General features: G+C 43.5%; 9 protein-coding genes, 1 long non-coding RNA gene and 1 other non-coding gene across 22 annotated transcripts in view; 8 read left to right on the top strand and 3 right to left on the bottom strand.

The window, feature by feature from the left end:
* Positions 1-6,676, top strand: part of LOC106569378 (nicastrin) — a 7,510-nt gene extending 834 nt beyond the window's left edge. The window contains exons 2-17 of one of the 2 annotated variants that reach the window (XM_014140692.2): positions 709-810; positions 935-1,058; positions 1,221-1,336; positions 1,439-1,584; positions 1,756-1,900; positions 2,004-2,116; positions 2,370-2,522; positions 2,662-2,766; positions 2,886-2,963; positions 3,095-3,264; positions 3,832-3,934; positions 4,058-4,156; positions 4,821-4,908; positions 5,078-5,244; positions 5,361-5,573; positions 5,805-6,676. In XM_014140692.2, the coding sequence (XP_013996167.1) occupies positions 709-810; positions 935-1,058; positions 1,221-1,336; positions 1,439-1,584; positions 1,756-1,900; positions 2,004-2,116; positions 2,370-2,522; positions 2,662-2,766; positions 2,886-2,963; positions 3,095-3,264; positions 3,832-3,934; positions 4,058-4,156; positions 4,821-4,908; positions 5,078-5,244; positions 5,361-5,573; positions 5,805-5,927 (2,045 nt within the window). In that variant the 3' untranslated portion in view covers positions 5,928-6,676. The remainder of the gene's footprint in view (positions 1-708; positions 811-934; positions 1,059-1,220; positions 1,337-1,438; positions 1,585-1,755; positions 1,901-2,003; positions 2,117-2,369; positions 2,523-2,661; positions 2,767-2,885; positions 2,964-3,094; positions 3,265-3,831; positions 3,935-4,057; positions 4,157-4,820; positions 4,909-5,077; positions 5,245-5,360; positions 5,574-5,804) is intronic. The other variant, XM_014140693.2, reaches the window with a different exon arrangement.
* A 5,316-nt stretch (positions 6,677-11,992) lies between these two features.
* Positions 11,993-29,013, top strand: LOC106569379 (vang-like protein 2). Of its 3 annotated transcripts, XM_014140695.2 has the most exons (9): positions 11,993-12,434; positions 15,680-15,734; positions 16,548-16,941; positions 17,172-17,295; positions 17,554-18,161; positions 25,590-25,723; positions 25,859-25,994; positions 26,475-26,721; positions 26,959-29,013. In XM_014140695.2, the coding sequence occupies exons 3-9, from the start codon at positions 16,871-16,873 to the stop codon at positions 27,217-27,219; spliced, it is 1,581 nt and encodes a 526-aa protein (XP_013996170.1). In that variant the 5' UTR covers positions 11,993-12,434; positions 15,680-15,734; positions 16,548-16,870; the 3' UTR covers positions 27,220-29,013. The 3 variants fall into 3 exon arrangements, with proteins under 3 accessions (XP_013996170.1, XP_013996172.1, XP_013996169.1); XM_014140697.2 differs by lacking the exon at positions 15,680-15,734 and having other exon boundaries at positions 16,616-16,941; XM_014140694.2 differs by lacking the exon at positions 15,680-15,734.
* A 1,982-nt stretch (positions 29,014-30,995) lies between these two features.
* Positions 30,996-33,249, top strand: fcer1gl (Fc receptor, IgE, high affinity I, gamma polypeptide like). 3 transcript variants are annotated; one of them, XM_014140771.2, is made up of 5 exons: positions 30,996-31,189; positions 31,586-31,680; positions 31,958-32,017; positions 32,772-32,792; positions 32,911-33,249. In XM_014140771.2, exons 1-5 carry the CDS (start codon positions 31,135-31,137, stop codon positions 32,977-32,979), a joined length of 300 nt encoding a protein of 99 aa, XP_013996246.1. In that variant the 5' UTR covers positions 30,996-31,134; the 3' UTR covers positions 32,980-33,249. The 3 variants fall into 3 exon arrangements, with proteins under 3 accessions (XP_013996246.1, XP_013996245.1, XP_013996244.1); XM_014140770.2 differs by having other exon boundaries at positions 32,730-32,792; XM_014140769.2 differs by having other exon boundaries at positions 32,727-32,792.
* A 14,692-nt stretch (positions 33,250-47,941) lies between these two features.
* Positions 47,942-58,284, top strand: nectin4b (nectin cell adhesion molecule 4b). 2 transcript variants are annotated; one of them, XM_014140699.2, is made up of 11 exons: positions 47,942-48,636; positions 50,075-50,272; positions 50,452-50,619; positions 50,865-51,143; positions 51,231-51,348; positions 56,255-56,406; positions 56,620-56,785; positions 57,024-57,099; positions 57,227-57,289; positions 57,407-57,619; positions 57,746-58,284. In XM_014140699.2, the coding sequence occupies exons 1-11, from the start codon at positions 48,573-48,575 to the stop codon at positions 58,043-58,045; spliced, it is 1,797 nt and encodes a 598-aa protein (XP_013996174.1). In that variant the 5' UTR covers positions 47,942-48,572; the 3' UTR covers positions 58,046-58,284. The 2 variants fall into 2 exon arrangements, with proteins under 2 accessions (XP_013996174.1, XP_045550213.1); XM_045694257.1 differs by having other exon boundaries at positions 47,946-48,162.
* A 120-nt stretch (positions 58,285-58,404) lies between these two features.
* Positions 58,405-62,778, bottom strand: LOC106569381 (gastrula zinc finger protein 5-1). 4 transcript variants are annotated; one of them, XR_006758806.1, is made up of 3 exons: positions 60,880-61,571; positions 59,885-59,968; positions 58,405-59,692 (listed from the first exon to the last, which is right to left on the bottom strand). XR_006758806.1 is itself a non-coding variant. In XM_014140701.2 (2 exons), exons 1-2 carry the CDS (start codon positions 62,705-62,707, stop codon positions 58,767-58,769), a joined length of 945 nt encoding a protein of 314 aa, XP_013996176.2. In that variant the 5' UTR covers positions 62,708-62,778; the 3' UTR covers positions 58,405-58,766. The 4 variants fall into 4 exon arrangements, 2 of the variants coding, with proteins under 2 accessions (XP_013996176.2, XP_013996175.2); XR_001320488.2 differs by lacking the exon at positions 60,880-61,571 and having other exon boundaries at positions 59,885-60,873; XM_014140701.2 differs by lacking the exons at positions 59,885-59,968; positions 60,880-61,571 and adding an exon at positions 62,689-62,778.
* Positions 62,779-79,411: 16,633 nt separating this feature from the next.
* Positions 79,412-81,357, bottom strand: LOC106569383 (zinc finger protein 233). The gene is made up of 2 exons (XM_014140703.2): positions 80,987-81,357; positions 79,412-80,733 (listed from the first exon to the last, which is right to left on the bottom strand). Exons 1-2 carry the CDS (start codon positions 81,267-81,269, stop codon positions 79,808-79,810), a joined length of 1,209 nt encoding a protein of 402 aa, XP_013996178.2. The 5' UTR covers positions 81,270-81,357; the 3' UTR covers positions 79,412-79,807.
* On the top strand, positions 81,315-105,517 carry tep1 (telomerase-associated protein 1). Of its 2 annotated transcripts, none has more exons than XM_045694256.1 (56): positions 81,315-81,563; positions 82,510-83,060; positions 83,191-83,358; positions 83,475-83,624; positions 83,737-83,901; positions 85,443-85,580; positions 85,681-85,752; positions 86,813-86,934; positions 87,068-87,225; positions 87,431-87,540; positions 87,792-87,870; positions 87,977-88,169; positions 88,395-88,626; positions 88,928-89,080; positions 89,251-89,325; positions 89,424-89,545; positions 89,785-89,850; positions 89,979-90,125; positions 90,380-90,671; positions 90,861-90,982; positions 91,161-91,274; positions 91,376-91,493; positions 91,588-91,776; positions 91,912-92,096; positions 92,233-92,374; positions 92,678-92,857; positions 93,124-93,216; positions 93,300-93,432; positions 95,290-95,449; positions 95,639-95,775; positions 95,873-95,961; positions 96,052-96,166; positions 96,279-96,323; positions 96,434-96,635; positions 96,754-96,874; positions 97,030-97,154; positions 97,261-97,360; positions 97,452-97,604; positions 97,716-97,928; positions 98,182-98,238; positions 98,327-98,471; positions 98,570-98,794; positions 98,925-99,082; positions 99,578-99,685; positions 99,825-99,929; positions 100,140-100,269; positions 101,855-101,940; positions 102,053-102,188; positions 102,287-102,417; positions 102,523-102,644; positions 102,855-102,986; positions 103,071-103,170; positions 103,286-103,400; positions 103,518-103,600; positions 103,692-103,796; positions 103,915-105,517. In XM_045694256.1, the coding sequence occupies exons 2-56, from the start codon at positions 82,512-82,514 to the stop codon at positions 104,032-104,034; spliced, it is 7,785 nt and encodes a 2,594-aa protein (XP_045550212.1). In that variant the 5' UTR covers positions 81,315-81,563; positions 82,510-82,511; the 3' UTR covers positions 104,035-105,517. The 2 variants fall into 2 exon arrangements, with proteins under 2 accessions (XP_045550212.1, XP_013996177.2); XM_014140702.2 differs by having other exon boundaries at positions 81,337-81,563; positions 82,507-83,060.
* Positions 105,518-111,920: 6,403 nt separating this feature from the next.
* On the top strand, positions 111,921-115,855 carry LOC106569394 (zinc finger and SCAN domain-containing protein 20). The gene is made up of 4 exons (XM_014140723.2): positions 111,921-112,787; positions 112,910-113,010; positions 113,168-113,282; positions 113,488-115,855. Exons 1-4 carry the CDS (start codon positions 112,574-112,576, stop codon positions 114,588-114,590), a joined length of 1,533 nt encoding a protein of 510 aa, XP_013996198.2. The 5' UTR covers positions 111,921-112,573; the 3' UTR covers positions 114,591-115,855.
* Positions 115,856-116,749: 894 nt separating this feature from the next.
* LOC123726688 (uncharacterized) lies at positions 116,750-122,462 on the bottom strand. Its single transcript, XR_006758805.1, has 2 exons — positions 122,177-122,462; positions 116,750-118,294 (listed from the first exon to the last, which is right to left on the bottom strand). It is a non-coding gene; the product is annotated as an uncharacterized lncRNA (long non-coding RNA).
* Positions 116,833-140,847, top strand: LOC106569387 (oocyte zinc finger protein XlCOF8.4). Of its 2 annotated transcripts, XM_014140713.2 has the most exons (4): positions 136,574-137,010; positions 137,110-137,228; positions 138,355-138,469; positions 138,678-140,847. In XM_014140713.2, the coding sequence occupies exons 1-4, from the start codon at positions 136,797-136,799 to the stop codon at positions 139,784-139,786; spliced, it is 1,557 nt and encodes a 518-aa protein (XP_013996188.2). In that variant the 5' UTR covers positions 136,574-136,796; the 3' UTR covers positions 139,787-140,847. The 2 variants fall into 2 exon arrangements, with proteins under 2 accessions (XP_045550207.1, XP_013996188.2); XM_045694251.1 differs by lacking the exons at positions 136,574-137,010; positions 137,110-137,228 and adding an exon at positions 116,833-116,967.
* On the top strand, positions 136,115-136,189 carry trnaa-ugc (transfer RNA alanine (anticodon UGC)). The gene has a single exon. It is a non-coding gene; the product is annotated as a tRNA-Ala (tRNA).
* Positions 140,848-141,541: the final 694 nt, after the last annotated feature.

Genomic DNA, 141,541 nt, shown 5'->3' with positions numbered 1-141,541 from the left:
TAGGTTTTCCCCACAAAAGGGTTTTATTACAGACAGAAATACCCCGTCAGTTTCATCAGCTGTCCGGGTGACTGGTCTCAGAGGATCCCCCGCAGGTGAAGAAGCTGGTATGTGGAAATCCTGGGCTGGCGTGGTTACACGTGGTCTGCGATTGTGAGGCCAGTTGGACATGCTGCCAAATTCTCTAAAATGACGTTGGAAGCCGCATATGGTCGAGAAACGAACATTCAATTATCTGGCAACAGCTCTGGGGGACATTCCTGCAGTCAGCATTCCAATTGCATGCTCCCTCAAGACTTCTGTGGCGTTGTGTGACAAAACTGCACATTTTAGGGTGGCATTTTATTGTCCCCAGCACAAGGTGCACCTGTGTAATGATAATGATGTTTAATCAGCTTTTTGATATGCCACACCTGTCAGGTGGATGGATTATCTTGGAAAAGGAGAAATGCTTATTAACAGGGATGTAAGCAAATTTGTTGACATTCTATTTATATATCTACTACTGTACAAAATAATATATTATTTTGTGCTTATTGGCATTTACTGCATTATTTGATAGGAACTATGAACATAAGCATTTTGCTGCACCCACCTGCTAAACTGTGTACCGACCAATACAATTCGATTTGGTTTGGTGTCTTGGGAATACATCATTACAGAAACTGGTCACTTCAATTCAATTGTTTCTCTTCTTTTGTCTTTCAGATGTGAGTTGTAACTCTGTTGCGCAGAAGATTTATGTCGAACTGAATAACACTGTACCATGCGTCCGACTGCTCAATGCTACACATCAGATTGGCTGCCAGTGTGAGTGACATGACACACACACACTCTGCTTGGTACAATACTGTGCTCTGTATCCTTGCTATATTTATGTAATGCTGGATATTTGCATACTAAGACAAGCATTTCTTTCTATCCTGTGTCTCAGCCTCGATATCAGGTGATACAGGGGTGATCCATGTCTTGGAGTCTGAGGCAGATCTGGAATGGCCTTTGAGCAAAGGACCCAATCCTCCTTATATGGTCCTGTTGGAGTCATCCCTCTTCACCAAGTAGGCAATACACACAGCCAAAAACAGTCAACTCCATCTCCATTGACCTCCAGAACAAAGTTGGAACACTCTCACTGTGACTATTGTTCAGCACAGCCACACAATGATATGATCTATATCCTAGTAGCCCCCTCATACTCGAACATTGTCCTAATTTTACAGGTCCATCATGATGAAGATTAAGAATGCCTCCAGCAGGGTGGCAGGGGTTGTGGTGGTCCCAAAAACTAGCCCACCGGAGTTCTCGCCACATACAACATGTCCCAATGAGAACACAGGTAGGAGGATCAGGCATTAGGACGATAGTCTGTTAAAATGACCAAATGATCTTTGCTAACCAGCATGTTTTTTGAACGTCATTTGTTTACTTTTATCCTCAGGTGTTTACACGGAAACCTATGATCATCATTTAGCGCACTGTAACACGACTGTATGGAATCCTCGGGGGAACGGTCTATCCTATGAGGAATTTGACTTCCCTGTCTTCTCCCTGAAAGAAGACAATGAAACAGAGGCCATCAAACAGGTGAGGAGTCACTTCAAGCAGTCACAACCCAGTCTGGTAAAATCATGTCACTTAATGACCATGAAATGTCTTTATTCAAAGAACAGAGGTGATGTCTTATTCTACAGTATTTATGTGTATTAAAACAATGTGCTCCTCATTCTGATAAATGTATCCACTCTCTACCTGCAGTGCTACTTTGATCATAATCGTGTGGTGAACGGCAGTGGCCTGCAGTACCCTCTGTGTGCCATGCAGCTCTTATCTCATATGTATGCTGTCACTGACACTGCAACCTGCATGAGACGCAGAAGCATCGACTTCAGCACCTCCCCAGGTATACAAAGATGCATTATTGTATATGCGTGAGTAGTCAATACACACACTGTCATGTATATATTACAGACATCTCTCTCGCTCTCTCTCTCTCTCTCTCACAGTGATGGTGTGTAACCCTCTAGGTGATTATAATGTGTGTGCTTTCATCCGGCCTTATAACAGCACCGCCTTTGGTCACAAGGAGAACGAGAGTGTTGTTGTAGCAGCAGCCAGGGTGGGTGATGCATTGAGGCCTTGCCTCCCACTGACTCATCTTGTCACATGTTCACAGATGTCTAAGCCTTTTGGAATCTACAAAATAGTATATACAATATGAGCCACATTCCAGTGTGTGTTATACACATCCTGAAAAGTGCTTTGGTATTTGCTCAGTACCATTTCCTTCTATACAATCCTTATATGGTTTTTCCTTGTTTGGCGTTTATGGAAAATTGACTGGACACTGGATTCTTTCTCCATTTTTGTAGCTGGACAGCAGGGCATTTTTCTTGCAGGATTCTACAGGAGCGGAGGGGAGTGTCTCAGGGTTTGTTACTCTGCTGGCTGCTGCCCAGGCACTACGTGAAGCCACTCAGGAAGCCCCTCCCACACGGAATATCCTCTTTGCCTTCTTCCACGGGGTGAGTTCCTTCGGTCTCCCTTAGCAAGTCATTCTGTGGTATGTCAATTATGGAGTCACATGTGGTCACTTTATCATATAGCAGTATTGTTCAGTGTTGTACTGTAAGAGGATGTTTATAGCTTATTCCTCTCTTTCAGGAAGTATTTGACTACATTGGCAGCTCTCGAATGGTTTATGACATGAAGAATAACAAGTTTGTGATAGACCTGGACAATGTTCACTCAATACTGGAGATTGGACAGGTTAAGACATGTATATGTTCTCATTGAATACTCAAGCACACAACAGGCATCAATGTGTAAAATGCATGGATATACAATCAACCAACAAATAACAATGAATCTCTAATGTAATTGGTTAGGTAGCAGTGCGCAGTGGCACCAACCTATTTCTTCACTCAGACCCTGTGTCCAGGAGGAACAACACCGTCCATGACGAGGTAAGGGGGAGTGAAATGATTCTATTTGTGGCGCGCTTACCTGGTCCATCCTCATCCACCCCTTTTTTCTATATTCTCTTCATTATGCTCTCTCTCAACCCACTTTTCCCAACCTCTTACCTCTGTTTCAGGTTACGAATCTTGTAAAAAACTTACAGTCCTCCACGGCTGGTCTCAACTTCTCATTTGTTGAGACAGGTTTTTCTCAGCCACTCCCGCCCTCCTCCTTTCAGCGTTTCCTCCGAGCTCGGGCAATTCCAGGAATTTTTCTTGCAGACCATCAAACAGCTTTCAACAATAGGTGAGTGTTTGACTATGGTCTGTCGTTGCTGGTCATTTTTATAACTGCAATCTTTATCTTGCCTGATATGAGTTTATTAGTGAAGTGTTCTACCCTGTTTTTTTTATTTTTTATTTCACCTTTGTGTAACCAGGTAGGACAGTTGAGAACAAGTTGTCATTTACAACTGTGACCTGGCTAAGATAAAGCAAAGCAGTGCGACACAAACAACACAGAGTTACACATGGAATAAACAAACGTACAGTCAATAACACAATAGAGAAAAAAAGTTTACAGTGTGTGCAAATGGAGTAAGGAGGTAAGGCAATAAATAGGCCATACTGGTGAAGTAATTACAATTTAGCAAATAACACTGGAGTGACAGATGTGCAGATGATGATGTGCAAGTAGAAATACTGGTGTGCAAAAAAAGTTAATTAAACAATATGGGGATGAGGTAGGTAGATTGGATGGGCTGTGTACAGCTGCAGCGATCGGTTAGCTTCTCAGATAGCAGATGTTTAAAGTTAGTGAGGGAGATAATTCTCCAACTTCAGCAATTTTTGCAATTCGTTTACCCATGCGCAGATACTATGAGAGTTTTTATGACAACGCTGCCCACCTGAACCTGACTTATCCATCTAACTTGAGTCCAGAGGAACAGCTAGAGTTTGTGACTGATACTGCAAAGGTATTGTTACCATAGTAAACCCACTGATGGATTTATTTGTAGTAGTCACAGTTTCCATTACATTGTCCACTGTCTGTTAGAATAATATCTCTCTCTCTTCCCTCCCTCACTGTACTCTTTCAGTCTCTTACCGAGGTGGCTACTGCAGTTGCCCGCGCTCTCTTCAAGCAGGCTGGGGGAAACAACTCCCTAGTCAACAACATCAATGCAGACCCCAAAACAGTAAGACTCGATGATTGATGAGGTGTTGTACAAGTCAAACTGATCAGTCATGGCCTCCCAAGTGGTGCAGTGGTCTAAGGCAGTGCTAGCTGTGCCACTAGAGATTCTGGGTTAGAGTCCAGGCTCTGTCGCAGACGGCCGCGACCGGGAGACCCATGGGGCGGCGCACAGTTGGTCCAGCATCATCCGGGTTAGGGGAGGGTTTGGCCGGCAGGGATGTCCTTGTCCCGTCGCGCACTAGCGACTCCTGTGGCGGACCGGGCGCAGGGCACGCTGACACGGTCACCAGGTGCACGGTGTTTCGGCCAACACATTGATGGGTTAAGTGGGCATTGTGTCAAGAAGCAGTGCGGCTTGGTTGGGTTGTGTTTCGGTGGACGCACGGCTCTCGACCTTCGCCTCTCCCGAATCCGTACGGGAGTTGCAGCGATGAGACAAGACTGTAACTACCAATTGGATACCACAAAATTTAATTGGGGAGAAAAAGGGCTAAAAAATGTTTTTTAAACTGATCGGTCATACTGTTATACTCTGTTATTTTCCATGACACTGTCAATATGTCTGCTAACATATGTCATTCTCAACATCTAAAATCTTTTAAAATTCTTTTTTTTTGGGACAGTGAGCAGAATTGTTTGACCAACACTGTGCATCTCTCTCTCAGGTGACCCAGATGCTGTATGGGTTTCTGGTTAGATCCAACAACAGCTGGTTTCAAGCATTGATGGCCCCAGAACTGAAGGACGTTCTCCGTGAGTTTTAGTCTGATACTTTTTCACAAGGACACCCTTTGGCACTATAGAGGTGTTCTGCTACTACTGACGTCGTAAAACCCATGCAGATCTGGACTAGTCACAGACACACTCACGTCTATAAAGAAGGTACTTGGGTCTTCATTGCATTGTGTTTTCTGTCTCTCAGAGCCCAACCCACCCCAGTACTACGTTGGTGTTGCCAAGTTGCCCCATCAGGCTAACGCACTGACCTATCTGGTCCAATATCTCCTGGCCAATTTAACGGGAACAGCCACCAACCTCACCCAGAGCCAGTGCAAGAAGCCAGATGAGCTGCCAAACGAGAGCACATATGTAAATGTGCCTCTGGATCTGTCTGTGCTGATGGATAGATGTTTACAAATGAAAAATGTGTTTCTTTGTATTGCTGGAACCACACCGCACTCTGATTCGCTCATTCTCTCCCTCAGATGTACTCTTATTTCTGGGTTCAGGGCATGGTCCTACCCAACAGCACCCAGAGGGAGTCTTTCTGCGTACGCACAGCAGTACGCCTGGCCAAGGCAGTGTCCCCTGCCTTCGACCTGGGGGATTACGTTTCCAAAGAATATTCCACGTGGACAGAATCGCAGTGGACGTTCATCAAAGCACGAATTTTCCTAGTAGCCAGCCGGGACCTGGAGGTAAAACGGCACTCAATTTTCCCACCATGATCCATCTGTTTAATTAATTACAGTTTTGTATACGTTCATGTAGTTCTGTTTGAATCTAGTAAGCCTGTGTAAGTGGTAAAATATTGTATTTTTATTGTATATTTGTTTTACACGTTTGACTGTATCCATTGTCTGATAAAGATGATGGTAGAAGAGAATCACATTATTTACCTTTTTCTTTCCTCTTAATTTCTCTCATAGATGCTGACCTTAGGCGTGGGAGTGGCCGTGTTGTTAACATCGCTACTGGTGACATACTTTGTCAGTACCAAGGCAGATGTCCTCTTCAGCGCCGTCAGGGAACCCAACAACGGCGCATACTGATTGCCTCATACTAACCAGCGACCACTACTCTCACAACCAAACAGGACAGACTGTTTTTTGTTGTTGTTTTTTTTACACACGATAGGTACACAGACAAATGGACAGGTTAGGCAGAACTGGTTGTTTTAACTCGCAGTGAATGGGCTGTTTGGACTCACACAGATGAGTTTTAACACATAACCGGATTTGATTGGCCTGGATGGATGTGGACTCACCAGGGTCAGATTGCCACCACTGTAAAAAAAAAATCATATTTTGTTTTGTCAAATAATGTTTTGTTTACTGTATCATGGGATTAGGCACTAAACTTTGTTTGACCTTGACGTGTGAGTGTGTGTCCAAATGGGAGGTGAGTGTTTGCGAGCGTGTGCAAGTGTGTTTGTTGAGTATGCGGTTGTAGTATGTACAATAGCTTTCCTGTCTTTTCTCAGGAGAATGAACCTTATGTCGGGCAAATGGACTTTGGATGTGGGTACAGCTGAATGACCACTACTATCCTTAAACATTCGGATATCGAAATAGTATTTTTTTTATTTGGGTTGCAGTCTTTAAAAATCGATTTTATTTTAAATCTAGACATAAATTGCAGGATTTAATAACATCATGCCCACATGTTTTTAATCATGTATTGATGGAATTGTTAATTGACCTGGAGGTTTTTTGTATGTGAAGGTGACCTCTGATTTTGACCAACTGGGGAATAAATGTGATTATTGCCTTTAACTAAATAAACATGGCCTTTTTTCCTATCTAGTGTTGCTTCTCTACTATTTCCCAGCATGGTTTTGGTACAGGACATGGTCTAGGACAGGAGAAGGTACTGCAGTAGGCAATTACATACAGTGCCTTCAGAAACTATTCACACCCCTTTTTCCACATTTTGTTACAGCCTGAATTTAAAATGGATTAAATAGAGATGTATTTTTTTTTGTCACTAGCCTACACACAATACTCTTCATTCAAAGACCTAATCATGGACACTCTTACTGACAGTTGTGGCTGCTATGTGTGATGTATTGTTGTCTCTACCTTCTTGCCCTTTGTGCTATTGTCTGTGCCCAATAATGTTTGTAACATGTTTTGTGTTGCTACCATGCTATGTTGTTGTCTTGGGTCTTTCTTTATGTAGTGTTGTGGTGTCTCTGTGTGTTTTGTCCTGTATTTTTATTTTATTCTTAATCCCAGCCCTCGTCCCCGCAGGATGCCTTCTGGTAGGCTGTCATTGTAAATAAGAATTTGTTCTTAACTGACTTGCCTAGTTAAATAAAGGTACATTTTTAAATAAATACCCCATAATGTCAAAGTGGAATTGTTTTATGAAATTTGTACTAATTAAAAATGAAAATCTGAAATGTCTTGCGTTAGTAAGTATTCAACCCATTTGTTAAGGCAAACCTAAATAAGTTCAGGAAATGTGCTTAACAAGTCAAATAAATTGCATGGACTACCTAATCTCTGTACCCCACTCACAATTATCTGTATGGTCACTCAGTTGAGCAGTGAATTTCAAATACAGATTCAACCGCAAAGACCAGGGAGGTTTTCCAATGCCTCGCAAAGGGCACCTATTGGTAAATGTGTAAAAAAACAAACAGGCATTGAATATCCCTCTGAGCATGGTGAGGTAAGGGTGTGTGGGGTCCTTGATGAGGCCAACGGGGACTTTAAAACAGTTAAGAGTTTAATGGCTGTGATAGGAGAAAACTGAGGATGGATCAACAACATTGTAGTTACTTGACAATACTAACCTAATTGGGAATGAAAAGAAGGAAGCCTGTACAGAATAAAAATATTCCAAAACATGCATCCAGTTTGCAATAAGGCATTAAAGTAATACTGCAAAAAATGTGGCAAAGCAATTCACTTTTTCTCCTGAAAGCAAAGTGTTTGGGGCAAATCCAATACAACACAGAGTACCACTCTTCATATTTTCAGCATAGTGGTGGCTGCATCATGTTATGCGTATGCTTGTAATCATTAAGGACTGGGGAGTTTTTTAGGATAAAAAAGAAACAGAATGGAACTAAGCACAGACAAAATCCTAGAGGAAAACCTGGTTCAGTTTGCTTTCCACCAGACACTGGGAGATTAATTCACCTTCCAGCAGGACAATAACCTAAACACAAGGCCAGATCTACACTTGGTGCTGCTTACCAAGACATTGAATGTTCCTGAGTGGCCGAGTTACAGTTTTGACTTAAATCTACTTGAAATTCTATGGCAATACCTGAAAATATTTGTCTAGCAATGATCAACAACCAATTTGACAGAGCTTGAAGAATAATGGGCAAATGTTGCACAATCCAGGTGTGGAAAGCTCTTAGAGAGTTACCTAGAAAGCCTCACAGCTGTAATCGCTTCCAAAGGTAATTCTAATATGTATTGACCCAGCGGGTTGAATACTCATCTAATCAAGGTATATTCGTTTTTTTACAAATGTTCCAATTTTTCCTCCACATTGACATTACAGAGTATTCGGTGTTGATCGTTGACAAAAAAAATGACAATTACATCCATTTAATCTCATTTTGTAATACAGCAAAATGTGGAAAAAGTCAAAGGGTGTGAATATCTGAAGGCTCTGTATCTTTGATATTGGAGTTTTAGTCAGTATTGCCAACTAATTTTCAGGGTAAGTTGCTAGAGGCAGGTTGATTTGTTGCTAAAAGTTGCTAAATGACATTGTGATGTCATTGTGTGATAACATAAAACTGCGTCATTACGTAGAATACACAATAACGTTACTCAAATTGACTGGCCATCTCAGCGAAAAATATGGTTTGACATTTCTTCAGGTACAGACTCCCACTCTTTTCTGTACTTCTGGCTGTACAATTTTGATTGAGACATGTTGATTGATGTTGTAAGTTCTGTTCAAGATCAAACATTCGTGACCAACTATATTCATTGGGTTTGTCTCGTCGAACCCGTACCACTGCTGCTGCAGTCAGCCAACAATGATTTGCAATTTGCTGAAATTGCTGCTGGCCTGCTGCTGACGTCACTCACAATGCACTTTTGCAGCCAGGCACGTGTGTTGTGACTGAGTGTGTTTTTTAATTTTTTATTTTATTTAACCTTTATTTAACCAGGTAGGCCAGTTGAGAACAAGTTCTAATTTGCAACTGCGACCTGGCCAAGATAAAGCATAGCAATTCGACACATACAACAACACAGAGTTACACATGGAATAAACCAAACATACAGTCAATAATACAGTAGAACAAAAGAAAACAAAAAGTCTATATACAGTGAGTGCAAATGAGGTAAGATAAGGGAGTTAAGGCAATAAATAGGCCATGGTGGTGAAGTAATTACAATATAGCAATTAAACACTGGAATGGTAGATGTGCAGAAGATGAATGGGCAAGTAGAGATACTGGGGTGCAAAAGAGCAAGATAAATAAATAAATACAGTATGCGGATGAGGTAGATAGATGGGCTGTTTACAGGTGGGCTATGTACAGGTGCAGTGATCTGTGAGCTGCTCTGACAGCTGGTGCTTAAAGCTAGTGAGGGAGATATGAGTCTCCAGCTTCAGTGATTTTTGCAGTTTGTTCCAGTCATTGACAGCAGAGAACTGGAAGGAAAGGCGACCAAAGGAGGAATTGGCTTTGGGGGTGACCAGTAAGATATACCTGATGGAGCGCGTGCTACGAGTGGGTGCTGCTTTGGTGACCAGTGAGCTGAGATAAGGCGGGGCTTTACCTAGCAGAGACTTGTAGATAACCTGTAGCCAGTGGGTTTGGCGACGAGTATGAAGCGAGGGCCAACCAACGAGAGCGTACAGGTCGCAGTGGTGGGTAGTGTATGGGGCTTTGGTGACAAAACGGATGGCACTGTGATAGACTGCATCCAATTTGTTGAGTAGACTGTTGGAGGCTATTTTATAGATGACATCGCCGAAGTTGAGGATCGGTAGGATGGTCAGTTTTACGAGGGTATGTTTGGCAGCATGAGTGAAGGATGCTTTGTTGCAATATAGGAAGCCGATTCTAGATTTAATTTTGGATTGGAGATGCTTAATGTGAGTCTGGAAGGAGAGTTTACAGTCTAACCAGACACCCAGGTATTTGTAGTTGTCCACGTATTCTAAGTCAGAGCCGTCCAGAGTAGTGATGCTGGACGGGCGAGCAGGTCAGGGCAGTGATCGATTGAATACATTGCATTTAGTTTTACTTGAGTTTAAGAGCAGTTGGAGGTCACGGAAGGAGAGTTGTATGGCATTGAAGCTCGTCTGGAGGTTAGTTAACACAGTGTCCAAAGAAGGGCCAGAAGTATACAGAATGGTGTCGTCTGCGTAGAGGTGGATCAGAGAATCACCAGAAGCAAGAGCAACATCATTGATATATACAGAGAAAAGAGTCGGCCCGAGAATTGAACCCTGTGCCACCCCCATAGAGACTGCCAATGTTTCGGACAACAGGCCCTCCAATTTGACACACTGAACTCTATCAGAGAAGTAGTTGGTAAACCAGGCGAGGCAATCATTTGAGAAACCAAGGCTGTCGAGTCTGCCAATAAGAATGTGGTGATTGACAGAGTCGAAAGCCTTGGCCAGGTCGATGAATACAGCTGCACAGTAATGTCTCTTATCAATGGCGGTTATGATATCGTTTAGGACCTTGAGCGTGGCTGAGGTGCACCCATGACCAGCTCTGAAACCAGATTGCATAGCGAAGAAGGTACGGTGGGATTCGAAATGGTCGGTAATCTCTTTGTTAACTTGGCTTTCGAAGACCTTAGACAGACAGGGTAGGATAGATATAGGTCTGTAGCAGTTTGGGTCTAGAGTGTCACCCCCTTTGAAGAGGGGGATGACCGCGGCAGCTTTCCAATCTTTGGGAATCTCAGACGATACGAAAGAGAGACTGAACAGGCTAGTAATAGGGGTTGCAACAATTTCGGCAGATAAATTTAGAAAGAAAGGGTCCAGATTATCTATCCCGGCTGATTTGTAGAGGTCCAGATTTTGCAGCTCGTTCAGAACATCAGCTATCTGGATTTGGGTGAAGGAGTGGTGGGGGATGGGGCGGGCCAGCCGTAGAGAAATGCTTATTGAAATTCTCAATTATAGTGGATTTATCGGTGGTAACAGTGTTTCCTAGCCTCGGAGCAGTGGGCAGTTGGAAGGAGGTGCTCTTATTCTCCATGGACTTTACAGTGTCCCAGAACTTTTTTGAATTTGTACTACAGGATGCAAATTTCTGTTTGAAAAAGCTAGCCTTAGTTTTCCTAACTGCCTGTGTATATTTGTTCCTAACTTCCCTGAAAAGTTACATATCACGGGGGCTATTCGATGCTAATGCAGAACGCCACAGGATGTTTTTGTGCTGGTCAAGGGCAGACAGGTCTAGAGTGAACCAAGGACTATATCTATTCCTGGTTCTAATTGTTTTGAATGGAGCATGCTTGTTTAAGATGGTGAGGAAGGCACTTTTAAAGAACAACCAGGCATCCTCTACTGACGGGATGAGGTCAATGCCCTTCCAGGATACCCGGTCCAGGTCGATTAGAAAGGCCTGCTCGCAGAAGTGTTTTAGGGAGCGTTTGACTGTGATGAGGGGTGGTTGTTTGGTCGCAGACCCATTACGGATGCAGGCAATGAGGCAGTGATCGCTGAGATCTTGATTGAAAACAGCAGAGGTGTATTTGGAGGGCGAGTTAGTTAGGATGATATCTATGAGAGTGCCCGTGTTTACGGATTTGGGGTTGTACCTGGTAGGTTCATTGATAAATTGATCATTTGTGTGACAGAGAGAATCGTTTTTGTGTCATTTAGAGGGGAAATGAGTGCATTTTAGCATTTAAGTCACTTTTCAAAAGTTGCTAAAAGTTCCAAATACATTTTTAAAAGTAGCTACATTTGTTGTTAGGTGCTGTTTGAAAAAAAAGTTGCCAGGGTAGTCTGAAAAGTTGCAAAATCTAGCAACAAAATTGCTAAATTGGCATCACTGGTTTTAGTACTAATTCTAAGTAGGATGTTACATGGGGGTCTGAAGTTGGCTACGTCATCAGCCTTGAGGTTCCACAAAAAGAAAGGAGTGGAGGAGGGGCAATGAATCGGGGGCGGGCCGCAGGGTGCTACTGTTGAGGGGGGGAAATGAGGAACGTGAGAAAATACCTGAATGAATATTTTGGGACATCTAAGGAGTTTTTCAGTGTGGATAGGTATAGAGAACAATGTTTGGACATCATTGACCATTGAAGTACAGGGGAAGACAAAATAAATAGGCGCTAGAGTCTCATGTTTCCGAAACAATAAGTCTGTTATCGCTCGAGACCGCAGTTGCAGGGAAGTTTAGAGAGGACCCCTGATCGGGCCTATTGTTATTTTCACCCTGGACACGTATCTACGGTATCTAACCAGATATCGGACGGTTCGTAGGGCTGAGTCCCGAGTCCCCAACAATTTGGGAGGAAGTAGCCTACCCCCATCGCGACGGCATGGAAACTAGACTCGGAGAGGATACATGGGTTCCAGCTTCGTGAGAATTTTCGCCGAAGGTTGGTGTTTATTTCAATGTGCATGATCCATCATCCATCCAGGGTTTTCCCTTTCGAAAAGAGCGTAAAAAGATTCGCCGACTGGAAATGTCAGTCTCGCCCCATTGTTTGCCCTAGCCCTCATAATGGACGATGCTGATGTTGCATACAACTGGCATTTATAACTTGTTTTTCGTAGTTGAATCTTCGATTAACATATTTTGTTTGCTAGTTTATTGCTCATGTAGTAACAGGTTATTGTTTCATTCAGTCCTTTGTGGTTTTGATGTTTAATTATTAATAGACCTTCATGTTGGTCCCTGTTCCAAACAGGCTGGGCACGAAATGAGGTTGATGCATGCCACTATGTTACACTGTAGCAAGTTATATTCGTATCTGATTCAGCTGGTGGTTAAAGTAAATGTTTGTAACATTGTTACAACATTGTAGCAAGGATTGTCCCCATTGTAACAAGATTGTAACGTTGTTAAAAGGACTGTAGCTATGCATTTAATAAATGTATCCTACAGTCTAGAGATTAAAGTGAAACAGTATGTATGTAGACTACTGCAGCAGCTCAAATGCTGGTGCTTGTTTTACTTTCCGATCAAAGTAAACTACAAAAACTGTGCAGCAAATAGCGTTTGACCGGTTACCGAAAGGTCGCTGGTTCGAATCTCCGAACCCACTAGGTGAAAATAATCTATGTCTCCTTCAGTAAAGCACTTAACCCTATTTGCTCCTGTAAGTCAGAGCGTCTGCTAAATTACTAAAATGTACACAATTACAATGTTTTCAGTTGAAAGTTATGTTAGGTTAAAGTTAACTGTTGTGTTATGCATAATGAAATCAAAATGGTCTTGTAAAATTATCAGAAGCTAATGAAAGTACAACAAATAACCAACTTTGCCACTGCAATCATCCAAAATATATAAACAAAATAACAGCTGGCTACAATATTATTATTTTGTTAATTTTATGCCTACCTTTATCATGTAGTAATTGGCCACTAGCTTTTTCTTGGGCTACTGTAGAGTTCCCAATGCCCAGGCTATTGTCCCAGCTGCCGTGGCTCTCAAAATAAACAGGCCAACAAGTCATAGGCCTATAGATGAGGCAAAGTCAATGGTGACAGAGGCAAGACTTGGGACAGTGGTAACCTCTAACCCATACATGGGCTTGAATATGGCTTATGGGCACAGCACAGTTTGTGTTTGGTAAATTGTCTTGCCCCTCTTGTATCAATCGTAACAAGACTGCACTGTCCAGTCCATAATTTATTGATTTGGCCACACCATGTCTTCCACATTGTATTCTACACACACCAGCTCCACTTCATATCACATGGGCAGATTGGGCACAAAGGTTGAGAGTGCACAGTTGTCTGTTTTCCAGTGGGTTTTCTGGTGTTTTTGCAGCTAGCAGTAGGTGGGTGGGGTTTGAAATGGTGTGTGTGTGGCCCTCTCTCATACACTCTCTCTATACCACCGGTGCTGGGCTTTGTACATTTATTTTCACAGTTGCCATTTTTTCCTTCATATTACTCTGACATGAAGTAACATACCGCTTTGACACTGATCATTACTCTGACATGAAGTAACATACCGCTTTGACACTATGATAATTGTTTGTTTGGACTTTGCCACTCCCTCAAACAGTTGGTGAAAGTTTGGATTTGATTTAATAAAAATGGTTTTGAAGGGTCTCTGTGTGGGCATGTAGTTAGGGGTATATCACCTCCCCTGCTTATATTCACCAAGCGCCATTAAAAGATGAAGCTTTGTGGGAGAGGAAGGAGATGGTGGTGTCATTTGTCAGGCATGTGTGCTGTTATGGTAGTCTAGGTAATGGTGTAGAGTCATGTGAAGAGATAGATGTACTCATAGAAGGCAAGGCATCTGTGATACTCACTATGAGGCAACGAGACGTGCATAATAGTTTATACACTGTCAGGAAAGCCCTGCCGTTGGCTTGTCTGACTGGATCATCATCTTTTTTAAATAAAGGTTAAATATAAAATGTATATTTTAAGAGACTAAGGTTTAATGGGACTAGCTATTAAAATAAATAAATAGGGGCCTCCCGAGTGGTGCAGCTGTCTAAGGCACTGCATCGCAGTTCTTGAGGCGTCACTATAGACCCGTGTTAGATCCTGGGCTGTGTCACAACCGGCCTCGACTGATGAGTCCGATAGGGTGTCACACAATTGGCCCAGCATCGTCCGGGTTAGGGGAGGGTTTGTCTGGGGGGGGCTTTACTTGGCTCATCGCGCTCTAGCGACTCCTTGTGGCGGGCCGGGCGCCTGCGTGCAGCTGGCTTCCAGGTTTAGTGGGCGGGTGTTAAGACCACGGTTTGGTGAGTCATGTTTCAGAGGTCACATGACTCGACCTTCGCCTCTCCCGAACCCCTTGGAGAGTTGCAGCGTTGAGACAAGATTGAAATTGGGAGGAAAAAAAAATATATTGTGTGTGTATATATCTATATATAATATGACTACAGGGCCAGATTATGCTGCTAAAAGTGAATTCGGTTGATTTGGTACTGGGCTTGCTTGTGTATGGATTTTATACAAGCACAGGCAGGTGAATCTGACAGCCTTCTATGTTTGTTTAGATTGCTACGGTATGGTTGGCCTCAGAGCTGAGTATTTAAAGAGTTGGGCCATTTAATTTTTTTTTTTTAAATATTGTTGTAATTCTAGACATTCAGTTATAGCATTATTTAAATATTCCACATGTTATGTTAATAAGACGCTAACATGGCTGACACAGAATGTTGGAGTGCCATGTTAATGCATCATAATGCAGAAACCTCAATGGCCCAACTCTCTAATTACATGGCTCTGGTTAGCCTTTATGACATGATGATGTGGTTGAGTGAGGTTGGCGTTAGTCACGTGAGGAGTCACCACCACCCGCACAGTTAATTAACTGGGTCACAAGACACACAGGGTTGAATAGGGAAAGGAAACTCTATCTAGGTCTATACATCTCTCCAGCAGACCACACCTTGATGGATCAGGTGTTCATCATATCCCCAGTATCAAGCAGACAGCCTGGTCTGTCCTTGGGGTATCAAGTCCAGATCATGGGAATACTAACAGCAAGCTGGGATGAGCATGTCTTCTCCCTGCTCCTCACTATCTAGCATAGCCTACCTTGTCTCGAATTTCAGGAGTATGCCTATACATTAAGCATACATTTTCCCCCACATCCTTTACACAGCACCTCCACCGAGACTGATTAATAGATTGTGTTTCTTTTCAGCATTCGATGGGAGCTGAAGTTCAGCACATGCTCTGGGGCTCATATGTTTTTATAGGTGTGTACAAAGGCTGAGTTTATTAGCATAAACATTGGGGCACTCTACTAAGACAAGGCTTATGTCAACTTGTGCAAGCAGACACATACATACTTTTACATTTTTTTATGGAAGGAGGGTACTTGAGAATATAATGGTATTTTGGTAGTGTTTAATTTAATGCCTTGCAAGGCTATGACTGACTGTCGCCCCACATGTGACAAATCAAGCTCTCCAATTAACATCAAGATCTCCAATTAACTTGGTGAGCCCATACAATTAACATAGTGCCCATATCAATTAAGCATGTGACAAGACAGTCACACAAACACTTGTATTTATGGGGCATTTTCCTCAGGGTATGAGAGGGTGGTGTAAGGTCAGGTTCCCATGGAAACTGTCAACCTCAAATCCCCTCCAGCTGAACACCCTCTTTCATTACCATGGCAGCGGAGAGGCCCTGTTACCCAGGGGACCAAGGGAGACTAAGAGGGAATGTGAGATGGGGAAAGAGGGAGAGGTCAAATAAGTTTGTGAAAACACAGTAATCCAATGTGGCTGCCATTGTATCAGATCTGTAGGCTTTCCAGGACCTCATCTCACTGCAGTCTTATGGCCTGTAGAACTACGCTCACGTGAAGATCAACCTTGAGATCTGAAAGCTTATCTTTACCTCTAGAGCTAACATATTTTAGCTCAATTGGCAAACGTTGTCTTGAGTTGCGCAGACAGTCGGGGTCAAATACCAAGAAACAGGTTGGTTTTAAACACCACAGCTTAGGGATAGGAGTTTGTTTTTGTCACTAATTCTAACCCTTCTCTCCTCTATTTCAGGACCTGTCCACTTCAACACCCGCCTCCTATACTCCCAACCATCATATTTTTTTACCCTCCCTGTCTAGTCTAGCTTTTCTTCTCCTTCCCTCCTTTCTCTAGTCCATCGTTTCCCTGATTCCCTCTATCTGGTGGGCTCTTCTACCTCTCCCTGTCCTCCGGCCTCCAAAATAGATTCCTTCAGGAGTAAGGTTGACCTGCTGAAGCTGCCTCTGGCCCTGTCCACCAAGTCCATCTCTGAGCGCAAGAGCCAGCTGGGCGGAGCCAGGGAACAAGCCACGGGGGGAGGAGGGGCCCGCAAACCCTGCCCACCGACCCGCGACATGGACAACGAGTCACAGTACTCGGGCTACTCTTACAAGTCGTCCCACTCCCGCAGCTCCCGCAAGCACAGGTACCAGAAGGGTGGTCACAAATGCCCCAAAAACACACAAGCGTGCACGCACACTGTAAACACAGAGATCAAAGGCATGTGTGTAATACACATCGATCCATTAGTCAATGGGCACATTGATGAGCAACCACACGCACGGATCACACATGTACCCCCAGGCTTCGGTCACACAATGACATGGGCTTAACACGCTGACATAACTGTGTGGTTGTCCTGTTTCTGTGCTCCAGGGATCGGAGGGACAGGCATCGCTCCAAGAGCAGAGACGGCAGCAGCCGTGGAGACAAGTCTGTGACCGTCCATGCCCCTGGGGAGCCACTGCTAGATGCAGAATCCACCCGCGGAGATGACCGGGTCAGAATCACAACCTCCTCCAACCCCTCTACATCTCATAATCTTTATCTCATAATAGGGCCAGAGGTTTTCCTGACCATGTGACCTAACCAGGAAAAACTCAGATCAGGTTATGTGGTCAGAAAAACCTCAGGGCCCCAGTCATCTTCCCTACCCATCCAAATCTCAACATCTCTATCCTCTCATATCTCTTTAAAGCCCCCTTTCCAATCTCTCCTCTATGTTTACACTATCTCCTGTCTCTGTTCCTCTCTGTAGGATGACAACTGGGGTGAGACCACCACTGTGGTCACAGGCACATCAGAACACAGCGTTTCCAACGAGGACCTGACGCGCGTCTCCAAGGAGCTGGAGGAATCGTCTCCCCTGGAATGCAAGCGCTTCCTGGGGCCTGTGCTGGGTGGCTGCCTGGGCCTGTTCGCCCTGTTCACCCCCCTGGCCTTCCTGGTCCTCCCCCAGCTGCTGTGGCGTGAGGCCCTGGAGCCCTGCGGCACGCCCTGCGAGGGTCTATACGTCTCTCTGGCCTTCAAGCTCCTGGTGCTCCTCATCTCCTCCTGGGCACTGTTCCTGCGCCCTCCGCGCGCCACCCTGCCCCGCTTCTTCGTCTTCCGCTGCCTGCTCATGGTGCTGGTGTTCCTGTTCGTGGCGTCCTACTGGCTGTTCTATGGCGTGCGTGTGCTGGAGCCCCGGGAAAGGGACTATAGAGGCATCGTGGAGTATGCGGCGTCGCTGGTGGACGCGCTGCTCTTTATCCAGTACCTGGCCCTGGTGCTACTGGAGGTCAGACAACTGCAGCCTGCCTTCTGCCTCAAGGTGGTGCGCACCACAGACGGGGCTAGCCGCTTCTACAATGTGGGACACCTCAGGTCAGTATGTGTGTGACTGTAGTGTGTCATAGGATGAGGATGATCATTACTAACACAATGATAAAGATCATAATGACGATGGATCTTACCATTTAAAAAAAAATATATATATATATTTCACCTTTATTTAACCAGGTAGGCTAGTTGAGAACAAGTTCTCATTTGCAACTGCGACCTGGCCAAGATAAAGCAAAGCAGTGTGACACATACAACAACACAGAGTTACACATGGAATAGACAAAACATACAGTCAATAATACAGTAGAACAAAAGAAAACAAAAAGTCTATATACAGTGAGTGCAAATGAGGTAAGTTAAGGCAATAAATAGGCCATGGTGGCGAAGTAATTACAATATAGCAATTAAACATTGGAATGGTAGCTGTGCAGAAGATGAATGGGCAAGTAGAGATACTGGGGTGCAAAGGAGCAAGATAAATAAATACAGTATGGGGATGAGGTAGGTAGGTAGATGGGCTGTTTACAGATGGGCTATGTACAGGTGCAGTGATCTGTGAGCTGCTCTGACAGTTGGTGCTTAAAGCTAGTGAGGGAGATATGAGTCTCCAGCTTCAGAGATTTTTGCAGTTCGTTCCAGTCATTGGCAGCAGAGAACTGGAAGGAAAGGCGACCAAAGGAGGAATTGGCTTTGGGGGTGACCAGTGAGATATACCTGCTGGAGCGCGTGCTGCTATGGTGACCAGTGAGCTGAGATAAGGCAGAGCTTTACCTAGCAGAGACTTGTAGATAACCAGTGGGTTTGGCGACGAATATGAAGCAAGGGACAACCAACGAGAGCGTACAGGTCGCAATGGTGGGTCGTGTATAGGGCTTTGGTGACAAAACGGATGGCGCTGTGATAGACTGCATCCAGTTTGTTGAGTAGAGTGTTGGAGGCTATTTTATAGATGACATCACCGAAGTCGAGGATCGGTAGGATGGTCAGTTTTATGAGGGTATGTTTGGCAGCATGAGTGAAGGATGCTTTGTTGTGATATAGGAAGCCGATTCTAGATTTAATTTTGGATTGGAGATGCTTAATGTGAGTCTGGAAGGAGAGTTTACAGTCTAACCAGACACCCAGGTATTTATAGCTGTCCACGTATTCTAAGTCAGAACCGTCCAGAGTAGTGATGCTGGACGGGCGAGCAGGTGCGGGCAGTGATCGATTGAATAGCATGCATTTAGTTTTACTTGCGTTTAAGAGCAGTTGGAGGCCACGGAAGGAGAGTTGTATTTACATTTTAGTCATTTAGCAGACGCTCTTATCCAGAGTGACTTACAGTAGTGAATGCATACATTTCATACATTTTTTCTCCGTACTGGGAATTGAACCCACAACCCTGGCGTTGCAAACACCATGTTCTACCAACTGAGCCACACGGGCATTGAAGCTCGTCTGGAGGTTAGTTAACACAGTGTCCAAAGAGGGGCCAGAAGTATACAGAATGGTGTCGTCTGCGTAGAGGTGGATCAGAGAATCACCAGCAGCAAGAGCAACATTATTGATGTATACAGAGAAGAGAGTCGGCCCGACAATTGAACCCTGTGGCACACCCATAGAGACTGCCAGAGGTCCGGACAACAGGCCCTCCGATTTGACACACTGAACTCTATCAGAGAAGTACACTGCTCAAAAAAATAAAGGGAACACTAAAATAACACATCCTAGATCTGAATGAATGAAATAATCTTATTAAATACTTTTTTCTTTACATAGTTGAATGTGCTGACAACAAAATCACACAAAAATAATCAATGGAAATCCAATTTATCAACCCATGGAGGTCTGGATTTGGAGTCACACTCAAAATTAAAGTGGAAAACCACACTACAGGCTGATCCAACTTTGATGTAATGTCCTTAAAACAAGTCAAAATGAGGCTCAGTAGTGTGTGTGGCCTCCACGTGCCTGTATGACCTCCCTACAACGCCTGGGCATGTTCCTGATGAGGTGGCGGATGGTCTCCTGAGGGATCTCCTCCCAGACCTGGACTAAAGCATCCGCCAACTCCTGGACAGTCTGTGGTGCAACGTGGCGTTGGTGGATGGAGTGAGACATGATGTCCCAGATGTGCTCAATTGGATTCAGGTCTGGGGAACGGGCGGGCCAGTCCATAGCATCAATGCCTTCCTCTTGCAGGAACTGATGACACACTCCAGCCACATGAGGTCTAGCATTGTCTTGCATTAGGAGGAACCCAGGGCCAACCGCACCAGCATATGGTCTCACAAGGGGTCTGAGGATCTCATCTCGGTACCTAATGGCAGTCAGGCTACCTCTGGCGAGCACATGGAGGGCTGTGCGGCCCCCCAAAGAAATGCCACCCCACACCATGACTGACCCACCGCCAAACCGGTCATGCTGGAGGATGTTGCAGGCAGCAGAACGTTCTCCACGGCGTCTCCAGACTCTGTCACGTCTGTCACGTGCTCAGTGTGAACCTGCTTTCATCTGTGAAGAGCACAGGGTGCCAGTGGCGAATTTGCCAATCTTGGTGTTCTCTGGCAAATGCCAAACGTCCTGCACGGTGTTGGGCTGTAAGCACAACCCCCACCTGTGGACGTCGGGCCCTCATACCACCCTCATGGAGTCTGTTTCTGACTGTTTGAGCAGACACATGCACATTTGTGGCCTACTGGAGGTCATTTTGCAGGGCTCTGGCAGTGCTCCTCCTGCTCCTCCTTGCACAAAGGCGGAGGTAGCGGTCCTTCTGCTGGGTTGTTGCCCTCCTACGGCCTCCTCCACGTCTCCTGATGTACTGGCCTGTCTCCTGGTAGCACCCTCCATGCTCTGGACACTACGCTGACAGACACAGCAAACCTTCTTGCCACAGCTCGCATTGATGTGCAATCCTGGATGAGCTGCACTACCTGAGCCACTTGTGTGGGTTGTAGACTCCGTCTCATGCTACCACTAGAGTGAAAGCACCGCCAGCATTCAAAAGTGACCAAAACATCAGCCAGGAAGCATAGGAACTGAGAAGTGGTCCCCACCTGCAGAACCACTCCTTTATTGGGGGTGTCTTGCTAATTGCCTATAATTTCCACCTGTTGTCTATTCCATTTGCACAACAACATGTGAAATTTATTGTCAATCAGTGTTGCTTCCTAAGTGGACAGTTTGATTTAACAAAAGTGTGATTGACTTGGAGTTACATTGTGTTGTTTAAGTGTTCCCTTTATTTTTTTGAGCAGTATAGTTGGGAAACCGGGCGAAGCAATCATTTGAGAAACCAAGGCTGTCGAGTCTGCCAATAAGAATGTGGTGATTGACAGAGTCGAAAGCCTTGGCCAGGTTGATGAATACGGCTGCACAGTAATGTCTCTTATCGATGACGGTTATGATGTCGTTTAGGACCTTGAGCGTGGCTGAGGTGCACCCATGACCAGCTCTGAAACCAGATTGCATAGCGGAGAAGGTACGGTGGGATTCGAAATGGTCCGTAATCTCTTTGTTAACTTGGCTTTCGAAGACCTTAGAAAGACAGGGTAGGATAGATATAGGTCTGTAGCAGTTTGGGTCTAGAGTGTCACCCGCAGAAGTGTTTTAGGGAGCGTTTGACAGTGATGAGGGGTGGTCGTTTGGTCGCAGACCCATTACGGATGCAGGCAATGAGGCAGTGATTGCTGAGATCTTGATTGAAAACAGCAGAGGTGTATTTGGAGGGCGAGTTAGTTAGGATGACATCTATTAGGGTGCCCGTGTTTATGGATTTGGGGTTGTACCTGGTAGGTTCATTGATAATTTGTGTGAGATTGAGGGCATCAAGCTTAGATTGTAGGATGGCCGGGGTGTTAAAACCTCTCTGGGATATGTTGGACGCTAGCGTCCCACCTCGACAACAGCCAGTGAAATTGCAGGGCGCCAAATTCAAAACAGAAATCTCATAATTAAAATTCCTCAAACATACAAGTATTATGTACCATTTTAAAGATTAACTTCTTGTTAATCCAGCCACAGTGTCTGATTTCAAAAAGGCTTTACGGCGAAAGCATACCATACGATTATGTTAGGTCAGCACCTAGTCACAAAGAAATATACAGCCATTTTCCAGCCAAAGAGAGGAGTCACAAAAAGCAGAAATAGAGATAAAATGTATCACTAACCTTTGATTATCTTCATCAGATGGCACTCATAGGACTTCATGTTACACAATACATGTATGTTTTGTTCGATCAAATCAAATCAAATTTCGATAAAGTTCATATTTATATCCAAAAATCTCAGTTTACATTGGCGCGTTATGTTCAGTAATGTTTTGCCTACAAAACATCCGGTGATTTTGCAGAGAGCCACAGAAATACTCATCATAAACTTTGATGAAAGATACAAATGTTATGCATAGGATTATAGATAAACTTCTCCTTAACCTGTTAGGGCTAGGGGGCAGTATTGACACGGCCGGATAAAAAACGTACCCGATTTAATCTGGTTACTACTCCTGCCCAGTAACTAGAATATGCATATAATTATTGGCTTTGGATAGAAAACACCCTAAAGTTTCTAAAACTGTTTGAATGGTGTCTGTGAGTATAACAGAACTCATATGGCAGGCAAAAACCTGAGAGGATTCTGAACAGGAAGTGGCCTGTCTGACAAGTTGTTGTTCATCTTGGCTCTTTTTATTGAAGACTGGGGATCTTTGCTGTAACGTGACACTTCCTACGGCTCCCATAGGCTCTCAGAGCCCGGGAAAAAGCTGAATGATATCGAGGCAGCCCCAGGCTGAAAAACATTATCGCGTTTGGATAGTGGCCGATCAGAGTACTCTGAGACTCAGGCTCGTGCACGAGGGCACGAGATGTTTTTATTTTCTCTCTCTTTGTACGTATACACGCTTTCCCGGTCGGAATATTATCGCTTTTTTACGAGAAAAATTGCATAAAAATTGGTTTTAAACAGCGGTTGACATGCTTCGAAGTACGGTAATGGAATATTTCGACATTTTTTGTCACGAAATGCGCCATGCTCGTCACCCTTATTTACCCTTTCGGATAGTGTCTTGAACGCACGAACAAAACGCCGCTATTTGGATATAACAATGGATTATTTGGGACCAAACCAACATTTGTTATTGAAGTAGAAGTCCTGGGAGTGCATTCTGACGAAGAACAGCAAAGGTAATAACATTTTTCTTATAGTAAATCTGACTTTGGTGAGTGCTAAACTTGCTGGGTGTCTAAATAGCTAGCCCTGTGATGCCGGGCTATCTACTGAGAATATTGCAAAATGTGCTTTCACTGAAAAGCTATTTTAAAATCGGACATAGCGAGTGCATAGAGGAGTTCTGTATCTATAATTCTTAAAAGAATTTTTATGTTTTTTGTGAACGTTTATCGTGAGTAATTTAGTAAATTCACCGGCAGTGTTCGGTGGGAATGCTAGTCACATGCTAATGTAAAAAGCTGGTTTTTGATATAAATATGAACTTGATTGAACAAAACATGCATGTATTGTATAACATAATGTCCTAGGGTTGTCATCTGATGAAGATCATCAAAGGTTAGTGCTGCATTTAGCTGTGGTTTGGGTTTATGTGACATATGCTAGCTTGAAAAATGGGTGTCTGATTATTTCTGGCTGGGTAGTCTGCTGACATAATCTAATGTTTTGCTTTCATTGTAAAGCCTTTTTGAAATCGGACAGTGTGGTTAGATTAACGAGAGTCTTGTCTTTAAAATGGTGTAAATTAGTCATATGTTTGAAAAATTGAAGTTTTTGCGTTTTTGAGGTATTTGAATAACGCGCCACGTGATTACACTGGCTGTTGAGTAGGTGGGCGTCCCACCTAGCCCAGAGAGGTTAATGCAACCGCTGTGTCAGATTTCAAAAAAACTTTACGGTGAAAGCACACCATGCGATAATCTGAGTACAGCGCTCAGCCACCAAAACAAGCCATACAGATACCCGCCATGTTGTGGAGTCAACAAAAGTCAGAAATAGTGTTATAAATATTCACTTACCTTTGATGATCTTCATCGGAATGCACTCCCAGGAATCCCAGTTCCACAATAAATGTTTGTTTTGTTCGATAAAGTTAATCTTTATGTCCAAATACCTCCTTTTTGTTCGCGCGTTTAGTTCACTATTCCAAATGCACAAGGCACTAGGTTCAGACGAAAAGTCAAAAAAGTTCCATTACAGTTTGTAGAAACATGTCAAACAATGTATAGAATCAATCTTTAGGATGTTTTTATCATAAATCTTCAATAATATTCCAACCGGACAATTCCTTTGCCTTTAGAAATGAAAGGGAACGGAGCTCGTGCTCACGGCCGTGAGCGTCACTAAACTAAAGGCTTTCACCTGGGCCATCTGCTTAGAGTGCTCTTTTTCGCTTTCCTTTCACAGTTGAAGCCTGAAACAACTTCTAAAGACTTGACATCTAGTGTGTAGCCTTAGGAAGTGCAATCTGACCAAATTTATACTGTATATTGGATAGGCAATTACTTGAAAAACTACAAACCTCCGATTTCCCACTTCCTGGTTGGATTTTTCTCAGGTTTTTGCCTGCCATATGAGTTCTGTAACACTCACAGACATCATTCAAACAGTTTTAGAAAGTTGAGTGTTTTCTATCCAAATCTACTAATAATATGCATATCTTAGCTTCTGGGCTTGAGTAGCAGGCAGTTTACTCTGGGCACGCTTTTCATCTGAATGTGAAAATACTGCCCCCCCAGCCCAAAGAGGTTAAACATGTCCCAGTTTAGGTCACCTAGTAGCACGAGCTCAGAAGATAGATGGGGGGGCAAGCAATTCACATATGGTATCGAGGGCACAGCTGGGAGCAGAGGGAGGTCTATAGCAAGCGGCAACAGTGACAAACTTTCTGGAAGATGAATTTTTTGAAGTAGAAGCTCGAATTGTTTGGGTACAGACTTGGAAAGCCTGCAGAGTTCTATATTACTGTCTTTGCAGTAGATTGCAACACTGCCCCCTTTGGCAGTGAGTAAAACAAATTTAGGGAGTAGGCTTCTAATGTTAACATGCATGAAACCAAGGCTTTTACGGTTACAGAAGTCAACAAATGAGAGCACCTGGGGAGTGGGAGTTGAGCTAGGCACAGCAGGACCTGGACTAACCTCCACATCACCAGAGGAGAAGTAGGATAAGGGTACGGCTAAAGGCTATACGAACTGGCCGTCTAGCACGTTTGGAACAGAGAGTAAAAGGAGCAGGTTTCTGGGCACGATAGGAATCCGGGGATATCGGAAATTAAAAAAACAAATCATAATAGGTCCGTTATGCTCTGGTTTGAGTCACGTTGTTCGAACTGGCGAGAGCTTTCCGAGCTAAAGGTTAGCTGATGACCGCTAGCAATGGTTTGCTGACTGATAGCTGGTAGGTAGTTAGCTGGCTAGCTTCAGTTGAGGGATTCCAGATCCGAAGTAAATAGAAATACTTGGTGTCTGTGTGTTCCAGTGTCCAGAGGGCAGCAGTGTGGGTGCTGGATCAGTACTACAGGGACTTCCCTGTCTACAACCCTGCCCTGCTCAACCTGCCCAAGTCTATCCTCTCCAAGAAGATGTCTGGATTCAAAGTCTACTCTCTGGATGGTAAATAGCATTATAGACTACTTACTTTCTCTACCTCATCCCTCTATCCATCCATTCATCCACCAACTAACCAACCCTTACCTCACTCCATTCATCCATCCATCCACTGACTGATGTATATGTTTTGATCCACAGAGAACAGCACCAATAACACCAACAGTCAGTCCCGGGCCATGATTGCTGCTGCAGCCCGCAGGAGAGACAACTCTCACAGTGAGTATTACTACGAGGAGGCCGAGCTGGACCGCAGGTGCCGCAAGCGGAAGGCCAGGTAAGACGGACAACATCCTGTTTTCTATACATTTGTATAATATACTTTTAAGTGATTACAGGGGGACAAACCCTGTTAATGTCCCTATTCTGTTTGTGTTCAGTGAATTTTGTTATGTACGTTGCTAGAGAATGACCAGTCCCTTTCATAGTGCATTTCAGGCACAGTAATGATGACTGATGACACTATCCATTAAGCTCTCCTGTATCATGATTTAAAAAAAAAGATATATAATAATAAAATATTTAACCTTTATTTAACTAGGCAATCCCTTAAGAACTAATTATTATTTACAATGACGGCCTACCCCGGCCAAACTCGGATGACACTGGGCCAATTGTGCGCCGCCCTATGGGACTCCCAATCACGGGCGGATGTGATGCAGCCTGGATTCGAACCAGGGACTGCAGTGCCTTAGACCGCTGCGCCACTCGGGAGCATGATGATGGTGATCATAATGATGATTGTTGCGTTGTCCAGGCTGGTAGTGGCAGTGGAAGAGGCCTTCACCCACATCAAGCGTCTCCAGGATGATGACCCCGCAGCATCGTCCCCCAAACACCCCCGTGAGGTGATGGACCCCCGGGAGGCGGCTCAGGCTATCTTCGCCCCCATGGCCCGAGCCATGCAGAAGTACCTGAGGACCACGCGCCAGCAGCCCTACCACAGCATGGAGAGCATCCTCACACACCTGCAGTTCTGTATCACTCACAACATGACCCCCAAGGTGAGAAACAACGTATCACGTTCACTTGTCTATAATGTATAACCTGCAAAGAGAAGGGATACATTGGGTCACTTCCTGGGTATAATGTTACAATAGCTTTTGGGATAAATATCCTGCATTTGATCAGATCTACAATTCAAACAATCAGTTGTGCTTAACTACTCATCTACTCTGTACCCATTCACAGTTCTTCCTGTGTAAGGTTGATTTTGAAAGGCTGTATTTTTGTCTTTTCAGGCTTTCCTGGAGCGTTACCTCAGCCCAGGCCCTACCTTGCAGTACCAGCGTGAGAATGGCAGGGGGCGCCATTGGACTCTAGTGAGCGAGGAGCCGGTGACCTCTGCCCTGCGTCAGGGTCTGGTCTTCTCCCTGCGCCGCCTTGACTTCTCCCTGGTCGTCACGGTGCAGCCCCTCCCCTTCCTGCGTATTGGTGAGGAGTTTATCGACCCCAAGAGCCACAAGTTTGTGATGAGGCTACAGTCGGAGACCTCTGTGTAGAGGGGGTCAGTGGAGGCCCCTCATCCTACTGGGATACGCAGGGTGCTAGATCATGTAATCTCCTATTGAACCATTGTCATGGATGTTAACAGAATGTGATGAAGCTGCAATCTTCCATAGAAAGAAGATGGATGCCTTGACCATGTCTTTATGATACACTGTAAAATTCCCTTGTTTTTCCAAAGGGAGCATTGGCCTACATTTATTCTGATGAATAACAGCAATTTTTGCTACTTTGACTGCAACCACTGATCACTGTGTAGTAAACTCATCACATAAAGATCACTATCTGACTGCTAGAGGGTCATGGCTAGAATGGATCCAGCTTTTGTCAAATTAACATCAAAAGTTGCATTTAGCTAACCCTTTTCTTTACCTAATTATCTTAACCTGGTACGTTAATTCTCCTAACCTGCTACGAAAAGTCAACCTAACGTTAATTTGACAAAAGCTGACCCCGTTAGAGTGGGTGTGTCATGTCTTACGAAAGGACCAATCAGAGTACAACTCTCAAAGGTGGCAGGCAGCCTGACGGTTAAAAGCGTTGGGCCAGTAACCAAAAGGTTGCTGGTTCGAATCCTGAGCCGACCAGCTGGGAAATCTGTCGGTGTGCCCTTGAGCAAGGCACTTTACCATAATTGCTCCTGTAAGTCACTCTGGATAAGAGTGTCTGCTAAATGACAAAAATGTAAGTCAGCTGACTGCAAAGTTGGTAAACTGCTTCTACTCATTGCCAGTGTGTTGTGCTTGAAGTGATGGTTAGGCCTGTTTTATATAGGGTGTGACTTTTTTTTTATTACTGAATGTATACGTATTGAATTAAGGTTTTTCTTGTTGTCTGTAGGCCAACTGTCTCCATCTGTTTAGGAAGGAACTACATTCCTGAGCTTGTTGTATCTGAGACTGTATGTTGTAAGGAGTCATATATTCCGTGTATATGTGGCTCACATTTCAATTTACGCTTGCCTTTTTACACACGTTATCATGATTTTGGTAACATTGAATGAGGAAATCTGAGAATCCCTGCCTTGGGACAGCTTTCTCATACAGACTGTCCTGAATAACCTGTAGTTCAATTAAGCTTTTTTGAATGGACTCCTCTTGTCTTTACCCTGTGTCCACTGTCCTCCATCCATCTTCTTCTGCCCTGGAACATGTGATTGTATCCTCACTGCAAGACCTCTGCAGTTGTAGCAAATCACCAGATTGTGCCACATATTAAAACAAGCACAGTATGATTGCGGCATCCAACAGCCTTACCCATGTGTGAACTACGAAACGCTGTCCGGTCATCTCTGGCAAAGAACCACTTCTCTGACCACTACACTTCTCGGTTCTAACCAAGACATACTGTAACTGGCAGCCTGGTGTTGAGACTTGAACTGCTCCAAACTGTTGTCGACCTTTTTTTGGACAACTGAGCCACTATGACTGCCAGTCATTTTAATTCAAGCAGAAATGCCCTTCATTTCTGTGAGAACCAATGAAACAAAGTGCAGAACTAGTTGACGTAACTGATGAGAACATCTGGATGACAGAACGCAAATGATTGTTCCCGTTTTTTATGGATTCTAGAATTTAGGGTTTAGGTACATTTTATATGATGAGCTTGTTTGTTTCTTTTTTTTAAGATGCCTAAGTTATAATGCAATTCAATAAAAATGAAACATTTACTTTTGGAAAAGAGGACAGCTTGTACACGTGTACATTTGACTTGTATTGTTTATTTTATTAATAATAGTAGCTTGTATAGTGTGCTAGATGTTTTTGACATTATTAAACCATTTTCCTGTGCACCTGTTCTCACTCCTTTTTCTCTCACACACACTGAGTTGTGATTGTGTGAAGACCTGTCTGTCATTTTCCTAGCCTCGTATTACCAGACTGATTACTGCTGAAATATGTGTAGTGAAACAGAATGTAATCTTGGGAGAGTTCCAGATGGTTGTAAGAGGTTATCATTATCCTGCCCTGTTAGCAAAAAGAGTACGGTAAGCCTACTGATTAGAAGATGATTAAAGACTTAATGGAATATGTGAGGTCTTTAAACAAGAAGCAATCTACAGTATATCTAATCCCTGATCTCAGAGCGCTTTCATAATTCAGAGAAGGATAAAAATAATTCAGATTGAGTTTAAACTTCCCTTTTTTACCTAAAACATTTTTTTTCCTGATCAGTTCCATTGTCTTTTTTTGTGTGCATAATACCCCATTATTCAATTCAATATAGCTCTTAAGCTAAAGCTACTTCAAACTGCACATTGGCAGTTTGAAGTGACTCATCCAATTTTTTGGCATATCTGATTCGAATCTGTTCTTTTTCCTGCGGTCTGAACAGTCAAAAAAAGCACATGGAATAGGACATTTCAAGACACAAATCTGATACAGTTTCAACTGTTCTGCCTGCGGCTATGGAACCTTGACCTGTTCACCGGATGTGCTACCTTGTCCCGGACCTGCTGTTTTCGACTCTACCGCACCTGCTGTCTTGAACTCTGAATGCTCGGCTATGAAAAGCCATCTGACATTTACTCCTGAGGTGCTGACCAACCACTGTAATTATTATTATTTGACCCTGCTGGTCATCTATGAACATTTGAACATCTTGGCCATGTTCATGTTCAGTTATAATCTCCACCCGGTACAGCCAGAAGAGGACTGGCCACTCCTCAGAGCCTGGTTCCTCTATAGGTTTCTTCCTAGGTTCCTGCCTTTCTAGGGACTTTTTCCTAGCCACCATGCTTCTACATCTGCATTGCTTGCTGTTTGGGGTTTTAGGCTGGGTTTCTGTATAGCACTTTGTGACATCGGCTGAGGGCTTTATAAATAAATTTGATTGATACCTGGCCATGCGACTTGTGTCTGAACGGTCAAATCTGATCTATTTGCCCTCAAGTGATTTTTTTAATGTTATTTGGCATATCTTGTTGCTTGCTAGCTACTTTGTTGACAAGAACATGTGGTAGGTAACTAGATAATTGTTTACAAAGTAGTGAATGTGCTAGAAAGCAAAAAAGCTACCTAGCTAGTTGACTGCTGTGGCTAGACAAACTCATTTAGAAAGTTGGATCATATCCTTTGAGGCTTTAAAAGGGTTCTTACACTATGATTTTGAACATTCAAATCAACTGAGAAACGTCCATGGCAGGCATTGTTGTCACCTTAGCTTGCTACATAACTTATGTGTGATAGGAAGCAGGAGCACCACCACCAATCAGCCTACATCAATGGGCACACGCCTGTCATTACTACGACAAATAGCGTAGCCATGTCAGCGAATGACTGCTGTCTGAACATGCACAAATCCGATTTGGTTACTTGTAACTTGTTGTTTGGACAGTCAATATTCCTAAACGAATTTGAAAAACAAAACTGATTTGAGCATTAAGGCCTGAAGTGTGAACAATGCTTTAGTGAAAACATGCAACACCATGTGAACACCCTGAAAAGTAACTTCTTATTTAGCCATGTGTATGTATATCATACTAAGTTGAAGTTTATGTTTCTGACCACCATATTATTTAATATTTACATCACAACTTTAAAAAAAAGTTATTCACACCAACAAGTAGCCTTACACAGTATCCATTCTTTTGAATTACAATATGGCACATAATGAGGTATCCAGGCACAGTGTAATAATGTATGCATCATAAATGTGTATATGTTTGTGTTTCCATCTTCTCTTCTCACTGAAGTTAACAAGTACTATATATCTGTGGGTGGGAAGGGGACAAGCATGTGGTTTTAGCATATAAAAACGGACACCAGTATGAGCCCATAACTTCCTGCTAGAGCTCTCTGCACTTTCTGTTCAGAGGTGTCAGAAACCCACAGACAGCCATTGAAATAACACGAAGTACTCCAACTCTCCATCTACTCTCTTTAACCTTTCATTTTGTGCCTGCTACGAAGATGTTTCGGGGATCTCTGATCTTGGTCGCTCTACTCTTGAACTTCAGCTTTGCAGGTGAGAATCCTGTTTTATTTTACATTATGATGTTCAGCACTTTTTTATTCCATCATGGACAGGGATATTTATACTATATATATATATATATATATATATATACACACACACACACACACATAGAGGGACATGTATACTCAGTGTACTGTGATAATTACTCCTGATCCTCAACTTAATGGCCTAGTAACACAGTACTCTATGCAATAGATGATTTATCTTTATATTTAACTACAATGTTCTAAACACTAATGTGTATTACATGTATAATTCATTATTTGCAGTATTACAACATGAACAGATACAAATAGTAGGCTTGTGGTTGAGAAAACATTGTTTTACATGATGATGGGATAGTGATGATGATGATGATGCAGTGTGATCCCATAATGTGTGCAGAGGCTCAAGTGCCAGACGGTAAACTCTGTTATATCCTGGATGGGATTCTCGTGATCTATGGCGTCATTCTCACCATCTTGTACTGCAGACTGAGGGTAAGGAATTATAAACGCTCTATAACACATTATAAATCATTCCACCATCCACAAAACATATGATACATCAGGGTATGCAGTGCACACATATCTCCATGACCATATTAACAATATTCATACTGTAAAATGCTATTTATATTTCAATAATAATAGCACATTCAAAACATCAATAAGAATATAAATGCCTCACCAATTGAAGACCAGCTCCCACATAAATAGAATATGTTTCACATTCACACAGCTGTTTAATTAAAATTATATTTATCATGTTCCTCAGATACATCCCATCTACATAAACAATGGCGGATCTCCACAGGGCACTGGCGGGTATCCACAGGTACAATAAAAATGTGTGTGCATATGTAAGAGGGAGAGAAAGAAAGAGCGAGAGAGAAAGTAAATGTGTATTGGGCATGTATAATTTACACAATACCCTCAATAACCACTATTCAACTCTAGCTTTCTTTACAAACCCCAAAATATATGTATACATCTGAATGTTGATCAAATTCAGCTGGCGAAATGCTTCCTCCTGGTTGTTCAACAAATTAGCTATGTAAGAGGAATATGTCATATGCTGTCTTACCATGTCCCCTCGAAGTCCACAGTTCTGCTTTTCGTCCCCCTCCTTCAGCAACTGTGATAATTTCCTGTTAACAAGAACTGACCACCAACCCTGCCACTTATAAACACAGTTTCCATTACAGTCAGACTAAAATGCAACACTATATCCTGTTACACAGAAATACCCGGGTAGACAGATTACTTAGAAAGAAAATCAAAATACAGTGGAAGCAAAGAGTAGTGAAGCTTTAAACGGTCGCATCATCACCCTCTGTGTCTAGTCTTCTACACCAATTCCTTTCTTTGCCCGATTAAAAAAAGTAGAGAAGGAGAACATGAGAAAGACGGAAGGAGAAATGAGGAATGATGTTCTTTTGTTAAATGTTCTTCTGATAAAATAAATTGTGTGTTTGTGTGTGTGTGTGTGTGTGTGTGTGTGTGTGTGTGTGTGTGTGTGTGCGCATGTGCATGTGTGCCTTCAGCAGATAACAACGCAGATAACAGCTCTCGTAATTTCCATTTTACAGAAAGGAGAGGGACTTTACGCAGTAAGATCATTTTTCTTATTCTTATTATGACTTACAGTATATCATAAATGACAAAGAATATTGCAGTTTTAAGGATTTCAAGTTGTTTTCAAGTCCCTCATTGTTCTTCCTCTCACAGGGTTTGACCCATAAAGGTCAGGACACCTATGAGACCATCAAGGTGCAGAAGAAAGCGATGCTGGTGTGATAGAGGAAGAAGACAGTAGTGTGAGTGGTGGTAAACAACAAACCACAACCCCGTCTTACATGGCATTTAAATTAGTTTTGATCTATATGACTGCTTGCTTTCCAAATCTTAGGTTAGGTTGGGCCGGTAGTGTTGGTGGCTGTTGACTGCGGGCCCGAGATGGGAAGTGTTTAAGATGCATTTTGGTTATTCTGTAAAGCAGCCCTTTCACTTTGTATAATTGACTATCAATTAACTTGTCATTTAAAGATTAAATGATTCAGAAACTAACTTAAATCAGGGTCAGTTTTCTTTTTTGATTACAGCTTCATTGACATGAATGTATTCTGTCCATGCTTAAACTGATATTATAAAACCATATGAGTGTTACTACTGTGTTACATATGAGTGTTACTACTACATTCTACTGTGTCACCGTGGGAAGAACCCAACAAAGGCTCAACAACTGACTGCACAGAGTCCGATGGACTGACCGACTGACTGACCAACTGCATGTGAGATTATTTTATCTGTCAAAGCCAGGTATCCTTGCTTGAGATCAAGAAAGACCACTAGATGGTATTCACAGATCCATAGTTACTGATCACAATATTTGTTTTTATGCGTGTAGATATGGTTGTTCTTGTTTGATAGAGCCATTGGACGTCTTTCAGCAATGTTCCTATCTACACCAAAGAATGGAGCCGGAGGAAATGGCTGCCGTTTTACAGACTCCAAACCAATTGTACTATAGTGTGTTTTTTCGCGTTATTTGAAATTATTTTGTACATAATGTTTCAGCCACTGTCTCTTATGACCAAAAATAGCTTCTGGATATCAGGACAGCGATTACTCACCTCGTACTGGACAAAGATTTTTTTCTTTAACGAGTCGGACGTGAAGGATTTACTTCAGACACCCGACAAGGCCCAAATCCCCGTCATTTGCATGAGAAAGAGACAGAGGGGTGTAGGTCAGGGGTAAGGGTGCCTTGTAAGGATCCGACGGCGAGTGGGTAATCTGCCATCAGTCCTATTAGCCAACGTACAATCATTGAATAACAAAATAAACGAGCTACGATCATGAATATTCTACCAACGGGACATTAAAAACTGTAATATCTTATGTTTCACCAAGTTGTGGCTGAACGAAGACACGGATAACATACAGCTGGTGGGGTTTACGCTGCATTTGCAAGACAGAACAGCTGGCTCCGATAAGACAAGGGTGTCTATTTGTAAATAACTGCTGATGCACGAAATCTAATATTAACTTATTAAGGAAGTCTTGAGGTTTTGCTCACCTGAGGTAGAGTATCTCATGATAAGCTGTAGACCACACTATTTACCAAGAGAGTTTTGAACTATATTTTTCTGAGCTGTCTACCTACCACCACAAACCGATGATGGCACTAAGACCGCACTCAATGAGCTGTATAAGGCAATAAGCAAACAGGAAAACGCTCATCCAGATGCGGCGCTCCTAGTGGCCGGGGACTTTAACGCAGGGAAACTTAAATCCGTTTTACCTGATTTCTATCAGCACGTTAAATGTGCAACCAGAGGGGAAAAAACTCTAGACCACCTTTACTCCACACACAGAGACAAGTATAAAGCTCTCCCTCGCCCTCCATTTGGCTAATCTGACCATAATTCTATCCTCCTGATTCCCGCTTACAAGCAAAAACTAAAGCAGGAAGCACCAGTGACTCGGTCAATAAAGAAGTGGTCAGATGACGCAGATGCTAAGCTACAGGACTGTTTTGCTAGCACAGACAGGAATATGTTCCGGGATTCATCCGATGGCATTGAGGAGTACACCACATCAGTTACTGGCTTCATCAATAAGTGCATCGATGACATCATCCCCACAGTGGCCGTACGTACATAACCCAACCAGAAGCCATGGACTACAGGCAACATCCGCACTGAGCTAAAAGGTAGAGCTGCCGCTTTCAAGGACCGGGACTCTAACCCAGACGCTTATAAGAAATCCCGCTTTGCCCTCTGACGAACCATCAAACAGGCAAAGCATCAATACAGGACTATAATTGAATCGTACTACATCAGGTCCGACGCTCATCGGATGTGGTAGGGCTTGAAAACTATTACAGACTACAAAGGGAAGCACAGCCGTGAGCTGCTCAGTGACACGAGCCTACCAGACAAGCTAAAATACTTCTACGCTTGCTTCGTGGGAAGCAACACTGAAGCATGCATGAGATCATCAGCTGTTCCTGACGACTGTGTGATCACGCACTGTGTAGCCGATGTGAGTAAGACCTTTAAACAGGTCGGATTAACAGGACGTGTACTCCGAGCATGCGCTGACCAACTGGCAAGTGTCTTCATTGACATTTTCAACCTGTCCCTGACTGAGTCTGTAATACCAACATGTTTCAAGCAGAACACCATAGTCCCTGTGCCCAAGAACACTACAGTAACCTGCCTAAATGACTACGACCAGTAGCACTCACGTCTGTAGCCATGAAGTGCTTTGAAAGGCTGGTCATGGCTCACATCAACACCATTATCCCAGAAACCCTAGACCCACTCCAATTTGCATACCACCCCAACAGATCCACAGATGATGCAATTTCTATTGCACTCCACACTACCCTTTCCCACCTGGACAAAAGGAACACCTACGTGAGAATGCTATTCATTGACTACAGCTCAGCGTTCAACACCATAGTGCCCTCAAAACTCATCACTAAGCTAAGGACCCTGGGACTAAACACCTCACTCTGCAACTGGATCCTGGACTTCCTGACGGGCCGACCCCAGGTGGTAAGGGTAGGTAACAACACATCTGCCACGCTGATCCTCAACACAGGGGCCCCTCAGGGGTGCGTGCTCAGTCCCTTTCTGTATTCCCTGTTCACCCATGACTGCATGGCCAGTTATGACTCCAACACAATCATTAAGTTTGCAGATGACAACAGTGGTAGGCCTGATCACTGACAACGATGAGAGCCTTTAGGGAGGAGGTCAGAGACCTGGCCGTGTGGTGCCAGGATAACAACCTCTTCCTCAATGTGATCAAGACAAAGGAGATAATTGTGGACTACAGGAAAAGGAGGACGAGCAGGTCCCTATCCTCATCGATGGGGCTGTAGTGGAGCAGGTTGAGAGCTTCAAGTTCCTTTGTGTCCACATCACCAACAAACTATCATGGTCTATCAAACTATCAAACTATCATGGTCCAAACACACCAAGACAGTCGTGAAGAGGGCACGACAAAACCTATTCCCCCTCAAGAGAGTGAAAAGATTTGGCATGGGTCCTCAGATCCTCAAAAAGTTATACAGCTTCACCATCAAGAGCATCCTGACGGGTTGCATCACTGCCTGGTATGGCACCTGCTCGGCCTCTGACCACAAGCCACTACAGAGGGTAGTGTGTACGGCCCAGTACATCACTGGGGCCAAGCTTCCTGCCATCCAGGACCTCTATACCAGGCAGTGTCAGAGGAAGGCCCTAAAAATTGTCAAAGACTCCAGCCACCCTAGTCATAGACTGTTCTCTCTGCTACAGCACGGAAAGGCTTCTTAACAGATTCTACCCCCAAGCCATAAGACTCCTGAACAGCTACTCAAATGGCTACCCTGAGTATTTGCATTGCCCCCCCCCCCTTTACGCTGCTGCTACTCTCGCTTTATTATCTCTGCATAATTACTTTAACTCTAACTACATGTACGAATTACCTCAATTACCTCGACTAACCTGTGCCCCCGCACATTGACTCTGTACCGGTACCACCCGTATATAGCCTTGCTGCTGTTATTTTACTGCTGCTCTTTAATTATTTGTTATTTTCATTTCATTTTTGACTTATCTATTTTTTTGTTTGTTTTAAAAAAATGTATTGAATATTTAAAACATACAATATACTTGCAGTGAAGCCGCTCAACAACTACATCACATTGGTCATCTAACAAACTCCCATCCAGAGCAACACACAGAAGCAACCAGGGTCAATGCCCTGCTCAAGGGCACGTCGACAGATCTCCCACCAGGCCTCCAAGATCCCCCTCCACAGTACCCCAAGAGCTGCCCCTCAACCATCCAACACCCCCCCCCCCCCCTTGCAGTAATTGACTGACCCGGTCCGTCCAGATCTCCCAACAGTACTATTTCTAGGGTCAATTTTAGATCAATGTCATTTTCAGGCATTCCTGAACCTGAGACCAAAAACAGGCTACCTGATGGCAATTCCAAAATAAATGGTCTATTTAAAATTAAAAATATATTGAATGTTTAAAACATACAATATACTTGCAGTGAAGCCGCTCAACAACTACATCACATTAGTCATCTAACAGACACCCATCCAGAGCGACACACAGAAGCAACCAGGGTCAATGCCCTGCTCAAGGGCACGTCTACAGACATTCCACAAGGTCAAAAAACATGGACCCCAACCAGCGATCCATCAGCCACTGGCCCAAGCTCCCAACTGCCAGCTGTCCAAGATCCCCCCCACAGTTCCCCAAGAGCTGCCCCTCAACCATCCGTGACACCCCCCACTGCCCCCCCGAGAAATAAAAATGAATAATAATAATTTAAAAAGATAATTCCATTACCCACCCCCAAGACCTCCCCCCATGCACCAACAACCAACAAAATGAGCAAAAGAGAAAAAAGAGAGACAAAGGAAAACAGAAAACAACAATGCAAAAAACAACAAAGACATCAAGGACAACCAAAATCATAACAGCAAGGCCAACTGAATATGTTTGAGTGCATGTATGGCACTATTTACCTGTGTGTGTGTGTGTGTGTGTGTGTGTGTGTGTGTGTGTGTGTGTGTGTGTGTGTGTGTGTGTGTGTGTGTGTGTGTGTGTGTGTGTCCGTGTATATGCACATGTGTGCATTTGAATGAGACTGTGTGTATATGCAGGTGTCAAACACCTGCATGGCATCAGCCTCAGGCAAACCGGCATTAGCTGTAAAAACACTGCCCCTCAGTGTCATTCAAAAATACTTTTTGTTATGGTTTATTTTTGACTTTATTTTATTATAGTTTTATTTTAGAATGATGGTCAATCCTCCGCCCAGCAACTACAATCCCACTTGTCTCCAATTCCACATCCCAACCCTCAGCTTCCCTCAGCCCCTCCCACCTATCTCGCTGACCACCCTCTTTGGATTTCTACGCACCATGCTGTGATGTTTAACATACAATTTCAATCTATCTAATCGAATAGAATACACAGATTGTGAGTTGAAGATAAATACTTTTACTAAGAGTATTAGTATATTATTAATTGACTGACCCGGTATCTCCAGATCTCCCAAGTATTATTTCTAGGGTCAATTTTAGATCAATGTTCTGCATTTTCAGCAATTCCTGAACCTGAGACCAGAAACAGGCTACCTGAGGGCAATACCAAAATAAATGGTCTATTGATTCTGTATCCTCACAACAAAATGTGCAGAGTTTCGATGATTGAATGCCCCAAATATTCAACATTTTGTTGGTGGCAAGAATTCCATATCATCAGGCCTAGGTCATCAGGCTGCTGATTATCCCGCACACCTGTCACCATCGTCTCGCACACCTGCGCCTCATGACACTCACCTGAACTCCATCACCTTCTTGATTATCTTCCCTATATCTGTCACTCCCCTTGGTTCTTTCCTCAGGTGTTTTTGACTCTATTTTCAAGTTGGTGCGTTGTTTGTGTATCGTGGTCATTGTTTCTTTAATTTATTAAAACACCTTCTCCCTGAACTTGTTCCCGACTCTCAGCGCACTCGTTACAGAATAACACCTCACCTAAGGGAAGCATCATGGAGTGTTTTATTTTTTGTGTCAGAGTAATGATATCGGGTCCGGGAACTGCTACAGGCTCTCATGCCTCAACCAGATCGACAGGCTTCCCTGCCTCAGCCGGATCGCCAGGCTCCCCTGCCTCAGACAGCTCGTCGGGCTTTCATGCCTTAGCTGGATCGCCAGGCTCCCCTGCCTCAGCCAACTCATCGGGCTTTCATGCCTCCGCCGGATCGCCAGGCTCCCATGCTTCCACTGGTTCGTCATGTTCTCATGCCTCAGCCGGATCAGCAGGCTCCCCTGCCTCAACCGATCTGTCCGGTTCCCGCGCCCCAGCTGACTCGACAGGTTCCAGTGCCTCAGCTGGCGTGACAGGTCCTCGCGCATCTGTAGGGGTGACCGGTCCACTGCTCCTGATCCCCAGGTTCGTCCCCTTTGACGGCGTCCTGTGGCTGGAGCTGCGCGTCGGGGAGGGGGTACTGTCACGTATACTCCCTCTCCGGCCGCTAGGTCATCAGGCTGCTGATTATCCCGCACACCTGTCACCATCGTCTCGTGCGCCTCATGACACTCACCTGGACTCCATCACCTCCTTGATTATCTTCCCTATATCTGTCACTCCCCTCGGTTCTTTCCTCAGGTGTTATTGACTCTGTTTTCATGTCGGTGCATTGTTTGTGTTTCATGTTATTTATTAAAACACTCACTCCATGTACTTGCTTCCCGACTCTCAGGGCGCTCGTTACAGATCTGTTATATTGGGCAGACAGATGAGTTCTCTACCTCCTCCTGCTGCCACCTGCCTCCTCCATTTTTGGGGTACTGCTGTAATCAATTGGTTGCAATCTTGGATTGAGCAGACCTTCCCATACAATTCTGATAACTCCATGAAAGACATAACTCTACCATTCCAATTTACAATATCATTTAAAAACAAAATACCCTTTTCAAACACCTTTCCCATAAATACAGGTATTTTATCAACCAGCACATTTGAGTTCAGCCATGATATTTGTTCTTTCTTTTCAGGGGGATGAAATTGAAATTATAGCCAGCTCTGCAATGCTTGTTTGAAAGAGACACTTTGAAAAAAGTATCATCTCAATTAATTGAAAATGAGACATGGCAATCTGCAAAAAGGCAATTTTTAAACAATGGAGGAGCTTTTCTTAGTAATCTACTTGAGAACCATTTAGGGTTCAAGTAAAACTTAAGTGAAGCTTTTAGAGAGAGGTTTAGTGCTTTTATATTTAATAATCTCAACCCACCCAATTCATTACATTGATAGGCATGCTTTATCTTGTCTGGTTTAGCATCCTAGATAAAGCAAAATATTTTTTGCCCATATGATTTGAAAAACGAATCATCAGGTGTAGGCAGCGTCATAAGTGAGTAAACTGAGATATGACTAAGGAGTTAATCAAGGCACATTTTCCATAAATAGACAAGTATTTAACTCTCCATGGTTGCAGGATCTTGTCTATTTTTACAAGTTTTCTATTGAAATTCATTGTGGAGAGCTCATATCTTTTGCGATATGAATACCATGCATGTCCACTTCACCGTCAGCCCATTTCATAGGTAAACTGCAGAGTAATGTAAAAGTTTTAAAGATACAATACGTAATATTGTACACTTAGCAAAATTAGGTTTTAGTCCAGAAAAGTTATCTAGATCTTCAATAAGACATTGCAGGGATCTAGCTTGCGGACTTAATATAAAACTTGAGTCATTGGCATACATGGACACCTTCGTTTTTAAGCCTTGGATTTCTAATCATCTAATGTTATTTGATCTAATTTTAATAGCTAGCATTTCGATGGCCATAACGAATAGATATGGTAACAGCGGACACCCTTGTTTAACTCCTCTTGACAATTCAAAACTCTCTGAGAAATAGCTGCTATTTACTATTTTACACCTGGGGTTGCTATACGTTGCTTTTACCCATTTTATAAGAGAATCACCTAAATTGTAAAACTCCAGGCATTTCTAAATAAAATCCAGTATTTATCAAAGGCTTTTTCAAAATCCGCTATAAATACCAGGCCTGGCTTCTTAGATGTTTCATTATGTTCTATTATTTCTAGTAGTTGTCGTATATTATCTCCAATGTATCGTCCATGTAAAAGACCTGTCTGATCAGGATGAACAATACCTGGTAAAACTTTTTAATTCTGAGTGCTATGCATTTCTCTAGTATTTTTGCATCACAACATTGAAGTGTAAGAGGCCTCCAGTTTTTAAGATAGACTGGATCTTTATATTTCCATCTGGGTCTTGTTTTAATAATAGTGAAATCAGACCTTCCTGCTGAGTACCTGACTTATACATTTCTACTTAACATTTATTTTTCTTAAAACTGAATTGTTGGTTAAGGGCTTGTAAGTAAGCATTTCACTGTAAGGTCTACCTGTTGTATTCGGCGCATGAGACAAATAACATTTGATTCATTGCTAAATGTACAAGCAGATACATTTTTTCCAGTTTCTGGAAGACTACAACTTGTGTTGGGCAGTGCTTCGTGCTCTGGCAACCGTCCCTCCCCCAAGGCAGACTTTTTTGAAAAGGAGGCAGACACTCCTTTTCAAACACAATCCTTTGGGCAAAACTGAAAGAACTGACCAAGCGCAATGGTTTCAAGTGATTCCTCTCATCAACAAGAATTCAATTTTTTTTTATGTTCTATTAGCTATATGGTGACATTCAACCATATATGTTTCCACCGGAATATAGCGAAGAGGATTTGAAACAAAGAGTTGGATTTAGCTAACTAATGATGTTAGAAGCGGCAGATCTTGTAAAAGAAAATACCAAAAAAATCAACCATTTAAAAAAAAAAATTGGACCATCATCTTTGAAATGCAAGAGAAAGACCATAATGCATTATTCCAGCCCAGGTGCAATTTAGATTTTCGCCACTAGATGGCAGCAGTGTATGTGCAAAGTTTTAAACTGATCCAATGAACCATTGTATTTCTGTTCAAAATGTTGTATCAAGACTGCCCAAATGTGCCTAATTGGTTTATTAATAACTTTTCAAGTTCATAACTGTGCACTCTCCTCAAATAATAGCATCACTGTAATAGCTACTGTAATAGCTACTGTAAATTTGACAGTGCAGTTAGATTAACAAGAATTTAAGCTTTCTGCCCATATCAGATATGTCTGTGTCCTGGGAAATTTTCTTGTTACTTACAACCTCATGCTAATCGCATTAGCCTACGTTAGCTCAACCGTCCCATGGGGGACCCACCAATCCTGAAGAAGCTAAGTAAGTTATTTTTCCTGCAAGCCACCTAGCTAGCTAACTTTAGTTTATCTACTGAAACCCATATTGTGTATTGCTGGCTAACATACTATTTTGCTACAGTGGGGGGAAATCTAATAATTTTTCTGTAATATCTAGCTAACTATTTTGGTAGCTAAGTTAGCTAAACAACTACCGGTAGTCATATCTATACCTAAAATTAGAAGAGGTTTTACAATTGGAGATCTTTTGTATCTCGATTGTAAAACCTCTTCTTTTTTTAGTTGTAGGTATGGCTACTAAACAGCAAGCTACAACATTACAACCAGCCAACTAAAGCTAGGTTTACCAGCAAACATTAGCACATGACTAGAGTTTGCTAGCTAGTTAGCCTGGCGCCTGCTAACTTGTTATGCATCTCCGTTACTGAATACTACCTCACAGAATGGAAGCAGCAGCCAACGGAAACATCTCCTTGATCGTCGGCAAACAAGGGCGACCTACTTTGCCAACACCACGACCAGCTGGTGCAACTAGGGATGGCTATGGATGAGGTCCTCTGCGTTCTTCTACGTCTAGATATTCCTCAAAGGACGTCACCCCTAACGAGCGGAGGATCTTCTACAATGAGTCGACCCAGCGAGCCAGCACCCCAGTCCATTCAGCAGTCTTCCCAGGTTAGCGATGCCCTTTTGTCTCTTCCAGACAAATATGATGGGATTCCATCCAAATGCGTGGGACCTCTGCACCAAGAAAACCTTCCCTCCTCATCATCCAGGCACCCGTACACAAAGTCATCCTCGGCCTCGTAGGGCTCCCAAGCCACAACCCCACCATCTCCTGCTCGAGGATGGAGACCACGGCCTGGGCACCCGGATGTCAGAAGACCTGCTTTCCTTTACCCTGTGGTTCCACGTCAGTTGAGAGTCCTATGGTTGCCCTCCAGGCCGACATCCTGGAGGTTTACCAGGTTCTCAGGGAGGTTTTCTCCAAGACCCTCGCCACCTGTCTCCTTCTTCATTGCCCCTGGGACTGTGCCATCGACCTGCTAACAGACTCTGCATCTACCCACTGTCGGTGGCTGAAAGCAAGGCTATGGAGGAATACATCAAGGAGGCTCTCCAACAAGATTTCATCTGCCCATCCACTTCCCCTGCGTCGGCAGGTTTCTTCTTCGTGGCCAAGAAGGAGGGGGGTCTTCGTCCATGTATTGACTACAGAGGTCTCAATGCCATCACCACCAAGTACCGCTACCCCCTCCAATTGATGCCGGCCACCATTGAACAGCTCCGCAAGGCCTGTTTTTCTTTACCAAGCTGGACCTGCGTAGTGCCTACAATTTCATCTGCATCCAGGAGGGGGATGAATGGAAGACGGCCTTCAGCACGATGTCTGGGCACTACGAGTACTTGGTGATGCCTTATGGATTAGCCAATGCTCTGTCAGTGTTCCAGGCATTACTGAACGAGGTGTTTCGGGACATGCTTGGGCATCAGGTGGTCGTATAAATCAACAACATCCTGATTTTCTCGGCCACCTTGGAGTAGCACATTGCCCACATCGGGGGAGTCCTGGCACGCCTCCTGGAGAACCATCTGTATGTCAAAGTGGAGAAGTGCCAGTTCCAACAGGCCGCTGTCTCCTTCTTGGGATATCGGATCAGCCCACAGGGAGTGGTTATGGAGGAGAGGAAGATAAATATAGTCAGGTCATGGCCAGTCCCAACCACCATAAAGGGACAACAACGTTTTTGGGGGTTTGCCAACTTCTACCGCCACTTCATTAGGAACTTCAGCTTCATCGCCTCTCCTCTCACCTCTCTCCTCAAAGGTGCTCCCCGTAGGTTGGTGTGGAATCCTGCAGCCGATGAGGCCTTCTGCCTACTGCTGAAACACCCAGATCCTACGCTGCCCGTCGTGGTGGAGGTGGATGCCTAAGAAGTGGGTGTGGGGGCCGTCCTGTCACAACCTCAAGTTAATCCACAAGAATTGTATCCATGTGCATACTCTAAAAAACTGTCTTCTGCAGAAAGGAACTATGACATCGGTGATCAGGAGCTCCTGTAGGTGAAGTTGGCATTAGATGAGTGGAGCCACGGACCCGTTTCTCATCTTCAATGACCATTGGAACCTGGAGTACATACGGACAGTGAAGCGGCTGAACCCGCGTCAAGGAAGATGGGCCCTTTTCTTTACAAGATTCAACTTCACCCTGTCATACTGCCCAGGTTCAAAGAACATCAAAGTCGATGCCCTGTCCCATCTCCATGATTCAGGAGAGGTTCCAGTCCTGAGTGTGCCCATCATACAGCCCTCCCAATTCGTTGCACTCGTGCTTTGGGACATAGAAGTGGACATACACCAGGCTCTGGAGAGGGATCCGTGCCTGCTACCTGTCCTCAGGAGCGTTCCTACGGAGGTAAGGGATTGGCTATTGAACTGGGCGCACACATCCCTTGCTGCTGGACACCCAGGTATCACCCACACCACTCAATCCATCTCCGTGAAGTACTGGTGGCCCACCTTGGCGCAGGACGTCACCGCCACATCAACTCCTGCTCTGTATGTGATCAAACCAAGTCTCCCCGGCACGCCCCAGCAGGGAGACTCCTTCCCTTTCCCTTGCCTCAGCGGCTTTGGTCCCATCTATCTATAGATTTTATTACTGATCTTCCCTTGTCTGATGGTTTCACCACTGTTAGGTTTTTTGTGGACATATTCTCCACCCAGCAGGGAGACTCTTTCCCTTTCCCTTGCCTCAGCGGCTTTGGTCCCATCTATCTATAGATTTTATTACTGATCTTCCCTTGTCTGATGGTTTCACCACCGTTAGGTTTTTTGTGGACAGATTGTCCATATCCTGCCATTTTATCCCTTTCTCATGTCTCCCTACCGCTCTCTGGGTCGCTGAGGCATTGTTCCAGCAGGTCTTCGGCACTATGGCTTTCCAACTGACATAATCTCCGACCGTGGTCACCAATTCACGTTGCAAGTATGGAAAGCTTCTACCCCCAAGCCATAAGACTCCTGAACAGCTAATCAAATGGCTACCCAGACTATTTGTTTGTAAATACCTTACCTTTACCTTGTGCAAAGCTAGGGGTTGGAAGAGCATGTTGGTGGAATCAGATTATGTACCACCTACAACAAAATACACAGTTTAACCACCCCACTAACTGTATTGATCTCTATTAGACTGGCTAGCTTAGCATACCTAACATGGACATTTCAATACTGTCTACTTGCTGTTAACTAACTAGCATCACTAAATTGGCAGCAAGATTGCTATCCAGTTGAGACTGTCTGACAACCAACTAACCAACCATAGACGATTTATACACATTCATCATTGCTAACGTTACCAACACACAAACAGAGGGTGAGTTAGCTATAGCAACAATTATATTTGTAGTAACGGAGTGTTTTCCAGACAAGGGTGGAATAGATGGTTACCAGATTGAGCTACTCTTATTTGCTAACATTAGGTAGCTTATGTTAGCTAAAGTCAGTCAAAGATAGAATGAACAAACAAACATGTTTACTCTGCTGAAGGTAGTTAACAGTCTAGCAGTGACTACCATGGCATTGGCGAAATTGATTGACAGTGTGTATACCAAATAATTTAGCTATACGATTTAGCTGATGGCTTTCAGAGTTCAATATATGTTGTGGAAAAATTCTTACACAGGGACACTCGAAGTCAATCTTAAATGAATCATTGTTTATTTGCAGCCATAAGACTCCTGAACATCTAATCAAATGGCTACCCAGACTATTTGCATTGTGTCCCCCCTTTTACGCTGCTGCTACTCTGTTATTATCTATGCATAGTCACTTTAATAACTCTACCTACATGTACATATTACCTACAATACCTCAACTAACCGGTGCCCCTGCACATTGACTCTGTACCAGTACCCCCTGTATATAGCCTCGCTATTGTCACCGTACTTCTGCACTGTAATTATTTATTACTTCTATTTGTTACTTTTTTTGTATTTTCTTAAAACTGCATTATTGGTTAAGGGTTTATAAGTAAGCATTTCACTGTAAGGTCTGTTGTATTGTGACAAATAACATTTGATTTGATTTGATTTTGTAACATTAGCTAGCTAGCTAGCTTAGCTAGTCCAGCTAGGCTAGTAAGCTAGCTAATGTTAGGTTACCTCTAATTGAGAATCTTCCATTTTGTTGTGAAGGAAAAAAATCGATGGTATCGCATCACTTCTCAGCTGTCGTCAAAATGGATTCCCCATCAGTTCAGCCTGAAAATCCCTCTGATAATCTTTGGTCACCGCAAGCAGCATCATTCTTGATAGATGCAAGCCACTGGCAGAATTGTGGTAAATCTCTGGTAGATAGAACGGTGAAAGATAACATGTTTTCGTGCTTGTTTGTAATTAGCACAGCCAGGCACAGAACACCACACAGGTATGATGACAAGCAAATATTGTCTAAAGAAATCTGGCACACAGAAATTCTGAGATTGCTGTGTTTTTTTTTTACCTTCATTTAACTAGGCAAGTCAGTTAAGAACAAATTCTTATTTTCAATGACAGCCTAGGAACAGTGGGTTAACTACCTTGTTCAGGGGTACAACAACAGATTTGTACCTTGTCAGCTCAGGGATTCAAACCTGCAACCTTTCAGTTACTAGTCCAACACTCTAACCACTAGGCTACCTTGCCACCCTGGAGTGCCAGACTTTGTGGTTGACTATGAGCAGACTCATACATAGGAAGTTAAAACTTCACGATTCTACCAGTGAAATGAAAATGTGCAAGTATTAGCTTGTGGTTTGGATAATTGTGTTTATGATAAAATTGTAATGTTGTTAATATAGTAATGACTATATGCCGGGGCAGAGCCAAGGTGAAATTCCCCTTTGATGTTATTGTGTTTCCATCAATACTTGTGGCGAGCCGAATCAACAACCTTTGGTTGAAGGTATTGAAGTTCACAGTTAGCCATTGTTATGTAAATAGGGCTGAAAAGTACCCAGGGCCTTGCCTTGGCTCCAAGATTGAGCTGGTCCGACAGAGCCATGGCCCAGTGAGATACGGGTGCCGGCCCAGGTATATAGAAACAGAAAAGTCTGAGACTTTTGGGTAAAACACTGGGGTACATCCTCACTGGAAAAGAAGCACAAGTGTCTCCTAGGCTACAATATCTCATGCATCACCATTATTTACATACACAAATAACTGGTCATGGAACTGTATTCAAAACAAATTCAAAACAATAACCACTTCAATAGTTAAATAAAGGTTCAAATCAAAAAATATCTAAATAAAATAATAGAGAATCAGCAATATGCCAGATTTCATCTCCACAGTAACATGAACTCACAAGACCAAAAACACAATAACATTCTAGTCCTGGTAGTAAAATACATGTCTGTGAACCTCAACCAACCTGTTTACTTTTTCAAAATGGTCTTGAACTGAAACAGGAAGGACAAATTTAGACCTTATATCATGCATTTTTGTAACAACAGCATCATCCTTTTTTAAATGTTTAATGACGGCATAGGAACCGTGGGTTAACTGCCTTGTTCAGGGGCAGAACAACAGATTCGATCTTGCAACCTTTCGGTTTCAAGTCCAACGCTCTAAGCACTAGGCTACAAGCCGCCCCCTTGTGAATACCCATAATTAATATCAAACATAACATCTACAATTCCGGGCCAATATATGACTGTAGACCTCAGTAAGAGTGAAAGTGACCAATTAGACGTCAACTTTACTTATTGAATTGAGATTTTATCTGATTCAATAGTAATTTCCATTAATCTGGCCAAATACGTTTAGATTTAAACACGACTAGAGCCATTTGAGAATAGACCACTTATAAATTAGGTGTACAGTATTGTGCATTGCATTGTGTCAAATAAAATAATTCACTGTTGTATGGTCAGACTTAAAAGACAAAAAAGGAGGCTACTTTACGTATGATAATTAGGGGGTGGAGAGAGACGCAGGCAGTAACATATGTATACAACAATGGAATGCAAAAGCTTGAGCAAAGTGTAAATTCGAGAATTAGAGACATTTCACAGAAGAATGTTAGTCTTGTGTAGGCTAGTGACTTAATCTAATTCTGTTCCGATGTTGTGTTACCCGATTGTCTGGTGTTTTGCAACTGTTCGAGTTGGAATTAACGTTTTACCTCGTGCGTCAGGTAGGCTACGGACTACGAATTCCTGGAGAGTGTGAGCGAAAGAAATGTTTGAAAAGTAAACCGAAAAGTTGGGACCTTCTTTCTTGTTACTGAATATTTGGAATGTAGTTATACTGTAGAAAATGTGTACACAATTTGTGTGCTACTGTAAATAAATCGAGCAGCTTTGGTTTTATTGGCAAGAACTACGAAGAGACACGAACACCTGACGCACAGTCCACCGTAAACTTGTCTACAAATGTTTCTCCAAATAGGCTACTCCAATGGCAACACGTTACTCTCATGTTTCTAATAATAATAATGAGATGACGAAAATGCATTATTTCATACCATTTTGAAGCTTGTTGTTGAACTTGGATAGATTTTGGAAAACCCTAAGATTGATTTTGGGAGTGCCACTGAATCAAGGGATGGAGTTACCTGTCCGGGGCCCGAGCCAGTGGGGCACAGCGTGGTTGGTGCTATGGGCATTTGGTAAGATTTGGGAATGTTTATTTTTTATTTTTTTTAAAATACAATTAGGCTTCACATTTGTATGGTGTATAACCATGACACTATAAGGAAAGGGAGTGGTGACAAGTACGGATCGGCATCATAGAAATGTAGTAGCGTAACATTCTGTGGAAAACAAAGTGCAGGCTACTTCCCTGCTGTATCTTTTTGTTTTGATTAGTAGTGAGTGTTTCAACAAACACATTTTTGTAGCATGTGTAGGCCTATACCTGTGTTTAAAATTAAGCTTCCTTTGTGGTAAGTGCACTCTGTCAGTGTAATATTGGCCTTCGCATAACTGCTAAACTGAGGTGTGATAAAGGTCAATGAATGCCATGAACAGGAAAAGCAAGTAACACAGCTTTGTGGCACAAACGACCTCTGTCTGAGGCCCTGTGTGCGCCTGTCTGTTTCCCCCGTTTTAAAATAGGTCACAACGAGTCCTTTTTTGTGTTCACTAGAAATGTGTGAGCCTGTGTGCGAGTTTGATTGCATTCCTCTGTGGGTCTGTGTCCTTGTTCTTGTGTGGTTGAAATGAACGGAATAACTCGTATACAGGTAACATGCCCCAAAATAAAGGAAACACTTGGATAAATGAGAGATACAAATTATATTCAAAGCTGGTGCGGTTCCTGTGCAATTATGCACCGCCCTATGGGACTCCCGATCACAGCCGGTTGTGATACAGCCCGGGATCAAACCAGGGTCTGTAATGACACCTCTAGCACTGAGATGTAGTGCCTTAGACCGCTGCGCCATTCGGGAGCCTTAAGATCTCAGTGACTTTCAAAGGAGCATAGGGTGGTGGAATAGAGGCCTGAGGGCACACAGTCTGTGAATGTAATGTTTTTAAAATTGTATAATCTGCCTTAATTTTTCTGGACCCCAGGAAGAGTACTCTGTCAGGGGATCCATAATAAATACAAATAGGGGGTTTAAAGGGTGTGTGTGTGTCTCGGTCACCAAATCTCAACCCAATTGAACACTTGTGGGAGATTCTGGAGTGTTGCTTGAGACTGCGACTCCCCCACCATCAACAAAACACCAAATTATGGATTTTCTCATGGAAGAAGGGTGTCGAGTTCCAGACACTTGTAGAATCTATGCCAGGGCGCATTGAAGCTGTTCTGGCAGTTTGTGTTGGGCCAACGCCCTATTAACACTTTACAGTATATTGGTGTTTTCTTTATTTTGGCAGTTACATGTATGTGCCATGGTCTTTTAACTGCGGGTGTAATCATTAATGAGTGAAGGAATCATTAACTACAGACAGTCTATACCCACCTCAACACTTCAAAGGGCAATGTTTGCGATTCCTTGTTTGTTATAGTGATGATGCATTACTCTTTCTCCACCCCGTCACTCACCCTGTTTCGCTTTCTCTAACACACACACACACACACACCTCTCTCTCATACAGCAGTGTGTGTGAGGGGTGGGTTTGTGGAGCCTCCTCCGTCCTTCTCCATGTGTTCCTTGACGGAGGATGAGACGCGGCTGCCCTGTCAGTTTCAAGTTCAGGAGGAGGAGCAGGTAGTTCAGGTCAGCTGGTTCAAGGAGCTACCTGATGGCACCAAGGAACAAATCATCACTGCCCACCTCACAGAGGGACACACAGGTTGGTACATTATGCCCTCACCAACTCACACAGAGTAGACCCCCATCTTAACCACTTAGTCACTCAATCACTATAATCATAATGTTGTTTTCTTGCATTTGTCTGCAATGATTGTAATGTTTACCAGGAATAAATCAGTCTTTGTCTCTCTGTTTGTCTCTCTGTCTTATGTCTGTCAGAGTTTGGGCGGTACTCTGGGAGAGTGAGGTTTGAGAGCAGTAGCCCCACAGTGGACTCTGCCCTGCTCATCATGAACACGGAGGAGTCTTATGAGGGGAAATACACCTGTCACATCAGCACATTCCCCTATGGGAACTTTGAGAGGCAGCTGTCACTCACTGTGTGGAGTAAGACTAATTACTTTCACCATCCTCTTCATCATAGTTGTAAACCATGTGACTATTTTCGTTGTTATACTCATCATAGTCATTTCCTGTTAATAACCCAACATTTGACTTGATTTGTTGGAGTCAACCACGGAAGGAAATCTCTGTTCTGACTGACCAAAACCTTACTTACGCACTCGATTTACCTGCACAACATGGAATCTCATATAGCCTGGCCCTGCCCCTCTACCTCCCTTCCCCCCCAGCCCTACCAATCTCTTCTCTGGACCCGGTGGTTCTGGAGGAGGGCCAGTCCTTCCGCATAGCTGCCTCCTGCCGCTCCGTGGCCCGTCCTCCACCTCGACTGACCTGGGATACGGATCTCCCTGGTCAGACGCAGAACCGCAGCTCCGAGGGCGGGGCCGTGTCCACCCACTTCTCCCTGCACCCCCTGAGGAGTATGAACGGCATGCGGCTGGACTGCCTCGTCTGGCACCCTGCTCTGGAGCAACCCCGGAGGATCAGTAACCGCCTGGTGGTGCAATGTGAGTTTACCCTCAGCTGTCACTATGGTGGGGTAGTATAGTTAAATGGCCATGCTTGGATTAAAGTGACAAAGTTGATGTTGACAGTTCCCCCAGATGCAGCTGTCACTGGCTATAATGGAAACTGGTACATGGGACTGAAGGGAGCTGAACTCAAGTGTGAGACTGGAGGAAACCCCAAACCACAGAGCTTCACCTGGACCAGGTATTACCTGTCTGACTATTTCTGTCTGTCATTATTTGCGTAATGTAACACTCTGCACTAAAAATTTACTATTCTAATATTTGCAAAAGTAACACACACACATGCAGGATAAAGTGTCAACTAGAGGAGGGTGTCTTCCTCTTTGTTCCATTCAATATGGAATAAATACATTGTCGAGTTACAGAATTAGAAAACCGATTGAAAGGGAGACATTTTCACACGAGTGAGCGATCCAGGGAGGGGAGGGAGCCATGGAGGGAGGAAGCGCTGGAGACGCCTCTTAAGCACTTAATCATAGTGCCTCGCTTTAAATATCACTCTAATACACTGTAAAACACAGGGTCTGCGCGTAATTAAAGATTCTTCTCTGAGCATTACAATAATGACAGAACACACAATTAAATACTCACTATTGCAACATGCTAACAAATCGTGTGTCAGTTTCCGCAGTAGTTAAAAATAATTGAAGGAGAGATACTTTTCCAAAATTGCTCTAAATGTACTGTATATAGAGTATCACATTTATGGCATGTTTCTAAAACCTTAATGCATTTGAATGAAAATAAACCCTGTCAGTATAATTATTGTCAAACATGTATTCAGTGTCAGATGTAATCTCTGGCTTTGATTCCATTATAAAGGATTGGTAATAAGGTGGGGCTGAGTGAGTAAGAAGAGAAATGTGAGAAGCCCCTTGTTGGGGTGAACAGTAAAATGGCAGCCTGGCTGGCACAGTGAAACTTGGGCAACTTGAGCCCTCTCAGTGGACCTAGTTCCTGGTGGGATCAGAAACTGCCTCTCTATTATACTTCCTGGGACGTCTGAGCTTATTCAGGGGCCTCTTAGTCTTCCTTCATATAGTAGTTGGCTCATACCAAGCCAAGCGGCATTTGTCTATTCAGATCAATAGGAGCAGTAATTAAACTGGTTTTACAGATAAATGCAAATTGCTGGTTTCCCTTTTGTGGTAAACCTGATGTAACAAATGTATTTTGCTAAAACACCTCACCAATGCACACTGACCTATTGTTTGGCTGTAATTATAGGCTACTTCTGTGTAGCTTAGCTGACATTCCCTTCAGAGGTTTATATTCTGGTAATATCTAGCTGAACAAAAGGCTTTTAATTTTTTTTCATAAATTGACTTAGAACTTTTGAATTGAGAATTGATCAACACTGCCCAATACATCTGCCTTCATGAACATAGTCGTTGTTTCATGCAGTGAGTCTGCTATTCCATTAGTCATACAGTGCATTCCGAAAGTATTCAGACGCCTTCACTTTTTCCACATTTTGTTACGTTACAGCCTTATTCTAAAATGGATTAAATCTTTTTTTCCCTTAATCTACACACAATGCCCCATAATGAAAACGTTTTTTTTTTTTTTAAATGTTAGCAAATGTGTGTGTGTATATATATATATATATATATATATATATATATATATATATATATATATATATATATATATATATAAACATTCTTTACATAAGTATGCAGACCCTTTGCTATGAGACTCAAAAATGTTTAGCTCAGGTGCATCCTGTTTCCATTGATCATCCTTGAGCTGTTTCTGCAACTTGATTGGAGTCCACCTGTGGTAAATTCAATTGATTGGACATGATTTGGAAAGGCACACACCTGTCTAAATAAGGTCCACAGTTGACGGTGCATGTCAGAGCAAAAACTCAGCCATGTGTTCGAAGGAATTGTCCGTAGATCTCCAAGACAGGATTGTGTCTCGGCACAGCTCTGGGGAAGGGTACCAAAACATTTCTGCAGCATTGAAGGTCCCCAAGAATACAGTGGCCTCCGTCATTCTTAAATGGATGAAGTTTGGAACCATCAAGACTCTTCCTAGAGCTGGCTGCCCGGCCAAACTGAGCAATCGGGGGAGAAGGGCCTTTGTCGGGGAGGTGACCAAGAACCTGATGGTCACTCTGACAGAGCTCCAGAGTTCCTTTGTGGAGATGGGAGAACATTTCAGAAGGACAACCATCTCTACAGTTGTCCACCAATCAGGCCTTTATGGTAGAGTGGCCAGACGGAAGCCACTCCTTAGTAAAATGCACATGACAGCCTACTTGGAGTTTGCCAAAAGGACTATCAGACCATGAGAAACAAGATTCTCTGGTCTGATGAAACCAAGATTGTACTCTTTGGCGTGAATGCCAGGCGTCACATCTGGAAGAAACCAGGCACCACTCGTCACCTGGCCAATGCCATCCCTACAGGGAAGCATAATGGTGGCAGCATCATGCTGTGGGAACGTTTTTCAGCGGCAAGGACTGGGAGACTAGTCCAGGATCGAGGGAAAGATGAACAGAGAAAAGTACAGAGATCCTTGATGAAAACCTGATCCAGAGTGCTCAGGACCTCCATAAATGTGATATTTCAGTTTTTTGTCTTGTCATTATGGGGAATTGTGTGTAGATAAAAACAAAACACTTTAATCCATTTTAGAGTAAGGCTGTAACGTAACAAAATGTGGAAAAAGTGAAGGGGTCTGAATACTTTACGAATGCACTGTAAGTACATTCATATACACACACACACACACACACACACACAGTTGAAGTCGGAAGTTTACATACACCTTAGCCAAATACATTTAAACTCAGTTTTCAAAACTCCTGACATTTAATCCTTGTAAAATTCCCTGTCCTAGGTCAGTTAGGATCACCACTTTATTTTAAGAATGTGAAATGTCAGAATAATAGTAGAGATAAAAGCTTAAATAAATCGTTATTTCTTTCATCACATTCCCAGTGGGTCAGAAGTTTACATACACTCAGTTAGTATTTGGTAGCATTGCCTTTTAATTGTTTAACTTGGGTCAAATGTTTCGGGTACCCTCCCACAAGCTTCCCACAATAAGGTGGGTGAATTTTGGCCCATTCCTCCTGACAGAGCTGGTGTTACTGAGTCAGGTTTGTAGGCCTCCTTGCTCGCACATGCCTTTTCAGTTCTGCCCACAAATGTTCTATGGGATTGAGGTCAGGGCTTTGTGATGGCCACTCCAATACCTTGACTTTGTTGTCCTTAAGCCATTTTGCCACAACTTTGGAAGTATGCTTGTGGTCATTGTGCATTTAGAAGACCCATTTGCGACCAAGCTTTAACTTCCTGACTGATGTCTTGAGATGTTGCTTCAATATATCCACATAATTTTCCTGCCTCATGATGCTATTTTGTGAAGTGCACCAGTCCCACCTGCAGCGAAGCACCCCCGCAACATGATGCTGCCACTCCATGCATCACGGTTGGGATGGTGTTCTTCGGCTTGCAAGCATCCCCCTTTTCCTCCAAACATAACAATGGTCATTATGACCAAACAGTTTTATTTTTGTTTCATCAGACCAGAGGTTGCAAACCGTAGTCTGGCTTTTTTATGGCGGTTTTGGAGCAGTGGCTTCTTCCTTGCTGAGCGGCCTTTCAGGTTATGTTGATATAGGACTCGTTTTACTGTGGATATAGATACTTTTGTACCTGTTTCCTCCAGCATCTTCACAAGGTCCTTTGCTGTTGTTCTGGGATTGATTTGCACTTTTCGCACCAAAGTACGTTCATCTCTTGGAGACAAAACGTGTCTCCTTCCTGAGCGGTATGATGGCTGCGTAGTCCCATGGTGTTTAAACTTGCGTACTATTGTTTGTACAGATGAACGTGGTACCTTCAGGCATTTGGAAATTGCTCCCAAGGATGAACCAGACTTGTGGAGGTCTACATTTTATTTTCTGAGGTCTTGGCTGATTTCTTTTGATTTTCCTTGATGTCAAGCAAATAAGCACTGAGTTTGAAGGTAGGCCTTGAAAAAGATCCACAGGTACACCTCCAATTGACTCAAATGATGTCAATTAGCCTATCAGAAGCTTCTAAAGCCATGACATAATTTTCTGGAATTTTCCAAGCTGTTTAAAGGCACAGTCAACTTAGTGTATGTAAACTTCTGACCCGCTAGAATTGTGATACAGTGAATTATAAGTGAAATAATCTGTCTGTAAACAGTTGTTGGAAAAATTACTTGTGTCATGCACAAAGTAGATGTCCTAACCGACTTGCCAAAACTATAGTTTGTTAACAAGAAATTTGTGGAGTGGTTGAAAAACGAGTTTTAATGATTCCAACCTAAGTGTATGTAAACTTCCGACTTCAACTGTGTGTGTGTGTGTGTATCTATATCACACACAAATTAGTGGATTCAGCTATTTCAGCCACACCCGTTGCTGAAAGGTGTATAAAATCGAGCACACCGCCATGCAATCTCCATAGACAAACACTGGCAGTAGAATGGCCTTACTGAAGAGCTCAGTGACTTTCAACATGGCACCATCATAGGATGCCACCTTCCCAACAAGCCAATTTGTAAAATGTATTCCCTGCTAGAGCTGCTGTAAATACTGTTTTTGTGAAGTGGAAAGGTCTAGGAGCAACAACGGCTCAGCCGGGAAGTGGTAGGTCACACACGCTCACAGAACGGGTCCACAGAGTGCCGAAGCATATAGCACTTAAAAAATTGTCTGTCCTTGACTGGCCTGCACAGAGCCCTGACCTCAGCCCCATCAAACACCTTTGGGATGAATTGGAACGCCTACTGCGAGCCAGGCCAAATCGCCCAACATCAGTGCCCGACCTCACTAATGCTCATGGCTGAATTGAAGTATGTCCCCGCAACATCTAGTGGGAAGCCTTCCCAGAAGAGTGGAGGCTCTTATAGCAGCAAAGGGAGGACCAACTCCATATTAATGCCCAGGATTTTGGAATGAGATGTTTGATGAGCAGGTTTCCACATACTTTTGGTCATGTAGTGCATGTTAAGTAGGTTACGATTACATTGTTGAGTAGCTCAGTATTAATATGGACATTCTTCTTTAATTTCCTGTATGTGTTTGTCTCCATCTGCAGGGGTGGTAAGGCCCTGCCAGACGGTCTTACTGTGAATGGAGCAAGGCTTCTGTTTGGCCGAGCCCTGAGACAGAATGACACTGGAGTTTATGAATGTGTGGTGAACAACGGCATTGGGACAAGGAAAGTAGAATCGAACATCACAGTGACAGGTAATGGGCAAAGTTACTCCTGTATTTTGGGAGAACCTGGACAGCATAATAGAACTTATCTCCTGATGTGTTTGGTACCATTTGTGCAACATTGCTGCCCCCTTGTGATGATCTGAAATACCAACTTTGCTCAAATAGAAAATCCGCAACTTAACTAGATCACTGTAGTTGGTCATTTGTTTACAATTGTGTATGTTCCCTTCCCTCACATAGAGAGAATTCGCAGTGTGCAGGAAACCACTGTTGACACTCTAGTGATGATCATTATAGTTGTGGCTGCTGGGGTTTTGGTCATCGTCATGATCATCATCATCATCTTAGTCAACCGATACCACAGGCGCAAAAACAGAAAATTAGAGATGGAGCTTAGCGAAAGAACGTGAGTTGATTTCCACAATACTTTGCTCCCCCTTTCCATTTGAGTCATTTAGCAGATTCTGTTATCCAGAGCGACTTACAGCAGCAATTAGGGTTAAGTGCCTTGCACAAGGGCACATCTGCAATTGTTCACCTAGTCGGCTCTGGGATTCAGACCAGCAACCTTTTGGTTACTTGCCCAATGCTCTTAACCCCTATCCTCAAATCCCCTTCAGTTTGACATTCTCTGTCTTTCACAGTTTAAAAATCAACACACTCTCCAGACAGGACTCCTCTCAGAGACTCAACTCTGTCAGCACAGACCCCAGAGGACAGGTACTCAGTACTTTACATACTCAACTGGAAATTTGAGCAAAATAGATGATAAACTATCATGAACAGTTAGTATCTATTTGTGAATGACTGTGATACCCCAAATAATTCTCTCTACTTTTCACCCCAGAATGAAGACTGTACACTACTTAGACTAGACAGTAGAATGAAAAACAGCCTAATGTCCCTTGAGGTGAGTTCCATAAAATACTTTTAAGCAATATTATACATCTACAACATTATGTCCACTATCAAAGATTTTTTTTCATTGACGTTTAATATATGGCATTATTTGGATCCCTCCTGTTAGGACCGTCCCATCTACATAGGCAGTGAATCATCCCTGGTTGGGAGGCGTGGGACTGTTGGACAGGGGGATGTGGACTACCTAGGCCGCCCTGTCCTGTACCAGTCTAGCTGGCATGAGGGCAGAGAGAGTATGAGGGGCGCTGAGATGGAGGGCGAGAGGGAAGAGCGCAGACGAAGGGTGGAGTCGTACCTGAAGAGAAGCAATATGTCCCTGGTGTGTATTTGTCTGATCAAGGAAGAGTATACGTAAAAGTTTAAATGCACATTGTTTATTCTGTAATAACTCACAGGCCTATCTGTTTTTCTCAATGCCTTGCAATATGTGGTCTCAATTTTGCAGGACTCTGGCCTTCCTTCCTCCCTTGTCCCCATCAAGCCCCAGGACCAGGATGGCAGTGTGGGGCCCACAGACATCCCTCCAATGCTCAGTGACCTGTGTGGCCAGAGGGAGGGGGTGACCAAAGGGGAAGACTGGGGCCACAGCCGGGCTGTGCTGGAGGTTGATGAGGCAGACTGTGACACCAGTTCTTACCAGATCTCAGAGGCGCTCTCCAACCACTTCCACTACAGCAACGGGTTCCTGCGGCCCAAACCACACTCCAACGCCATCCTCCTACACCCCAGAGGACAGATCATCTAGACATGGGAGGCTTGGCTGAAAAGGGAACTGCCCTCAGCTCCACCCTAACCTAGTGGTCATTATACAGAAATTTGGGTTTGGCAACTTCATGCTCACGTTCATTGCCATTTGTCTTTTTTTATCAGCATTGTCTTCTTGTATGTCCTATGTAAACAAAATGTACTAGTCTAAGTAGAGATTGGACAAGATTGCACCATCACTTTGTATCAACTATAAACCCAGTCTTGTGTAAGCACTCATCAGTTGTGATTGTGCTATCATTTTAGCTAACCTTATAGTTCTGATATCCAAATATATCCTGACCTTGTGAGTTAGTTATTTTCATGTTCATTTCAACAACAAATCGAAAGGGCTCAAAGTTGGATAATTCAAATTTTTATTCATAAAAATGTATGCATTGACAAAAGCATGTCCATTGTAGTGTTAGTCTGGCATAGCTCTACAAAAACCTAAAGATGATGGAGATCCTCCTCTTAAGCGTTCCTTAAAAGGTTACAAGCAGGAAGCTGTAAACCAGCAACTCTGATCCCTCACTACAGTATATAAGCACCACTAGTGCAACAGTTGTGGTAGGGTCTCACTGCTCTCACTTTATAGAAGACAAAAGTAACACACTGCTGCTTTCTGCAAGAGTGTCTTAATGGTCTTAACAACTCTGTTCTCAGTCATTAGAAAATGTTGTTCCACAACGTTCTTAGTTGTCTCGTCATGGTGATAACGCTCAGTAGACAGTTTGCTTTGTTGTGAGGCCCCTGTGTACTCGCTGGTGTCTGCGGAGATTACTCTGCTGAGCGAAACACCTTCCGCACATCACACAGCTGTACGGTTTCTCTCCCGTATGAATCCGCTGATGCATCTCCAGGTGACCAACCCGGTCAAAGCTCTTTCCACAAAAGGAGCAAACAAACCACTTCTCTCTTGCTGGGGTTCTCCTTGGGGATACCTTTGCTGAGTTGAAACCATTTGAACAATTTGGGGCAAGTGAGAATACGTTGTTTAGCCAAACATTGGAATATCCTGCACCCTCATTGGCTAGCGTTTGTTTGTCTGACGGCACTCTGGTAGTTGTCCCATCCTGCCTTCTCTCTGGGTGCATGGTTTCTCTGTGCTGTCCTGGCTGTGCCTGAGCCAAATCTGTAGGGGTACTTCTTCTGTCATTCCAAACAGACTGTGCTCGCATCTCTTTCATAACTCTGTTAATGTCACCCATCTCTGATGATGGACCGCTATTGAGACCCTCCACTGCACTTTGAATGAGCTGTATGTCTGTATCTTGATCCAGTGGATATTGTTCTGTACCATAAGTGCAATCTGGACCCTCCGAGTCACAGTTGCGCTCTGTTAAAGACGCCCAGATCTGACTCTCTCTCTCATCCACAGCAAACTCAGTTTCCTCATGATCTGATTTCTCTGTGTCATGTTCACTTCCTGATGTATGTAGTGAAATAACATCATACTCTTCCTGCTCAGTCTTCACTAACTCTAGTCCACTACCCTTCTCTCTGTGGCCAGACCTGTACTGTTCAAATCCCTCTACTTCTTCTGCAGGTGGCTGTGGTCTATTTCGATCCAGTTGGTCGTCTTTCTCTCTGGCGTTCTGCTCAAATGAAGTCCTTTCACCAGCATCCTCATCACACCCTTTGGACCCTGAAAGGGAAGGTTTAAAGGAACTGTCAGTATGTCATTATTTTTTTTTTTTAATAAAAATTATATTTTACTTTTATCTATACAGGGTGGGTCACCATTGAGACCAGGGTCTAATTAAGGGTGCCCTGTGAACAAGAACATACATTTAAGAATAATACCAATACAATATGAATCAATACAAACCACTCTCACATATCACCTCCCTTAAACTATGTAAACTGTCCAATGGAGACCAGTGAGTCCAATTTCAATGTGGCCTGAAGGCTATTCCATGAGCTGGGGGCATAAAAACAAAGCATTTTCCCCCCCAGGTCAATGTAGACCTGCGGGACCTCCAGAACTAGCCAGTCCAGAGAGCAGGTCTGAAAATTGCTGTATCTCCACTTAATACATGAGCTGAGGTAGTTGGGGAGTCTCTGAAGAACCGCTTTATATACAAAAAGTAGCCAATGCTGGGCTCTTCTGGTAATCAGACTCCCAGCCAACAGAACTATTTAAAATGCAGTGTTGTGTACGAAAATGATCATAGTGCAGAGTGAGACTGAATCTAAAAGGTTTTAAAACAGGCTGCTGCATGCATGTAGATTATATCACCATAATCAAGTACTGGGAGAAGCGTTACTTGAACAATCTTCCTTCTACTTTCCAAAGTGAGACTGGTTTCTTTTATAGAAATAAATCCTATCTTAATTCTCAGCTTTTGTCAGTTTTCAGTGTTTTAAGAGTATCGTCAATCCAAATACCTAAGTACTTAGAATGGGGAACTTGCTCAATTTGGGCTCCAGTCAATGTGCAAATATGCAGGTCCTCACGAGTCAACATTACGAGACCGACAGAACAACAAACTTGGTTTTATTAGCATTTAGCACTAGTTTAAGATAAGTAGGCCATTTTTGAGTTGAGTCAAAACCATGCTGAAGGTCATGGATGACCTGCTGTACTGAGGGGGCACAGGAGTAAATCACTATCTGCATAGAGATTAATGTTACAGATGTTAAAATACCAAAATTGAGAGCACTGCAATAGCAACCCATTATCTACACTGGTTAGGCATTGAGAAATAATTGTCATTGTTAATACTGCATATTTTTTAAGAATTGACCCTTGAGTTGAGATGGACAGCAACACATTTCAGATAGGCCTAGGTCTAGCTAGCTAGTACAGTAAGCAAGCACGAGCTGGCTCACCCTGCTCCGTTCTGCTGGAAGACGAAGAGCATGTGGAAGAACAGCCTGCTTCTCGCGCTTTGGACCTTGTCGTTTGCCGTTCGTTCTCCATAAACAATAATTTGATTTTTAAGGCTTCTATTTCATTTTCTCTTCTGCACATTTCCAAGCGTAAAACAGCAAACCCGTCATCGAATAATTTACTTATTTCTGCCACCGCAGTTTTGGCCAACACATCCATAACGGAGGTTAATTTGGTCTGAAAAGTAACACAACTTGTCATATTCTCCTGGAATAACATTTTATCTGACTAGTGTTATGTTTCTACAGATTTTCAATCTGGAAAAAAAACTATAAATAGTAATAGATGCTCTGCTTTGTTAGCTACCACATTGACAGATTTTACTTCCGCGAAAGCAAACGGAGGGGAGGAACGAGTGGTCATATGATCATTAAAGAGCCCTATGGTGTCTGTAGAGCAGGGGATGCAGTCCAAACACATTTTTACCCCCCTCAGCCCTCGCGCGAGCCACTTTCCCTCAGCGAAATCCCCGTCGAAACCGGATGCAGTTTAATTGCCATCATAAGTCGAGGTTCAATTCACTAACGTTGCCCCCTCGGCTTAGTCAACAATGGAGCAAGTGAAGAACTTGGCTGCAGTCCAAACACGTTATTTTTACCCCCTCAGCCTTTGCCATCTTAAGTGGAGGTCCAATTCACTAACTTTGCCCCCTCGATTTAGCTCGAGGGAGCGAGTGAACAACTTTAGGCTGCATTCCAAACACTTAAGACACACCCTATCCCCTCAAATTAAGTGGACACTTCTGATGACGTCTGAAGAGTATACAGTTGCAGGGTAAGGTGCAAGGGAGGAAGGAATGATTTTTAAATGGACTGCCCTTGCTCAGAAATTCATCCTGCCATGATTGTGTTTTCAGCCACCGTTGGCTTGTGGGTGCTTTAAATGCTCTACAGTCAATTATGATTGCATGTCAAATCAAATCAAAGTTTATTTGTCATGTGTGCTGAATACAACAGGTGTAGACCTTACAGTGAAATTCTTACTTACAGGCTCTAACCAATAGTGCAAAAAAGGTATTAGATGAACAATAGGTAGGTAAAGAAATAAAACAACAGTAAAAAGACAGGCTATATACAGTAGCGAGGCTACATACAGACACCGGTTAGTCAGGCTGATTGAGGTAGTGTGTACGGTTAAAGTGACTATGCACATATGATGAACAGAGAGTAGCAGTAGTGTAAAAGACGGGTTGGCGGGTGGGACACAATGCAGATAGCCCGGTTAGCCAATGTGTGGGAGCACTGGTTGGTCGGCCCAATTGAGGTAGTATATACATGAATGTATAGTTAAAGTGACTATGCATATATGATTAACAGAGAGTAGCAGCAGCGTAAAAAGAGGGGTTGTGGGGGAGGGGCACACAATGCAAATAGTCCGGGTAGCCATTTGATTACCTGTTCAGGAGTCTTATGGCTTGGGGGTAAAAACTGTTGAGAAGCCTTTTTGCCCTAGACTTGGCACTCCGGTACCGCTTGCCATGCGGTAGTAGAGAGAACATGGGTGGCTGGGATGTTTGACAATGTTTAGCGACGCTGCCTGGTGTAGAGGTCCTGGATGGCAGGCAGTTTACATTAACTATAGAACTACTGTATGATAGCTAGCTAAATAACGTTAGTCTGCCTAGTTATTTCTGAAGAAGGAAAATGTTTTAATTCTACAATTTCCAAAAGCTAACCAAACAAAAACATGAGACGTGTTTGTGCATTAGTAGCACAATTTCTAACTTAGTTAAATTTGTTTTTACTTACACTTGTATGTTGACTCCATATTAAAGTTGAGGTTTTAAGTTTTGTCAGAATTCTCTTAGCGGATGTAATCATCGTGAATTGAATTATGGGGCGTTTCGTTTTGTTCCTACCACAAAAAGGGATTAAATGTGTACAATTTTTTTTTTTTAAATATCTTAGAATTAGGACAGACACTTCAAAACCTTGTTTCTTATGATACCATTTTTTAATGTCCATTTTGCCATTTATGAATGTGTTATTCAATGTGTTTCTATGGGCTACTAAACAGGTCCTAAAATTCAAAATCCCCCCAATGTCTTAGACTGAAGAATTAAAGGATTTTTAAGCCTTGATATGATTGAGTCATGGATTGTGTATGTGTGCCATTCAGAGGGTAAATAGGCAAGACAAAATATTGCCTTTGAATGTGGTATGGTAGTAGGTGCCAGGCACACCGGTTTGTGTCAAGAACTGCAACACTACTGGGTTTTTCCACACTCAACAGTTTCCCGTGTGTATCAAGAATGGTCCACCACCCAAAATGACATCCAGCCAACTTGACACAATTGTGGGAAGCATTTGAGTCAACATGGGTCAGCATCCCTGTGGAACACTTTGTAGAGTCCATGCCCCGATGAATTTCTTCGAGAGGCTGTTCTGAGGCCCCCTCCCCCCCCAAAATAAATATATATTAGGAAGGTGTTCCTAATGTTCGGAATACTTAGTGTATAGCTTGCGCCTTTAGAACTTGCACGCGCGCACACGCGTTCATTCCTCAACCACTTTCATCTTCTGAATCACTGCCCTCCAATTCACTGTCCGCCTCTACATCTGTGCTGACCAAGCCATCACCAGTCAACATTGAAAATGCTTGTTGGAGCTTTAATAAGTTCTGCATTTTCTTTCGGAGCAACACAGAGGCACCCAGGTGAAAGCGTGTTGGCTCGGCCTCACACTGCCCAAGAGAAGCAAGGGTCTCTTCAAAAAGCCCCAGCTCTCTGGCAATAAAAAAGGCCATTGTGTAGGTCTGCATGTATAAGGTGCCTCTCCTCTGCTGCCCTAAGGCACATGTTATGCTGCACGCTGCTTGGCCCGGAGCAGACTGTCCCCCAAGCTGTTGGACACCTGGGACCAGACTGGATGGTCTTTCTGGAGAACATCCACATACTCCAGTCTGGGGGGGGGTGGGGGGGATTGAGGAGACTTGTTCCTTCAATTGTAGGCATTCATCTGCTGTTTTATTCTCTCCGATGTCCACTTGATTTTTCTGAAGTGCCACACAGCAATGGTTTGTCCACCTGAAAAACAATTTAAAGAAATGGTAATCAAAATCTTGAAGTTTGATAGTAATAGTTCAAACACCTGGGTGAATGACACTTAGATAACAACAGCAGTGATATGGAGGGTGTGATGCAGTGTTCAACAACACTGAATTGGCTGCAGTACCTGCATACTTTCTGACCAGGCCACAGTAGAAAGAGCGCTCCAGGACTAGCCTATGGCTCGTGGCCAGCAGACAGTAAGTCTTCTTAGTCTGCAGCCTTCCCAAAATTGCTGCACAGTGTTGGAGACCAGTGTACAATCCGGTCAGAAGACTTAATGTAGGATGGATTAAGCAAGGGAGGGAGGTAAGATTATATAGTAAAAGGGAGTAGCTATGCATCCAGAAAATGGTGGTACCAGGACACAGTAGGGTATAGGAAAGTTGAAAGAGAGCGACCCGGCTCTACGTATTTTACAGGTTTGTGACTCACTGACACCGTCCCCGGTTTCTGTGTTGACGCATCCCATGCACATATATGTCCACCCACACTCACAGACTGGAATAACACTGTTTAGGTATGGAAATATTTACTCCCTTGGCGTGTGGGTCAGGCTGACTAGCCAATCAGGACCTGTAGAGACTGCATGGCTAGAGTGTGCACAGGGGTGAGACATGGAAATTAGTCCCACAGTGCCCTCAGCAGGGGGATTCTGTAACAGCCACCCCTAAATATGTGCAGCATATTTACAAAAATAAAAGGATTCCCTGCCGGAATGTCAGTAGTGGTGGTCCAGCCACCCTGTGTAGGTACCCTATGCAGCCACTCTATTAGCTGCAGGTCAGGAACCACCAGGGGACAGAGGGCTTAAGGTGTTGATGCGGGTAGCACGTCAGAGTAGGGCCAGCCCACTGCAACAAGTCAGGGGGACGGAATAGTACAATGCCATATCACCAAGGATAAATGGCTTCTCCTGATTTCAATCGAACTTCTTAACTTCTCCAGCATTAGCCCAGCTGTTGGTTATACACAAAAACACATCACACAAGTCACACAGAAGAGGGCTAGTGAAAGTAACCGAGTGTGAGATACATCCCATTCGTCAACATCCAGTATACCTCAGTTGGTGTGTCTGATGCTCCTCCTACACAGCAGTTGACTTTGTCTTGGTCACAAAAGAACCGCCCAACAATGCTGGTCCCAAACCATCTTTTCCTGGGGAGCCCAAATAGTGCATCTGCTGCAATAATTTGATGACCATTTTCTTTTAAAACAATGATTAATTATACCAAACTATTAGGGACACTGGGAATGGACATTTGCAAGGGTATTACTTAAACCCTTGTGTTCTTTGGGAAGCATAGGTCATTTACGCTATAGTTTCTTCGTGAATGTATCTGTAATCGGTAGTATCCACTAAGCGGATGATTGGTCCACCTAGCTTTACCAGAACCCCGTTATCCAGCGTGTTGTGGATCCAGACCATCGTGGCAACCGTAGCGGCCTGGGTAGCAAAGCCACCCACAAAACTTAGCCCTGTCTGGGAATCCCGTACTTGAGCCGTTTCCGCCTCCCACAACTTGGACGAGGGGTTGAGTTTTTGAGAGACTCACACTAGTATTGCCGCATAACATTACTACTGTTTGGCAAGGCAATGATATAAGAACTATAAAAAAGACAACTGAGGTGGTAGGATCCAGATATACACTACATGAACAAAAGTATGTGGACACCTGCTAATCGAACATCTCATTCCAAAATCATGGTCATTAATACAGAGTTGATCTCCCCTTCGCTGCTACAACAGCAGCAGCGTAAAAGAGGAGGGGGGGGGTAATGCAAATAGTCTGGGTAGCCATTTGATTAGATGTTCAGAAGACTTATGGCTTGGGGGTAGAAGCTGTTAAGAAGCCTTTTGGACCTAGACTTGGCACTCCGGTACCGCTTGAAGTGCGGTAGCAGAGAGAACAATCTATGACTAGGGTGGCTGGATTCTTTTACAATTTTTAGGGCCTTCCTCTTACACCGCCTGGTAGTCCTGGATGGCAGGAAGCTTGGTCCCGGTGATGTACTGGGCCGTACGCACTACCCTCTGTAGTGCCTTGCGATCAGAGGCCGAGCAGTTGCCATACCAGGCAGTGATGCAACCTGTCAGGATGCTCTCGATGGTGCAGCTGTAAAACCTTTTGAGGATCTGAGGACCCATGCCAAATATTTTCAGTCTCCTGAGGGGGAATAGGTTTTCTCATTGTTATCGGAGATCAGGTCTACCACTGTTGTGTCATTGGCAAACTTAATGATGGTGATGGAGTCATGCAGTCATGAGTGAACAGGGAGTACAGGAGGGGACTGAGCACGCACCCCTGAGGGGCCCCCATGTTGAGGATCAGCGTGGCGAATGTGTTGTTACCTACCCTTATCACCTGGGGGCGGCCCGTCAGGAAGTCCAGGATCCAGTTGCAGAGGGAAGTGTTTAGTCCCAGGGTCCTTAGCGTAGTGATGAGCTTTGAGGGCACTATGGTGTTGAACGCTGAGCTGTAGTCAATGAATAGCATTCTAACATACAGTTGAAGTCAGAAGTTTACATACACCTTAGCCAAATACATTTAAACTCAGTTTTTCACAATTCCTGACATTTAATCCTAGTAAATATTCCCTGTCTTAGGTCAGTTAGGATCACCACTTTATTTTAAGAATGTGAAAAGTCAGAATAATAGTACAGAGAATGATTTATTTCAGCTTTTATTTATTTCATCATATTCCCAGTGGGTCAGAAGTTTAGATACACTCAATTAGTATTTGGTAGCATTGCCTTTAAATTGTTTAACTTGGGTCAAACGTTTTGGGTAGCCTTCCACAAGCTTCCCACAATAAGTTGGGTGAATTGTGACCCATTCCTCCTGACAGAGCTGGTGTAACTGAGTCAGGTTTGTAGGCCTCCTTGCTCGCACACACTTTTTCAGTTCTGCCCACATATTTTCTATGGGATTGAGGTCAGGGCTTTGTGATAGCCACTCCAATGACTTTGCTGTCCTTAAGCCATTTTGCCACATCTTTGGAAGTATGCTTGGGGTCATTGTTCATTTCGAAGACCCATTTGCGACCAAGCTTTAACTTCCTGACTGAGGTTTTGATGTTGCTTCAATATATCCACATCATTTTCCTGCCTCATGATGCCATCTATTTTGTGAAGTGCACCAGTCCCTTCTGCAGCAAAGCACCCCCGCAACATGATGCTGCCACCCCCGTCCTTCACGGTTGGGATGGTGTTCTTCGGCTTGCAAGCGTCCCCCTTTTTCCTCCATACGTAACGATGGTAACTATGGCCAAACAGTTCTATATTTGTTCCACCAGAGGACATTTCTCCAAAAAGTACAATCTTTGACCCCATGTGCAGTTGCAAACGTAGTCTGGCAATTTTAATGGCGGTTTTGAAGCAGTGGCTTCTTCCTTGCTGAGCGGCCTTTCAGGTTATGTCGATATAGGACTCGTTTTACTGTGGATATAGATACTTTTGTACCCGTTTCCTCCAGCATCTTCACAGGGTCCTTTGCTGTTGTTCTGGGATTGATTTGCACTTTTTGCACCAAAGTACGTTCATCTCTAGGAGACAGAACAAATCTCCTTCCTGAGCGGTATGACGGCTGTGTGGTCCCATGGTGTTTATACTTGCATACTATTGTTTGTACAGATGAACGTGGTACCTTCAGGCGTTTGGAAATTGTTCCCAAGGATGAACCAGGCTTGTGGAGGTCTCCAATTTTATTTCTGAGGTCTTGGCTGATTTATTTTGATTTTCCCATGATGTCAAGCAGAGGCACTGAGTTAGAAAGTAGGTCTTGAAATACATCCACAGTTACACCTCCAATTGACTCAAAGGAAGTCAATTAGCCTATCAGAAGCTTCTAAAGCCATGTTTTCCAAGCTGTTTAAAGGCACAGTCAACTCAGTGTATGTAAACTTCTCACCCACTGGAATTGTGATGCAGTGAATTATAAGTGAAATAATCTGTCTGTAAACAATTGTTGGAAAAATTACTTGTGTCATGCACAAAGTAGATGTCCTAACCGACTTGCCAAAACTATAGTTTGTTAACAAGAAATTTGTGGAATGGTTGAAAAGTGAGTTTTAATGACTCCAACCTAAGTGTATGTAAACTTCTGACTTCAACTGTAGGTGTTCCTTTTGTCCAGGTGGGAAAGGGCAGTATGGAGTGCAATAGAGATTGCATCATCTGTGGATCTGTTGGTTCAGTATGCAAATTGGAGTGGGTCTAGGGTTTCCGGGATAACGGTGTTGATGTGAGCCAGCCTTTCAAAGCACTTCATGGCTACAGACGTGCTACGGGTCGGTAGTCATTTAGGCAGGTTACTTTAGTGTTCTTGGGCACAGGGACTATGGTGGTCTGCTTGAAACATGTTGGTATTACAGACTCAGACAGGGAGAGGTTGAAAATGCCATTGAAGACACTTGCCAGTTGGTCAGCGCATGCTCAGAGTACACGTCCTGGTAATCCGTCTGGCCCTGCGGCCTTGTGAGTTTTGACCTCTTTAAAAGGTCTCACTCACATCGGCTGAGAAGAGCGTGATCACACAGTCGTCCGGAACAGCTTATGCTCTCATGCATGTTTCAGTGTTACTTGCCTCGAAGCGAGCATAGAAGTTATTTAGGTCGTCTGGTAGGCTCGTATCACTGGGCAGCTATCGGCTGTGTTTCCCTTTGAGTTCTGTAATAGTTTGCAGGCCCTGCCACATCCGATGAGCGTCGGAGCCAGTGTAGTATGATTCGATCTTAGTCCTGTTTTGATGCTTTGCCTGTTTGGTGGTTCGTTGGAGGGCAAAGCGAGATTTCTTATAATCTTCCAGGTTAGAGTCCCGCACATTTAAAGCGGCAGCTCTACCTTTTAGTTCAGTGAGGATGTTACCCCAACCAGAAGCCATAGATTACAGGCATGTACGTACAGTCATCGATGAAGCCAGTGACTGATGTGGTGTACTCCTCAATGCCATCGGAAGAATCCCGGAACATATACCAGTCTGTGCTAGCAAAACAGTCCTGTAGTTTAGCATCTGCTTCATCTGACCACTTTTTTTTATTGACCGAGTCACTGGTGCTTCCTGCTTTCATTTTTGCTTATAAGCTGGAATCAGGAGGATAGAATTATATTCATATTTGCCAAACGGAGGGTGAGCTTTGTACGCGTCTTTGTGTGTGGAGTAAAGGTGGTCTAGAATTTTTTTACCCCTCTTGTTGCACATTTGACATGCTGATAGAAATTTGTTAAAACGGATTTAAGTTATCCTGCATCAAAGTCCCCGGCCACTAGGAGCGCCGCCTCTGAACATTTTCCTGTTTGCTTATGGCGGTTGTGGTGGTTTATTTCTGTATTATCAAATTAGGAGAGACAAACTTATCACACAAGTCAGAGTTATACTTAAACTACATCTTTAATAATATGAGCTTTGCAATAGCAATGACTTGTCAACGATTCACCATTTTCTAATGAACCGTTGAGACTGATAAAACAATTATTACATCGAAATCGCCTCTATTTATTTTGGATGAATTAGTCTTTCAATTTAATACTAAACAAGCTATTAAAACGTTCAGTTTATATCTTCAACAAACACTAGCGACCGTATCTTTCCAGGCAAAACATACCAATAGTTGAATTACAATCAGAAACCCAGATTTTAGTAAATACCATATACCCAATGCTATTGAAAGGATGACAAAACTCCGCAAATATCCCAATTACAATTGTCTGTAGTCGTAAAATCAGGCACATAATAACAACACATAATAGCGTTACTCCGGCGAAGATTCTCACATGCCAAATGAATAGATTAGCAGTCAGAGTAAAATCGACATTCATAGACTAGGAAACAGATCTTGCACATTTTAATAAAAGTAGATTGTTTTCTCATGCAACGTATTTCAATTACTTTACTACATCACATTAATCCCGCAATGATAATTAGTTTGATGGATACCCTAGGCTTTGTACGACATTATAAATTACGTCGAGATTCCATCTTAATTTGCGCTAACTTTATGGGAAAAGGTTCATTCAATAAATCCTGCAACTCCACTCATACTGGGAAGAAAAAATAAAACACTTTCAGACCTTAAGGGCAGTTTTATTTCAAATGTAGTACCCAGACGGAGAAAATCCAATAAGCGTTTTATAGTTTACATTTACATTTACGTCATTTAGCAGACGCTCTTATCCAGAGCGACTTACAAATTGGTGCATTCACCTTATGATATCCAGTGGAACAACCACTTTACATAGTACATCTATATCTTTTTGGGGGGGAGGGGGGGGTTAGAAGGATTACTATATCCTATCCCAGGTATTCCTTAAAGAGGTGGGGTTTCAGGTGTCTACGAAAGGTGGTGATTGACTCCGCTGTCCTGGTGTCGTGAGGGAGCTTGTTCCACCATTTGGGTGCCAGAGCAGCGAACAGTTTTGACTGGGCTGAGCGGGAACTGTGCTTCCGCAGAGGTAGGGGGGCCAGCAGGCCAGAGGTGGATGAACGCAGTGCCCTTGTTTGGGTGTAGGGCCTGATCAGAGCCTGAAGGTACGGAGGTGCCGTTCCCCTCACAGCTCCGTAGGCAAGCACCATGGTCTTGTAGCAGATGCGAGCTTCAACTGGAAGCCAGTGGAGTGTGCGGAGGAGCGGGGTGACGTGAGAGAACTTGGGAAGGTTGAACACCAGACGGGCTGCGGCGTTCTGGATGAGTTGTAGGGGTTTAATGGCACAGGCAGGGAGCCCCGCCAACAGGGAGTTGCAGTAATCCAGACAGGAGATGACAAGTGCCTGGATTAGGACCAGCGCCGCTTCCTGTGTAAGGCAGGGTCGTACTCTGCGAATGTTGTATAGCATGAACCTACAGGATCGGGTCACTGCCTCGATGTTAGCGGAGAACGACAGGGTGTTGTCCAGGGTCACGCCGAGGCTCTTAGCACTCTGGGAGGAGGACACAATGGAGTTGTCCACCGTGATGGCGAGATCATGGAAAGGGCAGTCCTTCCCCGGGAGGAAGAGCAGCTCCGTCTTGCCGAGGTTCAGCTTGAGGTGGTGATCCGTCATCCACACTGATATGTCTGCCAGACATGCAGAGATGCGATTCGCCACCTGGTTATCAGAAGGGGGAAAATTCTTAGTTACATCGTTAGGGTAAGATAACCAAAAGTGGACACACTCCAATCAGTTTCTAGAGCATAATTGACCAGATTTTGTAGACTGTTTAATAGTGCTTAAAACCTCATCTTTATCAAATGATCCATTAAAGATACCAACTCAAAACCTACGTACATCTACGAATGGGTGGTTTAAATTGTATGTAATTATATTCTCAGCATTACTTTATCAAATCTCTAGTAATCGATTATACACACATACAATTTATCGTATTTTCATATTCACAGAATCCATATAAAACGTTAGAAATTCTTAGGTACTCACACAGAACTTTAATGATCACCCACACAGAACTGGTCAGATGCTCACACAGAACTGGTCAGATGCTCACACAGAACTGGTCAGATGTCCACACAGATCAGAACATAATTGAAAGGTTACCCACACAGAGTCAACCTATCGCGCCCACACAGAACGCTCCTACAAAGATTACCTACACAGGATTTCAAACCCTGTCTATATGTACAGGAAAACCCATAATGTAATCAAAATATTACCTAGTGGTCCCAAAACAAAACACTCACACAGAGTAACCCAGGGCATACCTTGCTAGCACATTTAAAATAATTGGAATTCACCACTTCTGAGGCTCACTTAGACAGTCACACAGACACTTTTCAGAATGAGGTCCTTCTTCCAATAGGGTTTCACCAGGTACCGTGCTTCACAAAGAATCCAGTCACCCTGGCCCCTCACCCCTACAGACCGCACCAATCCCCACTGTGATCAATTCAGTGTCAGGATGGCTCTAGGTCACCCGCAACCGACCAATGATAGGTGTCTTTGAGACGACTAACTCTCAGATCATCCTCCACTGACTCGGCCCGGCTTACGCCTCCAAGGTGCCCCCCTCACACAGGAATACACACTCGGAGCCTACGTAACAGAGGCTTATCTAAAAACTCGACTTCAAGTGTGGTTCGCTCAACTCTTTCTTAAAAAAAACAAAGTTTGAGATCTGGTGTCCACTCGGCTCGCTGCCTCTCAGGTCAAAGGTGGGTCCATCTGCTTCGTTCCCGAAGTGTGGTTTCCCTGAGATCCCAAGTTTGAGGGATCCCTCGTGCACGATTTACCCAGATCGTCAGGAGCTCTCACCAAGTGAAGATTCACATCGCATCCTCGTCGCCAAATATGGTGGTTTATTTCTGTATTATCAAATTAGGAGAGACAAACTTATCACACAAGTCAGAGTTATATGGGCTCCCTGTGGCTCAGTTGGTAGAGCACGGTGTTTGCAACCCTGCACGATCTGGGTAAATCGTGCAGGGTTGTGGGTTCGATTCCCACGGGGGGCCAGTACGGGAAAAAAAGGGGGGGGGGGAAAAATGTATGAATTGAAATGTATGCATCCACTACTGTAAGTCGCTCTGGATAAGAGCGTCTGCTAAATGACTAAAATGTAAAATGTTATACTTAAACTACATCTTTAATAATAAGAGCTTTGCAATAGCAATGACTTGTCAACGATTCACCATTTTCTAATGAACCGTTGAGAGTGATAAAACAAAAGTACAAAGGTCTTTTATAGCCAAGATACACCCCTTTCAACCTACATGACGAACAACAGATACATAGAATGGTCACAAGGTTAAGATTTGTATGAAAGATATCTATAAGACAGCATCTGATTTGTCAACAGTTTTCATTGTATAGACCAGTGTCTGGCCCTCCTACTCCAAACTGGAACCATCTCTCCCTGGTACAGTATAGAACAGAATACATTAACTCATGTTCTCTGGAATGCTCTTTAGGTTTTATCACCCAAAGGCATCGTAAATCTCCTCTGTCAGCGTTATCTCATAGAGGCCCATCCTCAGTAGAACACACACACACACATACACACAATAGTTAACAGAATACTCTATTATGTCGAATAAAACAACCATTATAATGCAATACAAGCATTATAACATAATCTTGCAATTTCCCTGTCACGGGATATACAGCTCCTTGAGTGTGGTCTTAGTGCCAGCATCTGTCTATGTTGGTATTTAGACAGCTACGAAAATACAGATAAACTCTCTTGGTAGATAGTGTGGTCTAACGCTTATCATGAGACACTCTACCTCAGCCGAGCAAAACCTCGAGACTTCCTTAGATATTGTGTACCAGCTGTTTACAAATATACATAGACCACCACTCCTTGTCTTATCAGAGGCTGCTGTTCTATCCTGACGATAGTGTATAACCCGCCAGCTGTATGTTATCCATGTCGTCGTTCAGCCACGACTCGGTGAAACATAAGATATTACAGTTTTTAATGTCCCGTTGGTAGGATATGTGATTTTAGATTGTCCCACTTATTTTCCAGCGATTGTACGTTGGCTAATAATTATGGACGGCAGGCAGATTAGCCACATGTTGCCTGATCCTCACAAGGCACCCCGATCTCCTTCCGTGAAATCTCTGTCTCTTTCTCCTGTGAATGAAAGGGATGAGGGCCTGTTCGGGTGTCTGGAGTAAATCACTCTCGTCCGACTCATTCAAGAAAAATTATTTGTCCAACTCAAGATGAGTAATCTCTGTTCTGATGTCCTGAAGCTCTTTTGGGTTATGGTTGAACAGGGTTCTGGTTGAGGTCATGACTCTGTGCACCCCAGTCAGGTTCTTCACTGATCTCAACAAAACATTTCTGTATGGACCTCGCTTTGTTCACGGGGTATTGTCATGCTGAAACCGGAAAGGGCTTTCCCCAAACTGTTGCCACGAAGTTGGAAGCACAGAATGTCGCATGTTGTATTAAAATTTTCCTTCTCTGGAACTAAGGGGCCTAGCCCGAACCATGGCTGCTCGGCCATGGAAACCCATTTCATGAAGCTCCCATCGAACAGTTATTGTGCTGACGTTGCTTCCAGAGGCAGTTTGGAACTCTGTAGTGAGTGTTGCAACCGAGGACAGACGATTTTTACGTGCTTCAGAACTTCGCGGTCCCTTTGCTTAAGCTTGTGTGGCCTACCACTTCGTAGCTGAGCCGTTGTTGCTCCTATACGTTTCCACTTCACAATAACAGCACTTACAGTTGACCGGGGCACCTCTAGCAGCACAGAAACTTGACGAACTGACTTGTTGGAAAGGTGGGCTTCCCTGTGGCTCAGTTGGTAGAGCATGGTGTTTGCAACGCCAGGGTTGTGGGTTCGATTTCCACGGGGGGCCAGTACAACAAAAAAAATATGCATGAAATGTATGCAATCACTACTGTAAGTCGCTCTGGATAAGATCGTCTACTAAAATGTAAAAATGTAATGTAAATGTGGCATCCTATGACAGTGCCATGTTGAAAGTTTATGGAGATTGCATGGCTGTGCGCTCGATTTTATACATAAGTCAGCCACAGGCGTGGCTGAAATAGCCAAATCCACAAATTGTAAGTGGTGTCCACATAGACTATATATACAAAAGTATTTCCCCTTTAACAATTATGAACAGCATTGAATTCATAATATACAGTTGAAGTCGGAAGTTTACATTCACTTATTTTGGAGTCATTACAACTCGTTTTTCAACCACTCCACAAATGTCTTGTTAAACTATAGTTTTGGCAAGTCGGTTAGGACATCTACTTTGTGCATGACACAAGTAATTTTTCCAACAATTGTTTACAGACAGATTATTTCCCTTCGAATTCACTGTATCACAATTCCAGTGGGTCAGAAGTTTACATACACTAAGTTAACTGTGCCTTTAAACAGCTTGGAAAATTCCAGAAAATGATGTCATGGCTTTAGAAGCTTCTGATAGGCTAATTGACATCATTTGACATCATTTGATGTCCTGTGGTTGTATTTCAAGGCCTACCTTCAAACTCAGTGCCTCTTTGTTTGACATCATGGGAAAATCAAAAGAAATCAGCCAAGACCTCAGAAATAAAATTGGAGACCTCCACAAGTCTGGTTCATCCTTGGGAGCAATTTCCAAATGCTTTAAAAAAAAAAGGTACCACGTTCATCTGTACAAACAATAGTACGCAAGTATAAACAACGGGACCACGCAGCCGTCATAAAGCTCAGGAAGAAGACGCGTTCTGTCTCCTAGAGATGAACGTACTTTGGTGCGAAAAGTGAAAATAAATCCCAGAACAGCAAAGGACCTTGTGAAGATGCTGGAGGAAACAGGTACAAAAGTATCTATATCCACAGTAAAACAAGTCCTATATCAACATAACCTGAAAGGCCGCTCAGCAAGGAAGAAGCCATTGCTCCAAAACCGGCATAAAAAAGCCAGACTACGTTTGCAACTGCACATGGGGACAAAGATCGTACTTTTTAGATCAATGTCCTCTGGTCTGATGAAACAAAAATAGAACTGTTTGGCCATAATGACCATTGTTATGTTTGGAGGAAAAAGGGGGAGGCTTGCAAGCTGAAGAACACCATCCCAACCGTGAAGCACGGGGGTGGCAGTATCATGTTGTGAGGGTGCTCCCTGCAGGAGGGACTGGTGCACTTCACAAAATAGATGGCATCATGAGGCAGGAAAATGATGTGGATATATTGAAGCAACTTCAAGAAATCAGTCAGGAAGTTAAAGCTTGGTGGCAAATGGGTCTTCCAAATGGACAATGACCCCAAGCATTCTTCCAAAGTTGTGGCAAAATGGTTTAAGGTCAACAAAGTCAAGGTATTGGAGTGGCCATCACAAAGCCCTGACCTCAATCCTATAGAAAATGTGTGGGCAGAACTGAGAAAGCGTGTGCGAGCAAGGAGGCCGACAAACCTGACTCAGTTACACCAGCTCTGTCAGGAGGAATGGGCCAAAATTCACCCAACTTATTGTGGGAAGCTTGTGGAAGGCTACCCAAAACGTTTGACCCAAGTTAAACAATTTAAAGGCAATGCTACCAAATACTAATTGAGTGTATGTAAACTTCTGACCCACTGGGAATGTGATGAAAGAAATAAAAGCTGAAATAAATAATTTATATTATTCTGACATTTCATATTCTTAAAATAAAGTGATGATCCTAACTGACCTAAGACAGGGAATATTTACTATGACTAAATGTCAGGGATTGTGAAAAACCGATTTTTAAATGTATTTGGCTAAGGTGAATGTAAACTTCCAACTTCAACTGTATATGAGGACATATAAGAATCTTAGCTTACTGAGACTTTATAGTTATTCCTTAATTGTTATCATTGACACACCTGTGGACAGAGGACAATTTGATCCATCTGAGGTCAGTGGTACCAACTTCCTGACAGTCTCTCGTTCAAACTGCGGGAGGGACTCCACATCGAAAAACACAAAGCCAAACAAGCTCTTTTCCTTCTTGCCATTAACCACACAATTCATTCAACGTACATCAACCCCTCCAAGAATCCTCTTTAGTATATCAATATCTTATGTTGCCTGGCTGCCCATCCACATTGCTCCAGTTCAACTGACATTTCTCCACCACAAAGAGTCTGAATTTGCCTCCCTCCCCTACGATAATTTCTAGAATGCGAACACTTTCTAACCGTTCTGATTGGTCAGAGAAACCGATGGGTTGGGCCAGAGCCGGCCTACACAATGATGTTATCAACTTTTATACTCTGATGCGGATAGATTTGTTAGAGATGGCCCAGTCGTTGATTAATTTGTTTTGTACAATGGACTAACCATCTAATGTTGGCTAGTAATGAATACATTTTCAAAATGTCTTTAAATTGATAATTCTGTGAACAGTCTTGTGCAAGTTTTAAATTGACATTATAACTGTTAGCAAAGGTGTCAGCTAGAGATGCTAATTAGCATTTTCAGATCTGAGAGTAAATAGATAAAAGTCCTTGACTGAGAGATTTACATGGTTATCAAAACATCACATCAGGGTAAGCCTACAATAAAACAGCCCTTAAGTGTTTCTAAAATCCCCTATGAGAAAAATGAATGGTGAAAAAACAATTCGAAACATTTCCCTGTTTGACCGCTAGGTTTTATGACTCCTCCACTGTGGGGCTCAGTTTCTCAGGACTGGCCTTCCTCCCCTGTCCCCATGAAGCCAACCTGGTTCCAGAGCAAAACTTATAATATGGCAGTGTGGAGCCCACAGACATCCCTCAATGCTCAGCGACCTGGGTTGTCAGGAGGGGGTGACCAAAGGGGAAGACTGGGGACACATACAGGTTGACAAGGCCGACTGTACACATCAGTTCTTACCAGATCTCAGAGGCACTCTCCAACCACTTCCACTACAGCAACGGGTTCTTCTAGCCCAAACCACACTCCAATGCCATCCTCCTACACCCCAGAGGACAGAGCATATAGAAAGCTTGGAAGAAGTCAGTTGAAAAGGGAACTGCCCTCAGCTCCACCCTAACCCAATGGTCATGGAGGCCTGTTAATTATTCCAGTGAACTGAACTGGGATACAGTTGAACTGAAGAGTAGGCATTTGGCAATCTCATGCTCACTTTCATGGTTGATTTTGTTCTTTTTTACATCAGCATTGCCTTCTTGCGTCCCACTATGTAAACAATATTTACCAGCGAAGAAGAGATTAGACAAGATTGCAGCATCACTGTGTCAACTATAAACCCAGTCTTGTCTAACCACTTATCAGTGGTGCTTGTGCTGTCATTTTAGCTAACCATATACACTGAACAAAAAATATAAAACTAAACATGTAAAATGTTAGTCCCATGTTTCATGAGCTGAAATAAAAGATCCCAGAAATGCTCCATATGCACAAAAAGCTTATTTCTCTCAAATTTTGGCAAGAAATTAGTTTACATCCCTGTTAGTGAGCATTTCTCCTTTACCAAGATATTCCATTCACCTCACAGGTGTGGCATATCAAGAAGCTGATTAAACAGCACGATCATTACACAGGTGCACCTTGTGCTGGTGACAATAGAAGGCCACTAAAATGTGCAGTTGTGTCACACAACACAATGCCACAGATGTCAAGTTGAGGGAGCTTGCAATTGGCATGCTGACTACAGGAATGTCCAACAGAGCTATTACTAGATAATTTAACGTTAATTTCTCTACCGTAAGCCACATCCAATGTCATTTTATAGAATTTGGCAATAAGTTCAACCAGCCTCACAACCGCGAACCACGTGTAACCATGCCAGCCCAGGACCTCCACATCCAGCTTCTTCACCTGCTGGATTGTCTGAGACCAGCCACCCAGACAGCTGATGAAACTGTGGGTTTGCACAACCCGAAGAATTTCTGCAAAAACTGTTAGAAACCGTCTCAGGGAAGCTCATCTGCGTGCTCTTCGTCCTAACCAGGGTCTTGACCTGAATGCAGTTCAGCGTCAACCAACATCAGTGGGCAAATGCTCACCGTCGATGGCCACTGGCATGTTGGGAGAAGTGTGTTCTTCATGGATGAATGCCGGTTTCAACTGTACCAGGCAGATGGCAGACAGCGTGTATGGCATTGTGTGGGCAAGCGGTTTGCTGATGTCAACGTTGTGAACAGAGCGTCCCATGGTGGCGATGGGGTTATGGTATGGACAGGCATAAGCTATGGACAACGAACACAATTGCATTTTAGCGATGTCAATTTTACAGAGCTACCGTGACGAGATCCTGAGGCCCATTGTCGTGCCATTCATCCACAGCCATCACCTCATGTTTCAGTATAACACACGGCCCCATGTCGCAAGAGTCTGTACATAATTTCTGGAAGCTGAAAATGTCCCAGTTCTTCCATGGCCTGCATACTCACCAGACATGTCACCCATTGACCATTTTAGGGATGCTCTGGATCAACGTGTAAGACAGAGTGTTGTAGTTCCAGTTCCCACCAATATCCAGCATCTTCGCACAGCCATTGAAGAGGAGTGGGACAACATTCCACAATCAACAGACTGATCAACTTTATGCGAAGGAAATGTGTCACGCTGCATGAGGCAAATGGTGGTCACACCAGATACTGACTAATTTTCTCATCCTCACCCCTACTTTTCTTTAAGGTGCATATCTGGATTCCCAGTCATGTGACATCCATAGATTAGGACCTAATGGATTTTTCAATTGACTGATTTATATGAACTGTAACTGCATGTTGCGTTTATATTTTCGTTCAGTGTAAATACACCCCCCCCCCCCCCCACCCACACACAAACTGTTGGCTTAAGAGGTTAATAAGGATGGAATTCAGTAGGGTACAACATTACAGAAAGTTCTGTATAAAAATGTAGAAATACATTGTGTATAATAGATATGATTCTCATGTACATCCAAGGACCCATGTCAGTTCTATCTGCAACATTTCAGATGTTAGCCCTCCTGAACATTATCCTGGCACCTATAGAATCCACACACACACACGAAAGGGCTCAAAGTTTGAGAGAATTCACATTTATTCATAAAAATGTATGCATTGACAAAAGCATGTCCATTGTAGTGTTAGTCTGGCATAGCTCTACAAAAACCTAAAGATGATGGAGATCCTCCTCTTAAGCGTTCCTTAAAAGGTTACAAGCAGGAAGCTGTAAACCAGCAACTCTGATCCCTCACTACAGTATATAAGCACCACTAGTGCAACAGTTGTGGTAGGGTCTCACTTTATAGAATGGGAAGACAAAAGTAACACACTGCTGCTTTCTGCAAGAGTGTCTTGATGGTCTCCTCATTAGAAAATGTTTGTCAATGAGGTTGTGTTTCATAATGTGCGGGGTGGGCCCCAGCTGGTTTCTCTAGGATGCTCTAAATTGTCTCGTCATGGTGATGGATCAGTAGACAGTTTGGTTTGTTGTGAGTGCCCTGTGTACTCGCTGGTGTGTGCGGAGATTACTTTGCTGAGCAAAACACCTCCCACACGTGACACAGCTGTACGGTTTCTCTCCCGTATGAATCCGCTGATGCATCTCCAGGTGACCAAACCGGTCAAAGCTCTTTCCACAAAAGGAGCAAACAAACCACTTCTCCCTTGCTAGGGTTCTCCTTGGGGGTACTTTTGCTGAGTGAAAACTATTTGGGGCAAGTGAAAATACATTGTTTAACCAAATGTTGGAATATGCTGCACCCTCATTGGCTAGCGTTTGTTTGTCTGACAGCACTCTGGTAGTTGTCCCATCCTGCCTTCTCTCTGGGTGCATGGTTTCTCTGTGCTGTCCTGGCTGTGCCTGAGCCAAATCTGTAGGGGTACTTCTTCTCACATTCCAAACAGACTGTGCTCGCATCTCTTCTGTCATAACTCTGTTAATGTCACCCATCTCTGATGATGGACCACTATTGAGACCCTCCACTGCACTTTGAATGAGCTGTATGTCTGTATCTTGATCCAGTGGATATTGTTCTGTGCACTTATGGCAATCTGGACCCTCCGAGTCACAGTTGCGCTCTGTTAAAGACGCCCAGAGCTGACTCTCTCTCTCATCCACAGCAAACTCAGTTTCCTCATGATCTGATATCTCTGTGCCATGTTCACTTCCTGATGAATGTAGTGAAATAACATCATACTCCTCCGCTTGCTCTCTCTTCACTAACTCTAGTCCACTACCCTTCTCTCTGTGGCCAGACCTGTACTGTTCATCAAGCCCCTCTACTTCTTCTGCATGTGGCTGTGGTCTATTTCGATCCAGTTGGTCATTTTTCTCTCTGGCGTTCTGCTCAAATGAAGTCCTTTCACTAGCATCCTCATCAGACCCCTTGGACCCTGAAAGTGGAGGTTTTAATGAATTGTCAGAAGCATAACGTTACCGGTATGTCAATATCAAAGTTGAGAGAGAGCACTGCACAATTTAAACAAAGTAAACAATACAACTGAAACCTAGCTACAGTAGTTAGGCATTGTGTTAAAGGATTCAGTCCTACTGCATTTTATATATTTTTGAAGAATTGACCCTTGAGTTGAGAAACATATTTCAGAATTATATTTATATGAATACAGTAAGCAGGAGGTGGCTCACCCTGTCCCTCCTCCGTTCTGCTGGAAGACGACGAGCATGTAGAAGAACAGCCTGCTTCTTGCGTTTTGGACCTCGTCGTTTGCCGTTCGTTCTCCATAAACAATAATTGTCTTTTCAAGGATTCAATTTCATTTTCTCTTCGGCACATTTCCAAGCGTAAAACAGCAAACCCATCATCGAACATTTTACTTATTTCTGCCACCGCAGCTTTGGCCAACACATCCATAACTGAGCTTAATTTGGTTTGAAAAGTAACACAATTAGTCATATTCTGCTGGAACATTTTCTGACTAGTGTTATGTTTCTAAAGATAATTTTCAGTTGGAAACACAAATGTTAGTTTACTAGCTACCACATTGATCGTTTTTACTTCCGCGAAAACAAACGGAGGGGAGGAGCGCCTGGTCATATGATCTCCTACGGTGTCCGTAGAGGATAGCTGTTTAGGTTGTGCGCTCGTCTGACAGACAGCTACATGGCGTAGACGTATGCGGAAATAATATTTAATCTTGCTGCTTTGAACACATATAGAATTATTTGAGAAGTGTTAGCCAGTAGTTGTCCCGCTACTTATTAGGTAAGTTTGAGTCTCTGTTTGTGACTTTCGGAAGACTTAGCTACAGTCACGCCCATTCAAAGTACTTGTAAATCTGGGTAGCCTAGCTACTTCAATGTGCCTTTTGATTACTACCTGGTTTTAGACTTTCATCCCTGTGCAATTCCCAGAATACTGTTCTATGGGCACAATGTATTCTAGTCTGGACATTCGTGTTTCTGTGTTATTAAATTTGTAGGAAGAACATTGATACTTCTGGTCCAGGGCGTTAGTGCGCGTCCCTAACGCCCTGGACCAGAGCTAGGCAGTAATGTACCAATCTATCATTGTGTACAAGCACCACTTCAGTCTGGTGTTCTGGACATGGACAGAACAGCATTGGTGCATGGTTCTGGATTTGTCATTCATTTAATGAGCCAGTCATATCTAAAGCACAAGACAATCTTTTATCTGTGTGTCGAGTGAACTTTGTTCTTTTTTTACCACTCTCTTTGTCATACAAGCGACCCACCCAAACACATGAATGCCATTTTGTATGTTTTACCGTTGACTGTTTAAATAAGACCTGGCTAGAATGCGGATGAACTGCTTATCTCTAACAAACGTAGTCAGTCGAGTTTCAAAGTTTACTTTCCACGTGCACAGGTTACAATAGGTGTAAAACTGTATGATGACATTCTTCCCTTGAGGTACTGTGTAATCTGTTTGTCCTAGAGCTGTGTTTCTCAAACTCTCCTCGGGACCCCAAGGGGTGCACGTTTAGTTTTTTTGCCCTAGCACAACACAGCTAGGGCAAAAACCAGATTATTTGAAACAGCTGTGTAGTGCTGGGGCAAAAACCAAACCGTGCACGCCTTGGGGTCCCGAGGACTGAGTTTGGGAAACGCTGTCCTAGATGTACTGTAAAAAGGACCCTCCCTGTACTGAGTGAATATTTGCCTGACAGTATTGACCTGTCTTCCAGCAGAGATGAAGGTGCTGACTTTGCTCCAGCCTCATGGGGCCCAGGACCAGCAGGCTGCATCAGGGGGGCTCTACTCTAACTACCTTGGCCAGAGCATGGAGAACAGATGCCTGATCCATGCATCTGTGCTGCCTCAGGCCTTCTCTGGACCAGTATCCCAGCCCTCCTCCTGCCCCTCTCTCCAGCCCTCCAGGCTCACCTCCACCACCTCCTCCTTCCTCTCCACTACCACCTCCTCCCTCCTCTCCACTACCACCTCCTCCCTCACTTCTCCCTGTCTTACCTCCCCCCTCCTCACCTCTCCACTCCTCAGCACAGAGAACAAATTCCTAAAGAAGGATTCACTACTCTTCCCTCATTCCCTCTCTCTCCCCTCTCCCTCCCCCCTCCCCCCTCTGTTCTCTTCAACCCTGGCACCCTCTACTCGTGTCCTGCCTCCTACCTGTTCTCTCCCCCCTCCGGTTCTGAATGTAGAAGAGCGGATGGGGGGAGAAGGAAGAATTAGGCAGCCTGCTTCTGAGGACGCGCTGTCTTACTATGAAGAGATGACTGTGGTATATGGCACAATGCATCCTTTTCAGTTTGGCTTTCTGTGATGTAGTTTGCACAAGGTCCCTTCCAATCCTGGCACATTTTGTTGCCATTGTACCAAATGTGTTTTCTTTCCTCCTTATGAAATGGTAGGATTCTGACCAGGACAGCCTCATGACTGAGGCATCCACAGAGATGCCTGTCTTGGACATGGTATTGGATGAAGAGAAGTTGGACCAAACCATGCCATTCGGGAAACAGGAGTTTGGTGAGATGGAGAGGGGGAAAGATGAACTGGAGGAAGAACTGAAAGACAAAAAGGTGAGGGAGTAGATTCTGCATTTAGTCTCGCACAGAAAACCATGTATCTCAACATCAATCTGAACCTCAAAACCATACCCCATAATTTATTTTCCTCACACTTTCCCTTCAATCAGTACCTGCTGCTGAATGAGGTGTGCTGTTCTCTGGTGAATACGAGCACTGCTCCCGGTCAGAAGGACTGGGATGTAGAGGAAAGTGTCTGGAAAAGGATCCAAAACTTGTCCAAAGCCATCTCTACCGACGATCCCCAGTTTCTCCTCAAGGTGTGTGTTTCTGGAGAACCTCTCTTGGTGATGTCCAACTAGGGTCCTCTATGGATTTTGGGGTACATTAAACAGTTATCCTATTTTACCATATTTTCCTGTTCCCCTTTAGGTTGCAGTTTACACCAGACAGGAGTTGAACATCCGTATCACAGCTAACTTCCTTTTGGCTCTTGCTGCCCATCTGCCCACCACTAAGCCACACGTGCGTAGGTACTTCTGTGCAGCTGTGCAGCTACCCTCTGATTGGCTGGAAGTGGTGAGACTCTACAGCACGGTGAGTCTTGGTCAATCTCTGTGAATCTCTTACTAATCTCAACTGCTCTTTGTTTGTCTCTCTCTCTCTACATGTTTTTTTTGTTTTTTAATCTTTAGTTTAACAGGGAAAACAGACTGAGACCTGGATCTCTTTTACGGCTGTGCCCTGTGTAAACATGTTGACATGTACAGTTTTAGGCATACAGACAAGAACATTTCAAACATACAGAACAAAGAAACAATCACAGACAACATCATATTGATCCTCCATAACATTTTTGAAATGGGCAAGGGACACCTGAGTGTCTAACTTAAGTTGGATCGGCAGTTTGTTCCATAAATAAGGTGCAAAGGAACTAAAGGCAGTCCTACCCAACTCTGTGGAGACCGCAGGAGTCTCTAATGTAATCCACATCTGTGATCTGGTTTTAAAATTAGTATATCTAGTGGAAATTAATGATGATATATATATGGAGGTAGTTTTAAAAGAAGTGCTTTATAAATAAACAAGAGAGCATGTTGCTCTCGCCTCACAGATAGAGAGGCCCAACCCACATGTTGATATAGAATACAGTGATGAGTTTTGTAACTCACCCGTGATTAACCTGAGTGCACAATGGTAATAGCATCCAGTGGTTTTAATGTGTTTGCCGATGCATGCATATAGATAATATCACCATAATCTAAAACGGACATAAAAGTGTGACAGACTCAGTAAGGTACAGGACATGTCTCTCTCCTCTCTCTCTCACTCTCATTCTCACACACAGACTCAGTAAGGTACAGGACATGTCTCTCTCCTCTCACTCTCATTCTCACACACAGACTCAGTAAGGTACAGGACATGTCTCTCTCCTCTCACTCTCATTCTCACACACAGACTCAGTAAGGTACAGGACATGTCTCTCTCCTCTCACTCTCATTCTCACACACAGACTCAGTAAGGTACTGCACATGTTTGTCTCTCTCTCTACATTTTATTTATTTTTATTTTATTTATTTAACCTTTATTTAACCAGGTAGGCTAGTTGAGAACAAGTTCTCATTTGCAACTGCGACCTGGCCAAGATAAAGCATAGCAATTCGACACATACAACAACACAGAGTTACACATGGAATAGACAATACATACAGTAAAATAAAACAAAAAGTCTATATACAGTGAGGGTAAATTAAGCCAATAAATAGGCCATGGTGGTGAAGTAATTACAATATAGCAATTAAACACTGGAATGGTAGATGTGCAGAAGATGAATGTGCAAGTAGAGATACTGGGGTGCAAAGGAGCTAAATAAATAAATAAATACAGTATGGGGATGGGGTAGGTAGATGGGCTGTTTACAGATGGGCTATGTACAGGTGCAGTGATCTGTGAGTTGCTCTGACAGCATGTGACAGACTCGGTAAGGTACTGCACATGTTTGTTCATCTTGATCACTTAATGAGTTGTTGTTTGGGAGGCAAGCTGATTTGTAGATCAGGGATTCTGTGCAGAGCTTTGCTCAGGCCGATCCACACCGAATATCTCTCCTAACCTTTCCACTGTGATGTCATCTTCAGTGTTTTGGCCACTCTTTACCCACCTGTCTGAAGAAAGCCCTGGGAGACAAGTTCAAGCAGTTCAATGAGTATCAGCTGGCCAAATACAACACACGCAAACATCGCTGCAAACACAGTTGCTCTAGACCCAAAGGCAAGGTACGGCAAGCGTGTGTACATACACACACACACACACACACACACACACACACCTTGTTTTTTCTCTTCTCCATCTTCTCTCTCTTTCTCTCCATCACAGAAACCATCCACTCAGCAGTTGGAAAAATGGGCGAACATGCTTGGAAGTGATGCCACCAATCTGCAGAAATATGTGAGTGTGGAGCTAGGTTTCCATCCTATTGGTGACAGATTTTCATGTGAATGTTCTAAAATCTGCATGAAGAGAAATACTACATTTCCCACTAGTGGTGTTTCCACCGAACAGACCTGTTGCGGATAACAATCTGTGCATGATGACTTGGTGCACACAGTTTTTATGTTCTGAATAAAAATGTGTTTTAATGCATTTTCAACTCTACCGTTTAGTTTTATCACAGTCTGTTGTGTTAAATAGCAAATTCTTGTCATGTGCACTCTAGCCAACAACTGCTCGCAGATACAGTGCGGGTAGGCTGTGCAGGTAGTCTAGTCTAGATGATGAGATTATTATGGATAAGATTCATATTTTTAAGCATTGATTTTTAAGCATTGATCATCATGTCACCAGAATAAGACCCTCGATTATTTATTGGAAAGGAGCATCGTGCACAGCTCTGTGAAGTTCATTTATTTAATCTGTAGCCTAATAAACTGCAATAAACTGAGTCGTAGTGGGAGTTTTATTAGGCTACAGATTAAATAAATGAACCACACACCATATCATCGCGTGATTCCAAGTTTACATTGATATGATGGTTATCATATCACTATATGCGCATAAAGGTGTTTCCACTGCCATTTTCTTGCTAAATACATTTTACTGACACAAGAAGATCCCACCATGTCGAACAAATAAATTACCTGCTAGCATTTATAAAATTGCATTTTTTTTCCTACAGTATGACTTTACTCCCATAAAACTTGGATGGAAACGTATTTTGTGTTTGTATGTATTGTGTCATATTTTGTGTGTACAGTCTTGTGTTCTCTAGCATGCTAATAATCTCTTTTAGCTGTTGTGATGTCTTGGGAAATGTTGATATGTAGCCTATACTGTGTGTGTGTGTGTGATTTCTCTGTATGAAGCTAGGACAGCAGTCCATAGCCTTACCCATCTTCTGAAACTATATAAACCCACAGCACCCCCCCTAGCTATTTTAAGATTTTGCATGAACTGTAAGTTGCTCCGGATAAGAGTGTCTGCTAAATTACTATAATGTAAATGTTTGCAGTTGAAAATGGAGGAGAGACCAGTGGTGGATAAGAAGCAGAGTGAGTTCAGTCTGAAGAAGATGATCAAGAGGCTCCACATCAAAGAGCCTGCTCAGCATGTCCTGGCCATACTGGGAAAGCGGTACTGTATACCAAACACCGAAGTTGACAGATGTTTTTCTATTTTGCAGATCCAAAGATCTATTAGCTAACATTTTTTTTACTTTTCTGAGCTGTATACAATCTCGATACTGTGCTTTGTATGTGTGTTTCAGGTACCCTGGTGACCCCAAGGCGTTCTCCCGCAGTGGGCTCAGTGGGGTATGGGACAGGGAGCGGGCAGGGCAGCGCATGAAGCTCAAACAGCCAGACACATGGGAACGCAAACTCAGCCAAGAGGGAAACAAAGCCTCCACCTGGGAGAAACTGATAGGTATAGTTAAAAACTCTCTCTCTCTCTCTCACACACACACAAGCATTTCACTACACTCGCATTAACATCTGCTAACCATGTGTATGTGACCAATGAAATTTGACACACACACACACACACACACACACACACACTGTCACAGTGAATCAATGCTGCAGATTGTGGCTGTAATATTGTTATAATGCTGTCCTTATTTATTTTACAGACAGTAACTCTCTGCCCTTCATGGCAATGCTGAGGAACTTGAGGAATATGATAACCCAGGGCATCAGTGAGCGGCATCATCAGAAGATTCTGGGAAGACTGACCTTCAGGGTGAGTAACCATGAATCATTTTATTTTTTTAATTCCCACTTGTTTTATAATATGTTCAAGCAATCGGCAGAATAAATCATTGGACAAATAAAAAATATATTGTCAGCACATGTCCAACATCCATGTAGATTTTGACCTCTAGGATGCAAGTCTAGCAGAGGATCAAATAAAAGTTGCTAGAAATTGCAGTAGGGAATACAGCATGTTTACATTAACACCCATATCCCAATAAAACACTGGTGGTGTTACAGAAAGCAGTGATTCAGAGCAGACAGTTTCCCTTCCGTTTCCTCTCCGCCTATAAGGTCATAATGGAGCTCAACAACATGGGTTAGTATCTTTCACACAAACATACACTCTAGCAACATCAATACATTCTAGTTTGGAGAAGTCTACATTTGATGTTGTCGGACAAAGCTTTACCTCCCTCTTTTAGCCCGTGCATCAGAGAAAGCGGTCTCCAGCTCTAAGGAGATCCTCAGGGGCATTCTGAAGAAGATTCCTAAGAGCAAGAGCCTCAGTCGTCTGGATTGGGAGACGGCTGGGCAGAAGAGGATGAGGGTGGCGTTAGGTGTGCCCTTTGTCTACCGCATCTACAACATGAAGAAGAGTCAGTTGAAGAAAGCCAGGTACAGACAGCAACACCGGGTATTCAGCTGGGAGAGGAATCAGGTGATCCAGACAGGGAAACCAAGAGACATGGGAGATTTGATAATGAATATTTATCAGGTAGAGGAAGTCCAGAGAAAAACTGTAATATTAAAATCTGCATTAATGTGTTTGCGTGATAATAATTAGATGTATGTTTATACTGAGTAAGGAGGATGCACCCTGAAGTGCGTGTGTGTCCACAGCCAGAGACTGTATTCGCAGGCCCTTTTGCAGCAGTACCGCAAGGCTCTGGAAACAGCGGTGCAGATCTCGTGCCGTTACAACGTGCCACCCCTCCCTGGTCGCACCGTCATCTTGTTCGCTGGTAACATGGGTGAGGACAGCACCTGGAGCGCCACTCAGGACTTCTGCTGCCCGTCTGACTTGGAGGCAGAGAATGTAGATGAAGCTAAGGAAGAGAAACTCACACCCTCTGTAAGAACCCTCAACACACTACATCCCTGACCAGAAACAACCCCTAGCCTCTCCCCTCTACGCACTTGTGTAGATCTAAAATAAATGGGGAAGTATAGTCAGTATGGTAGCAGCTTCGCCCTTCCCTCAGACATGCTAGATCACATTGTCTCCATATTGCTTAGACTTGTCCAGTCCTCCCAGACAAGTGCCTAGTGAGTAGGGGCTAGGGATTTTTTTCTAGATGGGGCCACACTACAACGCCTAGCAGCTGTAATCTGTGCTTATTACTGACCCTGATGATTTGTGTATTTCCTCACAGATGCTGGAGGTGGCAGTGTTGCTGTCACTGATGATAGCCCACAGCGCTGAGCATCCCCAGCTGATCCACTTTCACTGGTGGGGTTGTGCAGAAGTAGAGCTCAAGTCAGACGTGCTGTTGGATAATGTCAGGCATGTGATGAAGCAGTTAGAGGTGAGGCTGTTGCTTCCTTTCCCTCACGTCTATCTACACGCTGTTGTAACGGTTTCAATACACTTCCAACATAACGCCATCGCAGTGAAGTCCTTTTAAATAAACTGAAGTGAATATTTAAAGTCTGATGTATTGGAGATTGATAGTAGATTGAATAATTTCTCTAACAGGAGTCTCAGAATGCCTATGACAAGCATGAAACATTCTCTTCTTTCATGACCAGAGAGATGACGCAGAAAAACAAGGTGTGTTTATTTGCACATTTGCACATTTTGAATTGTTTTCAGGGCTCCATTTGACTTAATTGTACTTTGAATTGTGACCTTCCCGTCTTCATTCTCAGGTGGACAATATCATCGTGCTGGGGGATCGTCACTTGGAGAATAACATGGACATAGCGCTTGACCGATACAGGAAGGATGTGAACAACAACACCCTCGTAGTGAAAATCTTCTTTGGGAAAAGGTAGGGGGTGCTTTTCTGTGTGCTGAGCAGCAGCACATCTCTGCCACGTAGGAGAGAGCAAGCAGTGGGCTGTCTCCATACATTTACTATTCTATGAGAAACTACCTTTTCTATAAGACCATGTAGTCACCCTGCTCGCTTTCTTTCCTGGAAGGAGCATTTTCAGTCCATGTTCTATATCCCCAGTGTGTTAACAGCTACAACCTTCGCCATGTATGTCCTGCCTCTGTCTGTTGCAGGACGACAGACCAATCCACAGACAGGAACTGTGTGGTACTCCAAGGCTTCAGCGAGCAGATCCTCAGGCAAGCTTTCTTCTCATTCACCCTCTTGTCTCTGACACACACACACACACACACACACACACACACACACACACACACACACACACATTGTGGCATGGTGTCTCTGAAGTGTTTGTTTAACTCTACAGGTTTGTGGCTGAAAGAGGCTCGTCTAGACTGCTGGATCACGTGGAACACATAGACAAGCTGCATCACATTATCCCGCCACAGGGGGGTGCTAAAGAGGCTGAGCGAGAATCTACCATCACCCCACTTCCTGCCACTCCAAAGCTGAGGTACTGTGGCAGGGCAGGTTGAATACGTTTCCTTCAAAATTGGTTTGGTTGTCCATGATTATCCATACTTGATGATTGGGCTGTCTCTGACAACATAGAGTAGCCATAGGGTTACCAAGAGAACCACAGAGCTGAACGAACACGAAACCAACTGAGCATTACTATCTTTTCTCTCCTCTTGCATCACTGACTCTCTTATCCCCCTCCTTTTCTCTGCCTGTCGTTTGCTCTCTGTCCTACCTGTCTCTTTTTAGATGGCGAATCGTGCGTGTGTTTGTCTCCTCCACGTTCAGAGACATGCACGGTGAGAGAGATGTTTTGGTGCGCAGTGTGTTCCCTGAGCTCCGGCGTCGTGCGGCGCCACACTGCCTCTACCTGCAGGAGGTGGAACTGCGCTGGGGGGTGACTGAGGAGGAGACTGGGCGTGTCGTGGAGCTCTGTCTCTCAGAGGTGTGCCGTAGCCAACTGCTGCTAGGCATTCTGGGAGAGCGATATGGACTGCTGCCTCCCCGTCCATCCCTACCAGACCTCCCACAATACAGCTGGGTAAGGCTTGCCTTCTCAAGACGCTATCTTTCTTTCCATCTCTCTCTTTCTTAGTCCTACTAAGCTGTCTGGTTGCACAAAATGTCATGTTTTTTATCAGGAGAGAAGTTTTATTTGCAGCCACATCTAGTCAGAAAATATGCTTAATAAGCTAAAGATATTTCATGATTTGGTTACCCTTCTCTACAGCTGGATTCTGCTCCATCGGGGTTGTCCATCACCGAGATGGAGATTCGACAGTTCCAGGCCCTTCATCCAGACACAGCTCAGAATCGCATGTTTTGCTACTTCAGGACACCCCACCTGTCTAGGTACACTATCAAATCAGTCCACTTCACTTATCCAGGTTCACGCCTTGAAAAATACTAATTTGTCCAATCCTTCATCTGCCAATGATTCATATGAACAATACAATTATGACTGTATGCATTTGAATATTAAATAATGTTAATAATCATCGTACAATGTTTGTTTCCTGATTTTTCTCAGGTCTGTTCCTGTGGCGTGGAGGTCAGACTTTTCTCCTGAGTCCAAGGAGGCTGAATGTAAGATGGCTGACCTGAAAAGAAGAATAGTGGATAGTGAAGCAAAAGTCACAGAGAAGTGAGCTCAGTTTCTGTTCCTTACACATTGTCTTGAAGTAGCTTTATTAAGGTTATTGGTCTCATGTGCTCTGTCTGTCTCTCTGTCTCTCTCTGTCTCAGTTACCCCTGTGAGTGGGGTGGTGTTGTGGATGGGAAGCCCTATGTGAAAGGCCTGGAGGAGTTTGGGAAGGTGGTGCTTGAGGACCTTTGGGGGGCACTGTTGAAGCAGTTTGTAGAGGTTAGAGACTTTAAAAATGACAGACAACTTAACATTGAAGCCATTTTGAGTTCCACTTCCACCAATCATTGTATTGATGTTGTTTCTCTGACAGGAAACGGATGAAAGTGATTCCAGGCCAGATCTGTCAGCGCAGGAAGTGCACCAGGGTGCCTTGCAGCGGCAGTTCTTTGGCCGTGCCAAGCTGCTCTCTGGGGCGGTGGGGAAGGTGCAGGAGGCTCAGCTCAAAGGAGGAATGGTGCTGCTGGAGGGAGCTCCAGGAGAGGGCAAGACTGTCTTCATGGTAAACCATAGCAGCAGCTTTAGCAGAGATACACAAACATAATTTATTCGCTCAGTATAAAGATATTATCCATCTTTTAGTCCTACCCGGTTTCTGTAAGGTTTTTCTCATAAATTGTCTCCTCCCTTCACACAGGCTGCTCTGGCGAACGCCCTAAGAACTCCTACCAAGTCCCAGAAAACCCCTAGAGGTGATGTCATCTCATTTTCCACTGCTGCTACCCAATCAGCATGCACTGTGGAAAACCTTCTACGCTGCCTTGTACAGTGGTTACGGAGAGGCAATGAAAAAGAAGACTTGCCTCTCCCTTCCTCTTATAAGTGAGTGCAGACAGCAAACATTTTATCCAGATTTTGTCAAATGGCCTTTCAATGACCCTGCCAATAAATGTGCTTGAGTCAATAGGAAGGGCCAATGCTGCTGAAGACTAATCCAATCATATCTGTTTTATCATAGAGATCTGCTGACAGAATTCCACTCCCAGTTGAGTGACACCAGGAAGGACCAACCACTGGCCCTGCTAGTTGATGGGGCAGAGCATGTGCAGGATGGTACAGGACAGCTGACCTCTGATTGGATACCACAGCACCTTCCTCAGGTCAGAAACTCAGCCTAAATGTACACAGACGTTTTCAGTTTATCTGTGTACATGGTGACCACAGGAGGTTGATGGCACCTTAATTGGGGAGGACGGGCTGGTGGTAATGGCTGGAGTAGAATTGGTGGAATGTTATCAAACGCATGGTTTCCATGTGTTTGATGCCATTCTGTTCGCTCCGTTCCAGACATTGAGCCTCCCCACAGCAGCCTCCACTGATTGTGATGTAGTATCATATAGTATAGGATTTAACATAACGCATACAAAACTTCTACTCTTTCTTCTGTTGTGTTCTTCTGACAGGGTGTGTCATTGGTGCTGAGTGTCACCTCCACTTCGGCCCTGCTGCGAGTCCTCGCCAAGAGGAAACGGGCCTTCTTGTTTCCTTTAGGACAGCTTTCTTTGCCGGACAGAAAGGAGATAGTTCAGAAGGAACTTGGCGTTTACGGGAAGAAGCTTAGTGACTCCGCTTTCAATAATCAGGTTATTATCTTTACATTTTAGTAATTTAGCAGCTGCTCTTATCCAGAGCAACTTACAGTAGTGAGTGGATACTTTTTTTGTACTGGTCCATCGTGGTAATCAAACCCACAACCCTGGTGTTGCAAGCACCATGCTCTACCAACTGAGCCACATGGGACCCCATATCATCACTCTGAAAAGCCAACTAACAGTGTTGTGAATAGTATGACCTGCTCTGTATAATTTTGTCACCATTAATTAACTATTGTCTCTGTGTACCTGTATAGCTTCAGACACTTCTGATGAAGAAGGGAGCAGTGAGTCCACTTTATCTGCACCTGGCCTGTGAGGATCTGAGGAACTTTGCCTCCTTTGAAAAGGTCAGACATCATGCATGTCACATTGACCCGACCCATAGTCATGATGATCTGTGTCAGATGATGAATAAGTGTCTGTGTTCCAGATGAAGGAGAGCCTCCAGGCTCTTCCTCCGTCTCTGAGTGAGCTGGTGCAGCACAGCCTGAGCAGACTGCAGTCCCAGTACAGAGAAGTGGGACTGGGCTGGGCGTTAGCCGCCTTGACTGTCAGCAGCAACGGTGAGAGCCAGGGCACTTCAAAACCACCTTATTCACTAACTGCATCCACTGTCTTTTCAACACACACACATACAGTTGAAGTTGGAAGTTTACATACACCTTAGCCAAATACATTTAAACTCAGTTTTTCACAATTCCTGACATTTAATCCTAGGAAAAATTCCCTGTCTTAGGTCAGTTAGGATCACCACTTTTATTTTAAGAATGTGAAATCTCAGAATAATAGTAGTGATTTTATTTCAGCTTTTATTTCTTTCATCACATTCCCAGTGGGTCAGAAGTTTACAAACACTCAATTAGTATTTGGTAGCATTGCCTTTAAATTGTTTAACTTGGGTGAATTTTAGCCCATTCCTCCTGACAGAGCTGGTGTAACTGAGTCAGGTTTGTAGGCCTCCTTGCTCGCACACGCTTTTTCAGTTCTTCCCACAAATTTCCTATAGGATTGAGGTCAGGGCTTTGTGATGGCCTCTCCAATACCTTGACTTTGTTGTCCTTAAGCCATTTTGCCACAACTTTGGAAGTATGCTTGAGGTCATTGTTCATTTGAAAGACCCGTTTGCGAGCAAGCTTTAACTTCCTGACTGATGTCTTGAGATGTTACTTTAATATACCCACATCATTTTCCTGCCTCATGATGCCATCTATTTTGTGAAGTGCACCAGTCCCTCCTGCAGCAAAGCACCCCCACAACATGATGCTGCCACCCCCGTGCTTCACGGTTGGGATGGTGTTCTTCGGCTTGCAAGCATCCCTCTTTTTCCTCCAAACATAACGATGGTCATTATGGCCAAACGGTTCTATTTTTGTTTCATCAGACCAGAGGATATTTCTCCAGAAAGTACGATCTTTGTCCCCATGTGCAGTTGCAAACCGTAGTCTGGCTTTTTTATGGTGGTTTTGGAGCAGTGGCTTCTTCCTTGCTGAGTGGCCTTTCAGGTTATGTCGATATAGGACTCGTTTTACTGTGGATATAGATACTTTGGACCTGCTTACTCCAGCATCTTCCCAAGGTCCTTTGCTGTTGTTCTGGGATTGATTTGCACTTTTCACACCAAAGTACGTTCATCTCTAGGAGACAGAACGCGTCTCCTTCCTGAGCGGTATGACGGCTGCGTGGTCCCATGGTGTTTATACTTGCGTACTATTGTTTGTACAGATGAACGTGGTACCTTCAGGCGTTTGGAAATTGCTCCCAAGGATGAACCTGACTTGTGGAGGTCTGCAATTTTTTTTCTGAGGTCTTGGCTGATTTCTTTAGATTTTCCCATGATGTCAAGCAAAGAGGTGCTGAGTTTGAAGGTAGGCCTTGAAATACATTCACAGGTACATCTCCAATTGACTCAAATGATGTCTATCAGAAGCTTCTAAAGCCATGACTTCATTTTCTGGAATTTTCCAAGCTGTTTAAAGGCACAGTCAACTTAGTGTATGTAAACTTCTGACCGACTGGAATTGTGATGCAGTGAATTATAAGTGAAATAATCTGTCTGTAAATAATTGTTGGTAAAATTATTTGTCATGCACAAAGTAAATGTCTTGCCAAAACTATAGTTTATTAACAAGAAATTTGTGGAGTGGTTGAAAAATACGTTTTAATGACGCCAACCTTAGTGTATGTAAACTTCTGACTTCGACTGTACGTCCTATATGTTACCCAAAACCTATTTTGGACATTCCTTACCTGGTGGCTGATGGTGGTGTGGACAAACTTTTATATCTGCTCAAGTGACTCCAGTGGCTAAAATCTACCACTCACTAATATTCAGACCCTACTTACTAATCACATTTACTCATCTCACTCAGCAATGGTGCTCTGTGACATGTCATGACAATTCCCCCCTGGTTCCATTGCAGGCCTGAGGGAGAGCGACCTATATGCTATACTGAACATGTGCAACGGCCTGACCTCTGGAGGTGAGAAGGCAACATGGCAGGATATGCTTCACTTGGCCAGAAAGCCCATAAAGCGTGTCCCAATGGCAAACTTCTCCCACATGGTGCGGAGTCTACAGAGGTATGAGACTGTGTCAGATGATGGGCAGTCGGAGGTCAGACTTGGGTTGATGAGGCAATCAAACTAATATTGGCTGATGTTTAATTCTCTACCCTTCTCCCAGAAGTGTTCACTCCCTCTCATGGAATGCGCTGTTGTAAGGAATTGAACGTAAACACAGTCCATCTCTTTGTTGACTCTGTTCTGCAGCCTGATTGATCCATCCCGCTGTTACGGCCCGGATGACCTCCTGGCACTGACCAATCCCGAGGTCAAGCTGGCCTTTAAAAAAGAGCTCCTCCTACCAGGAGAGGCTGACTGGACCAGGGCTCATATCCTGTTGGCAGGTAGCTACTATTATAAAGATCCTACACACAAATTCACTGCTTACATCTGTATATAATCAAACATGGATACACAAGGATTTGTTTATTTCTCTCCCAGCCCATCTTTGGGTGCTGGCAGATCCTCAGGGAACATGCACATTTCTTCACTGTGAGGCCAGCTCCATCATGAACCTGCCATTCCACCTGGTCAGTGACACTTCCTCTCGCTTTTAACCTCTCTCCCAGTTGACCTCTGTGTCACTGACCACACCTTAACACTTGGTTGTCTTTGTTCAGATGAGAAGTGGCCAGTGGGAGGCGCTGCATTGCCTGCTCTCTAGTTATAATTTCCTGTTTGCCAGTGTGCGCCATGGCCTCCTGCACCACCTCCTGGAGACCTACAGCTTGTTTGGTAAGTCACCTCTCTGGAGAAATGGAAGTACTTCATTCGATGATGGGTGTTAGGTTATCTAGTAACTTTTAATCTACTCTACTTCCACTTTTTATTATTCTCTTCACTGCAGGCAAGAGGTTCAAGTCGGAAGGTATTGGTTCATGGGACACTTTAGGTAAAATAATTGATCTCTTTTTACCGGTTACCTGCATAGAAAAGTCTCTAGAATCTGTTCCTCAGACAGAAAGCCGAGAGTTGAGTCTTCCTCTCCTTTTTCCTCTGAAGACCAGAGCTGTCTGACAGATTGTCTCGGGTTCCTGCAGCGCCATGCTCCCATCCTGTCCTCATGGCCAGCCCTGTTTCTGCAGCAAGCTCTCAACGAGCCCAACCACACTGACGCCCATGTATGGGCACAAGGCATGATGGGAAAAGGGGTGCACGTGATGAGGTGTCTGAACAATGAACAACATACCCAGACGGAAACCAGGTAGCTAATCTGATTTTTACAGTTATTGCAGTTAGACCATATTGGTCTCTGTGTTCCCTACCTCAGTGAATTAGTTATATTGTTATCTTGGTGATGCTGGTGTCCTCTGTTACCACAGTAAGCTGGTCTCCACCTTCTCCTCTGAGCCCACCTGTGTGGTTGTGAGTCCAGGGGGTGGGGTTATGGCAGTAGGGACTGGACAGGGCACCCTCCACCTCATCCACACAGAGACTGGACAGGTAAACTCCTGCTCTCTTTTCATAACAACAATATGCCACTGACCTAACAGACTAGGAAAGGACAATATGCCACCATCAGCACTAAAATATGACAGTAATATCTTTCAAATGCTCCATCTTTGAATCTAAGTCCATTTTACCTTGACCGTTAACAGGAAGTGAGGTCACTGGTGAGCAGCTGTGACGGAATCTCAGGATGTGTCTTTCTGAGGGAGGGGCTTATGGGAACTACTTCATTTGATGGACGGATTGAATTGTGGGATGTTGAAAATGGCTGCAGGTGAGACAATGCTTGGAATAAAAAAAAAAGTTCCCAAGGCCTATATGGGATTACGAAATTCCAATCTTGCAGACATACGAAATGGTCAACTGTCTTGTCTTTCTAGAACTGCCCTCATCGATGGCCACTCAAACAGAATAACAGGAAGTGACGTCAGTGCAGACAGGAAGCACCTTGCAACTGTGTCTCTGGACTTAAGCCTTAAAGTGAGTCTCACATCAAGACTATGCCAGTCTCTCTGATTACTACTTCAGCCATTCATTTGAACGTTAATGTTATCAATGTTATTCTCCACAGGTGTGGTCATCTCCAAAGGGCAGTCTGGTCACAGCCCTCTCCAGCACTAGCCCTCTGAACTGTGTGACCTTTGACCCCGAAGGTCATCTTGTGGCAGCTGGGGGTTGGGATGGGGCTGTGCGTCTCTGGAACTGGCTGAAGGGTGAAGTTACGGTTAGTCGAATGAAGGACCATATTGCAGCGAGAGATGTCACACTGTTAGATGTTTTATTCGCTTGTTTTAAAACAACCTTTCTTTCATCATTCCTCCTTCCTCCCTTCCAGACTCTCTCTGGTCATCAGAGGTCAGTACGCAGTCTGTCTTTCTCTCCCTCCTCTTCTCTGCTATGCTCTGGCTGTCTGTCTGGAGAGGTGAGGCTGTGGTCAGTTCCAGCCTCTACCTGTGTGGGGCGCTACCAGGCTCACAGCGGATCTACAGAGGTGCTCACCTTCCTGCTGGGAGGGACGGTACTCCTGAGTGCTGGATCTGACCACACGGTGAGAAGGATGGTTTACACACATACACACATGGAAGATCTCAGTTGCATACTCCTTGCATCCTCTCCTTGTCAAAACCCATTGGAGGAGAAGTTTCAGAGAGGAGGGACCTCTGGCTTTCTCATCCAATGGGTTTTGAGGAGATGAGGAGAGCGGATGCGAGGAGTAAGCAATTGAGATCTTCCCATATGCACGCACACACACACACACTTTGAGAGGTTCCTTATGTGCCTGTCCCCCCCTTCCTCCACAGGTCCAGTTATGGTCAGGTGGTCTAGGTCGCTCTGTGAATGTATTTGGAGAATCCAAGGTATGCTGTTCCACTCATGTTTCAGAAGTTCCTCAATTTCCATTTCTGTCACTTGGAATCTCAAAAATCACTTTGTTTGCCTTGACAGGAGTCTGTTATTCAGGAGTCTGTTATTCAGAAGGGAAAGAAGATGTCAACCACGGAGCCCGCTGCTCTATGTGTGGCTGTCACTGGTGGTTATGCTGCAGTGGGTTACCATGGTGATGGGTTGAAGCTCTTCAGTCTTGAATCAGGTATATGGTTTTAAGTTTGCCAACAAACACAACTCTGCAAGCCAAGGAAATGAATCAATTTAATGAATCACTTAACACACTCCAACCCTATTGCGCAGGTGAGAGGACATGGGCTAGCAAGGACCTGCGGGTGTCTATCCTCTGCCTGATGTGGCTGGCTGCAGACGAACCTGAGCTGCTGGTGTCTGGGGGCGGGGACCAGCGGCTGAGGGTGTGGAGACAGGAGGAGGAGGCAGGCATGGTGCTGCTGGGATGTTTTGGGGTGCAACAAGGCCCCATCCTGGCCCTGGCACAAAACTCCTCTTATCTGGCCTCTGCCTCAGGTCAGACCAAGAACTTAAACACTCATTAAACACTCAGTTGATCAATAGTAAACTCATTTTGTACTAATCACTAATTCATCTAATCATTTTATTAAGACAATTTACTAACTTTCTCCATCTCTTTCCTCAGATGACTGCTCCATTGCTCTGTGGGCAGTGAAGGACTTGACCTCTGACCCCTGGGTTGACCCCAGTGTGATTTCTGTCCTGAGAGGTCACAGTGGAGGGGTCACATGCCTGGCCTTCAATCTAACTGGGGAGGAGTTGCTGTCTGGTGGAAAAGATCAGGTATAGGTTTAAAGAGTGTGTTCATATTTGAGTTTCGTTTGGTGTGTAATCTCAGTTAACCCAGAACTAAAGTGGTCAGATGCTCGATTTTAAGTTCTGGGTCCATACGTGTTAAAGGAAGAGAGAGAATGAGGATCGGAACTAAGAGCTCCACCCACTCTCTTTGCAAGTTACGGGCAAGTCTATGGGCCAAATGTCCCCTTCAGAAATGTGAAAGTTGTGAACACCTGTGAAATCGTGTTTTGTCCAAATAACCATTGACAAAAAACCCAAGCACTGAAACTAATGCTGCTCGTTATCTCATGCATCCCGTTGTATCATGACAGATCTATGGTACCAGTTGTTTACGTAGTCAGTCCATGAGGGATTAGTTGGTGTGTTGCAATTTTACTTTTATTGTGAATAGTGGGAATGTTGTTGATGGAAACAACCAAGAATATTAAGAGCTGTCTGTTACTTGTGACAGTTGTAGAGATAATGTGACTTTCTTTTCAGGTTCTAATGGTGTGGAATACCAGTTCCTCTCCTCCTACTCTCACTCAGTCTCTACCACACTGCCATGGAGACTGGATAACTGGCTGTGTCTGGGGCCCAAACTGTGTGGTGAGTGTCTGGATAGTGTTTTTTTCTTCTATGACTTTGTCCTTTTGTTGCCTGTTTTTATCTGATGATAATTCCCATTTCAACAAGAAAGAGACTTCTGAATTAAACCCAAGTAACTTACTGTCTGTTTGACTCTCAGGTGAGCTGTTCCAGTGACTGCAAGATTCGTGTGTGGGACCTACAGAAAGGTCGCAGTGTGAGAGAGATCCTGGCGAGATCCTCCCTCAGTGCAGTCTGCTGCCTGGTGAGTCTAACAATAGGGGGCAATGTGGACCTCTCTAAAATAGTACTGGATGGATGGCTTTAAACTCTAGTCTTAATGGAGAAGGTGTTGAGGGGAAAAAAAGTCTGTCTTCACGGCGAAATTGTGGTGTCTATATGTAATGAGGCACTGTAAGTTGTGATGGTGTTTCCATTTTGTCTTGATGTTTGTGTTGTCTTGGGGGGTGCGCAGGGAGAGTTTGTGATAGCAGGCTGTGCCGAGGGGGAGCTGCACGTGTGGAAATGGGATTCAGGGATGGAAATCAGCACGATTTCAGCTCACAGGTCACGCATACACCACTGCTCTGTGCTACCTGACCCAGGTATTGCATCTTTACTAAATACACTGCTCAAAAAAATAAAGGGAACACTTAAACAACACAATGTAACTCCAAGTCAATCACACTTCTGTGAAATCAAACTGTCCACTTAGGAAGCAACACTGATTGACAATAAATGTCACAGGCTGTTGTGCAAATGGAATAGACAACAGGTGGAAATTATAGGCAATTAGCAAGACACCCCCAATAAAGGAGTGGTTCTGCAGGTGGGGACCACAGACCACTTCTCAGTTCCTATGCTTCCTGGCTGATGTTTTGGTCACTTTTGAATGCTGGCGGTGCTTTCACTCTAGTGGTAGCATGAGACGGAGTCTACAACCCACACAAGTGGCTCAGGTAGTGCAGCTCATCCAGGATGGCACATCAATGCGAGCTGTGGCATGAAGGTTTGCTGTGTCTGTCAGCGTAGTGTCTAGAGCATGGAGGCGCTACCAGGAGACAGGCCAGTACATCAGGAGACGTGGAGGAGGCCGTAGGAGGGCAACAACCCAGCAGCAGGACCGCTACCTCCGCCTTTGTGCAAGGAGGAGCAGGAGAAGCACTGCCAGAGCCCTGCAAAATGACCTCCAGCAGGCCACAAATGTGCATGTGTCTGCTCAAACGGTCAGAAACAGACTCCATGAGGGTGGTATGAGGGCCCGACATCCACAGGTGGGGGTTGTGCTTACAGCCCAACACCGTGCAGGACGTTTGGCATTTGCCAGAGAACACCAAGATTGGCAAATTCGCCACTGGCGCCCTGTGCTCTTCACAGGTGAAAGCAGGTTCACACTGAGCACGTGACAGACGTGACAGAGTCTGGAGACGCCGTGGAGAACGTTCTGCTGCCTGCAACATCCTCCAGCATGACTGGTTTGGCGGTGGGTCAGTCATGGTGTGGGGTGGCATTTCTTTGGGGGGCCGCACAGTTCTCCATGTGCTCGCCAGAGGTAGCCTGACTGCCATTAGGTACCGAGATGAGATCCTCAGACCCCTTGTGAGACCATATGCTGGTGCGGTTGGCCCTGGGTTCCTCCTAATGCAAGACAATGCTAGACCTCATGTGGCTGGAGTGTGTCAGCAGTTCCTGCAAGAGGAAGGCATTGATGCTATGGGGCCCGTCCGTTCCCCAAACCTGAATCCAATTGAGCACATCTGGGACATCATGTCTCGCTCCATCCACCAACGCCACGTTGCACCACAGACTGTCCAGGAGTTGGCGGATGCTTTAGTCCAGGTCTGGGAGGAGATCCCTCAGGAGACCATCCACCACCTCATCAGAAGCATGCCCAGGCGTTGTAGGGAGGTCATACAGGCACGTGGAGGCCACACACACTACTGAGCCTCATTTTGACTTGTTTTAAAGACATTACATCAAAGTTGGATCAGCCTGTAGTGTGGTTTTTCCACTTTAATTTTGAGTGTGACTCCAAATCCAGACCTCCATGGGTTGATAAATTGGATTTAAGTGTTCCCTTTATTTTTTTGAGCAGTATACTTATTAATATTATTCCCCTTTTCAAAAATACTATGATACACATAGCATTGTGGTCATATAGTGTATTGTTCCTAAATGTTTTATATTCAGACAAGACCAAGGAGACTAAGCAGGAGGACATGGTGGTTGCTACGGCATCTGATGATGGCACAGTGAAGCTGTGGCACCCCTTCCAGGTGAGATTAATGCAATTTTCTTGTAATTTCTAGGATTTAGGTTGATTTGAATAAGATACATGTATCAATATGCAGTGATGCTTGGTCTGATTATCTCTTTGCCTAATTCTAGGTACAGCATCACAGCACCTTGCAAGGCCACAGCGGAGGGATACATGGAGCAGTCTCAAAGCAGGAAGGAGTCCCGGCATTCCTCACTGTTTCTCAAGATCGGTCGTTGAGGTCTTGGAGCGTTGCTGCAGCAATGGGTAACACATTTAGAAACCTGAATTGTCAACCTAAACCAATCCTCCAATTTCTATACTTGTTTTATTGATTCATTTCCCCTCTTTATTTTTTCCTCCAGAGAGTCCTCTCAACCAGAGGGGCACTGTTACCGCTCTGTCCTTCTGCCAGAGTGGGGATTTGCTACTGTCTGGCTATGAGTCTGGCAGAGTGGAGCTATGGAAACACAATTCTGCAGTTGGCCACAAAAAGGTATCTCCATACAGTGCCAACCATTCAGCACCTTGTAGTGTTGTGATTCTCTCATTGACTAATAGAACAAAGTTGGTTTATCTTTGATTTGCTTGTGTCGCTCAGGTGTCTGACAGTAGTGTAACAGCGATATGCTCCATGCCTGATGACCAGTTTGCTGTGGGATGCAGGCAACGCTCTGTGTCAGTGTGGAAGGTGGAGTGGAATCCTCAGCACAACGCTGCAAGGTCAGCTCTTGGCTATTATATGTCAAGTTTTCACAGTATGGTGACGGTTGCTGTTGGCCCAATTTGGCATTTGTGCGAGATTGATTCAGGAAATATCTGCTGGTTGCAAATTTGTAAAACTTTCAGTAGTACATGGATTACATTTTAGTCTATTTGTTCTTGTACACCTGCATTGCATGCCGGCAAAGACTGTCATCCTTTTGTCCCTAGTCTGTTGAAGGTCTCCACATACTCAGTGCCTACCCCAGTGATGCACCTGTACTACTGCTCCATCCTGCTGGGAACCTGTGAGGATGGAAATATCATCAATGTCCTCGCTGACGCTGATAGAGAAATTGACAAGTAAAGCACTCACTCACTTATGCTATACACATTATTAGATGAAAAATACTGACTTGAAATGTACATAACTTGCCTAAATTGCAGTTGGAAGGATGACACACAAATTCTTGGGATGGTGGCCAATGATGAAAAAAGCACTTGGCTGGTGGGCGAAAAGAAAGGACAGATTGTGCTTGGCTTCATGGTAAGTTTACCACCATCACCGACATAATCATCATCAATGACCTGCTGCTGTTTTAGATAGTTTTAATAAGAGTTCTATTGGTAGATTATAATATGGTCCTATCTGCCTTCCCTAGTATGCCATGGGCCCAAAGACTGACCTGCAGTCATCATGTGGTAAAATTGAGCTAGAAATGGAGGAGACTTGTGGTGGAAAAGGTGGCTGGATAACTGCTGTGACTGTGGAAAGAGGTAGCTGCACTGCAGTACAATGACACTCACATACTCATATTAATTTTGATACTACTTGTGAATCATCTGTAAATTAATAATTTATTAACTGCACTGTAATTTGTGTCCTGTCTCCAGAGTTGGTGGTGTGTGGAGATTCCAAGGGGAATATGTGGTTCAACCAGCCACCAAACATCAACTCCTGGAGCAGCAGGAAACCTGTAAGATCTCTCCCTTTTCTCTGATGGTGACTGTCTTGAAGAGGAAACTGTTGTCTTATTTTCTATGATCATTTTGATGGATTTTCCCTAGGCACACAGTGACAGGATCAGTGTTCTGAGACTCACCAACAGCACTATCATCTCGGCGTCCCATGACAGAACGGTCAAAATGTGGGACAGAAACACCAAGAAACAGGTGCATGTCATTCTAACTCTTTCACGCGCTCAAATAATTTCACAAAGAACAGATGAATAGTCACAGTAATGCTGTGTGTGTGCACGCGCTTACACTAGCTCTCTGTGTTTTTGCTCAGGTGGGTGTGTTTGTGTGTGCGGGTCCTGTTCTGGTCTTGGAGGTGAACCCACACTGCTCCAGTGAACTGGTGTGTGGCGATGGACTGGGCCAGCTCTACTTCCTCTCCTGGAGAGAATAACCACCCAGTGTACACACAGTCATTGTATACACACACGGAGTCATAGTTAACTTATTCTCACACAGATATACACTGTATATACAAAAGTATGTGGACACCCCTTCAAATTAGTGGATTCTGCTATTTCAGCCACACATTCTTGCATTGACATTTTTGTAATTTAGCAGATGCACTTATCCAGAGTGACTAAAGGTTAGTGCATTCATCTTAAGATAGCTAGGTGGGACAACCACATATCACAGGCATAGAAAGTAAAAATGTTCCTCTAACGTAGCTGTCAGAGCTTGGGGGGGCCATGCAATCTCCATAGAAAACATTGGCAATAGAATGGGCTTACTGAAGAGCTCAGTGACTTTCAATGTGGCACCATCATAGGATGCCACCTTTCCAACAAGTCAGTTCGTCAAATTTCTGCCCTGCAGAACGGGACTGCTCACAGAACGGGACCGCCAAAGAGTGTAAAACATTGTCTGTCCTTGATTGCAACACTCATTACAGAGTTCCAAACTGCATCAGGACGTAACGTCAGCACAAGAACTGTTCGTCGGGAGCTTCATGAAATGGGTTTCCATGGCCAAGCAGCCACAGACAAGCCTAAGATCACCATGCACAATGCCAAGCGTCGGCTGGGGTGGTGTAAAGCTCGCCGCCATTGGACTCTGGAGCATTCTCTGGAGTGATGAATCATGCTTCACCATCTGGCAGTCCGACGGAGGAATCTGGGTTTGGCAGATGCCAGGAGAACGCTACCTGCCCCAATGCATAGTGCCAACTGTAAAGTTTGGTGGGGGAGGAATAATGGTCTGGGGATGTTTTTCATGGTTCAGGCTAGGCCTTTTAGTTCCAATGAAGGAAAATCTTACCGCTACAGCATAGAATTAGATAATTCTGTGCTTCCAAATTTGTGGCAACAGTTTGGGGCAGGCCCTTTCCTGTTTCAGCATGACAATGCACCCATAGAGAAATGGTTTGTTGAGATCGGTGTGGAAGAATTTGACTGGCCTGTACAGAGCCCTGACCTCAACCCCATTGAACACCTTTGGGATGAATTGGAACGCTGACTGCAAGCCAGGCCTTATCGCCCAACATCAGTGCTCGACCTCACTAATGCTCTTGTGGCTGAATGGAAGCAAGTCCCCGCAGCAATGTTCCAACATCTAGTGGATAGCCTTCCCAGAAGCCTGGAAGCTATTATAGCAGCAAAGGGGAGACCAACTTCATATTAATGCCCATGATGAGATGTTTGACAAGCAGGTGTCCACATACTTTTGGTCATGTAGTCTATCAGTACTACTGTACTTTTATGAATATTCTCTCAAGCAGCTCAATCAACACTACCTGCTATCTTCTACATACATCTAATATCTCTACTTATATGTACATGCCTTTAAAACCTAAGAGAAGGACCTCTGAATGTTAATCAGCTATAATGCATGTAGTATGCAATAGTTACCTGAAATAAAGTGTGTGGGTGTGTGATCTATCTCTCGCTCTCTCATACAGTACCAGTCAAAAGTTTGAACACAGCTACTCATTCAAGGGTTTTTCTTTATTTTGACAAATTATTTTACATTGAAGAAATCAAAACTATGAAGTAACACATGGAATCACGTAGGAACCAAAAAAGTGTTATAAAATCTATTTTGATTTGTTTATTTTAGATTCTTCAAAGTAGCCACCCTTGATGACAGCTTTGCACACTCTTAGTGTTCTCTCAACCAGCTTCACCTTGAATGCTTTTCCAACAGTCTTGAAGGAGTTCCCACATATGCTGAGCACTTGTTGGCTGCTTTTCCTTTACTCTGCGGTCCATCTCATCCCAAACCACCTGTGTAGGGTTGAGGTCAGGTATTATTCAAAAATGGATAAATTATTATTTTTACTAAATCTACACACAATACCCCATAATGACAAAGCAAAACATTTTTTTTTTTTGCAAATGTATTAAAAATACCAATAGAAATAGCTTATTTACATAAGTATTCAGACCCTTTGCTATAAGACTAGAAATTGAGCTCAGGTGCATTCTGTTTCCATTGATCATCCTGATGTTTCTACATCCTGATTGGAGTCCACCTGTGGTAAATTCAATTGATTGGCCATGATTTGGAATAGCACACACTTGTCTATATTCGGTCCCACAGTTGACAGTGCATGTCAGAACAAAAACCAAGCCATCAGGTCGAAGGAATTGTCTGTAGAGCTCCGATACATGATTGTTGTCGAGGCAAAGCTCTGGGGAAGTGTACCAAAACATTTCTGCAGCATTGAAGGTCCCCAAGAACAAAGTGGCCTTCATCATTCTTAAATGGAAGAAGTTTGGAAACACAAAGACTTCCTTGAGCTGGCTGCCAGGACAAACTGAGCAATCAGGAGGGAAGGGCCTTGGTTAGGGAGGTGACCAAGAACCTGATGGTCACTCTGACAGAGCTCCTCTGTGGAGATGGGAGAACCTTCCAGAAAGACAACCAACTCTGCAGCACTCCGCCAATCAGGCCTTAATAGTAGAGTGGCCAGACGGAAGCCACTCCTTAGTAAAAGGCACATGACAGCCATCTTAGAGTTTGCCAAAAGGCACCTAAGGGACTTTGACCATGAGAAACAAGATTCTCTAGTCACGATCAAACTCTTTGGCCTAAAGGCCAAACGTCACGTCTCGAGGAAACCTGGCACCATCCCTACGGTGAAACGCGGTGGTGGCAGCATCATGCTGTGGGGATGTTTTTCAGGGACTGGGAGACTAGTCAAGATCGAGGGAAAGATGAACGGCCCAAAGTACAGAGAGATCCTTGATGAAAACCTGCTCCAGAGCGCTTAGGACCTCAGATTGGGGTGGAGGTTCCCCTTCCAACAGGACAACGACCCTAACCACACAGCCAAGACAACGCAGAAGTGGCTTTGGGACAAGTCTCTAAATGTCCTTGAGTGGCCCAGCCAGAGCCCAGACTTGAACCTGATCGAACATCTCTGGAGAGACCTGAAAATAGCTGTGCAGCGACCCTCCCCATCCAAGCTGACAGAGCTTGAGAGGATCTGCAAAGAAGAATGGGAGAAACTCCCCAAATACAGGTGTGCCAAGCTTCTAGCGTTATACCCAAGAAGACTCAAGGCTGTAATCGCTGCCAGAGGTGCTTCAACAAAGTACTGAGTAAAGAGTCTGAATATTTATGTAAATGTGATATTTCAGTTGTTTATTTTCAATAAACTAGCAAAAAATTCTAAACCTGTTTTTGGTTTATCATTATGGGGTATTGAGTGTTAAAAAAAAATATTTAAAAAATGTTATCAATTTTGGAAAAGGCTGTGATGTAATAAAATGTGGAAAAAAGTAAAGGGGTCTGAATACTTTCCGAATGCACCGTATATACACTGCTCAAAAAAATAAAGGGAACACTTAAACAACACAATGTAACTCCAAGTCAATCACACTTCTGTGAAATCAAACTGTCCACTTAGGAAGCAACACTGATTGACAGTAAATTTCACATGCTGTTGTGCAAATGGAATAGACAACAGGTGAAAATTATAGGCAATTAGCAAGACACCCCCAATAAAAGAGTGGTTCTGCAGGTGGGGACCACAGACCACTTCTCAGTTCCTATGCTTCCTGGCTGATGTTTTGGTCACTTTTGAATGCTGGCGGTGCTTTCATTCTAGTGGTAGCTTGAGACGGAGTCTACAACCCACACAAGTGGCTCAGGTAGTGCAGCTCATCCAGGATGGCACATCAATGCGTGCTGTGGCAAGAAGGTTTGCTGTGTCTGTCAGCGTAGTGTCCAGAGCATGGAGGCGCTACCAGGAGACAGGTCAGTACATCAGGAGACGTGGAGGAGGCCGTAGGAGGGCAACAACCCAGCAGCAGGACCGCTACCTCCGCCTTTGTGCAAGGAGGAGCAGGTGGAGCACTGCCAGAGCCCTGCAAAATGACCTCCAGCAGGCCACAAATGTGCATGTGTCTGCTCAAACGGTCAGAAACAGACTCCATGAGGGTGGTATGAGGGCCCGACATCCACAGGTGGGGGTTGTGCTTACAGCCCAACACCGTGCAAGACGTTTGGCATTTGCCAGAGAACACCAAGATTGGCAAATTCGCCACTGGCGGCCTGTGCTCTTCACAGATGAAAGCAGGTTCACACTGAGCACGTGACAGACGTGACAGAGTCTGGAGACGCCGTGGAGAACATTCTGCTGCCTGCAACATCCTCCAGCATGACCGGTTTGGCGGTGGGTCAGTCATGGTGTGGGGTGGCATTTCTTTGGGGGGCCGCACAGCCCTCCATGTGCTCGCCAGAGGTAGCCTGACTGCCATTAGATACTGAGATGAGATCCTCAGACCCCTTGTGAGACCATATGCTGGTGCGGTTGGCCCTGGGTTCCTCCTAATGCAAGACAATGCTAGACCTCATGTGGCTGGAGTGTGTCAGCAGTTCCTGCAAGAGGAAGGCATTTATGCTATGGACTGGCCCACCCGTTCCCCAGACCTGAATCCAATTGAGCACATCTGGGACATCATGTCTCGCTCCATCTACCAACGCCACGTTGCACCACAGACTGTCCAGGAGTTGGCGGATGCTTTAGTCCAGGTCTGGGAGGAGATCCCTCAGGACACCATCTGCCACCTCATCAGGAGCATGCCCAGGCATTGTAGGGAGGTCATACAGGCATGTGGAGGCCACACACACTACTGAGCCTCATTTTGACTTGTTTTAAGGACATTACATCAAAGTTGGATCAGCCTGAAGTGTGGTTTTCCACTTTAATTTTGAGTGTGACTCCAAATCCAGACCTCCATGGGTTGATAAATTGGATTTCCATTGATTATTTTTGTGTGATTTTGTTGTCAGCACATTCAACTATGTAAAGAAAAAAGTATTTAATAAGATTATTTCATTCATTCAGATCTAGGATGTGTTATTTTAGTGTTCCCTTTATTTTTTTGAGCAGTATATTTACTAAAAACAGAAGACTTTCTACCATCTTGAATTCTTTAATGTCTTCTCTTTTTGGTTAACTTCTCTAGGATAGGGGGCAGTATTTTGACGTCCGGATGAAAGGTGTGCCCAAATTAAACTGCCTGCTTCTCGGGCCCAGAAGGTAGGATATGCATATTATTAGTAGATTTGGATAGAAAACACTGAAGTTTCTACAACTGTTTGAATGATGTCTGTGAGTATAACAGAACTCATATGGCAGGCAAAAACCTGAGAAAAAATCCAACCAGGAAGTGACTTGTAGTTTTTCTATCTAATCCCTATCGAAACTACAGTGTCTGTGGGGTCATTTTGCACTTCCTAAGGCTTCCATTGGCTGTCAACAGCCTTTAGAAACTTGTTTCATGCGTCCACTGTTACTGGGCAGAGAATAGGAGCTCAGTCAATCAGTGGACTGCCTGGGACCAGTGAGTTGTTTACAGCGCGGGCACATTGGCGTGCCGCTCTTTCTTTTTCCTCTGTAATGAATACGCTATTGTCTGGTTGGAATATTATCTAAGTTTTATGTTAAAAAGACCCTAAGGATTGATTGTAAATATCGTTTGACATGTTTCTATGAACGGTAATAGAACTATTTGACTTTTCGTCTCTGGTTTTACCCTCTCGCGTTATGCCTTTGGATTAGTGATCTGAACGCGCGAACAAAACGGAGGTATTTGGACATAAATATGTAGTATTTCGAACAAAAAGAACATTTCTTGTGGGAGTCCTGGGAGTGCATTCCGACGAAGATCAGCAAAGGTAAGGGAAGATTTCTAACACATGAGTTTAGTTGACTCCAGAACTTGGCGGGTAACTGTATAGCTTGCTTTGATGGCTGAGCTCTGTACTCAGAATATTGAAAAATGTGCTTTCGCCGTAAAGCTATTTTAAAATCTGACACAGCGGTTGCATTAAGGAGTAGTATATCTATAATTCTTTCAATAACTGTTGTAAAGTTTATGAACGTTTATGATGAGTATTTTTGTAAATTGATGTGCTCATTCACCGGAGGTTTTGGTGGGAAAACATTTTCTGAACATCACGCGCCAATGTAAAATGGGGTTTATGGATATAAATATTAACTTTATCAAGCAAAACATACATGTATTTTGTAACATTGAGTCCTGAGAGTGTCATCTGATGAAGATCATCAAAGGTTAGTGATTCATTTTAGCTGTATTTCTGGTTTTTGTGACACCTCTCCTTGCTTGGAAAATGGCTGTGTGGTTTTTCTTGTCTCGGCGCTGTCCCAACATAATCAAATGTTATGCTTTCGCCATAAAGCCTTTTTGAAATCGGACACTGTGGTTAGATTAAGGAGAATCGTATCTTTAAAATGGTGTATAATACTTGTATGTTTGAGAATTTTGAATTATGAGACTTTTGTTGTTTTAAATTTGCCGCCCTGCTATTTCACTGGCTGTTGATAGTGTGTCCCGCGGGTGGGACGCTAGCGTCCCAGATGTCCCAGAGAGGTTTTAATATTAGTCTGCATGTAGGGCAGCCAAGAATATTATTTTTAAAGGAATTATAACGCAATCTTGCAGCCGGTTGGGCTAGAATACATCCTGGTATTTTCCTTGCCAGTGCTAAACCAAAGATATAACTACATTTATAACTGACTGATATGTGTCTAACTTTCTCACTCATTATTATTCACGCTTCATTGAGGATTATCCATAATCATGGTAGCATCAAGATTAATGTAGAGATGTTTAGAAACATATTCTATTCTTATTTACAATAAAAGTGACTCCAAAATAACACAATACATTATTTACCATACATTTATATTGGGTACAAAGTAATCTGAAACACAACCAAAACAAACAGCTAATGAATCCAACAAGTTTGTCGAGTCGCAAGCTTCATGTAGTAATTGCGTGCTAGAAGTATGGGACCAAATACTAAACTTTTTACTTGTTTAATACACGTGAATTTGTCCCAATACTTTTGGTCCCCTAAAATGGGACGCAATGCTCTCGACCTTCGCCTCTCCCGAGTCCGTGCGGGAGTTGTAGCAATGAGACAAGACAGTAAGGGCTAACAATTGGATACCACGAAATTGGGGAGAAAAAGGGGGTATAAATTTAAAAAAGAAAATGTTTTAAATACCCTCAAATGAAAGTTGAGTCTGCACTAACCCCATAGTACTTGTGTCATTTCAAATCCAAAGTGTACTTTTGAAACTCACTGTATAAGTATCTTTGCCAAAGATGAATAGTGTAAACTTTTATATTTGCTGATACCCTACAGTCAAATGTCAGCACCAGTAGAATAGAGTACCACAGTATGAGTTATAATACCCATAAAACCTAGCGGTCAAACAGGAAAATGGTTCCAATCGTTTTTCCACCATTCCTTTTTCCCATAGAAAAAATAATGTAGGCTTACCCTGGTGTGATGTTTTGATAACAGTGTAAATCTCTAAGACAAGGTCCCCCCCCCCAAAAAACACAAAAAAACATTGAAATGCTAATGAGGCTATCATAAATAACTAAGAGTGCCATGATGATCTGGACTAGATTGCCGAATCGAGGCAAAGGTAAGAATCTCTTGATTAACTAAATTTAGCTAAATTTAGTAATGAATAAATTGGCAAAATTTCTTTAAATTGACAATTCTATTAACTATATTGTGCAAGTTTTAAATTGACACAATACCTGTTAGCAAAGGTGTCAGCTAGAGATGTGTAGTCTTGCATGATGTCTACTTTGATGCTTATTAGCATTTTTGAATCTGAGAGTAAATCGAGCTGAATATTTTGATAAAAGTCAGATGTATTTGGTTCTCAAAATGTCACGCCAGGGTAAGCCTACACCAAACACTGCCCATATTTTAAGTGTTTCTAAAATTCCCTATGGGAAAATGAATGGTGGAAATAACAATTGGAACCATTTCCCTGTTTGACCGTTAGGTTTTATGGGTATTATGACTTCTCCACTGTGGGGTGATATAGCTATCTAGCTATATAAACCACCCCTCAGCATACACGCGTTCTCCAATGTTCAAATCAAATTGTATTGGTCACATACAGTGTTCTCCCATGTTCAAATAAAATGGTATTGGAGGAAGGGACCAGTAACTTTATGATAAAATTGTATCAATGTAGAAGCAACAGTATTTTTTCCATACTTTGGTCATCATACTTTGATCTGGTTTCATCCAATCAATCTCATGAAAAACATGTATTGTTCATGACCTTTAATAACGATGTCTGCCACTGCATTGCACTACATGTAGCCATATCTTGTATTGACTAATACGTTTTACGATCTGAATTATTTTTTGGTCAATAGATATGGCTACCCTACATGCAGACTAGAACAGACCCTGGTATTTGTTTTGCCAGTGCTAATTCTAACAAATTTGAAGGGCTGTTGCAGTCTCATATTTACGGTAATAAATACTTAGGTCACGAGTTGTTGAACGGAAGTGCAATTGCGCACGCATCACGCGTTGTTTTAATTTGTCGACATCTACGGCTTGTTTATTGAACATTAGGTTGGAAATTGTAGACTTTACTTAACACAGAAAATACAAATCTGTAATTTGGGCTGGACAAGATGGCCAGCTGCAATTTTCAGGCGCAGTTTATATCCATTATGGAGGTATTAGCTAAAGCAGCTTTAGCCGAAATAAACAATCGTGTTGATGATAGCTGTGCTGTTATACGTATGGAAATGACCCAAAGCCAGCGAGATATTGATGTACTGAAAAGGAAGTGGCAAATGATGGAGAGCGAGCTGAAGAAGACACGAGGACGAGTCAGGAGAAAAGGTAGTTGATGTGTTATTCATGTTAAACTGATTGCATATGCAAAACGTAAATGTGTGAATAGCCCTAATATTTGACTGAATACAATTACTAGTATTTTCCCGTTTTTTATCCCATGGCACCAGAGAGATCTTCATATCCAGTCAAGATAGTTTTAAACAAGCAGAGGAGTAGTTCACAGTGGAGAGACAGCAAGATGGCTGTTGAAGGGGACTCTCAACCCAAGGTGTGATACATCACATTTTAAAATGACAGAGACCTAACCTCTTGGATCAATTCTGATATTGGAATATCAGGACAATTTACTGCTTTTGTGTGATTCATGAGTATGAAAAGCATTACACATGGTGTTTCCAGAGTAATAACCTCAGTCCCTGTTACAGCCTACAGATGTAGAGCAGAGAGTGGAGACTGAACCCATACTGATCAAAGATGAGGAGACAGCAGAGGATGTGTGGAAGACTGACCCTCAGGAAGAGCTCAGGATCACTGGAGAGGGTGGGTGTGACCATAAGGGGTACTGCTCTGTCTGTCTATGGAAGACTGTGTGGGTATGGTGGTATGCACTTTCCAAATTACATTGGTGTTTTATGTTCTGGCGTATGGAGTGCACATACACACAGTCAGTTCTAAAGCAGTCATATTTTGCAACTGTTAAGGGTTTTTTGTCATCTCTATTTTATGTTTATCTCCAAATCTTTAGAGTCTGGTTTCAAGCCTGGGAAACCACCATCCTTTGAGCAACGGCACTGTGATGAGGACTTCATCACACAACCCAATATATCTCCCAGAGACTCAGTGGAACATTACCCCAATTCTGATCGTCCAGAGGAACCAGGAACACCCCAGCTCACATCTACAGAGGTGTTCAGCGCAGAGCAGCACCGGCCAGATGAGGACTCACTAGAGCTAGTGATGGTGAAAGAGGAGGAGCTGGATCAGACCACGACCCTGGCAGGTCCTGACCAGTTTGTCATGGATGAGTCTGATGGGCAGCTGTGGACCTCTGTGGATCCAGGCAGAGACACTGACCCTGTCTGCCACCCAGATTTCTCCTTTCATTCCACAGAAGAGTACTCTCAGAATATCTCAATTTTCCCATCTCATAGTGGGCTGCCATCTGTTCCTACTATGACAGATGAAGTAGGGCCATCGCTTCACTCTTCTATATGGAAACCACATGCTAACATGTTCAGTGCTGCAAAACACATGACAAGACATGTCAGGACATTAGCTGATGAGACTAGACAACAGATGCCAGAGGGACAGAGCAGTGAGATGCTGAACTCAAATAATGATGGAAATAGTTTAGCTCTACAGCCAAGACTGCATCAATACAGGGCTTCAGGAGCAACAGTGAGATTGAGTGAGTGCACGACAGGGTCAAACATGGCCACCACCTCCACCTTCTCTGGATACAGCCTGAGTCGCAGTAGTTTTAACATGGTGAAGAGAATGAGGACTCAGTGGAGATCAGGCGGCACCACCGAGAGGTGTTTCAGCTGCACCTTCTGTGGGAAGAGCTTCCCGCGTTTCTGGCAGCTAAAAGAACACCTCCGAAGTCACACTGGAGAGAAACCGTACACCTGTGAACAGTGTGGCAGGAGTTTTACCAAACAGTGCAACTTGATCAGACATGCTGTGGTCCACAGTGGAGAGAAGCCCTACAAGTGCACACAGTGTGGGAAATGCTTCCCCCAGCGCTCCGGTATGAAGTCACATCAGAGAACTCACATAGGAGAGAGTCCAGTGTCTCAGTACATGATACCCGCATACCCAGGGGATCAACACACAAGTTTAATGTAGTCTCAGAACAGATGGAACAAATAGTTAATAATTGCATAGTTCTTTCTGTATCACTTTATGGGTAAATGTGGTGCAGAAGGTAAAATGGTGTTCATGTTTGACTGTTAACGGCTCCTCACTTATAAAATGATAATTTATTTATTTAAAAACAAACAATATATTCTAATTTGCAATGAAAATGACTCCAAAATGACACACTACATTATTTACTTTTAATTTCTATTGGGCACAACATAATGACTATAGACAAGTTGGGCATACGCACATCCTTAAATGTGCTGGGCCAAGAAAAAATACATGTACAGATGAGGAAGGCCCTTCACACTGTTTATGCTCCCAATTCACTGCTTTATTGACACATTTTCGATCCAAACACAAAAAATGCTAATGTTTCCAACAAGTTTGTAGTCACATGCATGTTGTAGTCATTGCGTGCTAGGACTATGGGACCAAATACTAAACTTTTGACAATGTAATACTCTAAGTAAATTTTCTAAATACTTATGAAACTTTCATGGGGGGACTAGATAAAGGTCATACATTTCTAAACGGTAAAATAATTTATGTACGAAAATACCCTCAAATAAAAGGTCACCTCATAAAATATTTGATATTAAATCCAAAATGCTGGAGTATAGAGCCAAATGAAAAGTTTTAGCTTCACTTTCTAAATAAATAGGGGAGTGTATATGAAGTTTTATTCCAAAACACTATATCCATTTTCAGAAATGTTAGTAAATTGGTGGTCACACCAGATACTGACGGTTTTCCTGATCCACACCCCTGCCTTTTTTTTTTTTTTTTAAAGGAATCTGTGACCAACAGATGCATATCTGTATTCCCAGTCATGATGAAATTCAGAGATTTAATGATTTTTTTGGGGTCAATTGATTGATTTCCTTATATAAACTCTAACTCAGTAAAATCTTTGAAATTGTTACATGTTGCGTTTTAAAGTTTTATGGTACATATTGCTTTTTTGTTTTTACACTTACAGATCGTTTCAAAATGGTTCAATTCTTTCCATAACAATGTGAATGGATAAAGAATCTGCCATGAAAAATAAACTTACAATGAAAGTTACATCGGGGGTCCATATAATTTGTAGGTTATTTTAAAATAAAATCTAACTCACTCCAAAATCTTGTGGCATAAGAACAGTCCCAAAATAAATGGTCAAGAGTCTCTGGGTCACAACCACAAAATACACATTTGTTATCAATAGCAATTTTGAATCTGTGTACAATAAAGGTCTTTAGAGGGTAGATTCTGTGAATGAGTTTGTATGATACTTCTTTCATCTTATTAGATACACAATATTTCCCAGACAACGTGACTTTGTTCCAGTTCGCTTGTAGTCCCAAAACCCAGCCATCCCTACAGGAAAAATTAATGGCGAAAGAATAGGGTTTTGGGATAAATGCCAAAAATAAGGTCTGAGGGTTAACACAGGCTTAGGAGATCTTCTACATTTTGCTCTATGAGATAACCGCAGTCAGTTAACATGCCATTTATGAATTATAAAGCCTTTATGTGCTTTTTTAAAATTACATACATTCACATAGTGACGTTAGCTGATTAAGAATATTTTATAGAACAAAACATAAGATCTTATACGCCTGTGTCTACCATATACCTTATTTTTGGCATTTATCCCCCCCAAAAAACCTCCATTCGTATTCTGCCCACATAAAGATGCCATTACTAGCGTGTGGAGACTGACTGATCTACAAAAAACATTGCAACATAAATAACTACTCAATATTATTTGTATATCAGTCAGTCACAATTTACCCATGATACATCACTGTTTTGATGCTCTCGAACACGGTCACATAGTTGCCTTTTATCAACTGCTACGGATTGTTTATTGCACATTAGCTTGGAAATTGTCAACTATTCACTTCACACAGAGAATACAAATCTGTAATTTGGGCTGGACATTATGTCCAGCAGCAATTTTCAGGCGCAGTTGGTATCCATTCTGGAGGTATTGGCTAAATAAAGCAGCTCTAACAGAAATAAACAATCGTGTAGATGATAGCTGTGCTGTTATACTTTTGGAAATGGTCCAAAGTCAGCGAGATATTGATGTACTGAAAAGGAAGTGTCAAATGATGGAGAGCGAGCTGAAGAAGACACGAGGACGAGTCAGGAGACAAGGTAGTTGTGTTATTTATGTTAAATTGATTGTATATGCAAAAAGCAAATGTGTGAATAGCCCTAATATTTGACTGAACACAATTATTTTCCCTTTTTTTACCTCATGGCATCAGAGAGATCTTCATATCCAGTCAAGATTGTTTTGAACAAGCAGAGGAGTACCTCACAGTGCAGAGACGAAGAGCTGGCTGTTGAGGAGGACTCTCAACCCCAGGTGTGATACATCACCTTTTACAATTACAGAGACCTGGCTGGCCTCTTGGATCAATTCTGATATTGGATTATCAGTAGAATGTTTTTGCTTTTGTGTGATTCATGAGTATGAAAAGTGTTAGATATATGTTCATATACCCCTTCTGGGTAAACTCCCTCTTTATCTCTGTAACCTGCTTTTCTTCATCGCTAGCAGTTACCAGACCCGGTCTACTAGGTGGTTTCCGCTTAAAGTCCCCAGGGCTGTTACTGAGTTAGGCAAGACTGCCTTCTTTATTGTGCACCAGAGGCATGACATTTTCTACAAAGTATGCTTCAACTAGATGTAGTAGTCTAGTGCCTCTCAATTACTTTAAAACTCTAGTACAAAACTCTGTTCAGGAGGAGTGTAAATGTTTCCTGTAGGCTGGATTGTATTGTATGTTTTAAGTGTTGTAATGTATTGATTGCTGCTGCCTTCTTGGCCAGGTCTCCCTTGCAAAATAGACTGTGTCTCAATGGGATTTTCCTGGTTGAATAAAGGTAATATAAATGCATATATGGTGTGTGTCCAGAGTAATAACCTCAGTCCCTGTTACAGCCTACAGATGTGGAGCAGAGAGTGGAGACTGAACCCATACTGATCAAAGATGAGGAGACAGAGGATGTGTGGAAGACTGATTTTCAGGAAGAGCTCAGGATCACTGGAGAGGGTGGGTGTGACCATAAGGGGCACTGCTCTGTCTGTCTATGGAAGACTGTGTGGGTGTGGTGTCAGTTCTAAAGCAGTCATGTTTTGCAACTGTTAAGGGTCTTTTGTAATGTTTCTTAATGTTTATACCCAAATCTTTAGAATCTGGTTTCAAGCCTGGGAAACCACCATCCTTTGAGCAACAGCACTGTGATGAGGACTTCATCACACAACCCAACATATCTCCTGAACACTCAGTAAAACATTACCCCAATTCTGATCGTCCAGAGGAACCAGGCACACCCCAGCTCGCATCTACAAAGGTGTTCAGAGCAGCACCAGCCAGATGAGGACGAGGACTTCCTAGACCTAGTGATGGTGAAAGAGGAGGAGCTGGATCAGACCACGACCCTGGCAGGTCCTGACCAGTTTGTTATGGATGAGTCTGATGGGCAGCTGTGGACCTCTGTGGATCCAGGCAGAGACACTGACCCTGATGGCCACCCAGATTTCTCCTTTCATTCCGCAGAAGAGTACTCTCAGAATATCTCAATTTTCCCATCTCATAGTGGGCTGCCATCTGTTTCTACTATGACAGATGAAGTAGGGCCATCGCTTCACTCTTCTATATGGAAACCACATGCTAACATGTTCAGTGCTGCAAAACACATGAAAATACATGTCAGGACATTGGCTGATGAGACTAGACAACAGATGCCAGAGGGACAGAGCAGTGAGAGGCTAAACTCAAATAATAAAGGAAATAGTTTAGCTCTACAGCCAAGGTAGCATCAATACAGGGCTTCAGAAGCAACAGTGAGATTGAGTGAGTGTGTGACAGGGTCAAACATGGCCACCACCTCCACCTTCTCTGGATACAGCCTGAGTCACAGTAGTTTTAACATGGTGAAGAGAATGAGGACTCAGTGGAGATCAGGTGGCACCACCGAGAGGCGTTTCAGCTGCACCTTCTGCCAGCTCAAAGAACACCTCCGGAGTCACACCGGAGAGAAACTGTTAACCCATGCGAACAGTTTGGCAGGAGTTTCACCAAGCTGTGCAACCTGGTCAGACATGATCCACAGTGGGGAGAAACCCTACAAGTGCGGGAAATGCTTCCCCCAGCATTCTGGTATGAAGTCACATCAGAAAACTCACATCGGAGAGAGTCCAGTGTCTCAGTACACGATACCCGCATACCCAGGGGATCCACACACAAGTTTGTTGTCTCATACCAGATGGAACATATAGTTCATAAGTGCATAGTTTTTATGTAACACTTTCTATGTGAAAAATACAATACGGAGGTTTTTAGAAATTGACAAGCTTTTTTATTTAACTAACCATCTATCTTCATAGCCCGTGCTGCTAGGTGACCTAAACTGGAACATGCTTAACACCCCAGCCATCCTACAATCTAAGCTTGATGCCCTCAATCTCACACAAATTATCAATGTACCTACCAGGTACCACCCCAAAGCCGTAAACACGGGCACCCTCATAGATATCATCCTAACAAACTTGCCCTCTAAATACACCTCTGCTGTTTTCAACCAAGATCTCAGCGATCACTGCCTGCATCCGTAATGGGTCAGCGGTCAAACAACCTCCACTCATCACTGTCAAACGCTCCCAGAAACACTTCAGCGAGCAGGCCTTTCTAATCGACCTGGCCCGGGTATCCTGGAAGGATATTGACCTCTTCCCTTCAGTAGAGAATGCCTGGTTATTTAAAAAAATAATGCCTTCCTCACCATCTTAAATAAGCATGCCCCATTCAAGAAATTTAGAACCAGGAACAGATATAGCCCTTGGTTCTCTCCAGACCTAACTGCCCTTAACCAACACAAAAACATCCTGTGGCGTTCTGCATTAACATCGAACAGCCCCCATGATATGCAACTTTTCAGGGAAGTTAGAAACCAATATACACAGGCAGTTAGAAAAGCCAAGGCTAGCTTTTTCAAGCAGAAATTTGCTTCCTGCAACACAAACTCAAAAAAGTTATGGGACACTGTAAAGTCCTTGGAGAATAAGAGCACCTCCTCCCAGCTGCCCACTGCACTGAGGATAGGAAACTCTGTCACCACTGATAAATCCACTATAATTGAGAATTTCAATAACCATTTTTCTACGGCTGGCCATGCTTTCCACCTGCTACCCCTACCCCGGTCAACAGCACTGCACCCCCCACAGCAACTCACCCAGGCCTTCACCATTTCTCCTTCTCCCAAATCCAGTCAGCTGATGTTCTGAAAGAGCTGCAAAATCTGGACCCCTACAAATCAGCCGGGCTAGACAATCTGGGCCCTTTCTTTCTAAAATTATCTGCCGAAATTGTTGCAACCCCTATTACTAGCCTGTTCAACCTCTCTTTTGTGTTGTCTGAGATTCCCAAAGATTGGAAAGCAGCTGCGGTCATCCCCCTCTTCAAAGGGGGGGACACTCCTGACCCAAACTGCTACAGACCTATATCTATCCTACCCTGCCTCTCTAAAGTCTTCGAAAGCCAAGCCAACAAACAGATTACCAACCATTTCGAATCCCACCGCACCTTCTCTGCTATGCAATCTGGTTTCAGAACTGGTCATGGGTGCACCTCAGCCACGCTCAAGGTCCTAAACGATATCTTAACCGCCATCGATAAGAAACAATACTGTGCAGCCGTATTCATTGACCTGGCCAAGGCTTTCGACTCTGTCAATCACCACATCCTCATCGGCAGACTCAACAGCCTTGGTTTCTCAAATGATTGCCTCGCCTGGTTCACCAACTACTTCTCTGATAGAGTTCAGTGTGTCAAATTGGAGGGCCTGTTGTCCGGGCCTCTGGCAGTCTCTATGGGGGTGCCACAGGGTTCAATTCTTGGGCCGACTCTTTTCTCTGTATACATCAATGATGATGCTCTTGCTGCTGGTGATTCTCTGATCCACCTCTACGCATCTTTCACTCATGTTGCTAAACATACCCTCGTAAAACTGACCATCCTACCGATCCTTGACTTCGGCGATGTAATTTACAAAATGGCCTCCAATACCCTACTGAATAAATTGGATGCAGTCTATCACAGTGCCATCTGTTTTGTCACCAAAGCCCCATATACTTCCCACCACCGTGACCTGTACGCTCTCGTTGGCTGGCCCTCGCTTCATACTCGTTGCCAATCCCACTGGCTACAGGTCATCTACAAGACCCTGCTAGGCAAAGTTCCCCCTTATCTCAGCTCGCTGGTCACCATAGCAGCACCCACCTGTAGCACGCGCTCCAGCAGGTATATCTCTCTGGTCACCCCCAAAGCCAATTCCTCCTTTGGCCGCCTCTCCTTCCAGTTCTCTGCTGCCAATGACTGGAACGAACTACAAAAATCTCTAAAACTGGAAACACTTATCTCCCTCACTAGCTTTAAGCACCAGCTGTCAGAGCAGCTCACAGATTACTGCACCTGTACATAGCCCATCTATAATTTATCCCAAACAACTACCTCTTCCCCTACTGTATTTATTTTGCTCCTTTGCACCCCATTATTTCTATTTCTACTTTGCACTTTGTTCCACTGAAAATCTACCATTCCAGTGTTTTACTTGCTATATTGTATTTACTTCGCAACCATGACCTTTTTTGCCTTTACCTCCCTTCACTCACCTCATTTGCTCACTTTGTATATAGACTTATTTTTCTACTATATTATTGACTGTATGTTTGTTTTACTCCATGTGTAACTCTGTGTTGTTGTATGTGTCAATCTGCTTTATCTTGGCCAGGTCGCAATTGTAAATGAGAACTTATTCTCAACTTGCCTACCTGGTTAAATAAAGGTGAAATATATATATATATTTTTTAAACTAGGCATGTCAGTTGGGCTGTTGTTTCTGAGATAGTGGATCCAGCGCGCCTGGCACAGATGATCATACCACGCTCAAAGTCGCTTCGGTCACTCGTTTTGGCCATTCTAACATTCAATCAAACAGTAACTTTTATTTTACCTTTATTTAACTAGGCAAGTCAGTTAAGAATAAATTAACTGAATGCCTCCTGTCTGCCTGCTTTATATAACAAGCCACTGTCTTTAGGAGCGATCCATTTTTTGTGAATGCGGTGGTGTACCTTTAAACTGGCCTGTGAGTGTATAATGAAATTAAGTTTACATGAACCTGGTTTATCGACCTTGTTCCCCAGCTGTGTGTCATACAAGTTATCTATTTTCCTTTAGTAAATACCATACCACCGTTTCAGAATGGTTTCATTAGGTTGTGTGGAGAATGGAAATGACAATATCATATATAACCTGAGTTATGAATGGTTGAAGAAAGTGTTTTGTATTTTACCATTGTGCATTTAAATGCATATACAGTGACTCAGACAGTATTCATACCCCTTGACTTACATATTTTGTGTTAGTCTGAATTCAAAATTGATTAAATTGCTATTTCTCACTCTCTTTACCCCATGATGACAAAGTGAAAACATGTTTTTTGAAATGTTAGTTAATTTATGGAAAATTAAATACAGAAATATCTCATTTACATAAGTATTCACACACCTGAGTCACCTTTGGCAACGATTACAGCTGTGAGTCTTTCTGGGTAAGTCCCTAAGAGCTGTACAATATGTGCAGATTATTCTTTAAAAAATTCTTCAAGGTTGTCGAGTTGGTTGTTGATCATTGATCGTAGATTTTCAAGCCAATTTCAGTCGAAATTGTAACTAGGCCACTCAGGAACATTCAATGTCGTCTTCGTAAGCAACTCCGGTGTATATTTGGTCTTGTGTTTTAGGCTGAAAGGTGAACTTGTCTCCTGTGTCTGTTGGAAAGCAGACAGACAGGATTTACTCTAGGATTTTGCCAGTGCTTAGCTCTATTCCAATTTTATCCTAAAAAGGGAACGTTAGGGAACACCTACTCTGAAGTGCGCATGTGCATTAACTCAATACGCTTGTGCGCTCCTAAACAGCACGATTTTTTTACAACGTTTGCAAAAGGTAAAGTCTACAAAACTTAGTCCACTCTGTTGATAACGTTCTATTTTTGTGAACAAAAAACTGTATTGAGATCAAATGTTTAATCGATTGGAAAATTATTTAGAATGTTGGCAAATTTTCTCGTTCTATCTTCTCCCATTGCACGCCAGTTGGCTTCCTCTCCCTACCATATTTGGTAGTGAGTGGAAACGGCAACCGGATGATTCACATTTATACATCTAGTGAAATATCTCTCATCGTTCAATCTGTGATACCGCTGTCTTGCGACCGGTTGGGCTAGAATACGCTTTAGTCACGCAGGCTGACTTGGGAAACCACCGGAAGTTGCTAGTCAAAACAATGGCGTGGACTAGTTTAAAACTGTTCAAATCGAATTTTATTTGTCACGTGCCAAATACAACAAATGCATACTTACAAGCCCTTAACCAACAAAGCAGTTAAAAAAAGAAATTAAGAAGCAACAATAAAATAACTGTAGCGAGGCTATATACAGAGGGTTCCGGTACAGAGTAAATGTGCGGGGTGACCGGTTAGTCGAGGTAATTGAGGTAATATGTACATGTAGGTAGAAGTAAAGTGACTATGCATGGATAATAAACAGAGAGTAGCAGCAGCGTAAAAATGGGGGTGGGGACAATGCAAATAGTACGGGTAGCCATTTGATTAACTGTTCAAGAGTCTTATGGCTTGGTCATAGAAGCTGTTAAGAAGCCTTTTTGACCTAGACTTGGCGCTCTGGTACCACTTGCTGTGCGGTAGCAGAGAGAACAGTCTATGACTAGGGTGGCTGCAGTCTTTGGTAATTCTTTGGGCCTTCCTCTGACACCGCCTGGTATAGAGGTCCTGGATGGCAAGAAGCTTGGCCCCAGTGATGTACTGGGCCGTACGCACTACCCTCTGTAGTGCCTTGCAATCGGAGGCCGAGCAGTTGGCATACCAGGTCGTGATGCAACCAGTCAGGATGCTCTCGATGGTGCAGCTGTAGAATTATTTGAGGATCTGAGGACCCATGCCAAATCTTTTCAGCCTCCTGAGGGGGAATAGGCGTTGTCATGTCAATAGGCGCTCTCAACTTGCTCCACTACAGCCCAGTCGATGATAATGGGGGCGTGTTCGGTCCTCCTTTTTCTGTAGTCCACAATCATCTCCTTTGTCTTGATCACATTGAGGGAGAGTTTGTTATCCTGGCACCTCACTGCCAGGTCTCTTCGTTGTCGGTGATCAGGCCTGTTGTGTTGTTGTCGTGGCAAAATTGATAGTGTTGGAGTCGTGCCTGGCCATGCAGTCATGGGTGAACATGGAGTACAGGAGGGGACTAAGCACGCACCCCTGAAGGGCCCCTGTGTTGAGGATCAGTGTGGCAGATGTGTTGTTACCTACCCTTACCACCTGGGGGCGGCCCATCAGGAAGTCCAGGATCCAGTTGCAGAGGGAGGTGTTTTGTCCCAGAGTCCTTAGCTTAGTGATGAGCTTTGTGGGCATTATGGTGCTGCATTATTGAGCTGTAGTCAATGAACAGCATTCTCACATAGGAGTTCCTTTTGTCCAGGTGGGAAAGGGCAGTGTGGAATGCAATAGAGATTGCATCATCTGTGGATGTGTAGGGGCGGTATGCAAATTGGAGTGAGTCTAGGGTTTCTGGGATAATGGTGTTGATGTGAGCCATGACCAGCCTTTCAAAGCACTTCATGGCTACAGACGTGAGTGCTATGGGTCGGTAGTTATTTAGGCAGGTTACCTTGGTGTTCTTAGGCACAGGGACTATGGTGGTCTGCTTGAAACATGTTGGTATTACAGACTCGGTCAGGGACAGGTTGAAAATATCAGTGAAGACACTTGCCAGTTGGTCAGCGCATGCTCGGAGTACACATCTTGGTAATCCGTCTGGCCCTGCGACCTTGTGAATGTTGCCCTGTTTGAAGGTCTTATATCGGCTACGGAGAGCGTGAGTCGTCCAGAACAACTTATGCTCTCATACATCAACTTATATTGATAAATGGGCAGATGAAAACGACAGACTGCTCAGGGCAGTCCAACTGAAAGGTTACAGTAACTGGATCGAGGGTTACGTTCACGATGTACAAGGTAATCACCAGTCCCTCCTGCAGCAAAGCACCCCACAACATAATGCTGCCACCTGCATGCTTCACGGTTGGGATGGTGTTCTTCGACTTGCAAGTCTCCCCTTTTTCCTCCAAACATAGCGATGGTCATTATGGCCAAACAGTTATATTTTTGTTTCATCAGACCAGAGGACATTGATCCAGAAAGTACGATCTTTGTCCCCATGTGCAGTTGCAAACCGTAGTCTGGCTTTTTTATGGCGGTTTTGGAGTAGTGGCTTCTTCCTTGCTGAGCGGCCTTTCAGGTAATGTCGATATAGGACTCGTTTTACTGTCGATATAGATACTTTTGTACCTGTTTCCTCCAGCATCTTCACAAGTTCCTTTGCTGTTGTTCTGGGATTGATTTGCACTTTTCCCACCAAAGTACGTTCATCTCTAGGAGACAGAACGTCTCCTTCCTGAGCGGTATGATGGCTGCGTGGTCCCATGGTGTTTATACTTGCGTACTATTGTTTATACAGATGAACGTGGTACCTTCTGGCGTTTGGAAATTGCTCCCACGGATGAACCTGACTTGTGGAGGTCTCCAAATTTTCTTTCTTTCTTTTGATTTTCCCATGATGTCAAGAAAAGAGTTACTGAGTTTGAAGGTAGGCTTTGAAATACATCCACAGGTACACCAACAATTGACTCGTGATGTCTAGCCTATCAGAAGCTTCTAAAGCCATTTTCTGGAATTTTCCAAGCTGTTTGAAGGCACAGTCAAGTTTGTGTATGTAAACTTCTGACCCACTGGAATTGTGAAACAGTGAATTATAAGTGAAATAATCTGTCTGTTAACAATTTTTGGAAAAATGACTTGTCATGCACAAAGTAGATGTCCTAACCGACTTGCCAAAACTATAGTTTGTTAACAAGAAATGTATGGAGTGGTTGAAAAACGAGTTTTAATGACTCCAACCTAAGTGTATGTCAACTTCCGACTTCAACTGTATGTACATGCCTTTAAAAACCTAAGAGAAGGACCTCAATGTAAATCAGCTATAATGCATGTAGTGTGCAATAGTTACTTGAAATATATAAATTAAGTTTCATTTTAAGTTCACATGAAACTGGTTTGTCCTTTTGTTCCCCAGCTGTGTGCCAAACAAGTTATTTCCCTTTTCTATCCTTTAATAAATACCATAACACATTTTCAGTATGGTTTCATTAGGTTGTGTGGATGAGAATGGAGATAGCAATATTTGATCATATATAAACAATGAATTTGTATGAATGGTTAAACTGACCCACTAGAATTGTGATACAGTGAAATATAAATTAAATAATCTGTCTGTAAACAATTGGTGGAAAAATTACTTGTGTCATGCAAAGTAGATGTCCTAACCGACATGCCAAAACTATAGTTTGTTAACAAGAAATTTGTGGAGTGGTTGAAAAACACGTTTTAATGACTCCAACCTAAGTGTATGTAAACTTCCGACTTTAACTGTACATATTCTTATTCCATCCCTTTTAGATGTTTGTATTAGGTAATTGTTGTGGAATTTTTAGATTACTTATTTGATATTACTGCACTGTCCGAACTATAAGCTCAAGCATTTCGCTACACTCGCATTAACATCTGCTAACCATGTGTATGTGAGCAATAACATTTGATTTGAACGCTCAGGCCGAGAAGTAGGGTTGATTTGAGCGTTCTGACCTTACAACGGCAGTCAAGCACCCAAGCTAACGTTGGTTAGCTTGCTAGCTACTTCCATTCACAACTGAGACCACTCTGACCATTTTACTAGCCCTAGCAGAGCTGGTTAGGCTGTTTTCATGTTATCCACAGCGTTGGTGACTGTAATTGTCCTGCTGGCAACAGTTTAATTATGCTTTTTTTGCCGATGTTTACTGACACTGACCATATTCAACGGGTGTTGAGTGCTCGTAAATTCATTATTCTGTGCTCTGGTACACTCAGACTAGAGTGCCCTGAAATCGGAGTAGATAGCCAGAGCTAATTTATGAAAGCACCCGAATGTCCATTGAGAACGCACGACTATACCATTTAGCTAAGCTAAGAATGACGAGAATAGTCAAGTCAATAAACGTTGGGTCGTTAGATAGCCTATAGTTAACATACTGGCAAGTTTGAGGTATAACTACTAACGTTAGGTAGCTAGCTAATATACCAGTACATACTGCTGTAATGATATGCTATGTGGTTCGTAAGGACAGCGTAGCTAACAAATTGTCAGCCAACATAACGTGTAAGGTAACTTATTTGAAAAGTCATTACTTTATTACATTGCTCAACATTTTCTTAACATTTGTTATAATTAGTTAAAGCAATGAATTTGTATCCGCTCTCGTTGTAGTTCGGCTAAATATTTACCAACATTATTATTTTCTTATTCGGTGGGGTTTATCGGCGGTTGGCATCCAACGTTATGGTGCATTACCGCCACCTACTGTACTGGAGTGTGGTCCAGAGACAGGGAGAAACTAAATCCTACCTGCCAGCCTCGTTGCTCTTAAAAAATATAAAATATTTGAGACTATATCTAATGACGTTATACTCAATATACTCTTTAGACTAATTTCCTGTATCCCCTTCTCCCTCATACTAGATCTCATCCTCTCTCTTTCCCTCCAATAATGTCCACACTGTATCAATACATGCTCCACGGTCTCTGTTTCTTGGCAATGCTCACATTTTCCTGTTGGATGCTTTCCTATCACATGTAAGGTTTTATTCAACAGGCTGTGTCCCACCCTTAATCTTGTAAATATAGCCTCCTCTCTTCTGTCCCTTCCTGCCATTCTCCCCTCCCCAACTTTCCTCTGTACTAGAAATAAATGCCTGCCCTTATTATCTCTTCCACTGCTCCTGCCATTTCTCCACCATCACTGTCCATATCATGCTTTTTGCCTCTGCCTTGCTCATTGAAACTACCACAACATCCCCACTACTTAGTGCTTGTTTAGCCAGTACATCAACTGCCTTGTTCCCCTCCACTCCCACATGAGCTGGGACCCATGTACATATTATCTGTATACACATTTGTTTACTCCTGCCATGAGTTTGTAGCACCTCATAAAGCAGGTATTGTCTGCTACGTGATATAAAGGACTGGCGACTCCTTAGCACTGCACATGAATCAGAGCAAATAACTACTCTTTCTGGCTTAACTTCCTCCACCCACTGCAAGGCCAACAGTATGGCCATCATCTCTGCCATACAGTCAGATGATCTGTAATACGTTTCCTGACTCTCACCCCACATTCCTGCACTACAAATGCTGACCCAGTACGTCCTGTCCTTGGATCTTTTGAACCATCAGTGTAAATGGCCACACAATTCTGATACACAGTATCCAGACGTCTCTTAAACAAATCAGATGGATCAACACCCTCCCTATCTTTCCTTAGTCTCTCCAATACTTCTAGATCTACTGCTGGAGGTGGGAGTAGCCATGGTGGATTTACAGGGATTGCTACCGTTGGACTAAACTATCATATACTGTACTCTGACCAACTTCTGCCTACACCACTGCTGGCTTGCTTCTGAAGCTAAGCAGGGTTGGTCCTGGTCAGTCCCTGGATGGGAGACCAGATGCTGCTGGAAGTGGTGTTGGAGGGCCAGTAGTAGGCACTCTTTCCTCTGGTCTAAAAAATATCCCAATGCCCCAGGGCAGTGATTGGGGACACTGCCCTGTGTAGGGTGCCGTCTTTCGGATGGGATGTTAAACGGGTGTCCTGACCTCTCTGAGGTCATTAAAGAGCCCATGGCACTTATTGTAAGAGTAGGGGTGTTAACCCTGGTGTCCTGGCTAAATTCCCAATCTGGCCCCTCAAACCATCACGGTCACCTAATAATCCCCAGTTTACAATTGGCTCATTCATCCCCCTCCTCCCCCTGTAACTATTCCCCAGTCTTCCCTGTGGATCAGTTGGTAAAGCATGGTGTGTGCAACACCAGGGTTGTGGGTTCGATTCCCACGGGGGGCCAGTACAAAAAAAATGCATGAAATGAAATGTATGCATTCACTACTGTAAGTCGCTCTGGATAAGAGCTTCTGCTAAATGACTAAAATGTAATGTAAAAATATTGCTGTAAATGAGAACGTGTTCTCAGTCAACTTACCTGGTAAAATATCGGAAAAATAAAAACAGAAGTTTCCTCTAGAATGCAGCGCTCCACCATATGCTCCACCCCCTCCCTACTGTGGAGATAAATTTGAAGGAATCTATCCATTACTCCTGAATGAGCTACTGGCTCCAGGTGTTTGTCCTCTAGACTCTGAGAGAGACAAAGTCCCAAGCCAAGGAGGGCAGTCGGAAGTTACCAGGAAGGCTGTCTTCAGGAGAGGCTTAACCCTTCTGAGTATGTAGACGCAGGGACCTGTTCCCATGTCAGACCAAGGCGATGATTCTTCTCCACCACCAGGTAGAATGTATCAAGAACTTGGAGAAATATGGAATGATGCCAAGACACAATCAACACCTATTGCACTGCCAGAAGATGTCACAACCATCATAATAGATTAGAGTACACCCAGACCCTTATTGCTATCCTCAATCTCCTGAGGATTGCTTGCAATCTAATGCACCTTTTATGGATGATTCTTATAATCACTATGCTTGAGCTACATTGCTTTTGTTGAGGCCTTGTGGCCTCAAAGGGGGGAATGAAGGGGTTAAACCAATGCCTCATACCTTTTAAAGGGTTAATAAATTGTGTTATGATAAACTGTAAGGTCTCCTCTTTAGGAGACCTCTGTGTGTGTGTGTGTTAACATCTGTTTTGAGTGTTGTGCCCTTCAGACACCATCAGAAAGCGGAAACTGCCTACGTTCATACTCCTCCTGTCTGGGCCCCACCTGGCTATCTGACATTCTGAGAATACGACTGGTTTTCTGAGAACATAAGGCTGCCGCAGGCCTGACAGGTGGCTGTTTTCATCAGAAGATGCTTGGACTCATTCACCTTGTTATGACCCTATACTTGTGATTAAAGGTCAAGTTTCGGTCAAACCCACTTCTGAGCTTTTAATTGCTGACAAGATGGTTGCTGCTGTCAGGGGGAGGTTAGATTTATTAAAATGTTGTTGCCAGGGAAACTTACGCAAGGAGGACTGGGAGAGGCTATATGAGTTACAGGATGTCTTAGACACCTTGCAGAACCTGGGGAGAGCTATCATATACTGTACTCTGTACCAACTTCTACTGACAATTGTATTACTAAAGGAGAATTTTAATACTTAAACAAAGAGTCTGTGTTTCCTTTCCATTACTAATGTAAACTCAGCAAAAAAAGAAACGTCCCTTTTTCCGGACCCTGTCTTTCAAAGATAATTCATAAAATTCAAATCTGGTGCAGTCCATGAGGAGGAGATGCACTGCAGTACTTAATGCAGCTGGTGGCCACACCAGATACTGACTGTTACTTTTGATTTTGACCCCCTCTTTGTTTAGGGACACATTATTTAATTTCTTTTAGTCACATGTCTGTGGAACTTGTTCAGTTTATGTCTCAGTTGTTGAATCTTGTTATGTTCATACAAATATTTACACGTTTGCTGAAAATAAACGCAGTTGACAGTGAGAAGACGTTTATTTTTTTGCTGAGTTTATGTTTGATAATTATATAGACCTGATCATCTGTTGAAGAAATTGACCAACATATTCAATGCATCATTTACATCCACCCTCCTATCCAGCACTCCAGGATGCTCCTCTCTCGTTCTCTCTCTCGCTTCAGTTGCTGCTCTCACTAAAGCTGCTCTCACCCAGTTATTCATACTATCCACTTCCCCTCTCAAATCCACCCAAGTCATCACCCACTCACTTAACTCCTGAAACTGATCCAACTTTGCCCTTTCAAAACCCACCTGCTACTCCATCCACTGACACCTCCTCCCTTTGGCCTACTGTGCATACTATGGGGTAATGTTCACTCCTTACTTCTATTCTGGCCCTTCACCCTCTCCAACTCTTCTAGGTCCAATACCTGGCACAGATTATAGTAGTTCACTACCACTATCATCCCTCCTCTCAACCATACCTCCACATATTCCTGTTCAATACCTTTGCCTAGCATCCTGTAGGGAAGTCCCCCCCACACACACACCTCTGTCCCTATGAACCACTACGTATCCCTGTATTATAAACTCCACATTCGGTTTGAGCCATGTTTCCTGCACACAAATCACATCAGGTTTAGCTGGCATATCCACCATGAACTTCTTGAACTCCTGCCCATTAGCCAACAGGCTTCGAGCATTCCATTGTAGTACTACCACCATAACTAAGATCCAGTAATACATGACTCCACCCTCGGCTGATTGAGGTCATCTTGAACCTCTTCCCATGTCAACCCTGTCATACTCAGATGTCTCCCAGCAGCTTCCACTAGTAGCTTAATCTTTTAGACTTTACTTCAGCAGTGCGAGTGATAACTCCTGCTATGAACGTCACCAACTTTTTCTTATCTATGTATACCATATCGCCACCCACCTGCCCCGTAATCCCCGATCTAGATGCTCCTACCCATCTCTCTCTTGAACCTGTATCTCTCTGGACCTAGACCACCCTCACTGCCTCAGCATAAGACACTCTTCTCTCCACTCACACTTGTTGCACCTCCACTGCCAGCTTCATAGCCTCACAACCACTATATGCCACATTATGAGCACCCCCACAGCTGCAACTCTTTGGTTTTACACCATCCCCACATTTCCCATACTCATGCTCCCCTCCACACCTGGCACATCTCTTTTTCTCTTTACATGCTGTTGCCACATGCCCAAACCTCTGGCATTTATAACATCTTAAAGGCTTCGGTACATATGCCCTCACATAATAACTCATATACCCAATGGTTACTTTATTTGGAAGTACCTGGTCCTTGAAGTGTAACAGAATATACGGGCTATCTGCCCTAACTTCACCCCTTGTTGCTTGCAATCTATGAACATTTACTAGAACGCCTCCTCTGAAATTGTCCCTTACCTACTGAATGCTAATACTCACAGGCACTCCTGTTATCACCCCTTTAATCCACTGCTTCCCTGCTTGATCATTCCATCTGCACGACACCACCTAACAGACTGACCACACAGCTTGCATCACATGCGCTGCAAAATAAATTTTGAAATCTATGTTATTCAATTATTGCACCCATACTGCTCGCGCGCGCCAACGAGCATCTGCGTTGCCAAGGGCTAAAATAGAAATCAGTTCTATTTCTGACGCAGATCGCGCTGCAAGTCCTGCCTCTCCCATCTCCACATTGGTTTATAGAAGCAGGTACCCACGTGCCATCTCCTTATTGGTTATACCCACGTGGGTGACTGAAAGACGATCGAGGTCAGTGGTGGTAATGCACCTAATTTATGAAAGTTGCCAATCGCAATATAAAGTCAAGAGAAGAAAAAGACTGGAAGGAAGAGAGATGACTAGAAACGATTCGGTTGACAGTTTTATGTGTGGATTAATTGGCGGAGTAGAGGACCTTGTGCATTTCAGGTAAAATACCAACTCACTGTTTATATCCCAGTACAAATTAGCAAGCAACAGCAAGCTAGCTAAATAGGACAAATTAGCTAGCAAGTTTTTTTATTTATGTAAGGTAAGGTAAGAAAATGTGTTTTTTTGTTTGTAAATTTACATTTGTGAATATGAAATTTGGCCAAAAGAATAATGAAATGAATTACATACAAATATTTCAGCTTACTTCCATCGTAGGTAAAGAATCCAAGCAGTATATCTCTCCACAATAGTGTAAGTGTCACGCTCGTCAAAAGGAGTAGACCAAGGCGCAGCGTACCTAGAGTTCCACATGTTTAATAAATATGAAACTCACCAAAAACAATACAGAAGAAAACGAAACGTAACGTTCTGGGCTGCTCACAGGCAGCTACACAAAAACAAGATCCCTACAGGCTCCGGGCCATGGATTATCACTAGAGGCTTCGTGCCATGGATCATCCCTACAGGCTCCGGGCCATGGATCATCACTAGAGGCTTCGTGCCATGGATCATCCCTACAGGCTCCGGGCCATGGATCATCACTAGAGGCTTCGTGCCATGGATCATCACTAGAGGCTTCGGACCACAGATCATCACTGGAGGCTTCCTACGTAGAGCTGGAACCGGTCTCACCAGACTGAGGAGACGCACAGGAGACTGGGTGCGCAAAGCAGGCACAGGGTATACTGGGCCGTGGAGGCGCACTGGAGGTCTGGAGCTTAGGGCTGGCACACCCCGTCCTGGCTGGATGGTTATTTTAGCCCAGCAAGGGCGGAGCACTAGCACAGGACGAACTGGGCTGTGCTGGTGAACGGGGGGTACCGTGCGTAGAGCTGGCGCAGGATAACCTGGGCCGAAGAGACGCACTGGAGACCAGGAACGCTGAGCCGGCACACTTCTTCCTGGCTGACGGCCAACTCTAGCATGACAACAGTGAGGAGCTTGCACCGAGCGCAGCGGGCTGTGAGTGCGCACTGGCGACACAGTGCGCATCACCGCATAACACGGTGCTTGCTCGGTCACTCGCTCCCCACGGGGAGTTGGCTCAGGTCTCAACCCTGACTTCGCCAATTTCCCCGTGTGCCCCCCAAAAAAATGTTTGGGGCGCTGCCTCTCGGGCTTCCGTTGTTGGGCTAGCTCCTCATAGCATCGCCGTTCCACTTGCGCCGTCTCCACCTGCTTCCATGGCAGGGTCTTGTCCCCTGCCATTACCTCCTCCCAGGTCCAGGACGTCCTCCACTCTCTCTTCTCCCTAGCCCAGGATCCCTGCTCCTCCTGGGCACGCTGCTTGGTCCTTTGGTGGTGGGATCTTCTGTCACGCTCGTCAAAAGGAGTAGACCAAGGCGCAGCGTACTTAGAGTTCCACATGTTTAATAAATATGAAACTCACCAAAATAATAATAAAGCAACACCTGAGGGAATGGCATCTAAAACAATTGCAAAATCTTTAGGTGTTACAGGGACCTTGTAAAGTGATAAGAATTCCTTATAACTGAGTAAAAGACCCTCTGCATTTACCAGTTGGCTCACCAATAGGATATTATTTACCAGTTGGCTCACCAATAGGATATTATTTACCAGTTGGCTCACCAATAGGATATTATTTACCAGTTGGCTCACCAATAGGATATTATTTACCAGTTGGCTCACCAATAGGATATTATTTACCAGTTGGCTCACCAATAGGATATTATTTACCAGTTGGCTCACCAATAGGATATTATTTACCAGTTGGCTCACCAATAGGATATTATTTACCAGTTGGCTCACCAATAGGATATTATTTCGGGAACCAATATTCTAAAAACAAAGAAGTATTTTTATAACATATATATCCCAATTATTCCATATATAATATCTGTGTGGAGAAAAATTATGCTTATAAATTAAGGACCATGACAAAATAACCTGCCGAAGAAAAGCAGAACGTTTCACTGGAACTTTGTCAATATTATAATTGCAAACCAACATGAAGTTAAATCCACCAAAAGTAGAGAAGACATGATGAGGAATAAAATTCTTCTTAGGAATTGTTTTATCCAATTGATCTTAAAAGTATTATTTAAGGTAGTAAAGTCCAGAAAATTCAGCCCACCATTCTCATAAGTGTTCATTACAACAGTTTTCCTAATGTAATGGGTATGGTTTCTCCACAGAAAGTTGAAAAGCATCTGGTCTATCTCCTTGCTTATTTTACTGTCGAGATATAAAGATAGAGCGTCATATGTTAGTCTGGAGATTCCTAATAACCAAGGCTGAAGGTCTCTTCCTTTTAAAGATAAGTCCCTCTGTAGCCATTTATTTAGTTTCTTCTGGGTGTTTTTAATAAGAGGGTTAACATTTAGTAAGCCTCCTTTGTAATGGTTATGCCAAAATATGTAAGTTCTTCTTTCACTGGAATACCATAATATGAAGGTGTCACACAAGTTTTGACAGCCATGAGTTCACATTTATTAATGTTAAGATATAGACCAGACGCTTTGGAAAAGGTTTGTATCACATTGATCGATATGGGAATTTGGTTAGCATCTTTCAGGATAAGTGTAGTATTGTCAGCCAGCTGGCTTATAATAATTTCTTTACCAGCTATGGAAATACCTTGTACAGGACTATTATTTAAAGAATTTAAAAGAAGTTGGGTGATTAATAAAAACAGGTACAGAGAGATAGGACGACCTTGCCTAATCCCTCTCTTTAACTCAAATCTAGGTGAGGTGCCATATTTCAATTTGATAGAGCTGTTACCATTTGTATAGAGAATCTTAATAGCCTTACAGAAAAAATCCCCAAAGCCAAGTCTCTCAAGGGAGTGGAAGAGAAACTGATGCTCTACTGTGTCAAATGCTTTATAAAAATCTAAAAATAATATGAAGCTATCCTCGGTTATTAGGTCTGAGTAGTCAAGTATGTCTAATACTAGTCTGACATCGTTAGAAATATGTTCCTCATAAAGCCCCACTGTGTTTCATCAATGATTGCATCCAGGACTTCTTTAATTCTTTTTGCAAGTAATAAAGCTAATATCTTCTAGTCATTATTAAGAAGACAAATTGGACGCCAGTTATCGACGAGCAGCACTTCTTTTTTAGGCTTAGGTATCAGTGTTATTAACCCCTGACTTATTGTAGGAGGGAGAACATTGTTTTTAATACTCTCTAAAAAGACTTCAAATAGGAAGGGAGCTACTTGTTCAGAAAATAATTTGTAAAATTCTGATGTAATGCCCCAAACAATCGGAAAGGGGATTCATCAGAGAAAATGACTCTACCCCAGTCCTCAGCAGTCCAGTCCCTGTACCTTTTGCAGAATATCAGTCTGTCCCTGATGTTTTTCCTGGAGAGAAGTGGCTTCTTTGCTGCCCTTCTTGACACCAGGCCATCCTCCAAAAGTCTTCGCCTCACTGTGCGTGCAGATGCACTCACACCTGCCTGCTGCCATTCCTGAGCAAGCTCTGTACTGGTGGTGCCCCGATTCCGCAGCTGAATCAACTTTAGGAGACGGTCCTGGCTCTTGCTGGACTTTCTTGGGCACCCTGAAGCCTTCTTCACAACAATTGAACCGCTCTCCTTGAAGTTCTTGATGATCCAATTAATGGTTGATTTAGGTGCAATCTTACTGGCAGCAATATCCTTGCCTGTGAAGCCCTTTTTGTGCAAAGCAATGATGACGGCACGTGTTTCCTTGCAGGTAACCATGACTGACAGAGGAAGAACAATGATTCCAAGCACCACCCTCCTTTTGAAGCTTCCAGTCTGTTATTCGAACTCAATCAGCATGACAGAGTGATTTCCAGCCTTGTCCTCATCAACACTCAACCTGTATTAACGAGAGAATCACTGACATGATGTCAGCTGGTCCTTTTGGGGCTGAAATGCAGTGGAAATGTTTTTTGGGGATTCAGTTCATTTGCATGCTTCCCTGTAGCTCAGTTGGTAGAGCATGGTGTTTGCAACGCCAAGGTTGTGGGTTCGATTCCCACGGGGGGCCTGCACAGAATTTTTTTAATGAAATGTATGCATTCACTACTGTAAGTCACTCTGGATAAGAGCGTCTGCTAAATGACTAAAATGTAAAATGTAAATGTAAAATGCATGGCAAAGAGGGACTTTGCAATTCATCTGATCACTCTTCATAACATTATGGAGTATATGCACATTGCCATCATACAAACTCAGGCAGCAGGCTTTGTGAACATTTATATTTGTGTCATTCTCAAAACTTTTGTCCACGACTGTAGTATTTCCCACCTCAGCCTCGTTTTCGTTTCAAAATGGCGCCTGTGTGACTAAAGCGTAAAAAAAGAAGAAATTGCCTTGCCAGCGCTAAATTCTACCAATTTTGAAGGGTTGTTGCAGTCTCATATTTACGGTAATAAATATTTACGTCACGAGTTGAACGGAAGTGTGATTACGCACCCATCTCTTACTTGAAACATTTTTGGCCTTAATCGATCTCTTACATATGCCAAATTTGGCCAATATCAACATTTGCCATAGTGTAAGAATTTTGTATTAATTTATTATTTATTGCACATTGGCTAGTTACATAATTGTAACATATTTACTTAATAACAGAGAATACTGGGCTGGACAAGATGGCCAGCTGCAATTTTCAGGCGCAGTTGGTATCCGTTATGGAGGTATTGGCTAAAGCAGCTGTAGCAGAAATAAACAAACGTGTAGATGATAGCTGTGCTGTTATACGTTTGGAAATGACCCAAAGCCAGCGAGATATTGATGTACTGAAAAGGAAGTGGCAAATGATGGAGAGCGAGTTGAAGAAGACACGAGGACGAGTCAGAAGAAAAGGTATATAGATGTGTTCTTATTCATGGTCATTTGATTGCATCATGGAGCAACTGAAGAAAAACACGAGTGAATATTTGACTGAATAGAATTGTTTTCCAGTTTTTTACCCCGTGGCATCAGAGAGATCTTCATATCCAGTCAAGATTGTTTTGAACAAGCAGAGTAACTCACAGTGGAGAGACGAAGAGCTGGCTGTTGAAGAGGACTCTCAACCCCAGGTGTGATACATCACATTTTACAATTACAGAAATCCAGGGGCCTCGTAACTGTTGCATTCATTTAACACTATCTGCGTGTGCCATTACTGACAAGACTGCGCATATACAAACATATATAAATTCATAAACTTGGCGCACACGATATTTCCAGGTATACATCAGACCCGTCGTGAAACAGTGCGTGTGTGATCGAGCATTATAAACTGATTGTTTGAAAGCCGTGGTATATTCAATAGGCCCAATTAAATGAGAGATGCCGTGGTAATTTGTTTTAGGATACTTCATGAATATGAACCCAAAATGGGCAGAAAAGGTGAGGGATTTATTCTGGCAAGGTTATGAAAATATCTATTATGTTTACAAATTAAATATTGTCTACTGGAGAAATGTTGAATTACAGTTTTTCAGACAGTACAGAAGTAGTCTACAATCGTTTGTTCTATTGTTAAACTGTGCTCTGGATCAGATGGCATAGAGCAAAATACTTGAAATAGCTTATCTATTTACTACTGTGAAGTGGGCCAATTAAATGAGAGACGGAGAATGGTATCTAACTTGTTGTAGGCCTGTAGGCTACCTGATGAGTATGAAACCATCACAGAAAAGGTGATGAATTTAATCTGCAATGATCATGGAAATTAAATAAATAATAGCCTAGGCAAATGCCTATTTCTAATTATTTTATAATACGAAGATAAACGAAATTGATGTTCTCTTCTCACTAACGGCAAACGATTGTATCTTGTTATTAACCTGTTATTTGTTATGAACAAACATAACCATCTTAACCCGCGTTTGCAAGAAATACTAGGCTACTTGCCTGCTTGCAATGCAATGCTTCAACCACATAGAAACTGCATTGGCATGGTCTAACTTTTGCGGGAAGGTGAGCACATTCTCTGGCCAAGTTAGGTTTTTATAAATGCCAACTTTTGTGTGAAAACTGGCCACACATGTTTTGGGGTATATATTGTACGTACGCACGGTTTTAAATGAGGCCCCTGACCTCTAGGATCAATTCTGTTATTGGAATATCAGGAGAATTTACTGCTTTTGTGTGAATTATGAGTATGAAAAGCGTTCGAAATGGTGTGTCCAGAGTAATAACCTCAGTCCCCTGTTACAGCCTACAGATGTGGAGCAGAGAGTGGAGACTGAACCCATACTGATCAAAGATGAGGAGACAGCAGAGGATGTGTGGAAGACTGACCCTCAGGAAGAGCTCAGGATCACTGGAGAGGGTGGGTGTGACCATAAGGGGCACTGCTCTGTCTGTCTATGGAAGACTGTGTGGGTATGGTGGTATGCACGTTCCAAATTGCTACATTGGTGTTTTATGTTCTGGGATATGTAGCGCACGGACACACAGTCAGTTCTAAAGCAGTCATGTTTTGCAACTGTTAAGGGTCTTTTGTTACGTTTATTTTATGTTTATCCCCAAATCTTTAGAATCTGGTTCCAAGCCTGGGAAACCACCATCCTTTGAGCAACAGCACTGTGATGAGGACTTCATCACACAACCCAATATATCTCCCAGAGACTCAGTGGAACATTACCCCAATTCTGATCGTCCAGAGGAACCAGGCACACCCCAGCTCACATCTACAGAGGTGTTCAGCGCAGAGCAGCACCGGCCAGATGAGGACTCACTAGACCTAGTGATGGTGAAAGAGGAGGAGCTGGATCAGACCACGACCCTGGCAGGTCCTGACCAGTTTGTCATGGATGAGTCTGATGGGCAGCTGTGGACCTCTGTGGATCCAGGCAGAGACACTGACCCTGATGTCCACCCAGATTTCTCCTTTCATTCCGCAGAAGAGTACTCTCAGAATATCTCAATTTACCCATCTCATAGTGGGCTGCCATCTGTTCCTACTATGACAGATGATGTAGGGCCATCGCTTCACTCTTCTATAGGAAAACCACATGCTAACATGTTCAGTGCAGCAGCACACAGGAAAAGACATGTCAGGACATTGGCTAATGAGACTAGACAACAGATGCCAGAGGGACAGAGTAGCGAAAGGCTGAACTCAAATAATGCTGGAAATAGTTTAGCTCTACAGCCAAGGCAGCATCAATACAGGGCTTCAGAAGCAACAGTGAGATTGAGTGAGTGCACGACAGGGTCAAACATGGCCACCACCTCCACCTTCTCTGGATACAGCCTGAGTCACAGTAGTTTTAACATGGTGAAGAGAATGAGGACTCAGTGGAGATCAGGCGGCACCACCGAGAGGCGTTTCAGCTGCACCTTCTGTGGGAAGAGCTTCCAGCGTTTCTGCCAGCTCAAAGTACACCTCCGGAGTCACACCGGAGAGAAACCGTACACCTGCGAACAGTGTGGCAGGAGTTTCACCCAGCAGTGCAACTTGATCAGACATGCTGTAGTCCACAGCGGGGAGAAGCCCTTCGAGTGTAAACAGTGTGGGAAATGCTTCACTCAGCGCTCCAGCATGAAGTCACATCAGAAAACTCACATAGGAGAGAGTCCAGTATCTCAATACGTGGCACCTGCATACCCTGGGGATCCACACACAAGTTTAAAGCGCAACTGAAGGCAATAAACATCTTCTGATATAAAAAGGCCTATGTAGCACCGATGAGTCAGAAACATTTATTCTATTGTCAAAATTGTAAATAGAATAATTGTGTTCATAAATTCAGTCTCATCCAAAACTGAGTTTTGTAAGTAAGTTTGACAACTTACTTTAGGGTTGGGTTTTGATTTTAACAATGCTCACTTGCCCATTAACACCGGATACACAGCTGTGGTGATTGCGCTCTATCCAATCCACCGTAGAACACACAGCTGTTGAGACACACCTGCCCATCTCACTTTGTTTGCATTTTGTTTAACTTGAGAAATACAGCGCCAAACATCTTAACTATATGTAAAATTACGCAACTAAAATCTCCTCTGCAAAAACGTCCAAGTTGGACTTCTTGAGTTATCTTAGATTCATAATACTGGCATCGTTCCTATGGTGTCTCATGGGGGACAAACATTATTAACTGCCACATCGAACCACACCTTCAAGTCTGAAATCTGTTTTTTCTTAAAGAGCAACAGAGAAATGTGGAATTAGTGTGTTCAGTCGCTCTTTAATGTTGTCTCAAACCAGGTGAAACAAATAGTTAATAATTGCATAGTTTTCCAGTAACACTTTCTATGTAAAAATGTGTTACAGAAGGTATTTTGAGACATTATGACAAGCTTTTCCTCTAAATTGATTTGATTTTTCATGTTTGACTGTTGACGGCTCCTCACTTTCATTTCAACAACCTATTTTCAACTGGTAATGTATATTTGTATCATAAAATCATAAAAACCATGCTATATTCAATAACATATATTTAATGAAAGAGTCAATTTGCCAAAATAAAAAGTTTTAGCTTCACTGTCTGAATAAGTAGTAGGGGAGTGTTTATGTATGTGCCTTAAAAACCCTAAGTAAAGAACCTCAATGTAAATCAGCTATAATGCATCAATAGTTACTTGAAATATATCATGAAATTAAGTTTACATGAAAGTAGATTATGGTCTTTGTTTGCCAGCTGTGTTTCAAACAAGTTCTATACTTTTTTCTATACTTTAATAAATACCATACCACATTTTCAGAATGGTTTCATTAGGTTGTGTCGATGAGAATGGAGATTACAATATCAAAGCTGCACACACGTACAGTTTTATCAATTGTGGCCACCTCGCTGTTTTCCATTTTGTCCCGCGGAGTCTTCACAAACTGAAGAGGAAGTGGCCCATTAAGAATATGGAACCTCCCCTTCAAGATGCCGATCACCCGCTTTATAACAAAATGCACATTCATATTTTCATAATATTATTTTGGTTCATGAAGTATGTCATAGCCTTTCAACATAGTTTTGTCTTTCGGAACCATGACAGCCAACCTGTTCATCCTATAACATCCTGACTCTTCTCCACTCTGCTGTTCTCAGGTGCGTTCTGCACGATGCAACGTTTTAAAACATTTGGTGTGGCTGCATTCAGTCATTATGGTCCGGACCTTTGGAACCAACCTGGTCTAAGAGCATTTCGTATTATTCTGCGGGTAAATCTGAGACACTCCATTTGGTATGATATGTTACATTTTGTATGGTATGTATTCATTTGTAGATGTCCATCACCCATTTCATATGATATGTTTCGAATTACAATTCAAATAATATCTGACGAATCTGCAAAATGTACAATATGTTATGAATTTTCAAAACGTATGATATGTTACGAATTCTAGCTAGTTGGCTAACGTTAGCTAGCTGGCCAACATTAGCTAGGCTATGGGTTAGGG

The sequence above is a fragment of the Salmo salar genome, chromosome ssa14 (genome assembly GCF_905237065.1).
Source record: "Salmo salar chromosome ssa14, Ssal_v3.1, whole genome shotgun sequence".
Classification (NCBI taxonomy): domain Eukaryota; kingdom Metazoa; phylum Chordata; class Actinopteri; order Salmoniformes; family Salmonidae; genus Salmo; species Salmo salar.
The sequence above is the reverse complement of the archived record's forward strand: the minus strand, read 5'-3'. Positions and strand labels throughout refer to the sequence as shown.

Coding starts and splice junctions, on each gene's coding strand:
- LOC106569381 (XM_014140700.2), bottom strand. CDS start 61,159: ATGTTATTCCAGGAGAATATGACAAGTTGTGTTACTTTTCAGACCAAA. Junction 59,693..60,879: donor TTCCAGCAGAACGGAGCAGG/GTGAGCCAGCTC, acceptor CTTCCCTTTCAG/GGTCCAAAGGGTGTGATGAG.
- nectin4b (XM_045694257.1), top strand. CDS start 48,090: ATGTTGTGTTACCCGATTGTCTGGTGTTTTGCAACTGTTCGAGTTGGA. Junction 50,273..50,451: donor CCTCACAGAGGGACACACAG/GTTGGTACATTA, acceptor TATGTCTGTCAG/AGTTTGGGCGGTACTCTGGG. Junction 50,620..50,864: donor GCTGTCACTCACTGTGTGGA/GTAAGACTAATT, acceptor CTTCCCCCCCAG/CCCTACCAATCTCTTCTCTG.
- LOC106569387 (XM_014140713.2), top strand. CDS start 136,797: ATGGCCAGCTGCAATTTTCAGGCGCAGTTGGTATCCGTTATGGAGGTA. Junction 137,229..138,354: donor AAGAGGACTCTCAACCCCAG/GTGTGATACATC, acceptor CCCCTGTTACAG/CCTACAGATGTGGAGCAGAG. Junction 138,470..138,677: donor GCTCAGGATCACTGGAGAGG/GTGGGTGTGACC, acceptor CCAAATCTTTAG/AATCTGGTTCCAAGCCTGGG.
- fcer1gl (XM_014140769.2), top strand. CDS start 31,135: ATGTTTCGGGGATCTCTGATCTTGGTCGCTCTACTCTTGAACTTCAGC. Junction 32,018..32,726: donor GCACTGGCGGGTATCCACAG/GTACAATAAAAA, acceptor GTGTGCCTTCAG/CAGATAACAACGCAGATAAC. Junction 32,793..32,910: donor AAGGAGAGGGACTTTACGCA/GTAAGATCATTT, acceptor TTCCTCTCACAG/GGTTTGACCCATAAAGGTCA.
- LOC106569379 (XM_014140697.2), top strand. CDS start 16,871: ATGGACAACGAGTCACAGTACTCGGGCTACTCTTACAAGTCGTCCCAC. Junction 25,724..25,858: donor CAAAGTCTACTCTCTGGATG/GTAAATAGCATT, acceptor TTTGATCCACAG/AGAACAGCACCAATAACACC. Junction 26,722..26,958: donor CTCACAACATGACCCCCAAG/GTGAGAAACAAC, acceptor TTGTCTTTTCAG/GCTTTCCTGGAGCGTTACCT.
- tep1 (XM_045694256.1), top strand. CDS start 82,512: ATGAAGGTGCTGACTTTGCTCCAGCCTCATGGGGCCCAGGACCAGCAG. Junction 91,275..91,375: donor GAAGCAAAAGTCACAGAGAA/GTGAGCTCAGTT, acceptor TCTCTGTCTCAG/TTACCCCTGTGAGTGGGGTG. Junction 97,605..97,715: donor GGCTGAAGGGTGAAGTTACG/GTTAGTCGAATG, acceptor CCTCCCTTCCAG/ACTCTCTCTGGTCATCAGAG.
- LOC106569394 (XM_014140723.2), top strand. CDS start 112,574: ATGGCCAGCTGCAATTTTCAGGCGCAGTTTATATCCATTATGGAGGTA. Junction 112,788..112,909: donor AGGACGAGTCAGGAGAAAAG/GTAGTTGATGTG, acceptor CCATGGCACCAG/AGAGATCTTCATATCCAGTC. Junction 113,283..113,487: donor GCTCAGGATCACTGGAGAGG/GTGGGTGTGACC, acceptor CCAAATCTTTAG/AGTCTGGTTTCAAGCCTGGG.
- LOC106569383 (XM_014140703.2), bottom strand. CDS start 81,269: ATGTTCCAGCAGAATATGACTAATTGTGTTACTTTTCAAACCAAATTA. Junction 80,734..80,986: donor CAGAACGGAGGAGGGACAGG/GTGAGCCACCTC, acceptor CTCCACTTTCAG/GGTCCAAGGGGTCTGATGAG.